Genomic DNA, 144,179 nt, shown 5'->3' with positions numbered 1-144,179 from the left:
GTGTGTGTGCGGTGTGTGTGTGTGTGTGTGTGTGTGTGTGTGTGTGTGTGTGTGTGTGTGTGTGTGTGTGTGTGTGTGTGTGTGTGTGTGTGTGTGTGTGTGTGTGTGTGTGTGTGTGTGTGTGTGTGTGTGTGTGTGTGTGTGTGTGTGTGTGTGTGTGTGTGTGTGTGTGTGTGTGTGTGTGTGTGTGTGTGTGTGTGTGTGTGTGTGTGTGTGTGTGTGTGTGTGTGTGTGTGTGTGTGTGTGTGTGTGTGTGTGTGTGTGTGTGTGTGTGTGTGTGTGTGTGTGTGTGTGTGTGTGTGTGTGTGTGTGTGTGTGTGTGTGTGTGTGTGTGTGTGTGTGTGTGTGTGTGTGTGTGTGTGTGTGTGTGTGTGTGTGTGTGTGTGTGTCTTTATCCCGCACTGCACAAGGCGACTGAAAACTGACTATTTTAATGACTGATGCTTGCATATGCTTTGACTCCTCAATTCAGTTAGAGAAACGATGCGACGATAACAATTGCAAAAATATTTCACTCTAATATGTGCGGTACATTGAATTTAACCACACTCCGCGTACATTAACCCATGAGAACATCGAAAAGTGAAGCTTCTCGACGAGTGAGCTCAGATTACTTGTTGCTTCTTGCAAACTGGCCTTCCTTGTGAACGTCGTATGTTTTGAAAGCCGCGTAGACTATTGTTATCGGCGCATTTACAACAACGCAGTTCCGCCTACTTCCACACCAACGGGGCTTGCAGTCATAACGAAGGTCTTTAAGCGTTAATTATTCCTGCCAGGCACAGAAGAGTTGTAAGAGAACGATTATTGATTAGTGGTGTACCTAAGCGCCACCGTAATTCTACAGAGGAAAGTTATACAGCTTCGATGAGAGCTTCCTAATTAGAAAATCTGTCGTTTGTTGTGCTCGGCTTGTATTTGGGACCACAGTCTTCACGGAGAATTAACTTTTTGGAAAGGTAGGACAATAGTGAATTGATCAACAACTCGAAGTTCGGAACAGTGCTGGTCCTGAGTTAAGGAGAAATTCCTAGGATAGAGTAGGTTTGTAATAAGAGAGTAATTGCTCCTTAACATACACTTACACTCATTTGCATCCCCTCATGGGTGAAAGTAGCAAAGAATTAATTACTTCCTACGAGTCTACTATACTAAAGAGGGACTTCCCTGATCATTGGAGAAGATGTAAAGGGGGACAATTGATAAAACTGGAAAAAGGCTTAAAAGCAATTTAGAAGGCATGGAATCTGGCAGCTTATTGAAAAACGAATACGATCAAATAATTCAACGCTAGTTGTACTCAGTTTAATAGCAGGTTTATATCAACAGACGTTTGGCTTCATTACTGAGTTCCAACTCTTAGATATGTACCTTGGATAAAAAATTTAAAACATGAAATTAGATTCATGCCGTGCACCTTTTTATTTTTATTTTTTTTTTCGGAGGCCGTGGTCAGGTGAAGTGGGCAGACAAGTAAAGTGGATGATGGTAGTGGATGTCAGCTGAAGGAGCCAACCAGAAGGGAGCTGAAAAAAAAGTCATAGACGATCAATGAGATTCATGTGACCTACTTGCTTGAGCATTACTTTGCTGCAGCATGCGTCATGATTACGTTATCTTGGATGTAAAGAAATGAGCGCATAGCCTTATAGTGAGAGAAGTGGACAACGTCTAATATATTTGGTTTATCTCGGTTGTGCAAAAATCCGACGTCGGAGTTTTCGCCTTTGTTGGCGAGAAATCACGGACACCGCTCTGGCAGGTGGCAGGTGGCAGGCGACATTGCCGGCTACGTCTCGGGGCGTGTCACGCAAGGAGCTGCCAACTCGAGCTCCCGCTAAGGGTACGGGGGTAAGATAGGAATCGGAGCTGTGATCACCCTCGAAGCTGGTGTAAAACAGCCTACTTGTAGGCCAAGCAGGACATTCGTACGGTTTGGTCGAAATAGGGCTTCGTATGTATGTTGGGTGATCCTTCACATAATCAGGTACTTCAGGCAGTATGTTCATTAGTATGTGTAAGGTAATAGAGATACAGATGAGACAATCGGTGATGAGGCGAGTGTCAACGAGTAGATAGACGAATGAGGATTCGCAATAATAGCCGCAGACAGGAGTCATTAGCTCTATCACGTCATAAATTTGAAAACAGAGCTTAGTTAAGCTTCGCCCCAGCTTTTTTTTTTTTTAATTTTTACTTTAGGCAAGCACTGCATACTTATACTGTTAATAAATTGCGTCAGTTAAGCTTGGTTTATGGCGGTTAACGTCCCAAAGCGAAATTGTCATAAGGAACTCCGCAGTGGTGGACTCCGGATAATTTCGACCACCTGCGGTTCGTGAACATGCGCTCACATCGCACAGCATACGGGCGCCTTGCGTTTCGCCTCCATTGACCCATGTCGCTTCGCGCCTTCTTTTCCTTGATGGCTAACGTTACAAAGGGGCTTTTAACACTGACAATTATTCCTGATGACGTCACTTGCACATATTCTCGCTCTAACAAAGCAGCTGTCAAACTGCACAATGCATCAAACTTCCTGTTAATACAAAACCAGTTTGGTCTAACGTAGCGGCACTAGCATAGAAAGCACCGAATAAGCGCAGATTCCCACCGTAACGTTGTTTAGTAGGTTTGACGTATAAATTATATTCATGCACCCAAAGCTCCAGACAGCACATATTATACCCGGTTAGATAAAACGCCTTGACATTCTCACTGTATACAAAGAACACGTGATTGCCTAAGAAGAGAGAAACGTTATTTGCTTGAATAAAACTCCCCTCACCAAATACTACAGCATTTTTTGTGCAAGCCGTGTTGTATGCTACGTTTTAGTTGGAGTTATGTACGTCAAACTTGTTTCGTGTGCGCTCTGGGGTGTATGTGCTTATAGGCCTCTTCATTTTAAATGCAGATTTAAGCATATGTCATTCCTCGTAAGTAACAATGTGTAGCTACGTAATATCTTACATACATAATAGCCGCTTACATCATCTTATGGAAGTTGGAACAATGATGATACTTCTTGTCGGGTGGTCACGACGACTAAATACCCTTGACCTAATTCCTCTCTTCCCAAGAGGTTCTGAGACGTAACGTTGAGTTTTTCTTTGCAAATGTTATTTAGTGCTCTGATAATTCTCTCTGGCCGCGGGACGATGTCAGAACTGACTGTATTAAGCTTTCGAGTATGAATATGTGCCCTTGCAACACTTTATTCCGAGATTTTAATAATAATAATAATAATAATAATAATAATAATAATAATAATAATAATAATAATAATAATAATAATAATAATAATAATAATAATAATAATAATAATAATAATAATAATAATAATAATAATAATAATAATAATAATAATTGGTTCACATGAAGGGAAAGACGCAGTATCTTTCACAATTCTTTCTATAGACACCTGAACCGCGCCGTAAGGAAAGGGAGGAAGGTTGGAGTGAAAGTGGATAGAGAGAAAGAGGAGCCTTAGTGGAGGGCTACGGAATAATTTCGACCACCTGGGGATCTTTAACGTGCACTGACATCGCACAGCACGCGGACGCCTCTTCGCTTCGCCTCCATCGAAACGTAGCCGCCGAGGCCGGGTTAGAACCCGAGTACTCCGGCACAGTAGTCTTGCGTCTTACCACTGCACCACCCCGGCGGGGCACTGCAATCAGAAATCTACGAGTATTTGCTGCCCAAACTGCCAGAAACAAGGGGAACTTATTGCATTTTCAACTTTCTATTCTCTTCTTTTTTTCATTTTTGAAAACAAAAGCGCCTGATCTGAGGGGGGAAAAAAAAAGGCATTTTTCTTTGCAATAAAGAATCGCATAAATGAGAAAAATCGGAGAACATTGACGAAAAAAAAAAAACAGTTCACAAGATTCTTAAAATGTTTGGGCAATTGATAAATTCACTGTTAGAAGCCCTTCAGGACGACTGCCTTTTCAAATGAGATTACCCAAAGGAAAGCGTGATTAGTCTGCCTGGCATAAACCGAGACGCTTTCTTAACTCAAATTCGATGGGACGAAATTGTGCTCTCAGATAGCATCAACGTCAGAGCAGAGCTAGGTGATAAGGGTTTGGAGAGGAAAAAAGCGACATTAAAAACCGGTAACTAAGACTACTATAGCGCATGGCCATATAATGAAGCCTTTGCTGACAACTAGGCACTGTATCCAGTTCGTTCTTTGAAATATGATTTCAGTCCAAGTGCACTGCCCTTCAAGTTAGCGACTCCACGTGCCCTCCACCACTGCGGCAGTCAGTGCACGAGCAAGCGTGATGGCCCTTGACTGTCACCGCCAGTAGCGGCATTGCAATCTTCACTGAAGACATTCCCTACTCCAAGGGCGCCGCGGGTTTCGAACTTTCTTCAAGGTCCTACCCAAAGAAAAAGAAAAGGAAAAATGGGAGAAGCCGTAGAGGAAGAAGCTGACACGTGGCTGCCTTGCCATGCGCTTTAGAAGGCGCTGACCCGCGCAGCTCTAGCCTTGATCCGCTGCCAGAATGAGTGAGTTATTCTTCTTGCAAAACAACGTTTCACCGTTGGATTGCTTTCACATCTCTTTCTTCGCGGTTTGTTGGCGTATTGTACTCTCCTGTGACAGAAAGACCACTGGGCACTCAATGCACTATTCGTCAAATGGATTAGAATTCTGTGCTGTTGTGTTTCTTATTTTCTCGCGCCCAGTGACGTTAAGCATGCGGTGGTCGCCCCGGAAGCTATGCCGACATCTTAGAGTTTAGAATCGCTCTGTGTTAGGCGCTTATGCTTTCTTGTCGCAGTTGCCGTTAATACGTTTTTCTGTTCCATGTATAAGAATGGGTTTCGCTTTCGCATAAGCGAGGGTTGATGTCGTGCCATTCGAGTGAGCTCGCATAATTGCCCCCGCTTAATATCGTAGCTAAAACGCAAGCTAGAACTCTGAAGCCTACTGATCAAGCTTTGCCATGCCTCTGAGTTAATTAGTATCCGGATGGCTACTTGAAAGTAGCTGCCTTTCAGTGCGGAACTGTTTTCACCATTCTTATTATGCCAATTTCTACCACGCCGATAACTAGCCAGACAAGGCGTAGAAGAACTGCTGGAACTCTGAACAATAGCTGTTAAAATCGAACTATTTCTTTCTGTCTTTATTTGACGCTCATGTCTTTCCAAACGGCGCGTTTAGAACGCTAAAAGAGTTGACGGCATTTTAGAACCCTTTGTCAGGGGTCTGTATTGCTTTTACATTCCTCTTTACATTCACTTTTATTGTTTGTCACATTGCACAAAAGAGCGGTTCCTCGGATGACAGCAAGAAGTCTGAAAATTTTGCCGGTACTACTGCTGTCTTGCAGTCACACATTGCTTAAAATCGCAAAGAAGGCACGCTGAAAACTGAGCGTACTATTTTCCAAGTGGTTTCGGGCCTGTAACGAGCTTTATTTACTGCTTCCACAATCGTTACATGCTGCTACAAAAAGACCGTGTTTTTATTTCATAACTCTATTCCACAAAATCACCCTATGTTGAGCAGTGAATGGTAGGTGGTTCAAAATCCCCACTCCTGTGCATTCTGGGAGGCGCAGTTTCTACAGTTTCGCTTATTACTGCTAGAAAGCAAAGAAGTGAACTTTACTGGGGTTACAGGGCTATTACTGCGGCTACTATTGTGTAGGAATAAGTTGGAGGTGGGATCTTGCCTTTCAGGGAAGGAAGGAATTTTGCAGCAGTGGTTTCCGCGGCCAACCGCTTCTTTTGGTCATTTACGTAACGGCGCGACAGTTCGGTCAAGTCCTTTCGTCCGAGAGGGGGCTGAGGAAAAGTTAGTTCCCATTGCAAAGCCGGTGAATACTCGGCAGCACTGGAAGTTTAACCAAGCATTTCTGTATTGAAACAAAATAGAAAAAAAAAGGAAATACGGTGATCACAGCAGTGGAACAACACTTAATTGCCTGTTGTTGTTTTGTTCAAAATTAAAAAAAGAAAGTGCTGAAGGATGGGAAAAGGCTTGCAGTGGCTAACACGTCTTTGATTGAAGAGGTGCGTATGCATTGGTTCCTATTTTCGGCGTTTCCGATCCGTCCGCTCGCAACAGCCGAAGCCGCCACCGGCTTTCGTCTTGATTCGAGCCCAATTTTACAACTGCTGTACAAACATATGCTTCATTTGGTATAAATGTGTATTTATCTAATAAAAAAAATCATCAAATCTCGTATCGAACATATGTTCATGAATCGTCGGAGGTGTCAGTTGAAAAAGTATCTAGAACCCAGAGGCTCTAAATGTAGCCATCGCCCAGCATATATCCAAGTGGCTTCTCAAGTGAAGAAAATGCATTTATTCCCCTCCGCACAAATTAAGGGTCATGCTCATTGCAGGGCAAATACTGTGAATTACGCTTAGGATTACTCCTGTCACTAGATTTAGTTGCGATGCAGCGGCATGCACCAGATTCTAACTTGAGTTAATATGATCCAAAAGATTCATTACCATGTCTGGTCGCGGTATTTCGCCTCGCTCACTGTATGACGAGTGGGTTTGCTTCCGCTGGATTGTGCGCAAATAACGCTGACAACCGTGCGAAGAGTACGAGATGTGAAATGATGGCTTACGTTGTATCAGTTGCAGTTTCAGTTTAGGTTTACGTAGTAGTTTGTCTACATGTCTACATATTCGACTACATATGCACACTTGTGTGCTGCCTCTTTCCGGTCCACGTGAGCCGAGCCTGAAAGTATACCGTGTATTCCTTAAAAGCGCTATCTCCGTTCCCTTACTTCTCCTGTGTTATTCGGCTTCCTGCGTTTCACCGCCCCGTCCAAAGCAACACCTTACAAGGCTAACATCAAGGAAGATCTCACGAGGGATACGTAAAACGACCCTTGCGTCAGCAGCGTAAAGGCGCAATGGCTGGGTCTTACTGCTAATGGTAGAAGTTACGGTGCCGGCACCAACTGCTCTTGTTTTTTACTTGGACTATTTTGTTCTTCGGTTTTCTCATAATTTTTCCAGCTGTACCTACAGCAGATTCTTACTTCCTCTGCAGCCACACTGCGCGTAATGAGGGCATCGTTGCGACAGCAAAAAGCACACCTTGTCTCGCCGGCTGGCGGTGCGCACCGGCGGCTTTCCTCACATAAAGGATTGTGCATCGGCTCACCGTGCCAACTTTTTCACCGCTAGAAATCCTCACTGAAAGTTTGCGCGGTGGATTTTGGCTTCTTGAGAAGTTCTCACAAATCCGACAAGGGAAGCGGATTGCAGTTTTTGACGTCCGCTGGCTCGGAAGGTCTCACAGCGAAGGCACTTGCTCCTGGGCCCATTTTCTCCGCTCACGGTGTGGTGGGAAGCTGTACTTTTTCAGTTATATCTTGTCTAGTTTGAGCACCACCGATTCGCCGCCAGCACCACGCGAATTGTTCAGCCTTTCGCAACTGCTGTAATATAACCATAACACAGCTCCAAGCTCATTTCCTGCGGAGTGCTGTTTGGCTGTAAGTCTTACCGTTCGAGCCAGCTCTCAAGCTCTAAATCTTTGTGAGGTAAAGAGAACCGGTGTCCTCACTTTTCAAGACTTTTCGGTTTTTACGGGAGCGTAACGCCTGCACACATCAAGTTTAAAAGCGAATCCTGTAGCCCTGTTGAGTTTGGCAAAAACGGTACGTCACTAGACGTCACGAAAAAGCGAGAACAGCAGGGAGTGAGGCACTCTTGTTTCGTTGGCGAAGTTGCGAGGCCTATAAAGCAGGTGCTGACAAATCTCGCTGTATGAAGCGGTAGCTTGTACAGCTCGTTTTGTAAAAAAAGTCGTTGGCGTAGTAGTAGTCATTGTATTTAGTCGGCACGGCGTGTCGCAGGTAAGCGTGGCCTGCGTGAAAAAAAAAAAAATTGTATCATGGTAATTTGAGGTTGTAATGATTGGTGATTGATTAGTGTCTGACTGGCAATGACGGTTTAATGAAATCATCATAATTAATCAAATAATTAAAGAAATAAAAATGAACAAATTGGCAGAGGGTTCAAGGGGGCCAAAATGCTCAGACTGAAAAACTAATGCTTGGTTATGCTAAGCCGATTTTCTGGAAAACGCGGCTTTTAACGCAATTTAATTGATTACGAACCAGACGCTCTAACCCAGCCACACTTGCAGTTTAAATTTTTCCCCATCCAAGTATTCTGCCAGTCATTCATAGGCTGCCTTGGCTGCTTTTTTCACTGACTTTTCAGCTGGGATTCAGTGGTGACGGCAGTTGTGCGTATACTATAGCGCCGTCATTAACCATCTTGTGAGCCAGTTAGAAACCATCACTAGTGTTAGCCTCATTGTAAGCGGCTGCAACTTTTTTTTTTCTTTGGCGAGAGAATCCGCTCCTCTCGCCGGATCTTTGTAGTAGTGTGAATAGGTCGTTAATGCGTCCCGCTAAATTTCTCTTTTACTCCACTGCTCTCAGTCATGTATTTTAGGCTGTAAGAAGCTCGTTCTGCTGAAAACCCGACGTTGCCGTCGGCTTTGGCTATGAAACATTGATTAGTTACGGCACTATAACGACGAAGCGAAATGGAGATTCTCACAAGCATTGAGGATGTGAAGATTTTATTCAAGATAAGTATAACTGAGTGTAGGCCCCAGTGTTACTCATTTCCAGCCAGCAGTCACAAAGTTCATAACTCTGTCGATGTCATCATAAACGACACGGGTTTCAATGTGATGCAAGAAGTAGGGATTCTTTTTTGAGCGCCCTTTTCCCGGCAAAATATATATGTCTTTTTGCTGCGGAATGAACGTCAAAAGGACCATAAATAGCCAGACAGTTGAAGTTTACTATGGAGGAAACTCGATACATTTTTGTAGAGTGTCCCCTTAATGCTCTATTGTGCGTCGGCCAATCAGTCTGAACTCATTGTCCCTGACCTTGCTAAAGTTACTGTCCTTTCTTCGACACGATTTCCACTGGCCGAAGGCTCCAAGCGTATCCTTCCTCTTTTTCCCCACACAGACTCATCTGTAAAAGCACAGCCGTTGCCTGCTGCGCCGACGACAGGGACACGTAAGTAGAATTCTTGCCTGGCGAAACATGTTGCTTTCTTCACTAACTGAATGCCGTACCGCCAACTTTTATACGTTTTCCCGAATTGCAAAAATAGCACTAGGGAATTTTCTCAGCCGGCAAGCAAACGAGGCACTGGAAACATGTCGAGCCAGCTAATATGAGCAATGGATAGAGGTACTGGCAAGATATAGAACAACAGGAAATTTTCTCAACAGAATGGGCCTCTCGGCAAGCATTACAGATACTGGGAACGTATCATAGAATAATCCAGCTAATATGGGCAAGCGATAGGTGGTAGAATAATGCAGGTGTAGCTATGCCGGGGTAGTGAAAATATTATGTATATGGCATCAACTTGTCCAGAAAGCTATAAGACATAGAAAAAGAGCGAAGAACAGGAATTTTGCGAGGCTACTGATAAACCCTGAGGTTCAGCTAGGTTTAATCCTACTGGCCGCTCCATGGACTCCAGGCCACCGTCTATGCGGATAGGCTGACGCTCATCTTGCATTTATTCAATAGTAAACTTTTACCACCACCGCCGAAGTACAAGCCCTTGAACATTCGAATTGTCTGAACAGTGCTCAAAACAAGGCATGTGGTTTTGTTTTTGTTTTTTTTTCTTTAACGACAGTCCGTATGCATACTGCGAGCCCAAGCAACCGTTGAATCTCGTCTGTTATTTCGTTAGTCGGTTCATTTTAATGTACACCGCCGGGGTGGCGCAGTGGTTAAGGCGCTCGACCACTGTGCCCAAGAATGCGGGATCGAATCCCAGCCTCGGCGGCAGCTTTTCTATGGAGGCGAAAAACAGGGGCCCGTGGACTGTGCGATGTCAGTGCACATTAAAGAACCCCAGGAGGTCGAAATTTCCGGAGTCCTCCACTACGGCGTCTCTCATTGCCTGAGTCGCTTTGAGACGTTAAACCCCACTAGCCAAACCAAACCATTGTAATGTCAACTCAATGGGATGACTGTTCCAGCGTAGGCGCTTCTCGAAAAATTTGAAATTTTTTTTCAAGTTTGCATACCTATGCAATGTTCATTTGCGCCAAGTTGCCGGCATAGCAAGACTATTGCACGCTTTGAGTACGCCGACTGCAACATATGAATGCGCACGGTAAACATCTTATTTAGAGTTACAATGGTGACCGTGCGGCCGTTACCTTGCTGCGTAACTATTGGTTATTTTTTTTTTACCGATCTTTTTATGCTACCGCAATGACTGTGGTCCCATTTTAATACGGGGAATGCCAGTTCTTGGTCCTTCTTTAAATTTATCACACTCGTTGGAGTCCAGTTGTTACTTTTGTGTTTACTCCTTCTACACCTTTTAAATGTGAAAATAAAGCAAAATAAACATAATAGCTCATGTTCACTTGAGCGCCGCCATGATGCTACTGAAGGGCGCGGGGATTTTTCTCACAAAAAGCGGAAACATCTCTCGTTTAGAACCCTGGTAGTGTTCAGATTAATTTATGTTTAGATTCGATTTAATTATGCTCCACCCCGTACAATGCGAATTCCTCTAAACACATTTTTTATGGTGTTCACTCCTGTTTCTTTCTTGCTCTTTCATTATTATTTTTTATTTATTTATTTTTTAGGCCTACCTTCGCCTCCGCAACCTTATGTCATCCCAGTATTGAGCGAGACCCGTAAGTTATTTATTTTTTTAGCTTCCTACATCGGAAATATTCCATTTCTTAAAATAATAAGCGTTCACTCAAATAAGAGAGGATGTTTGAAAGAAACTTATATCAGTGCATTGTGTGCCGCGTAAAGCTACGCACTCTAAGGCGATCTTTCATCCCATCACTCCTAAGAGAAATTCGTAATATTTTTCTATTTTGTAAATAATTACGCAAAAATTATCAAATACTTTTGGCGGAAATACACAGGACAAGGGGGAAGATGCGAACTTTGAAGCGAGGACCTGGAGCCCGGAACTAACTTGACAGAAGAGCGGGCTCTAAAGGTAGCGGCAATATAACGACTACTGTTTTCTTTTCTTTTTGTTTTGTTCTCCTTCTCTTGGAGGGGGGTGGAGGGGGGTAAGGTAAAGATGGCTGTTGCCTATCTTGCGCAGAGGAATTTGGTCTGATTTATGGAGGAACAGTGATTATAAAACGGAGCATTTTTTTTTATCTCTTTTGAGAGGTATTAAATACGCAGTAAATTATGCAAATAACAAACACTATATAGCTTTCCAAATAAAGGACTTCCAAAAAAATTGTTTTCTGAGTTTTGAAGATGGTATATGTACTATGAAACCGATGATGACTACATCCCACAATGTCCGCCACATTCACTTCATTCTTAGTCTAAAGAATTCGGTCAGAAAAGTGCCCATTGTTCAGCGTTGTGAGGTACAATCACTCCTCATTCGTGCGAAATTACATCTTTTCGGAAGAGCATTTTCTGCTCTTCCAGTGATATTCCTGATTTGTGTCTCCTCCGTTTCACAAGTATTTGCTTGACTCTCTTTTTATCCCTGCTGTGTTGTTTTAATCTTTGCTACTTTTTATCCGTATATATATTTTTTCCTCTCAGACGGTAGTAATTCGTGTGATGAAGCGGCGTGATGTCTTCCATTTATGTGAAACAAAAAAGGCCTTACTTAAAAGTGATTTTAAGCGCATAGCAACTGAACACAAGGAAGAGAGTAGACAGACGGAGTAGCCTGTTCTTTGTGTTCCATTACTTTAAGAAATGCACCAGCTAGCCTGCAATAACATCTTTTGCAAAAAGGCCACCGTTAGTTTTACCTCACAAGCGTATTTCATTCCCCTGCTGATAGATGTTCCATGAAGGAAGAGTTCCCCTGCTCTAGGACCACTTTCTCTCTGTCCCAGTGTCATTGGGACACGGGCATCAGCCAAGTTGATGATGTTTCCCTTTCTTGCTCAGATAACCTCTGATGCATCCCTTCCTTCCGATCAAGCAAAATTCAAGGTTATCGAGTTCAAACCTTATTATCAGTCGACTTGGGCCGCACTTGGATTGGAAAAGAAAAACGGCTGGCATTGTGTAAAAAGTTGAAAACAGGCAAAAGGTTTCAGAACTCAGTAATGTTACAAATTATACCATGCGTCTCTACCGTATTTGCTGCTGAATTCGAAGGCAATTTAAAATAGTAATAAACTAACTTGATAGCAAAACAAACACTTCGAGAAGGTAACCCCGCATTAAAGAACATTGCGAATCACCGTCAATACTTTTTGGGTGGTTGGGCGTTGTAAGTTTCGAGGTGTATGAATGATGAATTGCGGGGTCTATGCTATTTCGTCGGTTTCCTTCGACATGGTCGTTGCCAAGGTCAGTCGACGAAGCGAAGGAGAAGATTACGTTATGCTCTCAATGGCACGAAGTTCGGTGAGATCTCTATCATTTTATTCCGCAAGAGAATGATTGTCTGTACAAGAAGGCTGGGAACATTGGAAGCAAGAAAAAGTGCGGCGGGAAGGAAATGAGGCAGACTAAGCGTCCCTCATTATAGCCCTGCGCAATAAGACGGAGAATCACCCACTAGTGCGACATCTACGGAGCCAGACTAAAAGAGCTTAACGAGAACTCGTTTTCCGGTCTGGAAATCACTTTACAAGGTCGCTAACAAGCACCTAGGTAAGGATAGAACTACGGTGTGGTAAGTAGGCAGACAATTGGTCTCTGCTCCTACGATGGACGGCGGCGCACGCTTGCACAGGAAGCGGCCTTAGGTCCCGGCCCCGGTGTTCTTAGAAAAGCGACTGCAATACAAAATTATACCTGTTTGTTTACCAATTGGCGTCATTACGGCTAACTCAGTTATCAGTAAACGTCTGCCGCTTTCAAAAATGCTGAACGACGCTAAGCAAACGCTTGAGCATTGTGAACATTAATAAGCGCCTGCGGATCCCTTGGCAGCAAATACAGATGGAAAAATAGGGCACTGAAGCTTCTTCTTCGATCAGGCTACAAAGAGGATTTCATCCATCGCCTCTGTGGACGTGGATTACAGTTCTAGTAGAAGTAAACATGCCTCGCAAACTCCTAAATTTGAAGGGAACGAATGCCGTTGAAAATGTCTGCCTGGTCGTGTCACGTGCGAGCAGTTATTCGGCGCCTGCCTGCGAATGATTGTGGTCGACATAAATACGGGTCAAACAAAGGGGCGCCATGCGACCGGTCTCGTGCTGCCAAGAATTATATACTGCCGCGATCCGTCGTCCTCCGTTTTGCTCGGCTTCCTTGTACCAGGCGTCTCGGAGATGCGCCTGTCACTTAGTGTCACTGGCAACCCGGTACTCTTGCTAAGTGAATCTTCTCAAGATACGAATTTCGCCATTTGTATTGGTTATCCGCGCAGCTAAATTATCGCCATCTCTTGGTGAAATGATCATATTCATCGCTCAACATCTTATTTTATGTTTTCATTTTTTAGGTTCTTACCGTTACATATATCAATTTCGATGCTAATTGCTTGATCACATGCAGTACAAGCAAGAAGATCAAAGCTTAGTTGTCTTTTCTTTTTTCATTCATCCGTGACGAATATATTTTTAAGTGCGTAATTACGCATAGAAAACTGAAACAATTTTCTGTAATCGAAAGTAATTTGTACTGCAGTGGTGAAGCATTACAGGGCGCTTACGTGTTCTCTAAGGTGATGCGATAGCAGTACCGTATGAACATCCTGGTTGCTGCAAGCAATGGCGTTTATTAATACTGATAATAGTAGTGCGAATCATTAGCATTAAATAGTAGCGCTATTTAGAAGTGCAACTTGTTAGTGCAAAGTAACAAAGTAATAACGCTCCTTGTTAGTCCAAAGTAACTGAAATTAGCTGTAGTGCTATTAATTAGTACGAAATGGTAGAGCTAAGTGCTACTTGTTCGTGCGAAGAAGTAGAGGTGCAACTTGTTAGTGCGAAGTAATAAAAGCAGTGATACTCAGTAGTGCAAATTAGTGGTCGTAATTCCAACTAATTGTTTCTGTAATGCAAATTGCAGCTGCTGGCCACTCAGCCTGAAGTATGAGTTGGCGGCAGAAGGCATCTAAGCTCTCGCGCAAAACGAGCGCTGCCCTCTCTCGACTTGCACCCGAAAGTTGAGCAGGGCCCGTACTCTGAGTTCGCTTTGTGTTTTCGCCCTCATCTCGAGTTATCTGATTGGTGTAAACACTGGAACCAAATACCCCACTACTCCCGGTTCCGGCATTTTTTCTTATCGAATGATGGCGAAGACAGCAAACAAAAAGCACTTCTGAAAACAAGCGCAAAGTCGGAATGTACGGGCCCAAGTTACCAGGTTAGTCCACACTCGACCTCGTTTACTTTCAAGCAAATTTTTTCCTTCCAAGGCGGCACTTCGCAAGGATAGTTGGCTGTCGTCATCACCTGCGATCTCAACACTGCATTGACAAATCGTGGAATTCATTGTTTCCCCGGGGGGTGAAAGTGCGCCCTTCCTCTACCCCGTAAAAATATGGCTCGACGCGACTGCGAGAGGAAGTAACCGAAGTGGTCACATCGGACAAAATGTTTTAAGGTTGGGACCACACGCTTTTATGCCCACTCATATTTTACAATGTCCGCGCAATCTCTCTGGCCCTCCCACTTGTGAAAAAGAGGCAATTATTAGTGCAATAAAAAAATTATTTTAATGGCACATTGCTGCTAATAGCAATTACTTGTGGTAATAGTGGAGTGATAAGAAAGCGAAGTGCGTTAAGTCATACTTCTCTTCGACTTCCCTCTTCGTGTCTATAGTTTGTTTTTGTTTTTTAACTGTTGCAGCAAGAAGAGGGATTCTTCTGTAGCACTTAAATTAAATATTAATTCCGGTAAATGACGAGAAGTGTTTGGCTCCATCAGTAGTTATATAGATGCGCCGCTCTCAACGAAACCAAAACTGACACAAATGACTCATAATAAAGGATCGATCGATTCCGGTCAAATTCATAAAACGCAAGAACATTTGGCACAATTTATTTGAGCTTCGAATAGTGTAGCTAGCTTATTCTGTTTTCTTTTTTTTTTTTTTTTTTTTCTTAAAGCTTCCCGTCATCTAGAAAACGTGTCCCGCCAAAGACTAAACACTCTGTACGCAGGCTTTACAGACCAGACTTCGTAGCGAAAGGGTATACTCGGTCACGATCAAGATCATGCAAAACTTCTTGGGACTCCCTGCGTTTCGAAAGTTGAATTTTAAGACATCTCCATTCATTACGCAGAGTAGAGCGAGTAACTACTAAGTACTCATTAGCATTCACCCAACCGCAGCCATGCTGCTACTCGTGGGTGGACTCTTAATGAGTAGTGTTACGTTTCGCCACTGTCGGGCGGGATCGTCGACGCGGCTACAGCGGACGCTAGAGCATATCAGTCCGAGCAACGGGTAATTTGGGCCCTTTCAGCGCTGTGCCCACCGCAGCCTAACGCCTCTCCAGCCCGCTTTTCCAGATGCGCCCACCTTGGCACGTGTCGTGTGTGTGTGTGTGTGTGTGTGTGTGTGTGTGTGTGTGTGTGTGTGTGTGTGTGTGTGTGTGTGTGTGTGTGTGTGTGTGTGTGTGTGTGTGTGTGTGTGTGTGTGTGTGTGTGTGTGTGTGTGTGTGTGTGTGTGTGTGTGTGTGTGTGTGTGTGTGTGTGTGTGTGTGTGTGTGTGTGTGTGTGTGTGTGTGTGTGTGTGTGTGTGTGTGTGTGTGTGTGTGTGTGTGTGTGTGTGTGTGTGTGTGTGTGTGTGTGTGTGTGTGTGTGTGTGTGTGTGTGTGTGTGTGTGTGTGTGTGTGTGTGTGTGTGTGTGTGTGTGTGTGTGTGTGTGTGTGTGTGTGTGTGTGTGTGTGTGTGTGTGTGTGTGTGTGTGTGTGTGTGTGTGTGTGTGTGTGTGTGTGTGTGTGTGTGTGTGTGTGTGTGTGTGTGTGTGTGTGTGTGTGTGTGTGTGTGTGTGTGTGTGTGTGTGCGTGCGTGCGTGCGTGCGTGCGTGCGTGCGTGCGTGCGCGCGCGCGCGCGCGCAAACGCTTGTGAAAGGTGCCGACTCTCCCTCCGAAGGGCGTCACCCCAGGTTACTGTATCTAAGGTGGTCTGTCTTGACAGGATCGGCAGTGCCTGCATGAACATGATCTTTGGTCGACCATAGCGCTCTTTCGAAACTCTCTCCCCTCTCCCTCCGAGCTGCCGAGCTGCCGACTGTCTAAAAGCGGCGGTCGCTCACGCCGAGGTGTAACCGTCGGGACACCAGCTGTGTGAACGTATACCGTTTCTTTTCCCTGCTTCTCTGGCCGTTTTCCAACTAAACATACTTGTAACTCTAAGCCTCGTCTTTGCCGGGAGCTACTGATGCTTTCCGCGGTAATCTGAGCCGCCAGGCCAACGCTATTCTTCAGCCTTGTGAGCCTCCCACCACAGTAATTATTCCCTTATTACAAATAGACACCTCCCTGCGAAATTTTCCCTGAATATTTAGCCCTCAGTTGTCCGGTGCTCGCTCGTGGCGGCCAACCATGACGCCAGTTTCCGGTTTCTAGGAAAGCTGGACGTGTCGCTGAGCTATCATGGCCCGGAGATAAATCTGCCTCACCAGCATCGCCATCAGCGGTATTTTCCACTAGTATGACTAGCTTCTAACATAAAGCAACAATTTGTGCGCGGGAGAAAATACTTCGCATTAGAGCGTGACGACTTCCGGTTATCTTTGCACGTAAGAGGAATATTCAGCAGTCTCATCAAGCTCGGACCGCGCGTGTGCCGATGCTCGAGGCATCGCTGTCATTAAGCGTGTGTACTAGCCACACCGCAAAGGTGTTCCTGGTGCTTCCTGCGTCTCTCTCACGTCCCTGTCTTTTTTTTTTTTTTTGCGTGTCAGGCTACGCCAAAAGAACAAACAACACCAACTATCCTAAGAAACAGCCTTGTTCCTGGTGACTTGCAGTGACTAGCTCGTAGTTATTTAAGACAGAGCAAAACAGCGCAAACTTCACAATGGATAGAGAAGGGCAGACGAGACACAGGCGCTGACTAACCACTGAAGGTTTATTCTTCTGACACCTCAGAATATATACAGCAAGCATCAAAAACAAGAACAACAACAAAGCCTGATAGACACTCATCTCAGCCAGACATCAAGTAGGAGCACCATGATCATCCAACACCCGATAGGAAAAGCAACCCCTTATCTAGAAGAGCTATGGAGGGAGTGCTTGCACAGCTGTCTTTTAGGTTTGCAATTTTTGCGGCCTCGATTATTTCTCGCGTGGTTTTGTCACCGCACCTGCGCAGCACGCTCGTGTTACGCGAATCAGGTGTGCATTTACAATCTCGGCAGTGTACACCCAGATGGCCCGAGATCTGCTCTGTCACATTGTAGTTGTGCTCCAATAATCTTTTATTAAGACATCTGCCGGTTTGGCCTATGTACGCATGGCCACAAGACAAAGGAATCGAATAAACGACGCCTTCCGTGCACGAGACAAATCGGTCGCGATGGTTTGTGGTGCAGCCGATGTGTTTTCGACCCATCCCATTCACTCGCTTGCAAAGACTTGACAAGCGGTCCGGAGCCGAAAAAACATCTACTCCAACCCTTCTTCCTATCTTTCTCAAGTTGTGTGAAATCCCGTGCGCGTAGGGAATGACTGCGATCTTCTTATCCCTGTCTCTACTGACTGTTTCTGTAGTTTTTAACATAGCCTCCGCTACTGAGGATAATAGCGCGGGTGGATAACCAGCCTGAACTAGTCGGCGCGTCTGGTTTAAAAAGCTATCTTCCAGCTTGTGGTTGCACGATTTCATGACTGAATTGTAGAAGCAAGAATTGATGATGCTGCACTTAACCAACTTCGAGTGCGCTGAAGTAAATGGCAGAAGGGGTTTGTTGGCGCGAGGCTCAAAGGCCCAGCACACATGATTGGGGTTGAAATATAGTCCTAGTTCTAAAAACCGTATGAATTCATTAGTTGGCAGTTCGTGCGTGACAATTAAAGGGCTCAGAATGCTTGAAAAGCTAGGAACAACATTGGCAGCTTCGGACGGGAGGGCGTCCTGTTCGCACTCTAGGAACACAAGATAATCGTCGACAAATCGAAATATCTGCTTCACAGTGCTGCAATCAAAGAACCTGCGTAACGCCCGGTCTTGCATGGCTAAGTATAGATCACTGAGGACCGGTGGAATGGACGAGCCTATACAGATACCATTTTTTTGAATGAAAACCGAACCGTTCCATTCCGCGTAGGTCGATCTCAAATAAGTGGACAGTAGCTCGAGAAAGCCGTCAGTAGAAATGCTAGTCGCGTTCTGGAATTTTACAGCTCCATGCTGGTCAATGCAGTCCTTGATGCAATTGATCAAGTCGTCATGAGGTATGGCATAGTATAGGTCTTTTATGTCAATGGAAAAACCTAATAGCGCTCTTTCGGAGTTTCCTTTTAAAAAACGTGACCACAGGTTCTGCATTCTTTACCAAAAAAGGGTCGTCAATAGTTAGTAGCTTAAGTTGCCTTTGTAAGAATGATGCAACAGATTTCTGCCAAGTCCCAGCTTCAGAAACAATGACGCGGAATGGATGATCGACCTTATGGGATTTAACCGAGAAAAACATTTCTAAGCACAAATACTTGTTGCTGTTCACTGCACTACATACCTTCTCGAGATTCAGGCGTTTACACAGTTTCATGGCCCAGCGTTTTACCTTTTTCAAGGACATGTTGCTGCATACATCAAAGGACGAACCTATGGCTTCAAGGGCTTTAGCCATGTAGTCGCCTTTCGGTAAAACTGCGAAACCGCCCTCCTTGTTCACAGGGAGAAGGCAAAGTTCATGTTCCTTGAGGTATGTCACCGTTTTCCCTAGAGGCAGTCTCTTGCTAGTCGAGTTGCAGCGAGTCAACACGTCCACGCCTTCGGAGACGCAACGATCTACCTCAGCCGCAGGAGCGAGTCTGGAGGCCTGCCGGACCAAGCTTAGAAGTTCAGGAGCCGATCTCTTACGCTCAACTGCAAACTTGGGACTTGCAGTTCAGGCTGGTTATCCACCGGCGCTGTTATCCTCAGTAGCGGAGGCTATGTTAAAAACTAAAGAAACAGTCAGTAGAGACAGGGATAAGAAGATCGCAGTCATTCCCTACGCGCACGGGATATCACACAACTTGAGAAAGATAGGAAGAAGGGTTGGAGTAGATGTTTTTTCGGCTCCGGACCGCTTGTCAAGTCTTTGCAAGCGAGTGAATGGGATGGGTCGAAAACACATCGGCTGCACCACAAACCATCGCGACCGATTCGTCTCGTGTGCGGAAGGCGTCGTTTATTCGATCCCTTTGTCTTGTGGCCATGCGTACATAGGCCAAACCGGTAGATGTCTTAATAAAAGATTATTGGAGCACAACTACAATGTGACAGAGCGGATCTCGGGCCATCTAGGTGTACACTGCCGAGATTGTAAATGCACACCTGATTGGCGTAACACGAGCGTGCTGCGCAGGTGCGGTGACAAAACCACGCGAGAAATAATCGAGGCCGAAAAATTTGCAAACCTAAAAGACAGCTGTGTAAGCACTCCCTCCATAGCCCTTCTAGATAAGGAGTTGCTTTTGCTATCGGGTGTTGGATGATCATGGTGCTCCTGCTTGATGTCTGGCTGAGATGAGTGTCTATCAGGCTTTGTTGTTGTTCTTGTTTTTGATGCTTGCTGTATATATTCCGAGGTGTCAGAACAATAAACCTTCAGTTGTTAGTCAGCGCCTGTGTCTCGTCTGCCCTTCTCTGTTCATTGTGAAGTTTGCGCTGTTTTGCTCTGTGATGAACCAACTAGCTCGAGATGTTTTCTTCTAGTTATTTAAGGTGATCAAGTTATAAAGTGAAGCTCTTGGGCGCCAGCCGTGGACGCAGCAGGGCCCGTATTCCGAGATTGCGTCGTTATCGAAAGTGTCGCTATCTCCCCGACCTCGATTCATCTGATTCGTGGAAACGCCGGAACATAATGTGCCACCTTTTCCGGTTCCGTAGTGGCTACACCCGGCTCCGGCGTTTCGACCAATCATATGGCTCGAGGTCACGTGAGATAGCGACACACGATAACGACGCAAACTCGGAATACGGGCCCAGGTGTTGACCTCGACGGGAGGCCTAACCGGCAGGGAAAACGAGGAGCGCAGCGGAGGATGAAAGTGTTGCGATAGAGAAGAGAGCGACATATGGAAAACGAGGAAGGATAATGCTGCGGCAGCATGAGTAAAGAGAAGGCGGAAGGTATGGCGAAAGCGTCAGGTGGAAAGAGGAAGAGAGAGAATGGCATGACTAGGGGTAGGCGAGAGCGTAGTCAGGGAACAAAGAAAGAAAGTATAGGACGAGAATTTCGGAATCGTCACGCTCCCTCCGAGGCGGTGACTACTGCGAAACGCTGCGGCCTAGCAGAGGCGCGCCACCGTTCGGCACTGGCTGTTCCGTATTAGATCTGTGGTTCAAATACATCGACAGTAGCGATCAAGCTCTGCATTGCCGAGTATCATAATCCTCGGTCATTCTGTTTTGTTTTTTTTTGTTGTTTTTTTTTGTTTTTTTTTTTTTTTTTTTTTTTTTTTTTTCAGAATTCGCTGCCGAACAGGCTGCGAGCAAAAACAGTAGGTATACGTATGAAATGAACCATTTTCCTAGGGATGTTGGCGCAGGGTGTTTTTAAGAACAAGGGATATGCTACGGTTCACTGTGACATGAACAACTAGCGAAACAAACAGTTTCTCGGCTTTTTTTTTTATTTTTATCGCGCTTGCAGTGTGATGATTCAAGATCTAATTATACTTACCCACTCACGCTGCCTGCAAAGCTTTACGCTGAAGTGGAACTTTTCTTTTTCATTTTTTTTTTTTATTTCGCAAGCTTTCCATGAGGCATACTATAAGAAGTCGTGTAAACCGTGTTCTTGCAAAAACCGGAGAAGGCTCCTGCTCTACTTCCTCCACTCTTACTCTTACTTCGGTGTTTTTACTCTTATGTGTTCCCATCGAAAATTACTCCTTTTAAGCTACGCTTACCTTAAGAAATTATACGCAATGTCGCGAAATTATTGGCAGAATAACACATAGCGGTGATACGACGAGCCGACACGACAAGGAGCGTGCCGGGGGCGTGGACCATGTAAGGACTTGAGCTGAGCTACCATCTTATTTTCTCAGCACTGCACAATTGCTTTGTAACATTATTTTGCTTTTCTATTTCCAGATGCATCGTAAGTAATCTCTGTTGCGTCTCTTACAAGCGCATACTTGTCCTTACTTATAAAGATAGGCTTCCTCAAATTTATCTCGCCCCGTAGGCCTCACTGATAAACTTCTCTTTCCCACTGGTCAACATTCGGAAGCGCAGAAAGCACTCAGGAGTGTGTGGATACTGAAATCTTCAAATACGATTCGAATATAAATTATGAAGAAAGGAATTCGGCGATTATCGAATCGATTACCGAATCTGTTCAGGCTTTGAAAAAACGTTTTCAGCAAATAATAGAATGCCAAACGTGGCATTCATTTTTTCTAATGAACCAAAGTTAAACAAAACTAGAAAAGAAATATGACGTTTACAGCAAGGCATATTATTAATTTGATTGCGTAAGCAACCTGCGTTGTGGTCTCGCGAAATGAATAACAAAATGAAATTTATGAATTGGCTCATGAATGCATGGCTACTGGAATCAATTGTATTAGTAAAGTTATTCGGACTTCAAGCCATTGTAAGAAATTTTCAAATTACGCGAAGGAAGAGTTTTAGATGGCCATAGTCTACCGACGAAAAAGAAAATAAACTGCGGAAAATAATAGAATTCAGTGCAGCCTCCTGAGGAGGCTATATCGCCCAAACAGCGATCAGTCTATGTAGAGACGTTAGAAGAAGGGCGCGGACATAAACGAGGCAGACGAACACTGGCATCAGAACGTAAAGTGTATTTCTGGCAAGAAATAATGACCAGCGTTTGTAGGTGTTCGCTAATGGCGCTCAGCTGGGTTCGGATGGCTGGTGAATGCTCGACCATAAGCCGCCGTCAACATTAGCTGGTGGCGAAGCTCAGAACTAAAACCTACACGCCCTTGGATTATTTTTATTTTTTTTTTAACGGAACTACGTCATCGTCGTTCTTGCCGTTACGCGTGATTTCTGCGCTATAGTTTGCCTTCTCGATGATACCTCAATTCAGCTCCATTTGTGAATTCCCGTGCCGAATTCCGCAATCGGGTTTCCTAACCGATCATAGTTGACTGAAACAAGACGGAGAAGCTCATGCTAGAAAAGGGGCGAAAGCAACTGTGCTGCGAGGCATGGGTATAGGCGTTAATTATATGTAACACATTATGGAAGGCTCACGCGAAAACCCCCCGCACTTTCATCATTTTTACATTTTCATCGCGTTATATGCGATAAATTTAACTTGCGAAATCGCGCATCAGGTTCATGCTTAGCAGCATCGGCACTTTACCGTATACTTCTTTTACGCTTCAAAAGCAAGTCTTCGCAAGATATGTACCCTGGTGTTGTGGTTTTCGTACGGCCATATTTATGACAGTCGGAGATATTCTACTCTACCAAATGTGCGAAAAGTTTCGAATATTCGCCAATTCTCGCGTGTTCATTCCTTAAAAGGAATGTGCAGCGAATGAAAAACACATTCTATAGTATTCAAACTTTCTAAGTTTTGTACACCTTTAAAAGAAAATCAAAACTAAGCACGTGTTGGCAGTAGTAAATTAAAGAAAGAAAACCAAATAATTCTAGTGCAGCGAAGGGATTCACTTGTAATCAGTTATGCCCCTTGTTTTTCTCAGTGGTTTCACTTTTCCAATTGGTAAAGTTTTCACGTGTGGTCGACAAACTATACTTGTAGAACACGTGTTCAGCCAGCGCAATTTCAGAAAACCTTACAGCACTGCCCCTGACATGTTTTTGCCCGGAAAGCAACGCACTTCCTTCAGTAATCAGTTTGTCAACTTCCATAAAGAGCGTCACCCGCACCTCTTTTAATTTCGAAACTGAGATTCCAATCAGCGCGGCTTGACATTTCCGGAGTGAATCCTCCTTTAATGAGAAACGCTAATTCGGAGGTCTGCTCATCAATTTCGAGCTTGTTGCCCCACCAAAAACTGGTTGCGCCCCAGTGATTAAATCCGCAGCCTGAATTTCGTGACGACAACGCTTCAGCCACTGCCTTTTCGATCCGTAGCAATGGCGTTTCGCAGAGTTTCGGCTGCTCGTTGGCCCGTTTACCTGGTGACGCTTCACGGAGCATGCAACTTGTGCAGTGCAACAATTTAAGCCAGTCAACGGGGCTCTTCCGGCGTAGATAACTCAGAAACTCACAGAACCGGAATCTCAGGCACGCATCTGGCAGGTATTACTTGGCAGGTGGCGCCACCGTGAACTGATTGGTCGACGGGCTGTGTGATGTCACGAGGCTGCATGACATTACCGAGTTGGCAGGAGGTTCTAATTTAGGTCTAGCAACTCGCTTGTAGCTAGCGACTGTACATTCCGATAACTACGTGTCGGATAATAGAGGCACTAACCAAGGATCAAGGGAGTGATTAAGAGAGTAGCAAAACGTTCGTATGCGAGCGAGGGCCCGCAAGGGGGCGCCGCTAACTGTAGCCGTTAACGCTTTCTCATCATACACTTACAGGCGGAGCTTGATTGTCCCATAGTATTTTTTCTTAGAATTAATGTCAAGTGAGCATGACCGCTTTGAACCTTCCGTTTTTCGGCAATGGCAGCAAGGGTGCTACACTGCCCAGTGAATGCGGAGCAAAAACGCGTACCTGTGAGGTAAGCTGATTCTTCTTGCTGATTTACCCTTTGTGTTCTTTTGCTGTGAGATTTGCCTTTGTAACATCTCATAACCTGAAATCATCGTCCGGCCGTAATGGATAGGTCTAACACTTAGAAATGAATGCCCATGAAGAAGCAAACAGTCTCAACGGTCACTGAAACAACGAAAGCGTAAGGAAAGGTTGCTATATTTATTTTATTTTTGATACTGAGTGGGAAGTTCATAGTACAATCATTTTATGGTCAAATAATAGTTGTGAGACACTTAAGCTCTGACTTTAAGGGTACGGGTTGCTATATTTATTTTATTTTTTGGTACTCAGAGGGAAGTTCATAGTACAATCATTTTATGGTCAAATAATAGTTGTGAGACACTTAAGCTCTGACTTTAAGGGTATGGCGCGGAGCCCTACTGGCTCTCTTATGGGGCTCCTCTTGTCTATCCTTGTTCGTGTTTATTCGGGCTGCTACTCCCATAATCAAAAATATTTTAATCTGCGTCGTTATTATCTCCCACAGATGCATTAGCACGCAGTCCAAACCTACTACTTGATCTGAAGGACCACCGGGCATTGACATCAGGCCCTCCTCTAACCAAGCCGTACGAATGTGTCTTAGTAGCCTTGGAGAATAGAGGGACCTGACTCCGACCAAGGGGGCCGGCCGGAGGCTCTAATTCCTACTTCCCCCACCATCTCAAGGCAATGCTCGAGCTGGCTCTTCCTGCCAAATCGGCTACGTCATGGAATCTCGTGACGTCACACAAGGCACTGAGCAATCAGAGCCCAGCCACCTCACATGCCATACGCAAGCCCGGGATCTTTTGTTCAAAATGCCAACGACGACTCCTGGTTTTCTGGACAACGAATCATTTCATACTATCGCGCTGATAATCAGAAAGCACAAGTAAAAACAGTCACGTACCTCCGACAGGATCTGAACACGCGACAGTTCGAACGTTTGCGTGCACTCTACCAACGATTGTGGAGGTCCAATCAAAACGCCCAAAGCTTTTCGACGCTCACTTTCGTTTATAGGTCCCATTTCGTCAACGTGAGTTTTATACACTACGTATCAACAACCAAAGAAGTCGTCACACCTGGTCTACAGCATTGATCTCATTTAACCTGAGGAGGGAGGCGTAACAATTTTTCTTCTTGATTATTTCCGCAAAAAAACGAATTCTGGGGCGGGAATTTTAACCGAGCGCATTATGCTGAAAATGCAGAAAAAAACATGGTTCACTAAATACGTATATGGGCAGGCAGCATGATTGTAAGCATTTAGTCGCGCCCTTTTCCAACCAAGAAAAACATACCTGCTTGGGTAAGGCAAAAACCTCTTACCTCAGATACGCATGTCATTACTATCGCTTTATGGCCTCAGATGCCGATTAGCCGTTAACCATAACTGCTACTGCTGCCCTTTAAATGATTTGTATATTGATGTTTTAAGAAAAAGATCAATTATCGACCCTGTGTTCTGTATTCGCGGGAAACTGCATCTGCACCGTTCTTCCTACTCTTTCGTGCTTCGATCTCTACGCTGCTCCGAATATTATATAGATAGTATGCTAATTAATGTTTCGTGGAAAAATAATGTTTTACAAGTATGACTTTGCTATTTAATTAATGTTGTAAATTAGACGCCTAAAATACATTCCTTACTTACATTCACTCATTTCTGGCGTTAGCATAATGATTTAGTACGTTCTCCTTATTTGTGAAATTGAAAATATAGGTAGTGTGATACCTGATAACCTACCTGCCGGTTAACTTTCAGCAGCGTCAATGGATCCGACGTCCTCCTCCTCCTCGTGGCCTTCGCTGCGGTCATCGGTGGATACATGCTTATTAGAGGTAATAATGACTGCGCTTGTAGTCGCAAGGCAATCTGTGAGTAGTTTTATTGTATATATTGGACTGCTACGGAAGATTTTTGTTTGTGAGTAAAACCGTCACCACCGATGACCCTGACAAGGCTATAGTGTACCCCTGCAGCCTACTTCACGACTGCACATGAGCGATAAAGAGCCAGCAGATTCATTCGCCAAACGTTAATCGCCCTTCCGCACTCGCGACGTTTTTCTGCTTGGGAAAGGAGATGTACAGGTCTCGTTAGATTGTAGGTGGAAACAGTAAAACTCCACACAGCAGTTTTTAACCAGAACGCAAAAAAAAAACTGTACTGGCTGCGACGAACTGGTCCCTCATGTACTTCACGAAATTAGTAAATTTGTTGTTGTTGTTGTTGTTGTCGTTGTCGTTGTCGTTGTTGTTGTTGTTGTTGTTGTTGTTGTTGTTGTTGTTGTTGTTGTTGTTGTTGTTGTTGTCGTTGTGGTTGTCGTTGTTGTTATTGTTGTTGTCGTTGTGGTTGTCGTTGTTGTTATTGTTGTTGTTGTTGTTGTTGTTGTTGTTGTTGTTGTTGTTGTTGTTGTTGTTGTTGTTGTTGTTGTTGTTGTCGTTGTTGTTGTTGTTGTTGTTGTTGTTGTTGTTGTTGTTGTTGTTGTTGTTGTTGTTGTTGTTGTTGTTGTTGTTGTTGTTGTTGTTGTTGTTGTTGTTGTTGTTGTTGTTGTTGTTGTTGTTGTTGTTGTTGTTGTTGCCATCGTTTTGTCGTTATGGGAAGGAACAGCGCTCGAAGAAGGTGCGAATGAAAGTTTTCACTCTTACCTGGGGCTATATGTCGTGCACTTTCTTCGTCCCGTTCTTCTCAAAAGGTTTTAATTACGTAGTTGTAACTTGTGTGCGCGTTGCTTGCTTCTGAACTGCAATCGGTACAGTTCAGGAGGTGAGTTCAGTTCAGTTCAGTCGTTCAGTCGTGTCCGACTCTTCGTGACCCTATGGACCATTTCACGCCACGCTTTCCGGTCTCTCACTATCTTCCTAACATCACATAACTTCATCTGCAGTGCCTCGAGGATGCCATCTAACCATCGCGTTCGCTGCCTACCCCTTCTCCGGCGACCGTCAACCTTTCCCAACATCAAATCTTTCTCCAGCGACTCCTCTCTTCTCATCAGATGACCAAAGTAGCTGAGTTTTAACTTTAGAATTTGACCCTCCAATGAGCAGTCAGGGTTTATGGTCGACAATATCGACTGATTTGATCTTCTCGCAGTCCAAGGAACTCTCAAGAGTCTTCGCCAGCACCACAATTCAAACGCGTCAATTCTTCGGCGGTCAGCCTTTTTCACAGTCCAACTCTCGCATCCATACATCACAACTGGAAAGACCATAGCACGAGTTATACGGATCATGGTTGGCAGACTAATGTCTCTGCTCTTTACTAGGCGGTCAAGGCTAACCATTGCTCTCTTTCCCAGAAGCAGGCGTCTCCTAATTTCATGGCTGCAGTCTCCTTCCAAGGTAATCTTGGAGCCCAAGAAGAGAAAATCTGTCACAGCTTCCACTTCTTGTCCATTGATGCTCCAGGACTTGATAGGGCAAGACGCCATGATCTTTGTCTTTTTGATGTTCAGTTTAAGCCCAAACTTCTCACTCTCTTCTTGTACGCGCATCAGAAGTCTCCTGAGTTCCACTTCACTTTCTGCCATTAAAGTGGTATCATCCGCATATCTAAGGTTGTTGATACGTTTTCCAGCAATCTTCATTCCATATGAAGACTCGTCCAGACCGGCCCTCCTCATGATGCACTCTGCATATAGGTTAAATAGGCAGGGCGACAGTATGCAGCCTTGCCTCACTCCTTTCTCAATCGGAAACCAATCGGTAAGACCATGCCCAGTTCTGACTGTGGCCTCTTGTCCTTCATACAGGTTCCTGAGGAGACAGATGAGGTGAATTGGAACTCCCATCTCTTGGAGAGCTTGCCACAATCTGCTGTGATCTACGCAGTCAAACGCTTTCGCATAATCAATAAAGCAGAAGTAGATGGGTTTCTGGAACTCTCTTGCTTTTTCCATGATCCAGCGGAGGTCGGCAATTTGGTCTCTAGTTCCTCTGCCCTTGCGAAACCCAGCTTGCACGTCCGGAAGCTTCCGATCCACATACTGCTGCAGCCTACCTTGGAGGATTTTCAACATCACCTTGCTAGCATGCGAAATAAGTGCGATCGTGCGGTAGTTGGAACAATCTTTGGCACTGCCTTTCTTTGGAATGGGGATGTAAACTGACCTCCTCCAATTTTGTGGCCACTGCAGAGTTGTCCAAATCTTCTGACATAATGTATGCAGAATGCTAACAGCGTCATGGTTGAGGTTTTGAAGCAACTCAGCTGGAATGCCATCACTTCCGCTGGCTTTCTTCTTAGCAAGACTGGCTAAGGCCCATTCAACTTCACTCTTCAGGATGCCCGGCTCGAGATCAGTAATCACAACCGTCTTATGTTGGGTTTGCACATTCGGGTCCTTCTTGTACAGTTCTTCTGTGTATTCCTGCCACCTCTTCTTTATCTCTGAGGCTTCAGTGAGGTCCTTGCCTCGTTTGTCCTTTATCACGCCCAGCTTAGCACAGAAGCTTCCTTTGATATCTTTGATTGTCTTGTACAGAGCTCTTGTGTTCCTTAATTGGCTGTTGTCCTCAACTGCTTGGCACTGTATGTTCAGGAAGGCATTCTTATCTCTCCTTGCTATTTTCTGAAAATCCGCATTGAGAACCTTGTATCTTTCTCTTTCCCCCATAACTTTTGCCATCCTCCTTTCCTCGGCTATTTGCAAAGCCTCTTCAGATAACCAGTTTGCTTTCTTGCATTTCTTTTGCTTTGGAACTACCTTAGTAGCAACTTCTTGTATTATATCACGAACATCAGTCCACATCTCTTCGGGCTCTCTGTCTTCTAGATCTAATTCTTGAAATCGATTGCTCACTTCCACAGCATATTCTAATGGAATTTGATCCAGATCATACCTGAAAGGCCTTCTAGTTTTCTGAGTTTTCCTCAATCGAAGCTTAATCTTGGCAACAAGAAGCTGATGATCGGTGCCACAATCGGCCCCAGGCCTTGTTTTTACTGCTTGTATAGCGCTTCTCCATCTCTGCCGGCAAAGAATATAATCGATCTGATTCCTGTACAGACCGTCCGGTGAAGTCCATGTGAACTAACCCACATTTCGGAAAACATGTCTGCTTTAAAAGTCAGAACGATTGTAGGAGCCACTGGCACTGTGGCTTCTGTAGAGCAGTCGGGTAGCGTTCTGAAAAGCAGAACGCGTACGAGAGCAGTTCGAGTCACAATTTCGCTTGCACTGTGCCAGCGCATTCTTCTTTTTTGTAATTTATACCACACATTTCAATGGTCACTTACGAATTAGAGTGGTTTGCCTTTTAGGTTGCTTTTTCCCTCTTTGAAGTAAAATTGCTATTTAATATCACAAAACTATTTAGGCTCCTGCTTTTAAACAGCTATTAATGCCTAGAAAATAATTAGCGGTTTCACTAGTGGTATTCTGTTTTTACCCTTTAGGCAACATTATGGAATGTTTTAGCACCGAGATCATCGTTTCAGACGCTTTCAGATTGTCAGACATTGGTATGCTGTACCGTTTATTTAAATGTGCCTTGCCAAGAATTTAAAATGTGCTTTGGGTGTTTTTATCTTTTACGTGCCGCTTCTTGAGGTGCTTTGGAGCCAGAATCTCCGTATAAATGCTTTCGAATGATGCAGGACGCTGGTGCGCTGTACAGTTTACAGTTAAAAAAAAAAGCGTTGCTGTCGGTCGTCTGAATCCATTCGAATATCCTCTCCGTAATGACGGCTCTCGGCTCCTGAACGCAAACATCTAAACCCGATCATGACGTCGAGAAAAATAAGAAACTCACTTTTTCTTGCTTCTCCTATAGGCAGCAAGAGTATCGAGTAAGGGATCTAAATTCAATGTTTTGCATAACTAAGGCGGTATATTATTTGGAGCCGTTCACTTGAGCGCAGCTTATCCCTCAATATTGCTCTTTCGATGTTCATTATTATTTAAAGCGGTTTCTAATGTTCGTTTATACACAAACCTCCACTCGAGCAAGCGCATTCAATATGTAAACTTATTTCTTGTGCATGACCATACTGTGATCTGCCTGGGCCTCGTGAAGCAGTCGTTCTTAGAGTGAACAAGTCGCGGCGCAGTAAGGACAGATATATGTTTAGTGACCGTTTCGTACGCGAGTGGTATCATCCTTAGCTCTCCCCGTAGTTCCACTTGGCGAAACTTCTTCTGCGCAGTTCTCGTTCAAACTGTCGCTGCTTCTAATATGCGCCTTTCAAGTATACTCAGAGATGTAGCTACGGCACAAGTTCTGACGGTTTCAGAACTAATTTTTGTCTTTGCTTTGTTTTGTTTTGTTTTTTTAGCTGACACTAAAAGAGACAGAGCGATTCTCAGTACTAGTACTGGGAATTTCCAGCCTAGTTTTATTGCTCCTGCTTATGTTCGAGATCGTTGAAGGATTGTATAGTTTAGGGCGCTCAAACTGGGAAGCAATTGCAGAATTCCACAGCATTTGTGGCGACTGCATGAGCGTAGACCGGCTGCCTGCGTTCTCCATATACGCATATATCAAGTAATTTTTTTATTTACGCGCAATAACCTCGCATGAACAAAGCAGTTGCCGATTCTGGCCACACTGTCTAAATATGCAAGAGGTTAAAAGAAAACGAACTATTTGAAGCTTGAACGTGAACGCCCATTTGCATCTGTATTGCATTTTCTCTCTTTTTTTTCTTTTTTCTTTCGAGGCAGGAGAGCTCATTAACAATTTTTCGTGTCTTTCATATAAAGAGCGTTGCAAATTGTTCAATACATTTTTTTTTTTTCTCATAGCTGTCAAAGGTGATGTGGTTTGTACAGGTTGACTATATGGAATGACAGGCTTCATTTAGGAGATGCACTGCAATAAAAAAGTGATCAAATGGTTAAAGTGATCCTAGCAGCTGTCTAATTTGTGCATATATACCCTCACATTACACTGCGAAATTGTAGGCCGTCAAGACTGCCCGGTTCTTTAAATACTGAAGTGTGCATTGTACTCCGACCGATATAACGTAAAAAAGATAGGTTTGAATCGGTTACCTTTTTTCTGACGCAACACATTCATCAACTGGCCTTTTGCGTCTGCTGTTGTACCGAAAGCAACGTCAAAATGTTACATGTCGCGAAGCACCCGGAGGGGAGTGCACGGGTTTTTTTTTCGTCACTATTTGATCGCCGATGCTGTGGTTTTAAAAAGTGCGGCTGCCTTCACTTTAGCCGGATTTTAATTCTGCTATATAATATTTTCCTTAAAAGTAATGACTAAAATGATGATTATTTAATTGCAGATAATTACCGTTCTTCTTTTCTATTTCGTCACTTAAATTTCGTCAGCCTTGCTGTTCATTCCTGATCAGCTCATACTGTCTTTTGCTTCTCAGAGGTCTTAAAGGCAGAATCTGTTCTTAATAAGTTGAACAATATGCGTAACAACTGCATAGAAAACTCACAGAATTATTATTAGTGCGTAACGCGGGACCCAGTGACAGCTGCTGAGGAATTTTTGTGGCCTGATATATTGGTGCGCGCGACGAGACCCTGTCCGCATTGGCCATGGGTGGTTCTACAATTGTGTATGAATTTGAGGTCGACTCGCCTGTGGGTACAATTATAGACCACCCTTTTTGCTTTTCGAACATACCTGCTATTCAAGTAGCACTCCTCTCTCAGTCCTTCCTAACCATGAGGAAAACCTTGTGGTCAAAGAATTTACTGATGTTGTGTTCGAGATATTGGACCAATCTGAATCGAAAAGACGAGGCAGTACAATTTCGAGAGATGAACTACGCTGCTGCTAATGACGTCACTGGGCGTTGCCATGGCATACTGCAAAGCTACTTACCTCATTCGTCTCCCCCTTGTATGTTATGACTCTCTAGTTACGCCGACCTTTATTACTACCATTGCAACTGCCTTTGTCCGAAAAAAAGAGGCTTTCAAAAGCTTTTCCTCTATAAATCTGGACAGACGACGGGTAAAAAGCGCCAATTGACAGAACGTAAAAAAAAAGGAGGCTGAAGCCTGCCCTACCTTCTCGCGTACGTGCCACACTTTTATTGTAGTGTAGCGCACAATTTTTGTCGGCGTAGTAGCTAACGTATATCTGTCTTGTTTAACTTGAATATCAGCATATTACAAGCACAGTGGAGTCCATTCATGAGGTAGCTCTCTGTTTATGCTAGGCTTAGATGGGGTTAAACAATTCTGCTTTGTCATCATTCGCATTATGCTCATCATCATGATAGTAATGAATATAGTTTAGTAACCCTTCAAGAGCACCTAAATGGATTACATAAAAAGGCAGAATTAACGCATTATTGACAATAAAAGACAATAGTGATTTTGCGCAAAGTAGTGTTTTAGATTAGTAAACAAAGTAAAAAATGAGAAGGGACAGAGATGTAATGCTACGTATGAATGATATGATCTGTAAGAAATTCTTGTATTTTTTATTGAATCACGTTCGTTTGCTGCAATCGCAGGCACAGTATGTTACCTGCACGTGCGCGGATTGCCATGTCATAAGCTCCAACAGACCACTTAGGAAATGCAATGAGTGCTTGTAGCTGTTTAGACAGGCCCATGCACTGCTTGAAAAGACCAGGCACGAACAAGTCCCAACTATGACCAACGGTGCGTTCTGTGTAGCTCTGTTTAAAACATGACCGCACGTACGCTTTACAGAGAACGACAGGAGGAACAATATCGCTCACGAGAGAAAGGTTGCTGCCTCACGCGACAAACCCGTCCGAGGCACGTTTCCGCCTTTGGACATGGACCTCTACACCGATCCGACGATCGCTAATACGACCGCCGATCAGAACACGACGGCGGTAAGCAAGGAGGAACCGACGTCCAGTACGAGCAAGGCGAAAGAAGACCGCCACGGCCGCCTGAGACGACTGGCGGCGGCAGCTACGACAACAGGCGAGTGTGTAGCATCGTAAAGATTGTGCTACAGACCGTGACACTCAAGGCGCCAGCAACAAGTACAAGGGGTGTACTTTGTTTTGCCTTACATGACTATTGGTAATACCAAGACGGCAATCATTACTGCTCTGGTGAGAAGGCACATTCATTGCTTTTATTAAAATTACCAGGATAGCTTGATTGAAACAGGCGTTGAGTCGTGTTGCACATGGCGTCTCTTTTAGCTTCCTGCTGCAGAAAATCCTGCGTTGTTGGCGTTTTCGACGTTCCAAAAGAAAAATCAGGGGCGTGAATCTGCCAGGTGCGTGGTAGTTGGTAGGTGACATGGCCGTTCACTGATTCGTTGATGGGTTGTGTGACGTAAGAGACCACGTGATATCACAAACTTGGGAGGCATTTCGAGCTCTCATTTAGGGTGGGAAGGTAGAATTTCCAAGTCTCCTGGATGCCCAGTCAGGCATGCAACTTCAACGCCACATATTTGGGTCTATATCTATGACGGACGGTTGCTTACAACCGATGGCTGGATAACGTGGTAACTTAGAATATTAGAGGCGCAACTAAGGGATTAATGATTAAGCGAGTGGAGACTACATTTGCGTAAACAAGGTAGTGCAAGGAGAGCCCCAGATAGGATCATTAACGTTATATTGCCGTGTAGAGATGAGTCGCTCAGGGGCGAGCCAGATATTTTGAGTGCTCTTTCAAAAGAGCGGGTGAGTGGCGGCTCCCTAAAAAAAAGGGGGGGGGGGGGGGGGGGGGGGGGTGGGGGGGGGGGGGGGGGGGGGCTCTTTTGGTGAGCCGGCTCTTTCATTCTGTGATCAGATTCGTGCCGAACGGTTCCTTGCCTTGGGAGCTGGATCTTCTCCTCGATGCGGCTTCGGCGCCATCTATTAGCGATGCGAGAAATCAACTGCCCTCCCCGGGAGCATGACCTCCGAGATCACTCCTGCGCGCGCGTGAGAGAAACGCGCGTGCGGAGGTGATCTCGGAGGCCCTCCTGCCCTTCCTTGCAAACATCCCCTCGCATCCCCTAGTCTTCGGCTGTCTTTTGAGCCGCTCTTTCAAAAGAGCGAGAATGGTGAGAATGAGCGGCCGCTCTAGAGCCGTCGCTCAGTGAGCTGTCAGGAACCGTGAGCGCGGTTCTTTTGTAGAGCCGCTCGTTCAGTGAGCCGCTAGGAACCGCGAGCAGCGATTCTTATGAAGAACCTTCGTTCAGTGAGCCATCAGAAACCGCTCTGCCAGAGTCGGGTCTTCTGCTTAATTAGGCACCCTATGCTTGATGTGACTTCAGCACCATCTATGAGCAGTACGGGAAAGCAACTCCAAGGGGGAGCATGGGTGGATCAAATTCTGTCGTATGCACGATCCTCCGGAAGCCGTCGGTCGGAGCGCGGTCAGCTGCTTCGCCGCCATGTCAAGGCTCCGCGCCGGCGACATGGCAGCCGCAATGCTGCGTGTATGCTTCGGGTGGTCGTCGCCGGTTTTTTTGCGTCTTTTGTTTTGCTTTCCATGCTTGCTATGCATAGTTTTCTCAAGCTGCTTTACAACAAGGCTAATGTCGAATACATAGCTACTTTCGCAGCCACCCAGCAGAAAAAAAAATATCCGGTTCGGTCACGAACAAACAGCACCGACTGCAGCACGTCGTGTGTTCTAAACGGGAAACATATGTCTTGGAAAATTAAAGCCACACGTCACAGCCTGAATGGCGAGCGATGCGGCTTTAGACACAAAATGAATGAATTAAATACGATCGGCGTGTGTATGTTGCGGGGAAAACAAGAAGGTTGAACAAGTTTGAGTTAGGGGACCGGGGAAGGAACCTGTTGCCAGGTAGAAAGGAAGCAACGGGAGAAGCCGGGGAACTGAAAGCCGTGGGCCTTGATAAAATCTGCCACAAAGTTGTACAGGGTTATAAAAATATACGAAAAATGAATCAGCTAGAGAAAGCAAAAAAAAAAGAGGTGCCAAGAAGCGCAATTTAGAAAAGAGAAAAAGGACTAACGCGGACTCGAGCTACAAAGCGCACACTGTATTAAATAAAACGATACATTTACATTATACTTCAGGCTCGTTCTGAATTCATTGTCTCCGGGAATATAAGAGGGACCTCGAATCAGACAGTTTGCTTTCGCTATATTCATAATTCACTATTATCTATATCTGTCTATATCGTAACTATCTATATTAACAGTCAGTCCACGTGAGATTTTGAGTTTTTTGTTTTTAGAAATTGATGGCCCCAAGTATTTATTAGGGATAATTGTCAATGTGGTGCATGATGGTGAATGATATTCAGATAATTTTGAAATGATAGGATAAGAAATGAACGAAATCCTCTGTTGGGGAGTGGGTGCACCTCCAGTATATATAGTAGACTTAAAGAGAAAGAATCGCATCTAAAAAAAAAAAAGGGATGTTGCAGTTTACCGGGACTTTGTAGTCACCATTAAGGGGAGATAGAATGGAGACACAAATATTTCCACAGTTTCGTTGAGTTCCGGAAGGTCGAATGGGCGCAGATCAGTGAACGAGAGAGAAAGAGAGACAGAGTCGTGTTTCTCTCTCCCCAATAGACCACTGCTCGCTCCTGAGCAAAGCAGATATAAGTGAGCCGGTGAGCCGTTCAAATGAGCCCGCTCACTTAAGTGAACTGAGCCGCTTTACCCACCTCTAGTAACGTGCCCTTCAATGGCGTACCTTAAACGTACAGCATAATTGTTATGTTTTCTAGGCGCACCCGGGTCGTCAAACACCGACACCACGATATGGCTCGGAGCCTACTGCGGTAAGACAAGCGATGAGAGATATTCTGAAATGTGCATATCAATTCTTTTTGCTTGGCACGAGAGAGCCTAACGTGTTCTGTATCGAATTTCCACAGTTCTCGATACCAAACAGCAGACTCGTTTAGCATTGCTCTCTCTCTCTCTCTCTCTCTCTCTCTCTCTCTCTCTCTCTCCGTCCCTTAATTTTTATTTTGTTTTTGTGTCTGTCTTATAAAAGTATTCGGTCACCTGAAATTCGTAACCTTCGACATATTGGCAACGATACTTTGTGTCTACAAAAAGCCGGCTCACTTGAATGAACTGAGCCGTTCTGAGCCACTCACTAAAGTGAGCCGTTTTGCCCACCTCTAGTACTGTGCCCTTCAATGACGTACCTTAAGCGTACACTATAAATATGTTTTCTAAGCACACCCGGGTCGTCAAACACCGACACCACGATGTGCATATCGATTCTTATCACTTAGAACGAGAGAGCCTAACGCGTTGTGTACCGAATTTCCACAGTTCTTGAGACAAAACAGCAGACACGTTTATTTAGCATTGCTCTCTCTCTCTCTCTCTCTCTCTCTCTCTCTCTCTCTCTCTCTCTCTCTCTCTCTCTCTCTCCTTCCCTTAACTTTTATTTTGCTTTTTGTGTCTGTCTTATAAAAGTATTCGGTCACCTGAAATTCGTAATCTTTGACATACTGGCACTGATACTTCGTGTCTACAAAAAGAAAAGGTCCAACAATGCTGGCAGAAACACACCATTCTCTCCACCCTCCCGGCATTATAGGCGTGCTAGAAAGCGTAGAGGCAGGTCCTTGTGCAACAAGACAAAATCGCACATTTCTCTATTTATAATGAGCCGCTGTGTTGCCCTTTTCCTGCCCATTTATTTCTGTTGCTCAAACCCTTTTTTGTGTGTGTACATTAAAGAAACAGCGTCAGTTTGCCTTCAATGAAGCATGGACGCCATCAAGACCTTCTTCTATCACTTCAGGATACCTCAAACGCACCCCTAAAGTAATGACACCACAGGGCGGCTTTTTCGCCCTTCTCATGTGAAACTCGGCAACCAGGTAGTTTCACGAGTTTTAGAAGGGCCTTGCTTTTCGTACCACAGTTTCTGAGAGAAAGGAAAGCGCATCACATGGTGTTGTTACTGCGCATCATTGCGAGAGTTCTTCGTGCCGGAAGCTAGGAGGTATTTTAATTTTGTTTCATTTTAATTGCCTTGAAGGCACAATGAGGGGCATAACATAATGCCATCACCTAAACTGTGAATAAACACTGCTAGTTTCGACTCAAGGCAAGTAAGCCACGAAGCCAGTGCTGAAAATCTGAACACACAAGCGTAAGGACATGGGGGGCTCATTATGACATAGAGGTCAAGGAAGTCAACAGTCGCAGAAAGTAAATGATGCTCATCCCCCCCCCCCCCTCTTCTTTTTTCTAATTTATGGTATCAATCATAGGTGGGAAACCAATTTCTTTTTCTAATTTTACCTGATTAATTCGAACCCTCCACCTCTTCCTTTAATGTACGGAGTTCTGACAAGTAGAGCTTACTCGGTAGACCACTATACGGCGAAGTTATCGCCGTTCACTTTGGTGGGATTAACACAGGGCTGACAAACCCGACCATGGACACAGTGACCGCAGCAACTGAGGCGTGAGTCAGTTTCACTTCTTTCATTTCAAGTTGAGCGATATGCTCCTCGCATCACGCTCTGAAAGCGTTTTCGACTGCTGAGGCATCATCCGATTCAATTGTAGCAAATTCATCAGAAGGCCTTTCGCGGTAATAGAAAGAAAATATGCAGACTCGAATTTGTATAACGTATTGTGTTCTCCCCCCATGAAAAAAAATACTTATTTTTTTCCTGCATAGGCTTTTTTGGCCATATGTCTTGCTTTACTGAACTACATTATTGACATTTGTGCAGTGTACAACTAATTTTATTTTTTCACTCTGAGTGCCTGTTTCTCAAGCAAAATGAGATCAAACGTGCATACGTGAAAATGCCGATATTTCGTCTAAGGCCGCTCACGCCCCTCGAAAGTCAGCCTTTAGCTACTTAAATTCGGTTGCGTTTTATTTTACTGCTCATTGCTCAAAATTGCAACAATGTTTACGGTTGCGGCAGCGCAGCAAGTCTTCTAATGTAGCATCGGATTGTGTGTATATGCGTTTGTGTGTGTGTGTGTGTGTGTGTGTGTGTGTGTGTGTGTGTGTGTGTGTGTGTGTGTGTGTGTGTGTGTGTGTGTGTGTGTGTGTGTGTGTGTGTGTGTGTGTGTGTGTGTGTGTGTGTGTGTGTGTGTGTGTGTGTGTGTGTGTGTGTGTGTGTGTGTGTGTGTGTGTGTGTGTGTGTGTGTGTGTGTGTGTGTGTGTGTGTGTGTGTGTGTGTGTGTGTGTGTGTGTGTGTGTGTGTGTGTGTGTGTGTGTGTGTGTGTGTGTGTGTGTGTGTGTGTGTGTGTGTGTGTGTGTGTGTGTGTGTGTGTGTGTGTGTGTGTGTGTGTGTGTGTGTGTGTGTGTGTGTGTGTGGCGGGCGGGCGGGCGTGTGAGATATGAAGGACACCATGGATGTCTAAGTATGCCGATCTACCACTGCGAAGTAGCTGTTTGCTTTCCGCCCTATCGACTTTAATGCGGCGGTGATACTTGGTTTCCTACAACACTGCGCCTTTTAATTCTGTAAATAGGAGTGAACCGACCTTGGAAATAATCTAGAACAGACGATGTGGCGCCATTAAGTTTACTTGTTTAAGATTTTTGAAGAAAAAAAAGTTTAAAAAGTTATGTTTGTCTGGCAAGGCTTCTTTCCCAATCTCATACGCCGTTATAACAAACCTTCCAGTACCTTTTCCTAATACGACGGCTCTTCCTCTTAATGCACTTTGCCCGCAAATTGCGCAAAGATGAACTTTCTGAGTCAGTCAGAGAGCCCTCAACGCTTCACATCGCTAATGGAAAGTCGGAGCTAGATATTTTGGCGTTATGAGATTGCGAACTCTCTTCCCGAAAGACCAGAATGTCCAAATGTATATGGATATAGTCCATTACGCGATCTTTCGCCCTGTGTAATTGGAGAGCGCTTCAAGAGCTGTAGAAAGCGCCTGTTTACCCTATATACCGGGAAGTTCAGGATATGGTCACTACTTACGTACGCCGTCCATCGAATTACTGGGGCCTACCTGCCGCAACGTTGCACGTTTGAATAAGTATCTTTGTAACCGCAAGCTCCAGCCAATAAAGGGTTTCTCATTTCTACATGAAGTAGCGGCGCGAGACTGCGTTCGCTCCAACCCGCTCGAGCGATTTAATGTACCTTTCTGGCGCCTTACAATGCCTCAATAAACCCACATCTTCTAAACGATAACGTGAGCCTAGCTGAACGTACAAAGTCTGTGTACCATTTATGAAAAAAAGAAAAGCCGGCTTACTCAAGCACTACAGTACAAAACCCGTTCTCCAGCGAGCATTCGAATTCATTTAACTTAAAGCAGTAAGTAATAATATTACAGCTCCAAATCTTTCTAATCAGGTCCAAGTCGGTTTGGTTTAGTTTGGTTTAGGAATAACGACCCAAAGCGACACAGGCTATGAGGGACGCCGCTGTAGAGGGCTTCAGAAATTTCGGCCACCTGAGGTTCTTTAACGCGCACTGACATCGCACAGTAGACAGGAGACTCACTTTTCTACAGCCGCCGCGGCCGGGATTTGATCCCGCGCCCCTAGGCTCCGCAGTCGACAGCCGTAACCACAAGTTGAGCCAACGCGGCGGATGCAGATCTCCTCTAAATTATAATAAGCGCTTCTTTTAAACTGGAATGCCGAGTCTCTTGTGAAGCTCAGGACAGTCCCGACCCTAGAGAAAACGTTTCGAAGCAGTGCAGTTATTAATGCCTCTCTTTTTTGACGATGAATCCCTTTTTCTCCCCTCGGACCACACAGTAAAAGAAGCCTGTTTTCATCAGAGGTGCGGCCCTGAATTTGCTTTCAAAGAAATGTGCAATATGTGCAATATGTGCAATGTGTGTGTGTGTGTGTGTGTGTGTGTGTGTGTGTGTGTGTGTGTGTGTGTGTGTGTGTGTGTGTGTGTGTGTGTGTGTGTGTGTGTGTGTGTGTGTGTGTGTGTGTGTGTGTGTGTGTGTGTGTGTGTGTGTGTGTGTGTGTGTGTGTGTGTGTGTGTGTGTGTGTGTGTGTGTGTGTGTGTGTGTGTGTGTGCGTGCGTGCGTGCGTGCGTGTGTGCGTGTGCGTGTGTGCGTGTGCGTGTGCGTGTGCGTGTGCGTGTGCGTGTGCGTGTGTGTGTGTGTGTGTGTGTGACGTTACAACAACGTTAACAAAAGTTTTGCCGAAACTTTATTTTCCTCTTTTATTTGGTTTCTGCGCATTATAAACCTACGCAAATGCATAATTAACATGCAGCCCCCTCAAAAGTACGTGTTCAAATATATATTTTTTCTAATCTGCATAGCAGGGCCCCTAGCGCATATGGTTGCCTAAAGCTTGAGAATATTTGAAACACGAGGTCCTTCCGCTTTCTAGACGGCTAAGGTCGCTAAGCATGCGAAATTAGGCACGCTGCATAACCAAGAAGAAAACCTCTTGGGCTGTAAACCTTTGACTGATGCTGCACATATATACCCACAAGTTCTGAAAAAAAAATAATGAATTTTTTAACGGTAAATTGTTATGAACGCACGTTTTTCCGCATATTGTACATCATCACAATAAACATACCTGCAGTACCTCTCTCAGGACACTCGTAGTTTTCTGCCGTTGATTTCCCTAAACGCAACTCGTTGGTTTTCTTGGCGGTCTTAGGTAATGCAGGCGAGCGCAAGACAAACTTTACACGATTACGCCATTCCCAAATAATATGCGCATACCAATTCCTTAGAATATTTCATAGTCGCCTAACTATTACTGTCGAAAGCGCGCCCCACTGCTTTCCTGTGGTATACTTAACTATTCGGGGCGAGCACACGACGAACATTAGAAGCAAATTTTCCACGCGTCACTAGATTATACCAACTTATTAATATATTCATAACGATATTTTACTATATTCAGCAGCTACCGCACTGTTAGGAAGCATTCGTGAAAGAATTTGAAGTATGCCGCCTCATTTTTCACAATCTTCACCAAATGTGAAAAAACATTCTCAAACCAAATGTGGGAGCGAGCCGTCTCATATATACCTAAAAGGACTTCGAGCCTGCGACCTTTGTGGATTAATTTCGATCAACCGCGGTGACTCAACGCACAGCGTTCTCAATGTAGAGACATGCCTGAAGCGCTGGCTCCGCAAATGCCAAAGCAGTGCTTTTCCACTGATGACCCAGGGAAGCCCATTTATTCTATCTTGGCTTCATTCTTGGCTTCATTCTTCCAGTATTTCTTCTACCATTCATTAATATTCTCATGATCACCTCTACGAGGTAAACAACAACCTGTCCACCTATCCACTCAGTTGAGTACGCGATGCGCCTTTAAAAGTGTGGGCAGTCTATGCTGTTGTGTTGAATACGGAATTAACCAACAAACCTACCTCTTATTTTGCTAAGCGCGCTTTTGAGCCAAACTTGCCTCTACTAGACTCAACTCTAAGGCGGCCACTTTCCCCGTCGTCTGTGCCGCAGGTCATCATCCCATGGGGCATCATCCCCTGCTGTGCACCGTGGGCGTTTCCGATCTGCACAACGGAGACATGATTCCCACGGACGGCCTCTGCGAGTACCTGTTCTTCACTCATTATTATCGCTCGTCCAGAGACACATTTACCAATGACAGCGCAAAGAAGACGCGGGCCTTTTTGACCCATGCCTCTCGGTCATCGAACACCTCATTTGGCATATCGGTGGCCTACCGGTTAGTATAGACGGTTCACATATTGAATGTCAAATGCCGTCGCATTCACAGCACTTTGCGTGATCCCTAAAGGAGCCATTGCTTAGTATGCGCAGGTCAAAACTCTAAACTCCAGAGCAATATCAGCGGACTATTGACCTCGCTGCGTCCTTATTGCAGTGCAAAGCATGCGCAGCGCATCTGTAGGGAGTGGCCGAACTTTCTAAACGTGATTGGAAGGAAAAGTGGACGCGTTGAAGCTTTTTCGCGCGCACTATAAGAAAACGACGAGACGCGAGACACCTTGGGGTGTGCCTGGGATCGTACTTTTCTTGGGCGTCACGTTGCGCGCCTTGGTATTGCGGTCGCTCAGATCAGAGAGAAACGGGACAGAGTCGCTACTCAGGAAACATGGGAAGGCCTTTATTGCTGCCTTCAGAGTCGCAGTCCAATGACTTGAAAGCGAGCTTTACATCTCGAATCGCCGCGCGTTGCTGCAATAGTTGAGCAGTCACCCACCAATTTAGCTCATACAGAATAGTGGGGCAACTTTCAAACAGTCGATAACCTTTATTGAGCATTCGCGTCAACGTATTGCGATATTGGGAGGCGCTTTAACTTAGACTGTGGTAGCTGCTGTATCTTTGTTTTCCGTCGCTTTTGCGCAATGGCTGAAGGGCCCCGTATCGCAGAAAAGCCGACATTGGCGCTGTGCTTGCAAAAGTGAAGATACGTGCGTAATTTCATGTCAAGCTTGTGGCGCTACCGTTCTTTAGGCAGCGTTCCGCGTGGTGTCGCACCATTTCGCTTCTCATTTATCATCCATCTCCTAGTCGAATTGGAGACTAGCTAGCGATAGGAATTCGAATTAACGACAAGTACATACACTTTCGATTTTATGCCTTAATTGTATGTGCAAGCGCCCACTGCTCGTCTCCAGGAACACATGAACGATAACCTCCTCCCCCCCCCCCCCCCCCACAATGGTAGGATTCCGACCCCACCTCTCCGCTCAAGATATAATGCTCCAGCTCTCTGAAGACATCCTCCATCCCCGCAACACGAAGCGGATGCGGGCGGTGCTCGCCCTCGACCTGGAAAAGGCATTCGACAATCCACACCATTCAGCCATTTTGGACGCTTTGTCATCCCTACAAGTCGACCGCCGTATCCATCAGTACATCTCAGCCTTTCTTCGCCAGCGCATAGCTGAAATCACCTTTGACTCCCTTTGCTCCCCTGCTTCCCCCTTGGGAACCGATGTACCCCTCAGGAATCTGTGCTCTCTCCGCTTCTGTTTAATATTACTCTCATCCCCATGACAAAGGCTCTGTCAGCCATTCTCGCTCATTATAAGCTGACGACATCACCCTATGGAACTCCACAGGTAATGTGGGAACCGTTGAAGATACACTGTAAGCTGGCGTAGACATGGTGGCCTCTCATGCTCATAGGGTCGATCTTGCATGCTCACCCACCAGATCTGAACTTTTGGTCCTTCACCCGCATCGAGCAAGTATAGACAAAGCTCCCCCGCTTAGCATCGAGGTCATCATTGGTGCCGTCCGTATCGCGCAGGTGGAGAGAGTTCGCATCCTGGGGATGATTCTCCATAGCAATGGCAAAGACACTGCCACGATCACCAAGCTCACTGTTACCGTTCAGCAAACAGTCCGCCTAATCAGACGAACCGCTAGTAAACACCATGACATGCGGGAACACGACCTCCATTCCCTGATCCAGGCTTTCGTTCTTAGTCGAGTAGTCTATTCATTACCCTATCTCTTAATTCCTCTCTTGAGTAGAGAAGAACAAGGTCAACTGCCTAATCCGTAGGCGTACAAGACGGCTCTCAATCTTCCCCGCCACACGTCGAATGAGCGCCTTCTTAAGATGGGTGTACACAATACCCTCGCCGAACTCACTGAGGCTCATCGATCTGCCCAACTTGATCGGCTCTCCTCCACCCTAACTGACCGCCACATTCTTGATTCTATTGGCATACATCCACCTGAATGTTACTCCCACACCTTCTCTCTCCCACGTCGCACACGAGACCTTCTCACCATTCACCCCGTCCCCAAGGACATGCCCCCCGAACATCACGCAGCTCGTCGTGCTGCTAGGGCTGATGTGAACGGGATCAGGGGCCTAGACTTTACCACAGTGGGACCATGGGGAGCCAAAGCGAAGGAGAGGGAGCAGGAGCAGCCGGGGAGTAGAGGCGAAGAAGAACGTTTTATACATTTCTCACATGATGGGATATGTACAGCAAGAATGAAGAACGGAGCTCTCGGTGGAGACAATTTTCACCGCTTAAATACGGTCAATTATCTCTACTTCCCCAGCTGGGGAAACAGAGTTCAGTAGGTGCAGTCCAATCACTGAAGCACAAGAAATCACTCGATGTGCCGCCCACTGCCGAGGGTGGTGCTCGAACCTCCTCTCACATATTTCGGTGGCGAGGGCAAACCTTTCCGATGTCGATGACGATCTTGGGCTGGTGGTGGAGATTCTGCACCAAGGCGAAACATCTCGTGAAGTCGCCCTCTGGCGGCGGTCATTCCCCCCCCCCCCCCCCCTGTAATTTCAAGAAGGTCACCCGCCTTCTTCGAGAATTAGGCGAGCGGGATCAAGGCTGCTCGGTGACGCGCCTCTGGTTCTTTCAACCCAAGAACAAGTTCCCTGCTGTCTCTACCGTGGACGCCAAAGGGGATTAAGGCCCGAAAGCCAGCTCATTTCCGTCTCGAAGGGGGGAAAGCAGGGAGGGTTGGCCGCCGCAGCAGTAGACAAAGGGTCCCTCTCGCGCCGGCGCCGCCGCTTCGAGGCTTTTGGCAGTGGTCGCTCGCCGACATCCGCTATACCCGTTTCTGTCTTAAGCTGCTGGATAATCTGCATGGGCCTCGGCCGGAACCACGGTCACATCAGGGCACAAACACTATGGCACACATCCGGAGACCGTCTACTTTGCTGCTGCCTCTTACACCTCTTCTTCTACCTTTGCCTTAGCGGTATTGTCAAACTCCTCCACCCCTCATACGGCAGGTAGCGGAGGAGGTGACAGTAACCTTAGCAATCGCTACTACCATCAGCGACCCTCATTTTCATTGATTCTCCGAACACGCGTTACGGCTTCTTAGCCGGTCTCCCGACCCTATCCGACCTATTCAGCTTCTCTGGATTCTGGCCCAAGCTGGCCGCTCAGGTAACGAGGTGGCTCATTCTTTAGCTCGAGGTTTCGTCAGCCGAGCAGAAGCCACCGACACCTGGGGAGACGCTCGAGATCGTATGGTCGCTTACCACGAGATCACTATGCACTACCGTGAACAACATCTTGCCAATCTCCCTCCACACAAGTCTCTCACTAAACTGCAGCAGGTGGCGTGGCGCCAGCTACAATCCCGCATCTTCCTCTCCCTTGCCTACTTAGCCTTTGTTCACCCGGGACTGTTCAAGCCAGAATGCACCCTCTGTAGTGCTCCCAAAGCTGATTTTGCTCACATTCTTTATTCTTGCTTCGAGCATCTTCCACCAGCCGAATGACAACTCACAGACCTCGAGCGATGGGAGACTGCGGTGTCCACTTCTGACCCGCGGCTGCACAACGGCAGCTGGTGAACTGGGTTTTGGAAGTCGCCGGGAAGCATCCCCTTCCGGCCACGACACGCATCCAAGAGCAATCCCATCACTAGAATGTTACTGCTAAAGGTCACCTTAATAAAGTTTGTCACCACCACCGAGAAGTGAAACAGATACTGCACCTTCGTTTCCCCAAAATAGTAAATAACAATCTTCACTTGCCCCGCCGCGGTGGTGCAGCGGTTAAGATGCCCGACTAATGTGCCGGAGTACCCGGGTTCGATTCCGGCCGCCGGTGCTGCGTTTCAATAGAGGCGAAGTGAACAGACGTTCGTGTGCTGTACGATGTCAACGCACGTTAAAAATTCCCAGGTGGTCGAAATTACTCCGCAGCCCTCCACTACGGCACCTTTTTCTCTCAATCCACTTTCACTCCCATCTTACTCTCTTCCCTTACGGCGTGGTTCAGGTGTCCGCAGGTACAAATGAGACTGATACTATATACGTTCAAAATATGGTTTAGTTTGTGTGGTTTGTAGGGCTTAACATCTCAAAGCGACTCAAAGCGCAAATGGCACTTCCTCAGCGTCAATGCAACCATTAGATAGGCGTTTGTTTTTTACTTCTTTCTGCGTCCCTTTAATAAAATATGTATATATCTATAACAAGGAAATACATATAGACTGTGAGTAACATAACTGGTTAATGATTTAAAAAATTCTTGAGACATAGTAATTACTCACTATGTACACTTACCGAAGCCCTCCATTAGGGCACCATAGGTGGTTCATAGGACACTATTACAAGTGTGCTTGTGCTTATTGAATTAGCATCTTTTTGCCAGCTGAAAGAGGCAAACCGGGGGATGTGAGCATGCAAGGCGTTTTCGTGCGCTGTCAATATGTTTCGAGCTTCAGATAACCAACTCGTTCCCACTAAATACTGTTTTTGATTATTGCCGTAACATTACGTACAGCTGAAAAGAAACGACATAGGAGAAACACAGACGAGAACGATGCTGTTTCTTTTTTTATGCATCGGTGTTCCTTCTTGATCGTTCCATGACGCAAAAGACTAATGGAACGAGAGACACGGCGAAATGACGACGCAAACGCTCACTGCCACGAAGTTTTTTGTTGCTGTTGTTGCTTTGTTTTGTTTTTTTGGAAAAGCACGTCTCTCGTATAATGGCCGAATATGTTGAAAGTGTCGAGAGATGGAAATTATTCTGCCCGCGTTTACTCCAAGGCTGCTGTGCTCTCGTCATTCAAGAACGAAAAACGAAGAAGTAACAAAAAAATAATCAAGACTCTTCGCACACTTTTAGTGGCTGCTCCAACTCCAATGATGCTGAAGGAGCATCCTCAAGCACTTAATCTAGGTCATATATGAAGGGATTTTTAACGGGCTAAGACGATGCGGAGGACAATAATGACTATTACTTCTTGAATATAGCGATGCTTCTCCGCAACTCCGGTCGGACATAACCATTCGAAATCGTACGATTGTATAATGATTCACTCATAAGAAGTGCATGAACTCTTTCCCCTCAGGGATTTCCTGGGTATATAGATTGTGAGCCACCGGCGTGATATGCTGGCACCTCGTAATACTCATTTTCCCTCGACGAAAAATTACCCTGCTGTCGTATTCATAAAAAAGAAAAGTGAGAGCTGCTTTCGAGTGAAGCGCAACCACTGGACGGAGCTGTCGTGTCGCTTAGAGACACGCGCTTTGATGCCACCTGGTGGCAGGCGCAGTGTGACCAGAAAGTGGCGTTAATAATCTTCTGGAGCACGCCTGGACCCGGACTAGCTTTCTTGGAAACACGGTGTTAGAACAAAAGTCAAACGAGACACCCAACCAATTCTACTAGTGCGTACGTGGGAGACGTGGAGAGGTAGACGCCGATAAAGCGTTATTAAAATAAAAAAGGAAAATAAGTCTCGGCTGCCGTACCCTGGTGTATTGCTCACAAATACATTGAATTACACGCCCTTCATTATTACATCGCCTTTCATGGGAACTTCAAGTACCCCGCATTCAGATGAAACTAGCAATTTGGGGGTAGGGTTCAAATAAAGCTAAAAATGGCAAGGAAGTTTATCTAATAGGAGTATTTCAAAAAACAAAGGTAATTCAACAAAGCAAATTTATCATTATTTCCGGTTAGCTCTTATGCGAGCGCGCTAATCATAGGCCACGAACGGCCGTTGGTACTATGCGCGTAGAGCGACACCTATAAAAAAAAGTGTGTACTGATGTTACAATAATAAATTTTTAGAAAGTATCTTAGCGCGTGCTTTGTCGCTGCTTGCGAATAGAGTTGGCGCTTTTCTGGAGTGGAGGCAGCTGTACAAGTTAAATAATTGGCGAATACCGAGCTGATTATCTGCCAGAAACATTTCTTCTTTCTCCCTTGGCAGTCATTGAATGACCTTGTTGTGGACCTTGCAGTGCTACAAGTCTTTAATAATGTTTCAATAAGTATTTGGTAACACAAAAGCTACCAACATTTTAGGGGTAGATGGATGGAAACAACTTATTAGCGGTACGACCGATGTGGGTGGTCCTCTAGCCATCATAAGTCTTACCACGAATGCACAGACGTGTTCCGTATTTAACCGGTTACGCTTTCCGTTTGCCGCTGTCGTCAGTTTACAGCTAACGATAATGGCAACATAATTTCTGTTATTGATGTTTACCGCAAACTTGGTCTGCCTTGTGCGCTTTTCTTTTTTCTTTTTTTTTTTTTTTAGAAATGTGGTTGCCGCAAGACGTGACATTCTGAAGCGCCATGGCGAAAGCAAGCTGCAGATATATTGGAAGCGGAACCATGTCTACCACTATGGCGTCCTGGACGTCGAGTACCTGAGCTCCCGTGGTGCCAACGCTCGCCAGCTGCAGTTTGTTTTCGACCTCCTGAAGGTATTAAGTCCTGCCTCAAGTATAATGGAAGAGAGATTCCGGAAAAGCTCAATGACTTTCTCATTTGCGATGGAATTTCGCTGTGGAGGAGCACTGATTGGTATTTTTTTTTTCGTCTACTCTAACGCCGTCACTTGGTTTGTTCGTCCGAAATGAAATACTCGGTATTGTCTCCAGTTTACCTTAAATCATAAAAGCGAAAGGTTCATCGCCTGATAACCGCGATCACACTGGTCGGCAGGGGAACAAAAAGCGGAAGAAGGCACAAAGAAAATATTTGTTTTGTTTTATTTTGTTTTGTTTTTCTTTTTAATGTGCCCTCAGGGCGGGAGCGCCAGAGAAATTAGAGATGGACGTAGTTAGTGATAGAAAAGAAAGAGAACAAAATAACAAAAATACTGAAAGTGGCTGCTATCAAACAGTTATGCGCCTACTCAAGGTCAGGGAAGGCTTTCATGATGAGCTGGTAGTCTCGGATGGTAGCTGCCAAAGCGTGGAGGTGATCTGCTGCTTTATGGGACAAAAACGCCAGAAGCCAGCATTAGTTCGACGTTATGAGGTACCGAGTTTGAAGACATGGTCTCATTGTGGTGCCAAGTAAGGCGAGATGAAATTAATTCTCCTGGCAGATATGCATGGTATATGTTCTATGGACTAGACAGGTACGAAAAGTTTTGCAAAGGGAAGCTAAGGATGTCTTGATTTCATCGAATATGTTCTGGTGGTTCTGTTATAAGCGGGAAAAGCATGAACGGCTATATCCTGTTGTGCAATTTCTAATGAATTAAGTTCTCTTGATGAGGTTTAAAGATAGATACAGCCTGTTGCATAGTTTTTGCACCACTAGTGTTTTATATGGTGAATGATGAAGGCGGTTTAACGAAGCCAGGCAGCTGTAGTCTAGAGTATTTTATTTTATAGCATAAGACACCTGGAAAGTCGTGTATACATCAAGGCACTTGTACTTAAGTACAGGTCGTAAAAGAGCGCCAGTTAAGAAATAGGCATTGATGATGGTATTACAAATTTAGATCTGTGACTGCACTAACAGTTGTCGATTTCAAGTACTATTAGTCATGTTTTACACAACAAAATTATAGCTTTGATAGGACACGTGCTAATTTGAATAGTTAACGTATATTAGAAAAAGGAGTAGCAAAGATGGACCGTTGGGGAACGCCGCAAAACATAGGATAGGATTGATAAGCGCTGTCAATGGTCAATAAGAAGACATTCGATTGATCTAAAAAGTTTGCACACTTATTTTCATGGGAGGTAGGTGAGGAAAAACAAAGCAACAGTTTAGAAGCTCTTGTTTTCAATCCTGTGGAACAATCGTGGAAAATACTACCTAGCAATGAACAATTATTAAGAATGGCGTTGAGCTCGTACGTGAAGGAATCAAGCTGTATTTCGCCGGAAAACGTTTTTAGAAAGTCTTACTATGACTTTGAGAAAAATGAATTCGACTTGAGGATATTTACAAAATATGACATAGTGTATGCTTCAATATTACCACAGAATGCTTGTTAATCAGATATTTCGGTAATTAAGGGAAGAGCAGTTTTGAGTTTATAGAGCGGCATCCCTCTACCGACCTTACAATCAAGGGGTTCATGGTTAAACGAGCTGGAAACAAGGCGAAGATGGCACGGAAGGAGACGACGACACGACACTAGCCCTCAAGAGGGCTTCTATCGTATCGTCGTCTCCTTTACGCTCGTTTAACCATTAATACTTACCAGCTAACCCAACTGCACACGTTAACGCAAGGGGCAGGTACCTTGTGTCAAGTGACCGTTGAAAAACCTGTGTTGGATCCAAAACATAATTAAACGCTATGTAAGATGTGCGTAATAAGTATGTCGAAATATAGTGAAGAAAAAGTCTAAATTACTTGGTCGCAGTTTCAACACAATGTGGCTCAGTTTTAATTGGGAGCCGTAACGTGCGATAAGCATAGCTACATTACAGGCTACAAAAAAAGTTTCATATTTTTTTTTTTTGCGAAGAAATTCAGTCGTAACATAACAATGCAACCTGATTACATGGTTAGTCCGATGAGATTAAAAGAAACATTCAAGGTGGCGTAAATTCGCAGCAAATACTAGTTTCCTAGCAGCTTTATGGCGTTGGAGAGTGCTAACGAGCAACTGCTCCCTTATATTATTGATTAGAATGTGTAACATTTTAAAACATGTTTAACATTTCTATTTTTATTTTCGCACAGCACATTTAATTTAAAAAGCATACATTCTGCCCTGCTTGCGCTAATTAACAAATGTGTAATGAGGTTATAACAACTAGGGACCATCTTTTCTGTTGCATAGGCATAGGAGGACAGTAATATTGGTTTTGTAGGATTAAATAGAATCTTGGTTCTGGCAGATGCTAAATGCATCATCTCTCACATACTACACCCTGTGACTTTTGAGGTCGCACACAGGCAAAGTAGATGTTCAGTGATGCTCGGTAACCGCAATTACAGAGAGAGTGCCCATGCGACTCGTGCGACTCTACCGCAGCTGTCACCATTTACGACATGTACAATAAATACAGTGTGTCCGATGTGCCATATCGATAGGATAAATGCGTCATGAGTCAGAAAAGTCCCGGTTTGGAATTGTTGTTCCGATCTCGCTACTAAACTATTGCTACTTTTGTTTTCCTGTTTTTATACGTGTCGGTTAATCTAGGCGAAGTACCGTCACCCAACGAAATGCTGAACAAAGTCGTATCATCAGCAGCCACCTTTACTAGAATCGTAAACAGTAATCCGACACGAATTCATATGTTTCAGTTTCTGCAGCAAGCCCTCCCCCCCCCCCCATTGCCTTAATGTGTGAAGGCATTACGTCAAAGGTGTGGGTACAAGGTTTTGAAGCCAAAAATAATGCAACAAATTTGCTAACATGCTACAAGAACACAATTAGATGTGCTAACAAATTAACAGGGCAGACATTAGCAGGTGGGGAAGCCGTGAGGTTGAAAACGTTTTAGGGTTAGGCTGGAGAAGTAGTATTTATGCCCGCCAGCGCCATCGACACCGCCGTTCTCCGCATAGCTTTACAAATAGCAGAGCAGCAATGACAGAGACTATGGAATCGACTCCACCCATCATCCACATGAAATGTTTTGCTCATCGAAGGGGAACCAGTACCAAGTATAGGCCATAAGTGTGTCTGCAAAAGCACAATATAAATATGGTTATGTCCCTCTGATACCCCTGTCACACGGGCAGTTTCAATGTCCATCGGGTCGATGGAGATCGAACTCAAAGGGGATCGGCCACTGCCACACGGCAGTTTTCAATGACTATTGAACTCAATCGGCATTGACTCAATGAGGTTCGCGAATGATCATTGCAATGCCAAAGAGCATTGAGAGCAGCCCCACATTAACACTAAGGTTAAACACAAAATATGCAATTAAAAGAAGCAAGCCACCTCCTAGGTTAAATTATTTACAATACATTAATCAGCTCATCATGGGAGTCAAAATGATCACTCTGGAGGATGTGCGGTGTTCAAATGTAAACAAACTGATGCGGTTCTAGGTGTTCTGTGGCAGTGCGGCATGCTGCGGCGCTTCGCTCATGTTCGCCTTTTACAACGCTTTGTGACAAATGAGACCAAGAAGTGCGCCATATGTACTAACGATAGCAACCTGTGCCAGCATCGCTGGCGCAAAATGAACACGACAATGGCACATCGTTGTCGTTAGGCTGTTGCTGCCTGTGGTGCCTGTGGTGCCTGTGGGTTATGCTGAGCTGTGAGTTATTGAATACCCTTCTCTGAGCGAAATTTCATTTAAATACAGCACTTATTGCGATATCCGCCTCGTATTATTCTGTTTCACTTCATAATTTTACTGGATGTTGTTAACCGTGGCGCCATCTGTTGGATCACACGCTCACTAGTCGATGGTCTTTGAAATTTGCTGTGTGGCGTTGGTGCATCTCGATTACCCTCGAAAATTTCAATGGCCACTCACTCAATGCGTATTCAGATTGCCCGTGTGACAGAGGTATAATACGTCAAATTAATGTCGGTGGACAATTAAAATAAATACAGCTTTTGTTTTTGTTTGTATTTTAGTACAATGAAACATGTTATAAAGGAACAAAAATAAAGTGTCCTGGCTTTTGCCACTAAAGTATAGCATGGTAAACCACATCAATTAAAATAAGAGAAAAAGAATAGCACCAAAAGGAATTCGCATAAAAATAAAAACAAAATAAAGAAAGGAATGTTATATACAGTGGATTAGTTTGAAATATACTTTGTCGCCTTAACCTATGTCTCAAAGCAGCGCCGAAAATTAAGTCCATGCAATGTTTTCCTTTCGTCTTAAACGTTAACTAGGTGTTCCATGTATATATTTGACAAATGTCTATACTCTCCTGGTGTTTAGAATTTCAAGAGAGTGCAGAGGAAGTTACAGCTACGCACTGACCCGGAACTTGGCAGACGACGTGGACTTGTCGTTCTCGGCGTCACACCCTGGGTCCGAGCAGAGAGCGATGTCTTCAAGGAGCTTTCAATGCATTTAAAGTGAGACTTCGCTCGATCCTCCGAATCGCCAGTGATGTGTCGCTTTTCTGAAATCGAGAGTCCGGACGGCAGGGTCCGAACACTGATTTGAGAAACAACGAACGTAGACCTAAAGTCAGTGTTCAGAAAGCTACACTCAGAAAACTCGTCTCGGTACTCAGATTGTTTGTTTGTTTGTTTTTATTATTATTCATTAATACTCAAAAAATCAATTTCTCACTTCTTCAGTGCGAATGAGCAGGAGTAAACAATCTCGTGTGAGCAGGGACTTGCTTTGAATTTAGAATTGCATTCGTAGTCATAGCAAATTTTGTCCGAGGAATCAAAATAATACTGCAGCGTCAACGCTGGACCGAGTCTACCGCCGGGAAGTGATACGCGTAACGAGATACTATTCCACTTTGCTGTGAAATAATATTTGAAATAACGCATCATATTCTAGACATACAGGGTGATTTTCTTCAAAATTTACATATTCGCATTTAAAAAAGTGAGAAATACCTCCGTGCACATAGGTTACACAGCAAGGCGGACTCCATGTGAATGACAAAGCCCAATGAGTACATGGTTCACGATTCAAAAGAAAATAAAGTAATCATTTTATCTTTGTTTGTTTGTTTGTTTGTTTGTTTGTTTGTTTGTTTGTTTGTTTGTTTGTTTGTTTGTTTGTTTGTTTTTATTAAGAGGTTGCCATCGTCAAAGACATTAAGGTTGTCATCGTCGAAGGTGAACTCTATAATTAAATTTTTGTAGTCAACAGTGTGGTTCGAAATACCGCACGTCAAAAATACGCATCTGAAAGCTTTCCAGCACTGCACCTTTATAAAACGGCATCACTCGTAATTAGTTTGCTTGAAATTCAAATGCGCAGTTTTCGCGTTCGATACTTGGAAATAAATTTGAGATTAAAAAACTGAAAACTAGGCTCACCTTTCGTTCACGCCCTTCAATTTTGCAGCGTAATAATTCCTCTTAAAATCAAAAGAAATAGTTATTCGTTCATTTTAGTTGTTTAATTGACAAATTGTAATGATCTATGACGAATGTAATGTTTACCTTGGTGGACTACCCACCTGCAGAGATAGCACAGACATACCTCTTGTAGTTTTTGAAGTAAGAGTCTCTAAAGGGTAAAAAAAAACATCACCTGCTTTAGAGTAAGCCTGCCTGTCAAGGCGGGTGACTCATTTAGTATACGCCGCTTCCCGTGGGCTTCGCGAACACTCTCAAGCACTTCACTTTGATCAATGGGTCTCCAGGTTGTTTTCTTTTTCTTTTACACAGAATCTTCCAAGTACAATGTTCGTTTTCCTGTTGAAATTTAAATACACCAATCATGGAAGTTTATCGGATTGATGCGGTCTATGTCGAAATATACAGCCATTTCGAGTGTGAAACCGTTGCATAGTCTCGCATAAAGTCGCTACTTCTACTACTTCTTATACGTATACATTATCGTCAAAGAAAGGCGAATGAAGATATGTCGGCTGCAAAAGCTTTCTTTGTCTTTTCAACACTCTGACAGCATAATGTAACTTAATTAAAAACGGATATTTCCGCGTATTTGCACTGGAACAGGAAAACGGGCAGTAAAGTCCGCTGGAGTAAATATTCTGCTCCGTTCCACGCAGGTTTAGCGCTCTTCTCGCTTCTTTTCTTTCTTTCTTTCTTTCTTTTTTGAGATTTATGTTTTGCCAAAAATATTTACGTTTTCATGGTTCACCGCTCAGAAGATCTTACAAAAATGCATGTAGGGTTTCTATAGAAATTCGAAAGCGTTGTGTCAATACACGCTGTTGAAAGTCTGTCGATAATCAACAACATCTTGGATGATGCAGTGTTGACCTCTTGTTGAGCGCTTATGAAATAGTGGCCCATGTGTTTCTTAAGAGCGCTTTTGGAATTCGCGCAACTGAAATTCTGTTGATTTCAGGCTCAAATGCTTCAGAAACTCTGCAAGTGACGCTTTTTGATTTTCTGCTACCTTTCCACTCCTGAACAACAGAAAATAGTACACGACCATCGGTTTGCCAGGAGCAGACACGGGGTGATTTTCATTAATGCAAAAGTAGTACAGTACATCTCCTAGCTGCGATAAGTCACCACATTCTATGTTCTGCCCGACCAATCAACAATCCTGTCTGATCAGTGCTGGTTAATGATAAGCATAGTGAGGCATAAAAGAACAAAACAGATCTTGATCTTTTAAGCCCCATTATACTTACTCACTCATTAACCTACACTAAACTGACTAAATTGTTGATTGGTCGAGCAGAACATAGAATGTGTTGACTGACCGCAGCAAGCATATGTGCTGTGCTACTTTTGCATTAATGTAAACCACCTCGTGCCTGCTCCTGGCTAACCGTTGATCACGCAGAATTTTCTGTTAATCCGCAGCGGAAAGGGAACACAGAATAAAAAATGCGCGTTAATGAGAAAGAAAAAATATGCATCTTTGGTGAACCCATAACATGAGCTGGGTTGTTTATTTGCTTTATTTCAATTCATGTGCAAGGTATGACGCCAGGCTGTTCTTTGCGTAAAACGCTGATACGTCCGGGAACTCCTCGCATGTGATGCTGAAATAAACAATATAAATCATAATTAAGTTGCGGTATATACTAACCTAAAAATAGAGCAAAGGCATTTGTGCGCTGCTCCACGTCATAGCTCAAGAAATTTCTTGTCTAAAATGAGTTGTCACTGTCTTTCACTGCTTAGACGGCATCGACCGCCGCCTCCACAGCTCGGCAGCACTACCACATCGTTCATTTCTCCCTGATAAACAATATATGCTGCCGTCAAAGATCCCATTGTGAATATAAATAGCAAAGCGCGGGACACAAGCATTACTACCCAGAAAACTTGAAGCAAAATTACCAACTATAGGCACTAAAATGAGTGGAAACAAAAACAAACACTGCAAAAATGGCGGAGCTGCACAGATTCAATAATCCACAATGTGTGACAGAGGCATATTATGATCTCGATAATGTGTCCATCTCAGCGCGAGTAGCGTATCGAAAGAGTACAGCACTGTGCCGAACAATCCGTCAAAAACGGTCACCGGTTAAAAAAAAAAGAAAGAAAATGTCGCCATTCCAGCTGGCGTTCCATCGGCCCCAGCGTCCGCGTAGAGACAAGCCTCGTTCTCTCTCTCTCTCTCCCCCTCCTTCTTTTTTCCGACGAGGCTGGTTTGTCTGCTAGAAATATTTACATGCGGGCTTCACCTTGTAGCACACACTGCACAAGACTGGCACAAACACGAATAGGAAAAAGTAAAACACTCACCAAAGTGCAGACGCTCCCTCCGCCCGCGCCGGCTTTTCGCCTAGAATCCAAAACGCCTGCGACTGTTGAACTTCTTAAACACGTCCTCCTTGCGCAGAAGCTGCCGCCCAAGAGCGGAGTCCTCCGAAGATTTAAATTCGTACGTTCGCGCTCCAATTTGAACAAAACGATCTTCGTGATAATCACCAGCGAAAAACCTACATACGGTGCTTCGTTCACAGTGCAAGATGCGACCACGGTGGCGGGAAAACGCCAACTGAACTGGCACATCGCCGCACTCAGCGTACCCGCGTCTGCGTGCAAAGAAAACGGGGCGCAAAAGAACAGCTTCGGTGAAAAGCCGCCACCCCCGCTGCGCGACTGCTGAAGCCAAGGTCATCTCCGTGAAAACAAACCACGGTGAAGGCAGAGAGCGGAGACCAAGCGGGAGCAACCCCTCCTCCCTCCCCCTTTTTTCCCCCCAGCCGACAGGAAGCGACCCTCGACCTCTCCGGACATGCTGGCGCCGTTCGCGGGGCACGGGGGAAGTGGGACGCGGACAGAAGCAAGGCGGCGGCCGAATGCTTCTTTGAAAAGAAGAGTCGCCGTTAGAAGACGCATGCAATCTTGTTTTTTTCTTCTTTTTTTTTTCATACGCGAATGTTTTTGCTATGCGTGTTAACTCTATAGTATGCGTGGGATCAATCCGTGATTATTAGAACCCCTCAATGTTTAAAGTGACTTCATTTTAGCATGGTGTCCACTAAGAAAGGAAGGAAAAGAAAAAAATAACAGTAAAATTCTCCAAAGACATACAGCGGTGGAGGATTCCAATACAGACTGCACCTCATTTTGCGGCAAAAAGCTACGGGCAAAAATACCTATGCTTGGGCAGAATGTCAGACCCTGAAGCATATATATAGTGAACTTTGGAACTGGTTTAAAAAAGCTCTGTCCTGCCCTACATGGTAGGTTCAATCTAGTATCACTGTTTGTTAGTATGATGACTCACTGAACTTGTTTTATGATAAATATAAAATATGTCCTACCACTAAAGTTACCTTCTGCGACATACAGAAGCTGATCCATTACGGATTCTGATTGACATTCAACGATGTATTTGCATTATTAGTGGAGGCTTTGCCATCATGAAGTTTTTAGGGCATATTTTCACTGTGTTGCGAAGCTTGAACTAAGTGTGCACCGTTAATATGTGCTTTTATATAACATGAACGAGCACGCAACTGCATGCTGCTCTTATATTTCCCTTTACAGAATGTGGCCAATAGTTGATTACAAGTGAGACCAAAAATTCATAACGAAATTGTCACATCATGCTCTTATCATTTGTGCCTAAAACTACTTAAAAACATGGGTCAGCATGAACAGTACACACTAATTGTTCGTGAACGTTGAAAACTGACAACAAAAAGCACATAGAAAAAATTGCACAAAACGTCTATTGGGTAGAACACAATGAAAATTCTGTTGGCCCTGTAAAGATTGCATTCAGCTGGGGTTGAATGTCTATCGAAATTCAGTAAATTCAAAAGGCGGTCAATAGTCCAACAATAGAGTTTCAAAACTCATTTTTGTAAGGCTCCTGAATCAGCAGATTTCCCAGTCCAGTGAATAGTGCAATATTCTACTAATACGGTCGAACAGTCGCAAGAGAAACATAGCGCAGTTTCCCCAAGTGGTTGTGACAGTCGCAGATTTCAGGCCTAAGCTAATAGGCACGCCGCGGAAAATTACCCTTTCGGAAACTTCTCTTCACGACATTTTACCTTCTTGTTATAGTGCCACAATGATCCGTAGATTCCTCGTATTAGGGGCACACGAAACGGAAACGGGAAAAGGAAAAGGAAATCGGACCCGACAGCTGCAAGGTCCCCGTCCGCAGGAATCGGGATAATCCGTGAAGGTCCGAAAGCCTGCGGCCGAATGTGAAAAAAAAAAAAAAAAAAAAAAAAAAAAAAACATCCGAATTAAAGCCCTCAAGTTTTTCCTTCAAAACGCTATATAGCATAAAATATATTTAGGCCAAGTGAGATTCGGACCAGCGCCGGTGTGCCAGCACAGAAGCTTCGTTTTCCGAATGCTTTACAAAACGGTGTTATTCGCAATAGATTTGGAAATGAAAGAAGTGACACAACTTCTCAAGAAAAAAAGAAAAGAATGTGAATAACATTCTTTAGATTATGCATCCACGGTAGAAAAAGGGAGGGGAGATGTAATTCTTGTGTAAAACAAAGGCAAAACGAACAAGAATTGAGGGGAAGCCCCAGCGCAACGATTCGATAAAAGGACTAGCTTTCCGTCTTCATTTCGTTTTCTGCTTTCTTTATCTTATATATGATAACCACAATAAAAACCCACAGCTGGTCCTATAAGTTGAGGTTCGTTCAGTGGTAGTGAGCTTTGTTGTCTTAGTTATTCAGTTGATTAGTTTGTGCGCCCGCAGGCTGCCACATCACGCAGGTGATGTCAGGCTGCTCGCGTTGTTTGTACGACAGTTTATCGTGAGGTGCGGGAATAAAGTCCCGCTTTATATGCAATCGTGCACATTATGTTTTCATTCGTAGCCGTCCAACTAAGGCATATAGAATAAGCCAATTCTTTGTTTGTTTGTTTGTTTGTTTGTTTTTGTTTGTTTGTTTGTTTGTTTGTTTGTTTGTTTGTTTGTTTGTTTGTTTGTTTGTTTGTTTGTTTGTTTGTTTGTTTGTTTGTTTGTTTGTTTGTTTGTTTGTTTGTTTGTTTGTTTGTTTGTTTGTTTGTTTTCGATAGCAGCCACTCACAGGAAGTGCGCTGCTTCTTATATAACTGTCCGACTATGTACGCGTGTATGCCTTCGAAACAGCGGGGTATTAATTACGGTATCATTCCTGTGCTTTCCCCTTATGAGTTAACATTGTCATGGAATGCTGATAAATCCGTGCTCGCACAACAACAAATGAGCGTGGCTTTGCGTACGTCACTATCAGTCTTATACTATGACGGGCTGACGATGACGCTCCGTGCTTTGGGGCGTGAACCATAATGAAAAAAAAAAAAAATGAGGGGGGTCGCTAACACACTCAAATTTGGGAGCCCTTGCGACAACGACACAGTGCGCGGTCCTAAGCCTTCTCTCTAAGCCGCATTGGCGATGCGTCAACCGGCGACTGAAGGTTTGAGCAAACTCGTGTGCAGCTTCTTGCACGCTGCAGAAGTTGCCATGCCTCTGTATCGCTGTTAAGACCTGCGAATAGCGTATTGAGTGGTTTAAATCATTTCTTGTTCAGGCTTCGTCTAGCGGAGTAGACGCCGATCTGGCTTTCTGAAAGCCATGAAATACGATCTCTCAGATCGAGAGTTTCGTAACGTGTCAGCTTCGATAGCTGAATAAAGTAAGTGCTCAGTCAACTTTTGCAACTGAGTGCGAAACATTCGTTAATTTGCATGCGCGTTTATGTATCGTTGATAAAGTTTTATGATGAACCCTATAGTTCCTCTGTTTCTCCTTGTGTCATCCGTTCACCATTACCAAGTCTGCTACCCACCTTAAACCTAACTGACGAGCATCTCACAGAAGCGAAGTGAAGAGCTCGTACTTTACTCCAAATTTTACTGCAACCGGTCAAGAGGTCTCTTCCACTCGTCTCCGATTAAATCCTGTCCTGACCAGTTCCGGCACACCTCTGTTGAGTGACAGCTGTAATCACCGCCGCACCCAATGAATTAGCAGCAATCGTTAATTGAGCGAAGGGAGCAATTGTTTTAAGATTGCAAAACAGAGAAAACGCGAGACACAAAGAAGATACAGGGCTGCTGAACCTTCCACGGACGTTTATCACAAAGAAGTGCGACTTATGTGAAAATTTGGAACGAATTAGCAGCAAATCGTTAATTGAGCGAAGGGAGCAATTGTTTTAAGATTGCAAAACAGTGAGAATGCGAGACACAAAGACAAAGAAGATACAGGACTGCTGAACTTTCCACGGACGTTTATCACAAAGAAATGCGACTTATGTGAAAATTTGAAACGAAGAATACAAAGACAGCAAAAAGAGAAATATTTTATGAAGTACCTCGCCAAAAAGTGCGGTTCTTTTTTCGCCAAGAAAACCAAAGGCGCGGCAATACAATAATTATACTGCCTATGCATCTCAGCAGCATCTCTATACAGCCTTCCCCACAATAGTGCCCGGTGAACAGGGAATCGCAGGCAAAATCCGATTCGCACTGTCTTTTGATGCTGGAACCTTGCTCTTCTTTGCATACCCGACGATGTTGCGCCAGATTTCATGTGCTCATTTTATAAGCCCTGTATTCGCGTTCATTCAGGAACTCATTCAAGCATCCTCGCGTCTGACCAAGGTAAAATTTTGCTTCATGAAAGAACAATCAATGCACCATGCCATCCACGCACTCAACGAAGGACTTTTAATGTGCTGTGTTACATCCCTACACTCTTCGTCTCCTCTGTTCAAGCGCGCACAACCTATGCGTAGCTTCATCTGGGCCCCTATTCCGAGTTTGCGTCGTTATCGAAAGTGTCGCTATCTCCCCGACCTCGAGTCATCTGATTGGTGGAAACGTCGGAACATAATGTTGCTACCTTTTCCGGTTCCGTAGTGACGTCACCCGGTTCCGGCGTTTCGAACAAGCAGATGATTCGAGGTCACGTGAGATAGCGGCACTTCAATAACGACGCAAACTCAGAATACGGGCCCTGGTCAAGTATTATCAAACCATATCCCGTAGGAGCACTGGAGCAGATGACGCTCTGGCGCGTGATTCCTCTGAGAAGTGCCACCAGGCGACAAATAGTGGATATATTGTCTAAACGAATAAGAACGCATTCAAAGGCCACCGTTCCCGTCGTTTTGGTGGTGCAATGGATTAACACCACCCATCTCTTCACTGATGACATACATGCGCTCGACTCCTGTGTTCTTCACCGTAATTATATCCTGCCTTCAGTGAGTGTATGTTACCTTTAGGTAGCGTTCACAGACACCTTTAAGTATCAATCGGTATGACAACAGTTACACTAAGCAATTACCTTCCCCATAATCATTTTCTGCCTCAGTGAGTGTATGTTGCCTCTAGGTTGCGTTCAGAGATATCTTTCAGCAACAATCGCTGTTTACAGTAAATGTATGTTACCTTTAGGTTGCGTTCAGAGAGATCTTTCAGCAACAATCGCCGCTTAACTCTCTGAAAGCGTCGTCTGCTCCAGTGCGCCTACGGTATATGATTTGGCAATACGCGCCCTGGTCTGAGAAGACGGCGTTCACGTTGCTTCGGCGTCAAACGCTCTTGGGTTGTTGGGACACGATGTGTATGTAGAAGGCAACAACTTGACAGCAGCACAGATGAAAAACAACAATTAACATCGGCAAAAAAGAACAGTTGCAGTCGTTCGCTATACATACACAAGGTGGGACTTGGGCTGAAGAGGAATGGAAGCCAAAGCGACATGAATGTCGTCTTCTCGGCCCCCGTGAATCTACAGGTTGTGCGCACGCGTGAGCAGAAGGGACAAAGAACGTAGGCGCTGCAATAGGCTCATCAAAAGCTCTTCCTTGAGTGTGTGGCCGTTGTCTTTGTGTACGTCCCTCTGACCTTCAAATAAATAAAATAAACACGGCCGCGACTGCACTTCAGCTGGGCTTCGATCCCACGGCGGCTAGAGCTCACCGGCGGCGCTGGTCAATGCACGAGAAGCCCACATTAACGCGCACAGCCGATAACTCAATAAGGCTTATTTCAATAGCGGGACCTCGAGCTACACTCTTAGATCTTTCTTATATAAACTTCGAATTATTGCCCTTTGTGGCGGAGTTTTGCTTAAGTCAGATAAAACGACCCGGAAACTGCCTTCCATGAGAAAGCAAGAGTATAGTCGCCCAAAGCACGGAGTTGCTTCAAGCAAACTATTGGAGTCTTGCCGCTCTGCCGTCGACGGAGCAATGCGCTGAGCGATATTATGAACAAATAGCGGCCTTGCATCGGACTTGTTATTTAGGTGACACGCTCCCTTACCCATCAACATGCAGCGGTTCTATCAAAGTATTGTATCAAAAAACACTAGTAAAGACTAGTTTGGGTGTACTCACAGGACTTTCATTGACCACCGCAGAGTGATGAAATTGAGAGCCACGGAAACAAAGAGTACCGGAGTATTTTTATTGCGGTGGGCTTAATTTAGGACTACGCTGCCTGCTAATAAAGTGGTTTATTAAGGGAAACCAACAAAAAAAAGAAAAAAAAACAGGAGTTCCGAGAGCACTGCAGCATCTGTAGGATTCAGCGGCTCGCTGCAAGGTTTATATATAATAAATACCGCCGTAACCATTCTTCAACAGACCTCTGCCAACAAGCCCAACTACCAATGTTAGAAAGCAGAACCAGGTATGAAAGACTAAAAACTCTTTACCTCATTATCAATAATTATCTAAAAATTAATAAATCAGACTACTTTGAGATCAAAACTAATGAGACATCAAGGCATCGTCATAGTAGGTTCATTCCATTGCCGGCTATAAAAAATAATTGCTTCAAGTTTAGTTATTTCCCACGGACTTGTAAGGACTGGAACTCTCTTCCAGATTCTGCTGTTCGATCATCATCATTATCTGAATTTGTACGCCATTTAGAAAATTTCATCTATGGCACCAGCACAGGGTGACGAGGTTCTATTGCTGTTGTGTAGGATGGCTGTTGTTCCGATTTCTGTGTAATTCATTTTTGTTTTGTTTGTGTGTGCATTCAGAGACAATTTTTGATTGACTATTGATTTTAATCGTGTTCTATATTGCTCATTTTTCGTTTTGTATTTTCCACTCCTGTTACAGCCCCTTATGGTGGCTGACAGTATTAATAAATGAAATGAAATGAATGAGATGCGAAAGCCAGAGCGTTGCTGCTGCACACGGTACATCGCGCTCCCCTTGTCCAACACAACAAGCGTACCGTTGAACGCATGGAAGTTTACCGGCGTTCTATAATTGGTTTACAGGAAAGGAAAGGAGCAATATAACCGTCACTCGCAGAATCTCGCTAACTCGCCTTACGGACAGATCTCGCCGAAGCGAGATTTTTCGCCATGAGCCGAGAAAGGTTTTCGCTTTAAAATAGAAGCGAAAACCAAATTTTGTACAACGCCCTTTGCCCCGCCGGGGTGGTGCAGTGGTAAGACGCCCGACTACTGTGCCGGAGTTCCCGGGTTCGAACCCGACCGCGGCGGCTGCGTTTCGATGGAGGCGAAACGAAGTGGCGTCCGTGTGCTGTGCGATGTCAGCGCACGTTAAAGATCCCCAGGTGGTCGAAATTTCTCCGTAGCCCTCCACTACGGCTCCTCTTTCTCTCTTTCCACTTTCATTCCCACCTTCCTCCCTTCCCTTACGGCGCGGTTCGGGTGTCCACAGAGCAAGTGTGACAGTTACTGCGCCTTTCCCTTCCTGTGAACCAATTTATTTTACAACGCCCTTTAATGCACCTTTAGCTTAACAGCGCATGGCCTGATAGGGTTGGGAAAGGTAGGTCACCGCCGCTTGCTGCAGGGGCTAGCCTGCCATCGAATTTTTATCTGTTGTAGGCCGTCATCGCACCCGCCACCGCTTCGGTGGTGGACGACGGTTGTTGTTGCGGCGCGCGTCTTTCTCTCCTGCCCCGCCGGGGTGGTGCAGTGGTAAGACGCCCGACTACTGTGCCGGAGTACCCGGGTTCGAACCCGACCTCGGCGGCTGCGTTTCGATGGAGGCGAAACGAAGAGGCATCCGTGTGCTGTTGTTGTGGCTGTAGGAAGAAGGAAAAGAAATGCACGGGCCTGCTACTGGCTCTGTAGCTCCTGCCCCGCCGGGGTGGTGCAGTGGTAAGACGCCCGACTACTGTGCCGGAGTACCCGGGTTCGAACCCAACCTCGGCGGCTGCGTTTCGATGGAGGCAAAACGAAGAGGCGTCCGTGTGCTGTTGTTGTGGCTGTAGGAAGAAGGAAAAGAAATGCACGGGCCTGCTACTGGCTCTGTAGCTGAGCCACCTCCGCTGCCTCGTCCAGACAGAAAAGAACTTATTTATTTATTTATTTGTTTATTTATTTATAGGAAGGGAAAGGCGCGGTAACGGTCCCACTTGTTTTCTGTGGACACCACAACCGCACCGTGAGGGAAGCGATGAAGATGGGAAGTGAAAGTGGAAAGAGAGAAAGAGGAGCCGTAGTGGAGGGCTACGGAGGAATTTCGACCACCTGGGGATCTTTAACGTGCGCTGACATCGCACAGCACACGGACGCCTCTTCGTTTCGCCTCCATCGAAACGCAGCCGCCGAGGTCGGGTTCGAACCCGGGTACTCCGGCACAGTGGTCGGGCGTCTTACCACTGCACCACCCCGGCGGGGCAGACTGAAGAGAAAATAGAGAAGGAAGAAAAGGAAGAGGGAGAGAAAGATGCGTGCCGCAACAACGGCCGTCGTCCACCACCTAAGCGGTGGCGGGTGCAATGACAGCCTACAACAGATAACAATTCGGTGGCAGGCTAGCCCCCGCCGCATGCGGCGGTGGCCGACCTGTCCCAGCCCCATCAGGGGAGTTTTATGCCGCAAATGCAAACTTGTGCGATGTCAGCGCACGTTAAAGATCCCCAGGTGGTCGAAATTACTCCGTTGTCCTCCACTACGGCACCTCTTTCTCTCTTTCCACTTTCACTCCCACCTTCCTCCGTTCCCTTACGGCGCGGTTGAGGTGTCCACAGAAAACAAGTGAGACCGTTACTGCGCCTTTCCCTTCCTATAAATCAATCAATCAATCGTCTTTCTCTCCCTTTTCCTTTTCTTTCTTCTCTATTTTCTCTTCTGTCTGCATGAAGCAGCGGAGGTGGCCCCGCCGGGTTGGTGCAGGGGTAAGACGCCCGACTACTGTGCCGAAGTACCCGGGTACGAACCCGATCTCGGCGGCTGCGTTTCGATGGAGGCGAAACGAAGAGGCGTCCGTGTACTGTGTGATGTCAGCGCACGTTAAAGATCCCCAGGAGGTCGAAATTACCCCTTAGCACTCCACTACGGCTCCTCGCGCGGTTGAGATGTCCACAGAAAACAAGTGAGACAGTTACCGCTCCTTTCCCCTCCTATAAATCAATCGGACAGCGGAGGTGGTTCAGCTACAGAGCCAGTAGCAGGCCCGTGCATTTTTTTTTTCCTTCTTCCTACAGCCATAACAACAACTGCTACTATTTGTTGTTGTTGTTCTAATAAAAAAGGGGCGCATACCCACAAGGGAGATTTGCCACGGCCAGGCGGTGATTACAGTTTTTCAGATTCCATCTGCAAAACTAAGATTAGAAATTTAAGCAGATCAGACTGCGCATGGCATGCCGCCGTCTTCATCAACTTAATCTACGATCATGAATAACAACAAATCGATCTTGCATTGCCCTCTTTAGCTGCGTCCCCAAAATTTTCAATTGCACTGCCATTAAGCTCCTCAGTCACCGATTTTTCCCATCCTTGCCATGAAACCCGACTTCGAAGAACATCGCTTCGAAACGAAAGCGAAATGAAACACAAAGTGCTCACACACTTCGTATTTGGCCAACTTAGCTGATAAGATATAATAATGAATCGCTTGCATTTTTGTCTCAAAATCAACACTCCGACAGCCAAAGCGAGACCTTTGGGTGGCCGCCGTGAAGAGGCGTAGCCACGGCCTCCTCATAAAAAAAACTCAGCCTGCCATGACATTTGAATTCACGGGCACGAGCTGCCAACTTAGGTCGCTCCTTTCGTATGGGTGGGTGATATCAGAATCAGCCTGCCAGAATCGTTTGCATACTCGTTCAGGCACGTCCATACGGCTTGGTTGAAGTGTGACTTTATTTTTGGGCCGGGTCGCGTCATACCCTTAACGGATGAGCTTAAGTGTCCCCAATAATGTAGCATCTTACACTGATAGGGCGTGATAGAGGAACAATGCAGCAGGTAAAAAAAAAGCTTCCGCCGTTGCTATCGCAATTCAACTAGGGCTACCCAGAGCTAAACCACAACTAATTTTTTTTTTTTTCATATTTGTTGAAAAGCTGCACGCGTCCTGTATTTATAAATCTAGCATCATTCGCTTTACGCCAACGTCGAATGTTAATGCGCATACTGACGCGACGTCCTTTTCCAGGTCATTTAGTATCGACGGACTCATAATAAGGACGCATCTGTTCGACAGCGAAGTAATGAGCAGGTTTCGAGCATGCCTGGTTACACCACCGACGTCATATTACAAACCCGAAGGCGATTACCTCATGGGAATGGTGAGTAGCATAAAATTAAATCCATTTCGTCTACTAAGTTAGCGAGTTAACTTCGTTCCAAAAATGGGATTATTGTGGTGGTCACGCTGATATTAGCATTTAGCATTTTTAGATGTTCGTACGTGTACGTATCCGAGCCATCCCCTACTCCCCGGCCGTGTAGCGCGCAAGCCGGCAGCGCTAGAAGGATTAGGAATATTACTTTTTTTTTTTTTTTCGTTTCTGGAAGTCTTCAGGGTTAATCTTATTGTATTTCCGTGTTCCTTGGGCAACAAAAACCGCGGTTCAATGAACTCATCACAGCCAAAACCCAAAAGTTCCATTCTTGCGCGCTGTTTCGCAACGAACATTTGTTGACGTAAAGACAACCTGTACTTTTTTTTGGGCAGCTAATACAACGACGGAATCTTCGAAAGACAATTGGCTAATTAGTCTTAAGCCCCAATTAATATGCCTGTAGCATATTAGGTGTTATTCGTCCTTTCCTCACTCCCTCCGCAAACGCCGGACCAGGATCGATATCTGGCAAAAGGCCGCTGATCTAAACAAAACGCTTGTGTGGTCACGAAAATCACCCTAATGGCTCGCAACTGTGCTTAATAGCTTAATATACGTGCTGCCAATAAAAAAAAAATTGCCTGCAGATGACTGGATTAATATGGGTGTTTGCTGCCTTTCGTTGACCTCAAATGACAAACGCAATTGCTACGCGCATATTTCAAGAAAATATGTCGCGCTAGAAAGCGAAGGTGAAGCTGGCCAAAACAAAGAAAATAATAATATCTGCTCCTTTAATTTCGATAAACACGACTTCTAGTCTGTACAGCATTTAAAAATCCGCATAGTGAAGCATTCACATCACTTCACTTGCATGAAATACATGTATACTATATGTTGTAGCTATCTTCATGTAGCTTTCAAAGCATGCCCAATTGATAAATTGAAATTCGCTTTTGTGATTTTTATAGGAATTATGCTCACGAGATTGTTTAACGGCGACTGGTAAATTTACTAATTCAATTGTACCCCTCTCAATGCATGATAGCAGTATCCTAAAATAAAAATTCATAGTGTGAAAAACTCTCTTAATTCCATCAATGATATAAAGTCGAGGTCATATTTTCAGTAAGCTATTTTTAAATGAAGAAACAATGTTCCGTTTAGTGTGCCAGTCTAATAAAAGCTCATGAACTATCCGCCTTTCAATGCGAAAGCAGTGCGAAAGGACGACAACAAATATATATTTAATTTTTTTTTTTTTAAATCGCACATTCATATTCTTCCCGGCCGTCTATCAAGTTAGCTATTTCTGTTTTCCCAGGTGGACGCGCTGCGTCTGTACAGGAAACGCAGAACGCCATCCTGGCACCACTCCCTGATGGTGTCGTTCACCATGGCGCTCCGGTGGTACGAGACGGCGAACGGCAGCCATGGCATGGGGGCTCCTTGCGATAAGAAACACACCGCCGCCGTACTGGTAACGGACGCAACATACGTGAGCAGTAACTTGGTACATATTATGTGACGTTCCGAACTGTACAGCCTCGACCGACAGCTAAAGAGCAATGAGCAGAATTACTTGGTTCATCTGCCTGGTGCGCCTACTTAGGCAGCACTATAGTGCCTAGAAGTATATTCTAGGCACTATAGCAGCACCACGCTGACATGGTTTCCATCCTCGCGTTTCTTCATTAATTCTTTCAATACATAAATTCGCGATTGACCTTTTTCTCGTTTAATATATAGCCAATATAAAAACAAAAGTAAACATAAAAAATGACCTAGAAGAAGGAGAGTTGCGAATTGCTAACCTACCAGATAGAAGCCGATGGAGGTTGATTATTATTATTATTATTATTATTATTATTATTATTATTATTATTATTATTATTATTATTATTATTATTATTATTGTTGTTGTTGTTGTTGTTGTTGTTGTTGTTGTTGTTAGGTTCTACTAACCGTGGTTAATAATCAGTGGTGTATGCATTAAATCAATCTTCGTGTCTGCCTAGTAATGCCAAGCAGGCTTCACTAAAGTTGACTTCACCCTAACATGTATGCCAGTGCGCACCAGAGTAGCCCCCCCCCCCCCCCCCCCCTCCCTACCGGCAGCCGCTGGAGGTGTCTGTGGGCCGCTCACCGCGGCATCCCGCTGTCACTGTTGGCACGGCCATGGCACGCGTGTGCGATCTTCTGACCCTGTGTTTTCTATATGCGCAAAAGAATCCCGCTGCATGTATTGTTACGATTCGCCACCGTCATGTGCGACAGCCGACGCGGCCACAGCGTAAGGCAGCGAACGCAAGTGCAAGAAGCAGAGAGCATTTCGGCGATTTCAGCGCCGTGCAATCGGCCGCCCAACGCTTCCTCCCGCGAACATGCTCCGACGTATTGGAAATACACATGCCGTCATGTGTGTGCGTGCGTGCAAACGCTAGCCAAGCCCAGCGCTCGAGGAAGAGAGCATCGCCCTCGCCCGTTAACAGGAGGTGGAAGAGTTTCTGTGGCGCCACCGTGACTGAGTCAGCAAAGCTTGCTCTGACATAAATTCTTATCCCTTTCCATCTGAACTGCTGAGCGTATAAAAAGCAGCGGCTGTTTCCGCTGCGAGAGAGACTTCAGAGCACGTGCTTCAGAGGCCACGCAAAGATGGCGCCAGACGCCTGCTTTGCGAGCGTGTCGGTCTTCTCTCCGGGCTTGCTTCTCTGCCCGTTCCTACGTTATGCTCTATTAAACATTGTTTTTGTTAGTCGACGCCTCGCCTTTTCCGGGAGCGCTGATGTCTTCCGCCGTGCCACTGAGCCGCAAGCCACATCTAAAAACGGGTGAAAACGGGTGTCAGCGGTGAGATGACCAAGCCGTGACCGTAGTCGCTGAGATGAGCCAGGCCTGACCGTGGTGCAACAGTATGTGTATTAATCGCGCCATCGGCTTGCCGCAGACGAGCGTCAGCAGTGCTATATGGAGAAGAGTAATTATTTTGTTTATTCCATCTCCGTTATTAGTATACATGCTGATATCGACAACAGTTTAAACCATTAATATTCTTTCTCATTTCGTTATTACGCAATCTATTTTATTTTGCTTGTTGAAATAGTGAGCTCAGACAATGGCATATCAGATTTGCGATATGTCTTGCGAAAAGCTAGCAATAAAGTGGAAAAGAAGCGCACTATATATATTCACGAGCAATACCATTACCGATATGTGTGGATGATAACTGCACTTTTTTTTTTTTTTTTTGATGAACTGCACTGAAATTACCATCGCTTGAATAAGCGTAGACAGATATCAATAATTGTCTCAGCGCATCTGAGGCTTGGCGTGTCGTGAGCAACTTGCTGACTACAATAAAATGATCCTCTAAATGACCAGCTTATCTACAACAGCCGCTTGTGCAAGAAGGCACGGTAAACCGTGATGAAGAAATTATCTTTCCTTTGAACACGTGATCCCTTCATGCCTGCTGCGCGCGTTTTGCAAGATTCGCTCTTTAAATGGTTGGAGAGGTTGGACGCTTTCCTCAGGGATATAATTTGAGATCATAAGAGACAGGTCCGCCTCTGAAAACGTGACTCCAATTTCGAGCCCGTTTTTGTATGTTTGCATTTAGAGTCGATCAGCATTTGTTTTGCATGCAGCTAAAAGAGAAAATGGGCCGATTGTATAGACGAAGAGATTTTGATCCGATCTGGTCCCTCCAAAAGTTTGGGCTTTTCAGCCAAAGGCATATACTACAGAAAACATGGTTTTGCGTCATCCAACTCGGCATTCTGAGCTGACCTTTTTTTTTTTTCTCTAAAAGCGCGCTTCCATCGAAAGGCTATGGCGACCTGCTGCTGCCCCTTAACCTTTATTTGTTTTCTTTCACACACCGCCATCGAGTCGATCAAGTTTAAGCATAAAAACTAACACTGAATATGGGCAGTGACCAAAAAAAAAAAGGCCGTAAGCACTCTGGCACTAAAATCAATCACGACAAAAGCCTCTCCCGTCGAACACACACTCTCACCTGGCATCTCTGTTTCTTGAAAAGTTTCGACCAGCCCAACTATGCCCAGATTTTATGCGAAGCATATTGCTAGAGAAACCACAGCCCTTCGCGCCGGTTACACGCCGTGCAAAGAATGGGGAATGCTACGTCACACCACGTGATACGCTGACTTCACGACAGAGGAGAGACGGGGTCCAGCTCGCGCCGTCGGCTGCGGTTGCACGCCGTGCGGACCACGTGATATGGTGACGTCACACCACGTGATACGCTGACGTCACGACAGAGGAGATACGGGGGACCGGCTCGCGCCGTCGGCTGCGGTTGCACGCCGTGCGGACCACGTGGTATGGTGACGTCACACCACGTGATACGCTGACGTCACGACAGAGGAGAGACGGGCGACCGGCTCGCGCCGTCGGCTGCGGTTGCACGCCGTGCGGACCAACCACGTGGTATGGTGACGTCACACCACGTGATACGCTTACGTCACGACAGAGGAGAGACGGGGACCGGCTCGCGCCGTCGGCCGGCACGTCAAGCCGGCTGGACACGGGTAGTTTACGGGGAGGCTTTCCCATACGACCGTGTTGTTGCCGAAGAAATCAAAATCGTTTATTCCTTTAGCACGTCGGTGTTAGAGCTTTTGCTTTGCGTACATATTCGCGTAGTGGCAATCGAGTATCGTTGGCCTGGGGGACGACATGTTCGTTGTGCGTGTCGGTAACACAGATTATAGATGAACGAGACATGCTATTACCTAGTTTTATGCGATGGGAAAACATTGTGCATTCCAAGTTTAAACCGTGTAAAAGCACGTGTAACCAAGGAAAGAAAAGTTTAACCAAGTGTAACCATGGAAAGCCGAGTTTAGTAATCAATATGCTTCGCATCTGACCAGGCTTAACCAAGCTAAGCCTCAGCCATTCTTATTCCTCTATGTCACTAAAACCACACATGAAAGTAGATAGGCGGCTGATCAAAATTTATGTGGCCCCTTAACCTTCGACTTTCAGGTTATGATGCAACAACGTTAAGGGCTCGCATTTGCCGTCTCCCCTTGAGTATCTTCGTTCGAGTACATTCGCTTTGTCACTCGCTTAATCACTAATCACTTATTTTGTGCCTTTTTTATCCCACAGTGTCCTATAAGCCATAAGATAGCACATTATTTGAAAGACCTCACTAGCGACCGAGAAGAATGCGGGGAAGGAAGGGGTCACCCTAGTCGGTTGCTTGCTGTCGCTATAGAAGCGATTTTCTAAAATATTTGTAACTTATAGGATCCATCCGAAGTTTTCAAGTTGGACTCAAATACCCATAAAGACCGCCTCTAAGCGTTTGTTACACTATAATGTGACCATAAATATATTTTCAGGGCCAAAGGCCGCTTTCGTTTCAGTAGAAAAACAGGCCACTTAAACATTGATGCAATCGTCTCTTCTTAGTTGCAATGCCATACAAAAATTTGACCTCAAGTCCGTTTAAGGTGTTTGGGGGCCTTCCTCTAGCGACTTTTAACCAAAACCCCGCTGGATGCGTACGATTTGGTCGCGTGATATAGGTTGCTCTTTGACGACGAACAGGACAAACACTACTACGCGATTACCTGATACCTCCACTTTGTAAACTATGGAGCTGCAAAAAAAAAAAAAAAAGCGAGCGCACAGATAAAAAAAAAAAGGGAGCACACAGAAAATGAGAAGGAAGTTTACTATGCTCTGATGATGGAAATTAATTTGCAGTGGTTCTTTATAAAACATGCCTCTTTGGACATACGGCAACCACTCGCGTAGAATGCAATTAAATCAGCATAGCGACAGTGCCAGTATCTACTACCAGACGCAATTATTTCGCCCTGCAACGACCAGGGCTCAAAAAATGGCTGCAAAGTTCAGCATACGCTAATTGTAGATGCAGCCTTCAAAGAGCTGCTATACCTAAAGAGCTGAGTGGAATTATAGGTACTGTGAACCTCCCAAGGATCTTCTTCTTTCACTTGTACATATCATCATCTTCATCATCCCGCGGCGCCACCGGTGGCACGCGCCTCGGTTGCCCATCGGAGTAAACGCCAGACACGGCATCCATTGCCTTGCCGTCTCGACGTGGCCTTCTTCCACAGAACAAATGTTGTGAACGTTTCCACTGTGTCAGTAATGCTAGCATATTCCTCCTGGATGTGATTATAAAAGGGAGTAAACCGCATTTGTATACCCAATTTCTTGTCGCAGGCTTGCGAACAAACTCCCAACCTTTTCCATAGCACCGAAGTGGACAACCATACCCGCGCCATGATAGCGATCGGTGCCGCCGGAAAGACGGGGACATACGACGATGGAAGCACCATGATCCGTAAGGTAATTGGACGCTGAATTTCAGGAAAGGAAGTCATAATGAAAGCGGGCTTTCATCCCGCGGCGCGAACCTAACTGGGAACTGAATTGCATCAGTTATCGCTACTCAAACAGCACATGCTTCAAACAGGCTTCGGAGATGTTGGCGCACGAAACTACTTGAACGGAGAGTATTAGCGCAGCTTATAACTTCATTGTTCTGCGATGACTGAAAAAAAAAAAAAAAGGAAGAAAAAAAGGACAGCAGGGAAAGGGCTCGACGACGTTTGCGGTCGGGTCTTCACGTGTTCACGTCGTGTAATGGTGGAGATCGGTAGATCGATTTTCCTCTCATTGAAACATTGCCGCCTAGATCGCGCACCTATTTTCCCACAGCCTAAATTAATACATTCAGCTAGCACCACTTTACCAACCTTTTGTGAGACACAAAATTATGTCCCTCACATGCACACAATTACAAAAATGGCCCTCAAAATGACTTTATAAATTGAATTACATCGTTTCTAAGTTACTTCTGTTTTTGTGTAAAATGTGGTGCACATCTGTACCGCTTAGTTCGTAACGAAACATCGAATGTAGCACGTATTCGTACAGGTCTCCATTCGACGTGTAAAAAAAATTATTAGAACTGAAAATTGTTTTAACATCTATTAGAACCAGTTCACTGCTGTCATTTTTTTTTTTTTTGCACCAAATTACGCCGCGTAGAACTGCCCACATATGCACTTCTTAACAGACGCCTATTAAAGATCGATTCAAACAGGCTTAACTGCCTGTTGGCTGGTTCGGTTAGTGGAAGCAATCAGCTGCGTGGCACATATACACTCTTAAAAATAAGCTCGTGCGAGTTACTAAGGAATCGAGAAACTACAGTCATTGCTACCTTTTCGCGACTGTTGATAGCATGCTACTAATTATTTACTACCCCAAACACAGTGCAGGTAGTAACTGGAGTCATTACTAACCAACGTAGTTGATGCAGCAGCGATTGCTAGTTACTAGAACTGAACTAGCAGCGGTTACTAGGACTAGAAAGATGAACAGAAATTTGTAAAATAATGTGGACAAGGTTCGCACCAAGACGGCAGAGCAGACATTTAAAATAACAAATATTAGCAACATGATCATACACGCTTGTATTTTTCATTTTTTGCCATTTCAAGCGCAAAAAGGATTGAAATATCTTCTCTGAACTTGCGAGTGTTACTGGCTCTAAAACAGGGTGTCATCATGCAGGGTATATAAGCTCGCTGAAAGTTGCTGTTCTGTGTGCGCGCGCAGAGCGGTGGTGCGCTTCGTAGTTCTTATCCGACTGATATACACCTGATCCGCGGTGTGCGTGTGCTAATTACGTGCTCTGTCAAAACATCTGCGACGTTAAAGACCGATATATGAAGACATTCAGGCGACGTTTCGGTAACATTTTTTACAGGTGAAAAGCTTGTTCTTATTACTAGGCTCGCCTGGGCTCGCCCTTTGAACTAGTAACGGTTACTACCACTCCATTTACTAACTGCAGTTACTAAGAATCTAGCAACATATGTGACAAGCACTAAGTTTGCCTTATTAAGTAGCACGGCCTTTTTTTTTAATTGTGTACAGAGGCGCTGTTCATTTCCAAATAACACGCCGAAGAAACGGCACACAAGTCTGCCACTCTCCTGCTATATGCCTCTGTACGGCGGGGATTTGGTGACGACAAAATGGCGTCTCTGTGTCCATTTTTTTCTGTCTCTCGCCCAGATATGCGCCCTCTCTGTCGACTTCCCGGATGTGAAAACAGGTGCTGCAATATTTGACGCCGACTTCCAGGACTGGAGCAAGTCGTGCAGCCGGAGGGGCCAGAATGGAGTGAAGGGCTCCCGAAGACTACGGCGTTTTCGGGATCGCTACCACGAAATATTCTCCTCTTCACGGAGCTTGAGTGGCAGTTGCTAACGCACTTTAGTGTGGGTTAACTTACCAGAGTTCTTAGGCGATCATTCAGAATAACACATAGAACGATAAAAGAAAGTGATTATGCCCTCTTCCTGATATAAACCGCTGAAAGGCTGTCTGCCCACTTTCAATACATAATAGTATAACGTGATACATGCATAACTCTTCAGCACTTAGTCACTGAGCTTTATTTTTTCTTTATTTCACTTAGTCATTGAGCTGCTTCAGAAAATAGAGCAAAAGTAGCATTATGGAGCTGCGAATTAAAATGCATTGAAGTACACACATGCAATGTATTTCAACTGTACTTCATACATTGTACTTCAATCCTTGCACTTCGTTTGTCATGTCGTTATTTACTGTACATTACAAAGTGATACAAGGACTTGGCGTATTCGAATAGCACGCCAATCGTAAATATAGATACGTGGTCTCCTGTGAAAGCGATTACCACATCTTTGGTATAGGCGTTTTCTGGGAATGAATCTTCGACTCTGTTGATAATTTGATTGGACAGAAATAAACTCGCTTCAATCGCAGTTTTCAGAGCAGGCTCGTCGGAACGTTCTCTGAAAGAATTATTTGCTCTTTAGTTGCTGGGCGGGAGTGCATGCTTGTGCGCGTGCGTGAGTCTGACATTTTCAAGCGCGCATGTCAAGAGCGCGTAAGGAAAGCGCCGCTTACTATAAACGCACTGGGCCAATATGGGGTGTCACTCACATAAAATGCACTATGGTTGGAGTGCGTTCACGGAACTGATTTTGCTCGCCGATTGTAGGTTCGTCGGCATGGGTAGGTCTCTAGGGTAAATAGTGTTATGTATTCTTTTTACTTAAGTTTACTTTATGATCAGTTTTTATTTTTTTTTATTTATTATTTTTTTTTAATTGATCAGTGGCCTTTAGAGGGCCCTGTACAAGGGAAATAAGCACTGTCTGCCGCTCTGGCACGCGGCAAATGGCAGATGACACGGCTGAGCGATGATTGGTCGACGGATTGTGTGACGTCACAAGGCTGCGTGACATCACTGAGTTGGCAGGATCTACAGCAAGAGGCAGGTTGCATGGCCAAGCGCCGATGTAGTCGCAGAGGTTGTGTGCGAACCCTCCTTCTAGATAGAGCATACAGGTCGCGACATGCTGCACGGAGTCGGAGCTGGCCATGACATAGTTACAGTCGTTGAATAAAACTGCGCCATGGGTTATTTGAACTCCTTGCTAATTATTCGAAGACTTGAGAATATATTCATATCGTTTCAAAGTATTTTGAATACGAATGTGGAAAGTATCGGTGAAGAGGATATTCGATTCGCCAGTTTGGAAATTTCTAATGTCATATAGTCCATATTCCTAGACATGGCCGGTGGCGTCCTGCATCCGTCAAAAGTCCCTGATTGATCTAGATGCGCCACGTGATCTCGTGATGTCATATGCACCGGCGACCACCAGCTCTGGATCGCATCACGTTTGTGGCGTCATTCACCTCTCAAGCAATTGAGATGGTTTCATAGCCGATGTAACATGCTCTAGCAGCAGTTGTGCTGGCTGATGACGTCATCCACAGGGTTGCCACCACAGCCGCTATGCCTGAAGATTGTGGCAAGGGAGTCGTGCACGACGTCCCCCTACGCTATTCCAACGAAGAGCTATTGGAGCGAATACGCAGGAGAAAGGAGAACCCTTCAGTGCTCGGTGTTCGCAGACTGGGAGCAACCTCCAAAACAATACTAATCCTCTTCGAAGATCAGAAGGTTCCGCGCTGGGTGTACCTATCTCCTTTCGCGCAAAGATGCGTCTTGTACAAGAAGAAATATGAAGTTTGCCACGCGTGCGGGCGCATGGGACACCGAGACGACGTCTGTCCGGATCCGACGAATAAAAAGTGCCGCGGATGCGGCATGGAAAACCCGAAAGAAGGTCATCTGTGCGAACCCAGGTGCCAGCTATGCGGAAAGAATCACCTCCTCGGCGATAAGCGATGCCGGGAGATATATAGAACCCCATACATCACCAAAAAAAGACGTTGGGAGAAAAAACTGGATCAGCAGGAACAACTGGCTGATGCAACGCAAAACTGCGAGCGAGCGGGACGCTCAAGAACCAGAAATGGTGAAGAGGACCCCCGGCTACTAAGAAGGAGATCGAGATCAAACAGCAAGGACTGCCACCACTTCACAGCCAAAGAGGGGGACTTCCCAAGGCTGGAGGAAGAAGCCACCGCCAACTCTACGCGACGCCGCTCGAGCTCCGGTACCAGGGACCGTTCCAGCTCTGGACGAAGCCGCTCCAGTTCGAGGACCTTGGCCGACTCATCCACTGCCAGCAGCTCCGGGTGCTTTACACGGGACCCCAAGACGTCGTGGGGACCACCTGCACGCAGACGCAGTCCGAGCGAAGATCGAAAAACGGTAAGCTTCACGGTTAGCAGTTCCCAGGTAAATAGGGAGGCAGACGAGAGAACTAAAAAACTAGAAAAAGAGAATCGAGAGCTCAAGAGCATGCTCAGCATGCTCACTACAGAGATTCAAAATTTAAGAATGGAAAAGAGTACCCCCCCTCCTCCACCGAGGAACCAACTGGTACCCCAAAAACAGGTACAGAAACAGATGCCCTCTTCCCCGCCTACAAAGGTCGTAGTCGCGCGCCCTGAGCAGAAGGATAATGAAGAGGAGAAAATGATTACTGAAACAATCAGGCCACCCCCGCAAAAACGTAAAGGGAACGAGACGGACCCGCTGGTGGCATTAGAAAGGAGACTGGACGCTAAATACGAAGCAAGATTTGAAAGAATCGAGACCCTCCTCACCCAATTAATGGGTGCGGTAAATCAAATGCAGACGCAATTCACCGCGATGCAGAACGCCTTCACCGAGAGGCTAACTACATTAGAAAAGACTGTGACCCCAATTCAACAAAATGGACAGGCGCAGTAAAAATGAAGACTCTCTGGTGTGGCAGTGGAACTGCCGCGGCTTCCAACGAAAGCGAGCGCTCTTGCAACAGCACTTAGAGCAGAGCGCAGAAAAACCTTTAGCTATAGCCCTTCAGGAAACAGGAAAAGGTCTACCAAAATTATCGGGATATCAGGCGTTCCACGGTAATCGGGGAGAAAAATCCCGCGTCTCCACGCTAGTTAAAAGACACATAGCGGTAGTCGAGCATGAGGTCAACTCACGAGACATCGAAGCTGTATTAATAGAAATTATCACTGGTCGCAAGGAAGAGGCTAGTCTCTTCATCTTAAATCTGTACAGCACCCCCCAGCAGAGAAAGGTACGTTTCCGCGCCCTCTTCCGCAAAGCGATCAAAACAGCAGGAAGCAATACTCTTATAATTCTAGGAGACTTCAATGCCGCCCACCAAGAATGGGGCTACAATAGACACGACCCCAAGGGTAGGCAACTGTGGGAGGACATACATGAGCTCGGCCTCACCCTGCTGACGGACCCTAGCTGTCCGTCCAGGATGGGAAACAGCGTCTGTGCAGACACCACCCCGGACCTTACCTTAGGAAAAAACACGGGAGACGCAGTCTGGAAAAACACAGCTCAAAATTTTGGCAGCGACCACTTTGTTCTGGCTCTCACCCTCAGCAAGGGCGTCAAAACGCGTCGCCTCAAAAAACCCAAAATCACCGATTGGGACAGGTTTAGGCAAATCAGAGAAAACTGCGAATCGGGAGATGAAATCCAAAACATAGAGCAATGGGCAGAGACGCTTAAGAAACAAGTAGAGAAAGCAACCACGACCCTACGGGAGGACGATGCGCCGGTGACGGTTGACAGCAAACTCCTTCATATGTGGGAAGCAAAATGCGGCATGGAGAGGCGTCTCCGGTCGCAAAGATGGAACAGGAACCTTAGGCGAAGGATAGCAAGATATAACAAAGAGATTGAAGATTACGCAGTAAAACTTTGCGAACAAAACTGGTGTAGTAGGTGTGACGAGATGGAAGGGAACATGAGCCTTGCTAATACGTGGAGCCTACTCAGACACCTACTTGATCCTGACAATTCGAAAACTCAATCGGGCATAAGACTGACGAAAGCCAGACACGCGTTCGAGGGCACGGACGGGGAACTCATGGCGAAACTAATTAACATGTACGTAGGCGACACGCAAACCTTACCCCTGCCGGATTACGAAGGACCCTTAAACGAGGCCCTAGACGCGCCGATCACGGAGGCGGAGGTTCGCGCCGAAATATTAGGCCTAAAAACAAAATCGGCTCCCGGCCCAGACGGAATCACAAACAAGGTTCTCCGAAATTTGGACGATAATTCCATCCGCGCGCTCACCAAGTACATGAGAATCGTATGGGACAGAGGCCGCCTCCCACAACAGTGGAAGACGGCAAACGTAATTTTGATACCGAAGCCAGGCAAACCCCCTAAACTAGAGAACTTACGACCAATCTCTCTAACATCCTGTATAGGGAAATTGATGGAGCGGGTAGTCCAAACGCGACTAACGCGTTTCATGGAGCTTAACGACCTGTGGCCACACGAAATGGTTGGGTTCCGGCCCGGCCTGTGCACACAGGACGTAATGCTCCGCTTGAGACACGATATCATAGAAAGCGAAACCAGGGACGCGAGGGTACTACTAGGTCTAGACCTGACAAAGGCGTTCGATAACGTAAAACACGCGGCAATTCTTTCTGGTCTCCAAGAATTGGGGGTCGGAAAGAAAACGTACGACTACGTAAAAGACTTCCTGTCGGGTAGAACGATAAAGATAAAGTTTCAGGACATTGAATCCTCCACCGTCAAACTAGGAAGCAGGGGTACGCCACAGGGTTCGGTGCTGTCCCCGTTCCTCTTTAATGTTGCCATGCGAAACCTCCCGGCAGAACTGAGGAAAGTGGAAAACTTGAAATTCAGTATGTACGCGGACGACGTCAACCTGTGGGCTACCCAGGGGAGTGACGCGAGCATCGAGGAGCGCTTGCAAGCGGCGGCGGACACCGTCGTGTCCTACGCGGCCGAAAGGGGCCTCTCGTGCTCTCCACAAAAATCGGAACTGTTTATATACAACCCGAAGGCGCTCAGGTGTAAACGCCAGATAAACATCAGCGTAACAGTAGACGGCCAAATAGTGCCAAAAGTCGAACAAATTAGGATCTTGGGGCTGTTTCTACAAGCAGATGGGTACAACGATACAACGGTAAAGAAACTGAACGCGTACGCCACGCAAGTCACGGGTCTGTTCAGGAGAATCGCACTAAAGGGTCGGGGCCTTAAGGAACGAAGCCTCCTGAAACTAATGCAGGCTTACATCACTAGCCGCATATGTTACGCCACACCATTCCTAAACATTAGATCAGACGAAAGGCAGAGAATAGACGCACTCATCAGACGATGCGCGAAGAGGGCTCTGGGACTACCCATCTCGACCTCGACTGAACGCCTCCTCGAAATGGGGGTGCACAACAACTGGACGGAACTAGCGGAGGCTGTGCGCATGGCGCAACTAGAAAGATTAAGCAGAACCACCACGGGCAGAACCATCCTCGGCTGGGTGGGACTGCAGTCAGATAGAGGAACAAGCCACAAAGTAGACATTCCACGAGAGTGTCGCGAATATATAACAGTGCCCCCCCTACCTAAAAACATGCACCCTACGTACAACAAGGAGAGGAGACAAAAGAGGGCCGAGACGCTCGCAAAGAAAGCGGGGAAAATGAAGCCGGGGGAGGTCGCCTACGTGGACGCGGCTAGCGGGAAGTCGGGGGCGGCGGTGGCTGTGGTCGTCAACGGCCGCGGCGTGCCCGCCGCCGCCGCGTCCGTTAGAAGCCGAAATGTAGACACGGCTGAAGAAGTTGCAATAGCGCTCGCTTGCGTTGGAACGGAAGCCAGCATAGTTATTAGTGACAGCAAAACAGCTGTCTGGAACTTTGGAAAAGGGAGGGTCTCGACGGAGGCAGCCAAAATTTTAGAGAAAAGAAAACTTGAAAGAAAGATTCGAATTATTTGGACCCCCGCGCACGAGTCCGTCCCCGGCAACGAGGCGGCGCACGAGCTAGCCCGAGCTCTCTACTTCCGGGCAGCCGTAGAGCCGCCTGATTGCGATGGGATGGACGAGAGGCTGCAAACTTATAAGGAAATTTTAGAACACTACAGACTTAGCAGAAGGTCCCTGCCACCACCGGACCGAACGCTAACTAACAAGGAGGCCGTCGCTTGGCGGCGCCTGCAAGCTGGGAATTTCCCAAGTCCCGTCTGGCTTTTCCACACGCAAGTGGAGGAAAAGGCGGACGATAGATGCGAAACCTGCGGAGAAAGGGGTACTCTTGATCACATAATCTGGCAATGCCTTGATTCCCCTGGCGCCAAGGAAAACATAAACAGTAGAGAAGCCTGGGAACTGCTACTGCGGAGCGAGTCCCCCGCCAACCAGCAGCAAGCTGTCCGCCTGGCGGCTGAAGCCGCGAAGAAACACTGTCACTTCGCCTGTCTTTAGTCGCGGAGGCCCCGGCCTCCGTCCCATAGGCCTGCGTGCCGGGGGCGGGGAGTAGGGGGCCTCCTACATCGGTGGAAAAATAAAGTTCGTAACAACAACAACATGCCACCACAGCCGAACAGCATTACACGGTGCATGCGACGAGAAAAACAAGCTCAAAATGGAACGGGGGACCTTAATTTAATGACGACGCCTAATAAAGATTTACTTTTAATATACATGACATGACCGACAGTGTTAATGGCCCCCGTCTGCCTGCTATTCTTGCTGATCCACGTTCACGTACATTCACTTTCCACTTGCTTAATCGCTAATCCCCCTAATTTTTCATATTTCGTGACTTCTGATATCTTAGCTCCAAGCTTGCCAAAAGCAGTACACTTTGTGTAGCAGTTCTCAAATTTCTTCTGCATCAAAACATTACAGTTGCATATCGTGAACAGGCCTCTTCGCCATTTTCACGCCCTCTACGCAACGATAATAATTTGGCTAGGCTAACAAAACGACCGTGAGTCCCTTGCGAGTCAGCGTACATATTGGGTCGCTGTGTCAGGTGGCCCGATAGAGAGGAAACTTTCCATCGGCTGCTGAAAGTATAATGGCAAGGCACAGTTTATAGAGGCTCTCTCTCTCTATGTGCTTATTCCACATATCACTATAACGTCACGAAGTAAATGGCCATCTTTTCGTAACTGTGCTGAGACTTTCAACATCCCGCCATCGTTCACCGTTCCTTGGCCGAACATCGAGTTTTTTTAATTATGTAGACGGCACTTACAGGACACTTGCGACGGGTCATTGTCTAGCTTAGCTTAATTGCCGGATTTATCCAGCCTGGCCGGCATATGTAATGACGCAAATTGTATCGGAGGAGCCCTCTTTACCAGAGGCTGCTCTCGGGGAACGACTTCGTTTTCCAAAGATGTCGTCGATGCTGTCCGAAGCTCGCGGCGCAAAATGCACTGTGTTGCAAGGATGTCCCGCGGATGACTCGAGCCGATTTTGATGAGCCTTGTACTCTCTGTTTTTATTTCATTCGCAGCGTACTATGTCGACACCGATGCGTGCGCTATGTAATTTCACAAGCTTTATTTTTTTGTCTTTACTTTCTTCATGAACGCGACGGTCAGGTTCAACGTTCCTAGCATCAGGAGCTATAGACTTGATTGGCTTAGCATTTGTAGTAACCTCTCATGGCCTTCTTACTTTGTTATTTTGCGTAGAGCTCCGTAGCACTCAATGGAACTTAGTGTTCGGATAGACGTCGCATCAGGTTCGAGTAATTACCGAAGACAAGTTCAAAGTACGACGAAGCACAAGTTCAAAGTACGACGAAGCACAAGTTTGGGGTGTCTCGGCAAACCTTCAAAGAGCCCTAGGCCTTTACGAAAAGCTTAAGTGCAGTGTTCATTTGTGCCTCTACGCCTTTCACACAAAAAGACGGGGTCTCTTGTCTTTTTTTTTCTTTTCTTTTTGGCTCATTGCTCTCCATTACTAAGTTTTAACTTTTATTGCTCGCACCACTTCGTGCTTTTAAACCCTGTCTTAGCGTTTAACGTCATCAGTTCACTAGTATCTGACACCGTTTTGTTACCTTCCCGTTCCTTCGACTTCGAAAACCAGTTATTTGGCCTCTTGCATCATAAGCTGTTGAAAAGCATAAAACAGTGGCAGCTACAGCTGTCGCTTGAATATTCACGGAACAGTACTTTTCTTTTTAGAAAATCGTTCTTATTATGACGCCATATAGTGCGCGCAGTGACCGAACGCTTTGCGTGTGCTATCTCGGACGATAACAGCCGATCGCCCCACATCGGCTGTCAGTGTCCAAGTCAATGCCATCGGGGGGGCAGCATTCACCGCGGCCAATCTTCCTATGATCCCTGGAAAGACTAGTTTTGCTGCCGCGCTCTCCCCCTCTCCTGTCGTCTTCTGCTCTCCGAGGTGTATCTTTCGGTTGCTCCGGAGCCCTCCCCTACGGCACCCCTTTCTCTTTTTTTCACTTTCACTCCCACCTTCCTCCCTTCCCTTGCGGTGCGGTTTAGGTGCCCACAGAACAACTGTGACTGCGCCTTCCGTTTCCCATGAACCAATTATTATTAGAGCAGGAATCAGCAGCGTTTCAAATTGGTTTACAGGAATATAGGGGGCTCATAGAGTCAAAGTTATAAGAAAAAGGAAGGGTAGACTCTACTCAGATTGCGCACTGCGATGCGGCCAGTGGCCTAGAAGGGGCGACGGTAATGGCAGTAATCGATGGGGACTACGAGATGGTGGTCACCGGACTCCCTCAACACTAGAAACTCGCTCATAGCGGAAAAGGCTGCTCTGGCGTTAGCCTGCAGGAGCACCAAAGCCAGTCATACTTTGCGACAGCAAGATAGCAGTAAGAAACTTTAATAAGGGGATTGTTTCGAAAGAAGCAGTTAGGATATCTGGGACAATCGGTATTGGATAGAGAAATCTCCATCATGTGGGTCCCGGCTCACGAGGGGATTCCAGGCAATGAGGCTGCTAACAGTCTTGCCCCAGTCTTGCCCCGGGCGGCCGTAGAATGACCCTTACCCGGGTCGAAGGATCTGCTCATCACGTACACGGAAATCACGGCTGCACACAGGAATGAAAGATTAGACCTTCCACTTCCAGATCGGTCTCTCACACCTAACGAGTGCAGAGACTTGAGAAAATTACAAACTAACCGATTCTTTCCATCTTATTTATACGGGGAGGGATAGAAGCCTCCAAAGTTCTGCACCAAATGCGGGATAATAGCCAATCAGGATCATCTCATTAGGGAATTGCCCCAACTCTCCCGAGCATATTGATGGAATCAGGTTGCGCTTCATATATTGTACAAGGCTGCCCTTAACTTCCCTATATACATACATACATGCATGCATACATACATACATACATACATACATACATACATACATACATACATACATACATACATACATACATACATACATACATACATACATACATACATACATACATGCATGCATACATACATACATACATACATACATACATACATACATACATACATACATACATACATACATACATACATACATACATACATACATACATACATACATACATACATACATACATACATACATACATACATACATACATACATACATACATACATACATACATACATACATACATACATACATACATACATACATACATACATACATACATACATACATACATACATACATACATACATACATACATACATACATACATACATACATACATACATACATACATACATACATAGAGCGCCTCTACTCTACGGGGCTATTCTTGCCCCTGAGAGACCTCATACAACATCGAGACTGGCAAATAGCACGTCTTCCTAGCACCAAACAGACATTGGATACTTCAGCAAGCTGCACTCAAACCTATCGATCCCCCTATAATTACCCCTCCTTCCCCGCTCCCAGATAACCTCAGAGTAACCCCCATTCCGAAAAACGTTGCAAGCGATACTAACCCAGGCAGACTTTCCGCTCGCGTTTCCAATCATGTTCACCCTATTGATTCTACGATCGTCTACACAGATTTATCACGAACTTACGTCGGAGCGGCTGCTTACTCAATTGAAAGCTGTAGCGAGGTAATGACGCATACCCTCGGTCCTACATAGATCCTCCCCCTGCAGCGACTCTCGAGACCCTGCCAATAGTAGCCAGTATTCGAGACCTCGCACAAGCACCCCCTAACAATTTAGAATATATCATATACACTTATTCAATACAGGCTGAAGAACTGCAGCCTGTATAGAACTGCAGGATGATCTACACAGAGCTCACACCAAACTACGCCCCAACACTGTCACAATGAGTCGGATTCCTGGTCGGGCTGGAATCCGAGGCAATGAGGTAGTGTATCGCCTCGCCCGCGAGCTTCAACATCGGGTGCCTGGGATTCCCTGGCCTTGTCCACCCTCGTGGGACATTACTCTTCACTACAAAAAGAAATCAATATTCACTATGACAACATTAGAGGAACTCTTCGTACACTTCCTCTTTCAGGATAAATCCCTCACTACAACGCAAATACGCATTCTTAGACGCATACAATACACTTCTGCCCGATCGTTTCTATGCCGAATCAGACATTCCCCCGCATGCTCAAATTGTCCTGAACACTATGCAAGCTTAGAACATTGCATGTTTTCATAACTTCACCTCATTCAATCACCTCACTTTCCACACCCTCTTCTCCCAACGTGGCAGGCTTGGTTAGCTTTTGGCCAGCTGAAATGTTGTTTCTTCATCCTCCTCCTTCCCTTCCTGTGAACCAATTATTATTATGGACGTTTCTCACATTCCCGGCGTGTCTAACTCAGGATGATTGAAAGCTATAGTGGGACCGAACTAACGGCCACAATATGAGTCATTAAAGGCTTTCGCCTTAAATATTTTTGTGCCAATTACGCACAGTCGACAGTATGGATGCTGTAAATGGACTTGTGGAATATTTGATACAGATACAAATTGCTTCTAAAACAGTGGCTTGAGAAATAATCTTTGAGGCACCCCAAGACTTAGTATCTAAGTCACATTACTTTCGAGAGCGCCGCGTGTGTGTTGTGAGTGAGTGAGTGAGTGAGTGAGTGAGTGAGTGAGTGAGTGAGTGAGTGAGTGAGTGAGTGAGTGAGTGAGTGAGTGAGTGAGTGAGTGAGTGAGTGAGTGAGTGAGTGAGTGAGTGAGTGAGTGAGTGAGTGAGTGAGTGAGTGAGTGAGTGAGTGAGTGAGTGATAGGGACAGAGCATATGTAGCATATTGGCAAATATGTGGGGTGGGGTTTAAGGACCAAAACACCGTCGCACGTGCCTTCTGCGCGAATATGTGATTGCGGAAGATTTTTATATACTATTTTTGCATCACAGTTCGCCATAACAGAAACGGAGCTTTTTTGGCACAAATACTGGTATATAGTATATAGTACGTTATGTTTAGGTCACGTGAGTGTTGCGAAAACTGCGATATTCACCTAAGTTGATAAATCACAACAGCGCTAAAATCAGCCTGCTTCGAGAGCGAGAATCACGGGTGAAGAAGCAGAGATTATATTACACTATAGTACAACTGGATACTCTATTATATCGTAGCTGCAGTCGCAGTTCGTAGTCATTGCGCAATCGCTCGACAGTTGAAAATGGAACAGAAACTTGAAAATAAAATTCAATTCAATATAAAATTTCAGCGTAGTGATTATGTACAGTAATGTATTACGCGTCGTTAATAAGCATAAAATGCAAGCCAAAATTGTTAGCATAAACAAAAGCTAAAAACCTGGCGATGCGTTGTAGCCACAATTATCTCATTTTTTCGTCTTAGAAGCCTATAAATAAATTTTGATAATAGTCGGCACTGCTGCTCGAACTATCAATCTATCAGCTATCAGCCTCATTAGTTTTTTTCAGGGACCATAACTCGACAACATCATCACGGGATAACATGGGCAATACCTTGGACATTCCGCTCGCCAGCAACATCAATCGTCAACATAGCCATGTGCGTTGTGTGAGTTGGTTGCCGATGCTGTTTGGCTGTGCCAGCTTTCTTTCAGCGGGGGCCACGTCAGATTTAATTTATATTTTAATTTCATGACATTAGCAGTGAAAGGGCTCCGAAACTATAGATTTTGGACATTGCCAAGGGCATTGTTTCATTTGCAGCCTCGCAACATGTCGGACAAAGTGCAACCGGCTATCGAAGAGCACATCAGCAAAAGCAACGCTCACAGAAAGTTCTATGATTTCTCTGAAGCTTATGCTGTCAGATCTTTTAATCAGACTAGCAAAACAAAGAAGCTTGTCGGCGATGAGAAGTTTATGGATTACATTGACTCAAATGTCATCGGCAGGGACGCAACTTTCATCGGTCCTTACGGTCGGCGAAAAGGTAAGTCGTTCACTGCAACCGACTCCGCTCATGGTGACCTTTTAGCCTGCTTGTATTCCTTTTCTTTCCTCCTTTTTTCAGTCGTTTACTGTGATCACACAGCGTCTGGTAGGTCACTGACGTTTATTGAAGACTTCATCCGCAACGAAGTTTTGCCTATGTATGGTAACACGCACACCACCACGTCGGTTACTGCCCTGCAATCCACTATGTTCAGGCACGAAGCAAGGTACGACTCTGTAGTTTCACCAAGCAATAATTCTTTGCCTGTTTTCGTCTCCTGTTGATGCCTTAATGAACCCGTCTCAACAGCTCGTAGCTGAGCGTTAGCGTCGCGAGCCTTTTCTCCGCTCGCATTTCTGTCTTGCCACCGTGCTACTGACTTCGATGTTGTTTTCTGTTTTGCTGCTCGTTTTCCTCTGTCCGCCCATATTATCATACCAAACTTTTTTTCCCTCATACCACTTATATAATGTATGCATTCGTTATTCATTAAATCAGGAGATCATTTACTGTTTGCAGTACCAGATCTTGAACTTCCACTTAATACTTCTCCGTGGTATGTGGAGTCCGGCTCGATACCAGGGTCCAGTTAATGTTCAGAAAGCGCCGAATTGTTAGCTCAGCGTTACATCCCTGTTGGCGTTTTTCATGATCGTCTGAAGCAGTGAAACTAGGTTGCTTGTTATTATCTACAGTTCTGTACAGACGGAGCAACAATTGCTGCAGTAGTTCCGTCGAATCATGACAAAAACTGCTGTCTCTTATGTCCTGGCAGAACATTAACAGTCCCCTGATGATAGCAAATTTAGCCTGCATAGTTTGACGAAGCCACAACAAAAATAATATCATGCGGCTGCATGCCTTTATGCATCTTGTTATGCTATTTACTGGTACATCTAGCCGAAACTCCCCACTGGAAAAGGGTTACGCACTCTAGAAGTTGTATTGAGAGGAAACAGTAACTGCCAGTTGATTTCCTTGGCATTGTAGATAACCAAACTTAACTGCTTCAAATGTGATTGCAATGAAAACAAAAAAAAAAGATTGAACATTAAAACTTCATACATTTTGTGACTGTATCTAGTGCGAGTTTCGCCAAAACATGAAGGGGCAGATAGCACCGTTGAATTGTTAGTAATGGGAAGTGTGCAGTTTCATCGTCCATACCAAGAGTAATGGGAAGTGTGGTATGGACGATGGAACTGCAGTGACATTGAATGCTTTGGTTAAATGCAACTTTAGCAACAGTATAGTTTCATCTGGACAAAAAGATAGTCTGCTTTGCTCCTGTATTTAGGATGATTATGTGATCATTTTGTTGATTTGGAACATTCTCCTCTGTGTGCATTTTGTTTTTCATGGTCTTCTTGCAACAGAGACATCGTAAGGGCCTGCGTGAATGCAAGCGAGGGTGACTCTGTGATATTTGTGGGCACAGGCACCACTGGTGCAGTGCACAAACTCATCTCTGCGCTGGCACTTGAAAGGCCACCTGTAAGCATTCCTCCCTACTCAAAAACCATTGGAATACTCGGGCAGTTTGGCTGTGTATATGGTTGGCTTATATTACTCAGTCTTCATCTTTAACTTGCTAATTGCTGAATCCAGAAATGTGGAAGGGCCTCATAATAAAGTGCAAGTAATGTGACTGAAAGAAAATTGACCGCAAGCAGTACTATGAGATAACCAGCAATGGCAATTATTGAGAATTGGCTATTAATGGTACTTTTTACTACAGAAACATTACTGCCCACATCCTTGGATTGCGCCTGGTGGCTGTGAAGCCTTCTTCGAGGAAGCGCTTGAAATAAAGATTACCTCCAATGAGTTTCAAATCCAAGCCAAGGCAGAGAGATAAGCTTTGCTGACCGCTGCACTAGCTGCGCCTTCTCGGTAGCCATTTCTTCACGTGCTAAGCTGCCAGACTTTTCATGCTACTCTTTGGATGTAGTCGTCTTCACGTCTTCTGAAAAAGTTGCCTTAAAGACGTCCTACATGCCAATACAATCCTGAAGAACCCATTAACTACTTTGCTAAAATATAATAAAACGTGGCAAAGCAAAGCTAAACAAAGAAAAATTTAGTTAACAGGTGCTGAATAATGCTTTTGCATGTATATCCATGCATAGCCAAGCTAAACAGCCACTTAAGCTACCTAAATTTTTTTGTACTTTGGTAAAATAGAAAGCTTGGTCATTTTATTTAGGTATAGATACCAGGTTCCCATCTGGGGATCTGGGTTTTTATGTGTGTGCGTGCATGCGCACGTGCATGTGTCACTAGGACTTCAGTAAGCTGCCGGCTGAAAAGCATTTCATTTTTGTTTTCTGCCTACATGGTAAAAAGCACTAGCATCATCTTAACCAGTATCTCAGCCCGCCTCTCAAGGGCACACTGGGGGTTGTGTACATTGCAAGTTTGTTTCTCTTTATCAGTGATGCAAATGGCAGTTTTATATTATTGTGAGTGCTCTTCTTTATTGGTTTCTAGAGGTACAATTTACTCCTCCAGCCCTCGCTTTCCATTTAGAAACTTGTTTTTGCACCCATTTCAGGTAGTCTTTGTGGACACATTTGCTCATCATTCTGTTCTGCTTCCTTGGAGAGAAATCAGTGCTGAGGTAATTATGAATTTTGGCTCAGTTTGATTCTCCACTTAATTTGCTAACTGCCAATCAAAACTTTCCCCCTTTTCAGCAAGATTACTCTGCCATTGATTGTTACTTCGTGATAGAACGATAATGAAATGAAAACTGTCACATCCTTTGTTTTGATATTTACTGGTTGCACTGTAGTTTCATTTGTGCAGTGATGTTAATATCGGCAGTTGTATTTGCTTACTTGGAGCCACGTAATAGTTGCAGAGATTAAATAAAGATATCGTGCTCTATTTGTGCTGCTTTCTTTTTTATGGTAATATATTTATGATTACTTATGCTCAGTCCCTGAGCATGCCTCATTCATGATCATGTCTAGTGACATCTTCATTTTTGACAGTACACATCTAATATTTATTCAAAGGGTACTGCAGTATGATTCTTTGTCCTTGGCGCTCGTTCATGCAAATCACAGTTGAGTGCGACCGCGGTCGTACTGGCAGTCTATGCTTGATGGAAATATTCTTTTTGTTTCTGCTGAGATTGTGAGAGTTCCTGAAACGTACGAAGGATCGCTGGACGTCTCATTTCTCGAAGAAAAACTGAAGGTAAGAAGTACTGCTGCAAATCTTGTGAATATTCAGCACAATCAGAATTGTTTCCTTCTCACTTCAGGAATATGCTGGGAATGAAACCAGACAGCTGATTGGGTGCTTCACAGCAGCATCTAATATCACTGGCATTCTATTGGATGACGTAAAAATCACAGCCCTGCTTCATCGCTATGGTGCACTTGCATTCTGGGATTATGCATCTGCGGCACCTTACGTGAGTGTCGACATGAATCCAGTCATTCCAGGGTGAGACCCCATGCAATTTCTACGAATGGCTTTACAGCTAACTTATTCACTGATAAACTGGCTTTGCTGTGGCAACATCCACCATTTCTTTAGCATTGAGCAAGGGTTGGCATACAAGGATGCAATCTTCATATCTCCGCACAAGTTTCTAGGGGGACCTGAAACTCCTGGTGAGACAGACATCTCCTGATTTATGTTGTCGAACACCAAGGTTGCCGTTCTTGTGTTTTCTAACACACATGTTTGTTTTATGTAATACTTTGTTTCAGGAGTGCTGGTAGCAAAGAAGAAACTTTTCGTCAGTCGGGTGCCATCTGGTTGTGGTGGAGGCTCAGTGTTTTTTGTGAGTTCTTGTCATCAAATGCTTGTTTGATCTTTGCAAAAGATTCAGGTTTTCATGTAACAGACAACACGTTTTTTTCATGCCTAGTCACAGACTGTGTACAATCAGCAAGACGGGTCAAGCTTAGCGAGAACTAATAGGAGCAAACTTTGCAGCCTGGTTAGTTTTTAACTTCTGTTCTGCTTGTTTCAGGTTTCGAGGAAAGACCATCGCTACCTGCAGGAAATTGAGATGAGAGAAGAAGGCGGGACGCCTTCTATCGTAGGTGCTGTTCGATGCGGCCTTGTTTTTCAGCTGAAAGCTGCAATCGATCAGGAGTTTCTTGTCTCGAAAGAGGACCAGCTGTGCAGGTATGGAGCAGTGACGTATATTCAACTTCTCCCAACTTCTCTTGCATACCTGCGTTTGCAAAAGCAAAATTGCTGGTATTAGCCGCGACGCCGACCTAGACGTGGCACCATCATCACTTTGATAGTGTGGATCGGCAGCTGGCAGCGCTCATAGAAACGTACACAGCATCGGTTTGTTTACAAGTTTACGATGGATTTTCTGACGAAAAGAAGAAAAAAAGAAAGCGAAGAAAGCTTGCAGTGTTGCAATTTTGGAGAAAAATTCATAGAACTGGCCAGTGCTGCGGAAAAGAACTGTAGCCTATATAAAAACACAGCATGCAGCTGCATCCCTTTTGGATTTGGTGACGTCGTTTTGAACATATTTTGCATTGTACTGCACTTACGGACCGGACCTTTTCATTTCGTCACACTTGCCATATGACAGTTTTGGTTCTTTTTTGTTGGCTTTCGATCAGTGTGAGCAAGCCTGATATGGATTTCAGACAGACAAATTCAGTCTCACTTCCAGCAAGTACATTTTGGCTCATAAAGTAACTCCGCTCACACGGTGCTACACCGGGATGAAAACTTGCCATTTGGAATGTACATTTTGCGAGAAACGTACTACAGTCTTGCTCAAGAGGAAAGTATACAATAGTTGCATCTTATCTTCACTCACTTATGGGGCTGAAACATGGAGGCTAACGAAGAGGGTTCTACTTAAGTTGAGGGCAACGCAAAGGGCTAGGAACAAAAAATGGTAGGGGTAACGTTAAGAGATAGGAAGCATGCAGAGTGGGTCCGAGAAATAACTCAAGTTACGGAGAAATCAAGAAGAAGAAATGGGCGTGGGGGGGACATGTAGTGCGAAGGGAGAGTAACCGATGGTCGCTTAGAGTAACAAACTGGATTCCAAGGGAAGGAAAGCGAAGCTGGAGGCGGCAGGAAGTTAGGTGGGTGGATGAGGTCAAGAAATTTGCAGGGGTCAAGTGGATGCAGCTAGCACAGGACTGGGTTAATTGGAGGAATGTGGGAGAGGCCTTCGCCCTGCAGTAGGTATAGTCAGGCTGATGCTGATGATGATGATGTACTACGCAAACACTTCCCCTCGTCCTTTACTATTTTTGTGAAGTGAAGCCACTGTGCCTTTCATGAAGACACACTTCAGGGAACAGCAAAGTGTGGGACAGTGTGCTAGTTGCGGTGCTAGCCAAATCCATGCAGATGCAATCTTTGTGCTCTCTGACAGAGGAGACATGGCCTGGTTCGCTATATCGTCATTAACTCGAGGATTCAGCTTATTAAATATCGCACAGACACCATAATGCCCACAGGGTTTGCCAGAGACTGTGACATCAACTCTGGCTAGAAAACACGGGCACTGCTGTCAGCCATCCTCCCAAAATGAGATCACGCTGATACTCTGCAGGAATTTTCGCCTCGAGTTGGGCGAGTTCGCTGAACCCTGCTGTGCTTTTTGCAGCTAATGTGATTGAATATGATAGTATGATGCTGCATCAACTAATCGAAAAGCGAGTATAAGGAAGGCCAACATTTTCTGAAATTGAAGGAAGCATTAGGAATTTTTTTTTATGAATGTGGCGTTATTAATGGTAAATCAGTAGTGTAGCAATTTTTGAAAATGCAAAAAAAATTGGCGATGTGAAAGGAATAGTACACATCTTGCAAAAATTTAGGGTCTTCTACAGTTACTTTTTCATTGTGTTGAAGTGCAAGCTAGGAATATTAATTGCTGTGAAGACGCTACAAATAACTGCACATAAGCACGATTATCCTTGGGGAAAGAGTTTTGAGGGAAGGATTTCTATAGTACTACAAATCTCGAGCAGTGATTCATTTCTATGCAAAGCAAGCTTCAAGGATTATTATGAGAGCAAGGGTCATGTATGAAGCTTTTCCAAAGGAAATGAATGTTATTTGCATTGTTGCGACTATCAAATCTCCAAAGTACTAAATACGGTCAAGCATCGGAAAGCAAGCAAGATAGTTAAGCTCGTATGAAATTTAGCACTATTTTTTTCCCACTGCAATGCGTTCTGCTCGGCAGCAGTTTTGAGGTGGACTCATGCATCGGTACCAGTCTTATTTCAAACAGAAACAATAACATACAATTTCCGAGTGGTTGCATTTAAGTTGCAGAGAAAGAAGTGACCTGTTCTCTTTGCTGGCACGTGGCACACATGGCACATCCAGCTTGTCACACGTAGCAGAATGTCAAACTTCATGAGAAGCTTGACCTGTTTAAAGAAACTCTCAGCTCGCTGAGTGCGTAGATGTGGAAAATGTGTCCGGCAACACAGCGGACACTCCTGGTGATGTTTTACCTCAGCTTGGAAATTGTGTTGGATACTTTTATGTGCTATTCTTAGATATTCGCCACTGTTAATGAAGGCCAACTTCATACGAGCCATGTCAAAATATAAAATTATTTCGGAAAGTTCTATTTGCGCAAGTTTCAGTCAGCTGCTTTTTTGCAGAAGCTTCTTGCAAGGAGAGCACTTGTAACGCTGGTTCATGTGTTGCCCAATATAGTTGCTACATTCAGGTTATTCGCTTGATGGCTTTATTTTCCGCAGGAAAATGTGGAGTGCGTGGCGGAACACAGCTAATCTGGTTGTCTTGGGAAGCCAGAACATGCGTCGTCTGCCGATCGTTTCCTTCCTTGTTCGCCATCCCAGCACAGGCCTCTTTCTTCACCACAATTTTGTGTGTGCCGTCCTCAACGATCTGTATGGGATCCAGGCACGTGGCGGCTGCGCCTGTGCCGGACCCTATGCTCAGGACCTGTTGGGTATTGACGAAATGTTGGCTGCTCGCTACGAAGAGCTGCTTGCCGAAGACAGGTGAGATGACACTTTACTGTCCGCTAGATCAAGCACCAAAACGATCCCTCCCGTTCACTTACACTCTGCGACAACCTCTTAAAAAATCTTGAATATGATTGAGATTTACATCGAGTAATATTGTATACAGTAGTAGTCAGTGCACCAAGTTGGTCTAGTTTGCTTCCCGTGACTACAATTATAAGCGCTAGAAATGGCACGTGCACAAGAGAAGAGGTAACACAAACATTAAAAACTGAAGCTTTAATTAATCATGGGGGGGGTGTAGGCAATGAATATGAGGCATCCCAAGTATAAAGATGCGCAAGTGAAGGTACCAAACAGCAGCATAGAAATTTCATGGTTAAGCTGGCCATCTGTACTCGAGACAGCTTTCGGTGCCTATGCAGCCAAGGCTACGAGGGTAGGGCTTTCCTCACAATTTCTAGTTGTGCAAGCATACCGGCCCCAGTTACAGTTTCGGTTTCAGTCCTGCCTTTGCATTTAATTAATAGTTATGGAGCCACCAACAACGCAGCAATGTGTTCTTTGCACTATTGAATGCCTATGTGAACGTAAATTCGCGCAGCATCCGTGAATCATGTATGCTTTATGGGATTCCAACAGACGGCTCAGCCATCTTCATACACACGGCATAAAGTACTAGCATTAAAATACTTCATACGAACATTAATGTTAAAGTGCTTCATACTAACATTGTGCTCATTAATATTGTAGAATACTCCTAATGGAGAAGGAGAAGCGAAAACTTTTAATGGGGCGCAGTATTAAGCATCGAATTGAATGTTCTGAATCAGGGTCACCAAGGCCAACTGGTCCATCACTAGTCCTAGCTTGCTGCAATGTGGAAAAAGGGTGTGGAAAATGAGGGGTCTAAATTGCAACAAGGCAGAAGAAAATGCAGTGTTCTGAATCAGCTTAGGGTTCAGGATGATTCAGGCTTGTGGGAGAGTGTCTGATATGGTGGAGAACAGATTGGGCAGGAATAAGGAGTGCATTCCCATTTGTTGCTCCATTGCTCGCTTATTGTAACTGATTGTGTATCAGAGCAGGTTCCGTTATGGGATTTAGCCTGACAAAATGTCGCAGGGGCAGTCGGGCCACTTATTTTTTCTTGCTTCTCTGGCTTTGACTAGCGGTCCTAAAAAGCTAGGCCATATACAGTCTGCATATGCAGGTAGTGTGCACTGTGCGAAATTTCAACCTTTAAACATGTGTAGTCCACAGACTATAGTCCAAAAAGTATAGTATGTCATCACTCCGTCGACCAGTGTGCTTTTTTGTGTTATGGCCAATGCCACTCTTTATGAGAATGAGACCTCTAATATCATTGCAATAATACAAGGTATATGAGCAAAGATTGCCTATTGTGCAGAAAATTACTTGGAGTGCTGCTTAACAATTGAAGAATCACTGCAGGTTCGTATACGGCTGTTGACTTACCTATAAAATTTTTTTCAAGCTACTCCTTATTTGCAGAGTGCGAGGGAGTCTTTTAGACTGCTCTTGGCAACCTAATTAATTTCTATGTTGATTCTAGTCCTCGCCACAAGCATACAGAAACTAATTTTGCTCATGATATCGCTATGGTGTGCTGTTACTCTTATAAATGATCAACAGATGCATCCCTTTACTTACTATTCTTTTTTTGTCACATAAATTAGTGTGAAACTTCAGCCGTTGTTAGTATGTTCAGTGCATATTCATGGCCTAAGCTGATACTTTTGACACCTCTCTGCTCAAGAATGTCAAAACCAAAATAATTAGAAGGGGTCTACCAAACGGACCTTCAACCACTTGCTAATCATTGTTATAAAGGTTTGAATAAATTTAACAGTTATCTGTTTTACACGTTTGGCTGGTTGCGCCAGTACGTTTAGACATAGATGAAGTGATTTGAATCAAGGCTGCAAACACTATGTGTCTATCAGTCAGTTGCTTGTTCTAGTGTTCACTGTCAGGGTTAACGCGACACATTTTGCCTTTGCAAGACCTCACTGGCCTACACTGTTCCTAGCATTGATTGAAATCTTAGCCTTATGAAGCCAACTTGAAAATGCATTCAAATTTAAAGCTGTGGGTTCTGCACGCAAAGCAGTTACAGCACTCTGACAGCTTGCTTTTTGCTACTGAGGTGCAGTTGCTGCTTTGATCTAAAGGTCATTAATTATTTATTTAATTAATAGGTTATTATCAGCGCTTCGTGCATAGGACATCTGCAGCAACTGCTTTGCAGCACGTATACATTGGAAACCGTATACAGGCCTTATTCATTTCAATGCAACATTTGTGACCGTACCAGCACATTCCAATGCGCTGTCATGGTTATCCTCTCACATGCATTGTATCTTTGAACTTATTATTCCGGAAGTAATTCGTGCTTATAAAAGGTAGGCCATTATGTGGTGAGGCAGGTTTTCATTTTAAATGCCAGTGCGATATTTTGACTTCATATATTTCACTCACTCACTGTTTGCTGTTCTTTTAATGAGCAAAAAATCCAGTTGCGTAAGCTGTTGTTACTTCATTTTGGTGTTTAGCAAAGAGGCACATGATGGTAGCCACACTGTGAAATTGTAAAATGTATTTAATATTTTTTTTTTAGAAATAGCAATTGGGGGGGGGGGGGGGGGTACGGCCCAATGGATGGCCACTAAGCATCTAAACATTGACTGAAAATGGGCTCAAACATTTGTTAAGTTTTCCCTATATTTCTCGTGCAACATCTGCAGTGTTCAGCATTTGCTTCCTGCTGTGTGTCTTATGAAATACAGTGCTCAGGCTTCTCTGTGCATGTTTTGTGTCCTAGTAAACTGGACAGGACTCACCTGCGACGCTACCTGGAGCACTCGGAGCGTGAGGTGCTGCGACCCGGTTTTGTGCGGCTGAACCTGGCCTTCTACTCGTCAGACGCCCAGGTGGACTTTGTGCTCGAGGCGGTTCGTCAGGTGGCACGCCACGGCTGGAAGCTGCTCCCACAGTACAACTTCAACCCCGAGACTGGCGAGTGGAAGCACACGAGACACCAGGTAGCTAATCTTAGTGTAATCAGAAACGGCTGTGCGTAGTTGCGCGAATGACGTGATGCTGTTGTGTGAAGCTGTCAAAACAGCCAGGCTTTGAGTCAGTGAACAAACTTCCTACGTTAACGTTTCAGCATTAGCAGCACATAAAAATGTCAAGGGTTTATAAAAACTTTGTTACTGACTAGTGCTGAAGCTGACAGCAAAAGTTTTCGCGCTAGCATTGTTTAATTGTCATCAAGGACTTTCTACACTTTCTTTCTCACGCGTCCCTGTGCTGTGGGATGTCAGTGCACAGTGCAGTTAATTATCCCCAGGTGGTCGAAATTACTCCATAGACCTCCACTAGAGAACCTCTTTCTCTCTTTGCACTTTCACTCCCACCTTCCCTTACGGCATGGCTCAGGTGTCCACAGAGCAAGTGTTACAGATGCTGCGCCTTTCTTTTCCTGTGAACCAATTATTATTATTACGAGCTCAAAGATATTCATGTAGTGCTTCCCAGGTTTCATGTTTTACACCATTGAGGTTAAATACTCACATGCTATTCTGTTGCATGAAATAGAATCTGCGGTGTACCATTTTACAGAATATAAATTTTTTTTTGTGCAACACCTCTTTTCAAGCCAAGCACTTGTCTGTATGCATTGCCCACTTGTTTCTGTCACAGCCTTTTAAGGCATTGCTAGTAAGGCTACGAAAAAAATTGTTTGTTAATGTAAATTACTTCTTGTTTTCTTTTTAAATGCAAGCGTAGGTCAGACCTTTACAGTAAGCTTTGAAATACCAAGATTTATGGAAAGAAAGGTAAGAAATGAGAAATTGAGCTTTCACACTTCTTTCTGAAATGATAATCCAAAGCAGCTCTTTCGATAAGTTAAGACAAAGTCGACTGTGGTGTAGCTTTGGTTAACCCTAGTTGAATTGTGAAAGCAACAACTTGGCTACGCTTGTGGCAAAATGAAGAGTCAGGTGCATAATTTCACTCACCGGTGTTAGATCATTTTTATGCCGCAGTCAGTCACACACAGAACACACACTTCCAAAGGGGTTGTTCGTGAAGTGGCGGTGAAACCCTCACGTGGCCAACTCGTGCTTGCCCACTCTTTGTGCGAATTCTGCGCGCCGACCACCTTCGACATCTCCAGGCTCAATGAATAAGCCGGCGAAAGCCCTCTTCCTTTTTTTCTCGAGACATGCAGCGCGCTCTTCATCCGTTTCTTCTGCACGCCGTCTCCTGAGGGTTTCGTTGCGTCTGCCATTTGTGGCTACGGCATACAAGTGTATAGCGAAATCTTAGGCTGCGGGCAACGGAGCATTGAATCGAACACAACCAGCGTTTCATTGAACGCATCAAATTTCACCAGCCCACATATAAAGCCCCGCTTTAAACAAACCACATGAACGTGCCTTAGTGGCCTATAGGGGTAACGTGAACACCAGGGTTCTGGCAGACTGATTCTGACATAACCGTCCCATGTGAGACGAGAGACCTAAGTTGGCAGCTTCTGTCATTTGCGGCTATGGCATACGAGCATACGCAACGAGTCGAGCTGGCTTGCGTAGTGTTGCTTTCGCAACAAAACTGATAGTCTAGGGACTGTACCAATGCTGTCAATTCAGGACTCAGGATCAGAATCTAAATCACTCATTGAAACGCACCTTTCGGTTTCACTGAGGAGGAAAGCTTGCTTCAGGTTGATGAAACGTGCCTTTAGCTATGGCTATTTTAAGCTTTTCTTATTGTTTCGCTCTTGATTGTTTGTTGAAGAGGCAGTACTGGCACTGTCTGCTACAATGTTTTTCCTCAACTGCAAGAAGCTGTAAATATGTGCTTTGAAAAATGGGCCCAATTAATTACTGCAAAAGGGTAGACCGTCACCGTTTTTAGTGATACCCAATTTCAACTCTTAGCTGATGAGCAGAATTAATATTTATTCTGTTTTCTTGATGGTGTCACGTAAGCTGCTGGAAGTAAATATTAGATAGCAAAAGCTTTAGGTAATGGCACTGAATATTGCAGATGTCCTAATCTTAAGAAACAGCGTGGTGCACAAAAAATTGAGTGTTTATAAGATTTCTTCCTAGAAGTACTAACATAGTAAAATGTTGTTAATGTTAATTGTGGGAGTTTTTGAAAATACCTTTTGTTATCGATCGGAACACGAATCGAAATATAATGAAAATGTGAATTCAGTAGCGCCGGATTTGTGTTCACAAGTTTGCATAAATCTATTTCTGACTAACAGCATTTATTTGCGGTCATATGTTGCCACTCACTGTTTGCGGTGTGTACTGCGGGCTGGTGACCATGTCGGCGATATGTGGGCTTGCACCGTGTATGCCGTGACTGGCAATTCCATGTTGATGCCATCCACTGTTATATGAAAATGTATTTGGAACATTTGAAATTCTGCACATTGTAGCAACGTGCTTCAGCTAGGCAACTTCGTGAATCCTTATGATTTTACCACCATGATTGTAACCATCAAAATTCGGCTGTAACTCATTAGTCGACCTGTCATATGCTTCCAGCTGCTGCTGCTGCTGCTGCTGCTGCTGTGTTGTCATTTGCTTGCTCTTTGCAGGTGTTCAAAGACCGAAAGTGGCTTGGTTCGATATCATACAAAGAAGGAAAATTTTCATACAGAGAGTCCGAAGAAGAGATTGAGACGTGTGACGTTGGCAGTTGTTGGCAGGTGAGGCAACTCTTCCCTGATTAGCAAACATAAATTTAGAATTCCTGCTTCCAAGTTTACGTGTGCCCTTATGTCCAGTGTTTGTATGCAGCGTGACCTATCTTATTCAGCTCATGCCAATTAGAAAATTATTTGGGATACACTAAGTACTTAATCAGTTTTTATTGGCTGATATGCTTAACTAGGCACCCCTCTAACCAGATAATCCAACCGTTAAAGTGTTGCTGCACAAACTATATTGCTGTAAACGTGGCCGAGAAGGGCTGATAAATTTTTTTCTTCAACAGCACCTCATTCTTCTAAAAAGTGGCTGTCAAAAATGCAGGAGTGAAGGAGCCAACTAAGCATATTGATTGTGTTCTGCCCTTTGCGAATACAAACTGCAGTCAAGCACTTTATACCACTAGGTTTGCCCTAATGTTATCATCTATATATCGATTTACATAAGGCAGCAGGGTAGTGAAAGCTGTGCAATGGTGATTTATTAACGGTAGAGCAGTCCCCAATGGAGGCCGTGTAGTTCAGAGCTATTTCATTGTTACGCTCCATTAACCTCCACTGCAACAAAGTTTTGTAGATATGTTTCAACCTCTTAAAGTCTATGCATTATTTTGAATTCCCATCCAGTTTCTGAAATATGAGCACTAAATAAATAGACAAGAGTTATCATTTTCATTTCTGAGCAGATCTTTATAGCATTGAATTTATGTGCTGGGATTTATGTGCAGTGGCTGGGACCAGCAAAAGTCTTTACTACTAGTCTTTACTATATCAGTTGTTGGTGATACATGGTCCTGAAAATGCTGTCTGGTAGTTAAATGGCCACTTACTGAAAACGTCTTGTTGCTTAATGAAAAAGCGCTCTGATATAGCTTCCATCTCTCTCTTATCATCTCTTCGTGCAATTTATTTCAGTTATAAAATTTTTTACATCTAGTGGAAGTACCTTTTGAGCATTAGGACAACGTGGCTACGAATACAACCGAGTTTGATGTCATGTGAAAATCAAAACCTTGCATGAACAAGTATCACTTCTAATTTTCTGTTTTTGTTTTTTGTTTTTAAAGGCAATGAATGATAAATGCACATAGCGGTCAAGTGTTGCAAGACCGCACACGCTGCACCTCCACTTCTTGCCTCCGCTGCCTCATGCTTTGTGCTGCACAGTGCTGTGAATGTTCTCCCGTTTCTTCCCCTTTCCTATTTCTTGCTACACTCCCTTACTTTCTGAACGGACTACGCCGCCTCTTTTCCATGTTTGTAGACAGCTTTACCTTTTTTTTTTTTCCCCCTACGCGCTGCATGCTTTCCCTCACGGCTCTAAGGCCTCCGTAAAGTAGGCTTCTCCTGAACGCTGCCAAGCCTGGTGGTAAAGCCACTTCACAGGGCACTCGGTGTTATTTTTCTGTTTTCAAATACAAAACTATCTTTTCCTCGCGATTCTAGGCAGTGCACGGGCGGCGATGTCATATCGTGGGTGTCGTCGCCGCGGCCAGACGCACTTTACTATAACCGATTTTTACCGAAAATGTCTACTATAAAGGGGGGAAAATATACAATGATGTATGGAAGATGAACTAGAACTTCAGTTTCACTTTACTATATCCGAGTTTACTATAGCGGGGTTCTACTACCAACGGCGTGATTGAATCCCAGCCTCGGCAGCCGCATTTGGATTGTGGAAAAACAAACAGCGCCTTTTTACTGTGCAATGTGACTACATATTTAAAAAAAAAAAAAAACAGATGGTCGAATTAGCTGAAGCATCCTAGTACTGCATTCCTCATAGCCGTAGTCTTGCTTTGGGACACTAAACGATCGAAACATTAAAACTTTCTTATGTAATTATGAGTTCCTCCCAGAACGAAGTACAAACACCCATCTTTACAATGGTAGGCTAAAGGACGCACTCGGATTTTAACAATTCCAGGCTGAATGCGGCTCACTCAAGTGACCAGTACATCAGAACCAATGTAAAGAATTATGACCATACACAACTATGACCTGAGGTGTTGCTTATTTTTCTTTCAGGATGTCCTGAATGAAGTAGACATCATTTTTGAAAATGCTGAAAAGGTAAGGTACCTTTTTTTTTCTTTTACTGATTAGCAGATCCACTGTTAACCTTTTGAAGGCATTTTATGTGGAGAGGACGTCCATACACTAGCGTCTTTTTATTTTTTTGTTTGTTTCTTACTTAGTAGAATAGCTGGCTAATGTACGTCATACTTATGGTGTGCTTGTCATGGGTAGTTTGGTTGACTGTCATACTGATGGCATGGAATGGTTGACAGAGAGTCGAGGAGGAAAATCGGATTCAAAAACTTGGTAAGATAGGATGGCCTCACCTGATGGGAAGGCCTCTTTCCTGCAGTGGGTGTAATTAGGTTGGTGATGATGGTGATATCATGGAAGGATGGTCTTCACTTGATTTTGAACCTCATTTGATGGGCTTCACATCTTGGAAAAAATGCATGCATGTCTCCTGCTATCAAAGTGCTCCGTTGCTATGTAATGCAGTGTGTTTACAGAGAGTTTTACATTGGTTCGCACTTTATACTGTCCAAGCACCTTATGAAGGAACGATCAGCAGTGGCCATTCGTACGTCTCTCATGTCGATGCCTCTCCCATATGAACTGCGAAAAAGTAGCGTAAACAGGAGCATACGAAAAAAAAAAGAACATTAGTGTACAACAATGTGGATGCCTGGGTTTCCTTCCTTTGCCTCTGTCTGTCTGTGCCAACACCTCTTTGTACCCAGGCACCAGCTAGCCTGTGACAGTTTGTTTTCTGCATTATTTACTACCTTCAAAGATGTGAAAGATAGCATTTCTGACTACCTCAGTTCACGATGGAAGTAGGACTAGGCAGAAAAACATTCACACATTCATAAAAAAGCTATTCAGCATCATAATCACACCAATTTTGATCTACTGCAGAACAAAACCATCTCCCATATCCCTCCAGTAAACTTTGTCCCGTGTCAACTGCGGCCACCTTATTTCCAGGAAATACCGTATTTACCCATGTAATGAGTGCACTTGTTTCCAAGAGAAATCTCGGAAAATAACTGGAGGTGCATCTTTCACACGGGTGTATTATTGAGGAAAAAATGATGGCACAAAGGTCAGTTTGATAGAGCGAATACTTCACCCAGTACAGATTACCTTCTAAATAATATGAAAGTGCCTTCTAGCACGGTTTTCATGCTCAAAAGCAGAATGGACAAATTTTGTCTTAACCCTGCATGTCAGCTTATAATTCTGTCCACAGAGAGCGCAATTAAAGTTCAGCCTGAAGGCCAAACACAGCAAGTTGCTACAGTCTTTTATAAGGCATGTCCAGCGGAGAAACCTTTGCAGTATTAGGGTCGACATTCAACCATTGGGTCCTAACATTATTGCCTAGTTGTTTTGACATTCAAGACTGGTCACCTGCTCATTCAGCATACTGTGTGCCAAGAAGAATGGGTGCATTGGTTACGTGGAGGGAACAAAAGAAGCACCTTACAAAGTAGGGGTGCATCCATTATGAGAGTAAATACAGTGTTTTAGGTAGTATTGATTTGGATCACACCTTGCTCAGAGTTGATTTATCACAGTATGATTGCCTTTAATGGACTGATCTGATGCAGTACCAGTCAGAGTATAATTCATGGTCTAACAGTGGCTTTTTTTTTTCTTTCTTTCTTTCTTTTTTATGAGCAGGCTGCTCTCAGAGCTCAGCTGGCTGACCAGACACTGATGTTCAGCACAGAGGCGGCTGAGCTCCGCTGGTTCCTCCTTCCAAGTGAAGCCAAGCAGCTGCTGGAAGGGGTGCACCTACCGTTCAGAGATCCCCCATTTGTCCCAAACAGGACAGGACGGCAGAGGAGGCAGTCTGAAACCAAAACAGAACAGAAGAGCTTGCCACTGTGTGTTGTGGCTTCGAGGAAAGCTTACCCACAAATCAAGGCACCCAGCCCACAGCACTTTCAATGGCACGCTCCTCCGAAAAACATATTCAAGCCCTTTTTAAAGGCAAGGTCAAATTGCTGAAAATGCGTATATAATTGAAATTTTTTCTAAGGCTGTGTCTCGCTGCTCATGTTTTCTCCGTACTTGCCAGCGTGGCCCGCAAAGAAGTCGCCTTACTTTTGATTTTGGTTACTGAAGTAAGTTTGGCGTCGGACGAAAATTCGGACTGTTATTTATCAAAAATGGTAGTAGCGATTTGAGGTTTGCTTATATGTGTTCATAGATATACGCTGGTATGCTTATTGCAGATAAATTTTTGAAAAAGGCACTGTTTGTGCTTTGAACAGAAAGTGTTTTCTTTGTTGTGGCAAAGAAGAAAGCATCTAAAAAAAGATTTGCTTAAAGATTAAAGATTTTCTTTTGGCACTTGTTTTCCTTATTCAACTCTGTCCAGTAGGTTTGTGTTCAAAAATGCAATTTGAATATGTTTAGTGACGCCATTTGAGGTGCACTAGTGGTATTTTAAGTGATCTTGAGGGGACATTCCGTTCTTACAGAATGCAGCCGTCAGTTTTGCATTACACAAGTTTTGAAGTTCTGCTGTTGCATTGGCGATCTTTGCATAGAAACTAAGTGGCATGGAAACAATTGTGAGAAGTTTCTTTTCATTTCATTTAGTTTTGAGCTTTAATTTGATTACTTCAGTCGTCCTGTGTGCAACGACTGAGTAGCGAGTGTCGAGACTTCTGTCGAAACCCTTCCCATTCTGCAGACTCTTTGAGGTTAAGGGTATCAGTGAACTGAAGCCGGGCATTCTAAGCGCGCCTGAATTACCCCTCAGATGTGGTGAAGTACAACCCCGCTATAGTAAACAAGGATATGGTAAAGTCCCATTCTGCCTTCCATAGTTGACTGTATGTATATATATATATATATATATATATATATATATATATATTGTTTATACTAAAGGCTTCATTATAAAAAGAAATAAATGTATGTAGTAGAATACACTTGATCATGGCATTGTATCTCCAGCGAAATCATGGCATGCTCCCAGTTGAGATCGCAAGACCAACATACGGAGGCGAATGGATGACAAATAGGGTAAAACGGCATGCGTGCAGAAAAAAGCCAACCTCGCGAAGTCCAATGCATGTGATGCACACAAGAAAAAGAAATTTTAAACCAAAGGCTGAGTGGTAGCTCTTCGTGGTTATGCTATCGGTTTTTCGTTGGCAAATTCAGATGCTTGGGTACTCGTAATTGGCACTCAACACAGATATAAAGCCATAACAGCGTGCCTGTGCGGCTTAGAAGTAGTGTGCATTGCTCGGCATTCGAGTGGTCAGGAAGGTGATTCCTATCCAGTCCTCCCACCTCAAATCAGCAACCCAAGTTTTGCAGCTCCTCCCAACCTTGTGACAGCACGTGGTATCATCACGTGTCTCGCTTCACAGAACCCATCCATGAACGAGTGCCTGGCCATGTCACCTGCCTACGGCCAAATGCCGCAATCCCTCACAATCCGATTTGCTCAGTTCCCGATCCATGACTGACGAGGGAGCGGCTCCGCAGCCTCTTTATACAAAGTGATCACGCAATTTTGTGATGTCACGAATCATGTGAGCTTTTGATGTAGTGTTTGTCTGGATGACATCACTTGTGGTCAGAGGTCGAGAGCATGGGTCAACACTGATGGTACTGTGGTATGACTTTGAAGGTTTGACCATTGGGTTGGCTGAAGGTCAGATGCCCGGCACGACGTCCCTCTTGGCTTTTGCATTGAGTAGAGCTGCCGTTCTAAAAAGTGAAGCTGCCCATAAACCTAAAAACAAGGAGGAGCAAGCTGCTGAGGAACTGAAGACGGTAAAAATGCAGGGCAGAAAAGGACAGCCGTTCGCAACTCTGGATGGCATGCGGCACCTCCTCATAGGCAGTTCCGCTGCTTTCAGTTTTATCACGGTATTCTTAACTATTTCCTCTTAAATAGAGAGTTATAGCATAGTGCAATTGACTATAACAAGCTGATGGGCTGCCACGACTAGCATGTGATCCTATCCGGAGCCCCAATGAGTCCTGTGCGTGCACAGTGACGCCGATGGAAGTGTATCACGGATCGTGCTACGCTATAGCTCTCTAATGACTTTGATACTATGGAGGTCAATACCACGTTTAAGGGTTTATACATGCAATCAAACTCATGCTGGATTTTCTGCTGCATTTCATACATGTAAAAATGGCATTTCCACAAGACTTAAATGAGGTTGGCAATATGATGACATAAAATGCGATAACAGGAAATAAGTAATTGTCACGTAAAGAGAAGATAAAAGGGAGATGAAACATATTTCCGAGCACGTTTTTGTAAATGAGTTCTGTGCGCTTAGCAACTAGCCATTTAATTACCGGGCAACAACTAGTAAACATTTTTACTGAACTTTACTGTGCAAGAGTTCCACTGACTGATTGTGTTGCAGCAAAGTTGCCTTGACCTGCGGAGGATATTAATACTGCACATTTATTACTCCCACTGCTGCTGTACATTTAAAAAAAAAAAATTTTTTTTTTTAAAAGTTATATTTTCAGGACCACTTTGCTTGTAACTGCACCCTGAAACTTGAATGTGCGCACAAGGGAAAGCAGAACGAAGCTAAAATTCAAGCAGTATTTTAAGTCTACTCTAAACTATCTGTTTTGGATCCTTGCTGATTGAGTAATTTGTACATTTGCTCATATTTTCATGTATAGTATAGATATTTTCTGTATATTTCCACTGCTCCTGTAAGCGTATGTATTCTGCAGAGATATTATCTCTGTGTAACAGGTAAATGTTATAACAGCATTCCTTGCCAATAAACGCTTTCTAAATGCTTTCTTTTGTTTTTTTCTCTCAAAGGCTGTTAATGAGTTCAACATGATCGCTGATGGAGACAGAATCCTAGTCTGTCTATCTGGAGGAAAGGACTCCCTTTCTTTGCTCCACACTCTACGGCAGTTTCAGTTCTGCTTCAGAAAACGAGTAAGTGCCCATGCCCCGATTAAAATGTTGTTATTGCCAGCAGTATAGTTTGCATATTACGCACAAAAATAGTACGGGTTTTTCTTTTTCCACTTTTTTTTTATTTTTATTTTAAGCGGCTTTAAAAATTGCGGCCATTTTTTCCTTTAGATTTGGCCTTAAATCTTTCTGATGTCAAATTTGGCATTGAAACAATGGGCAAAGCCTTGTGACTGGCTCGTATGTATTCAAGTCAGCGTGGCAATATTTTATGCTTTTGGCTTGCTTTTAATGACAGTGAAAATAGAGACAGCTTTGTGTCTTTTTTTTTTTTCTCTGTTACTTAACTGCTACTTCTTTATGTTGCTTTTTTCTTCTTTATCTTGTTGTTATACATAAAATCATTTTGAGTTTGTCTGCTGTATATGCTGGCACATTACAATGCTGGTGCATTTATTTTTATTTTCCTTTTCTTCTTTTAGGGAAAGAACTTTGACTTGGGTGCTGTGACAGTTGATCCTGGTAGCTCATTGTATGATCCAAGCCCCTTGAAGAACTATTTGGAAGTGTTGGGTGTTCCGTACTTCTATGAAGAACAGTGTAAGAACAAGATCTTCTTTCCCCCTTCTCACATACTTGTGCAATATCAGCGGAATTACTATAATATTGGTCAGCCTTCTGTCATTCGTTTGTTTTGTACTAGCACCATCCATTTATGCCTGCCTTTCAGAACCTTTTCTTTCTTTGGGACTCTGCGGATAAACCGATACTGACCTCTATTTATTTATTACTGTGTTTCATTGAGGTGAAAAATAGTAGTTTCACTTAAGAAAGGGCTTTTGTAAGAAAAAAATTGACTGGAACTGTTCTTGTTGTCCTCTTAAATGCAGAGCTTCTCCGATGTGCAGTTGTGTTATGATGGACGTGGTTTCTTTGCAAGTGGGAGTCTCTCAAATCTGAGGAAAGGCTCAGCTCAGTTTCATTTCACAAATTTCAATTGCCTTCAGTTATATTCCATGTTTTTTGTGTTACATAAAAAATTAGCAATACCAAAGTCTTATATGTAACATGAACAATGTTTTCTTGGCAGGCATTGTTGAGCAAGCATCTACCCTTCCTGAATGCACCTCCATCTGCAGCTTCTGCAGCCGCATGAAGCGAGGCCGCATCTACGCCTGTGCACGGAGAGAAGGTTACAACGTGCTTGCACTGGGGCAGCATTTAGATGACTTGGCTGAAAGGTCAGATGCATCACAACTTTGGTGTGAATTTTTTTTACTGGTTTCTTCGGTGCTCCCGTTGTTTAAAAGGAAAATATAGTTAAACCTCATGTAGTCGAGGGTTCGATGGCATACTGTCTGATCAGGAATCATGGTTAGTTGATCGACTCACTGGTCACTGACCATAGTCACTATGGTCAGTGACCAGTGAAATGATCAACTAAATAGTTAAGCCTCACTCTGAAGTTGAAGGTGTGTCAAAATCCTTCCATTACACCCTTTATCTAATCATATATATATAGACAACGGTTAACATGGTTGTCATATACCTCAGGAGTAACAAGTCAGCAGAAGCACACAACAGCATAGTCTCCAAAGCTATCTGTCTGCTGTGTGGTTCAGCCCAAGTAGTGTTGGCTGACAAATTTTGGGACAACAGCGGGTCGCTCTGTTCCTGCTCAAGTGCTTGCGTAATAGCACGCACAGTTCTCCGTATCACCATTTCACAGCAGGGAATATAATACTATACAGTTAATCTTGGCATATCTGCCAATTTTAGCCAGCCTGCTTTTTCATAATGAAGTACATACTAACCTATTGATTGCACTCGGTGAGGAGAGCACTCCTTGTGGATGTACGCATATCCCGTGCTGTTGGCTTTGCATCATGTTTTAGGGTTCAAGGCGCAAATGGAGCACACTCAGTGTAGAGAACATAGAACAGCCACCTTTTTTCTTTTCTTTTTTTTTTCTTTTTGGCTACCAAGTGCCTTTTTATGTCGATAATAACCAGTGCCGGCAACTATGCCATAAGCATGCACACATATACACACGTGTACATACACCTGTATGTATGCAGCCAGGACAGTCCAATGTTCACGGTGTATTGTCTTTTCCATAAGTAACGAGGCAATGGGCAACACTGTGAGACTGGGAAAGGCTCACAGTGTTGTTATGAAATTAAATAAAAAAATGTGTCAAAGCTCGAGGACAATGGTTCTTACCTTGTGCAGGTTTAAAGCTGCAGAGGCAAGTGCTCCACTACATGGCTGAGAAATAAATTTCGTTGCCTGGTTACTTTTGGTAAAAGGTGGTACCTCAGGTGCATTGGTGTTGAAAGAACCGAGACAGGTAGATCAGGTTCCTCTTCCCAAGCACGTTTGATTGATCAGCTTCAAGTGAAGTGCAAGCACATATAAGCCCAGTGGAAAATGAACACAAAGGCAGTTCATTAGCACTGTTTCAGAGCGACCATTTCACACTAGAAGTGTTAATGAACAACAGATAGACAAAACTTCATTTTTCGGTTTGCATCTCACTTCTGTTGTCATTTCATCTCACACTGGTACTATTACCAACTAGCCTAGCTGCAAGTTATTTTGGTTATCTTGTTTATTTAACAGCCTTAAGAACTTTACCGTTTTATTTACTCACAGGAATTTTTCTCTGTTATTTCTCTGCAATAGCTTTCTCATGTCCATATTTCATAACGGCCGTCTCAGGACAATGAAGGCAAATTATACAGTTAGGTAAGTCAGAGTGGGAGAGGGGCATGCATTGAACATTGTGGCATGCGATTAATATTGTGTATCCTTGCTTTATGTTCATAAAGGGAAGGTGACCTCCGAGTCACACGGCCTTTTGTCTATGTGAGAGAAAAGAACCTCCGAAAATTTGCCGAAGAAGTGAGTATATTTTCTAAATTACTTTACTTACTTTTTTAATCTCTGATTACAATTAACTTAAATTGTGTAGCATGGTCTGATGTCTTTACTTTGCTTGATGTTTGCTTCTTCAGAAAAAGCTGCCAATCATTGCAGAAAATTGCCCTGCCTGCTTTGAAGCCCCAAAGGTTTGTACACTGCAGTTCTATTTTATTTTTTAATTGTTTCTCTGACACATTGCTAGCTTCTAAGCACTTTTTTTCTTTCCACGCATGAATGAAAAATTTAGTTTTAAGCAGTGACATGGCAAAATGAAGCTGGTGTCTTTCAAGGCCCTGCAAATAGCAGCGCTAGGTTTAGAAATATGTGAAGCCTTTAATTTTCACATATTGTCACGGGACGGCAATATTTCACTCCTGAGATGCCACATATAAACTCTACTAGCATTAGTTTTACCTTCTTGTCTTCACCCAGACTGAAGACAAGCCTCCTCTAAACTTGTTTATTTTTGTGCTGTACTACCATTCGAGCATTAAGGAGTGCTGTACTGCTTGCAGAATCAATCAGTCATCATTTTTCATTGCATCAGGTTTAATGTGGCTTAATTAGAGGGAAAATAAGAGTCAGTGGTACTCTAGTTAAGTTCCAGAAGTTTAAGTCATATGGCTGAGGTATATAATACTGAAAACAGGCAGCCAATATTCCCTTTGGTATAACACAGTGGATTTCAAGAGAAAGTAAACATCGCAAGAGACAGCAGGGTCAGCTGTACAGATGCAGGCAGAGTCGAGATCCTCAAGAGAGGCTCTTTGTCCTGCAGTAGACGTAACTGAGCTGATGACGAATAAATCCTTTAGTTCCTCGTGATTCCACGAAAAATCAAAGATTTAAGCATATGTTTCATGTAATTGTGTGTTAGAAGTCACAGTCTCATTTTTCATGTTATTTTGGGTGTTATTTTGATGTTATTTTGATGATATGTTGATGTTATTTTGGGCCATCAGCAAGGATGACAGTAGGATGAAAAATTAGTTTTAGCTTATTTGAACGAATGTAACGCAAAGCTTTAAAACTCGGGAGAATTCCAAAAGAAATATTACTGTGGTGTAACGAAATCTCAAAGTGCTTAGGCCAAAAATAGCTGACCTCATCCCAACCTCGCTCCAAAATGCACTTGCCACACTCAAATACAAAAGCAGCTTGTGTAGCGATGTTATTAGGCAACACCTCAGATGTGTACGCCATGATAGAGAAAATCAGCCAAGCCTTCTATAGTGTAATGCAAGCATATATGCACACAGCAGCAGCTGCTGTCACCGTACCGTGCTGCTGCTACTCAGTGATTTCAAACTGTGTAGCCCTGCACCTGTTTGCCCTTCTTTGCTTTCCCAACTTCACTCAACTCTTTCAGTACATTGCCTTTCTCAGCAGCTTGTTTTCGCTCATTTTCATATCATAGCCACCTTCTTCTTCTTTGCACTTACGCATTGTGTGCATTGCCCCAAAAACCATTAAAAAACTGAGTTCTCCTAGAGGCTCTCAAGTGAAGGTCACTTTAGCTACCTTGAAATCTCTGGGAAAAAAGAAATTCCAAATTATATTTACATCTTCATTCGAGGTGGAAGTACTGCTCCACTTACTCCATCCAGCTCCAAGATGCAATATTGCTCCAAAATTACTCCATACTGGCTATCTCAATGTTCTGCCACCAAATACACGGCTATTCGCCACAGAGTGGTCGATTAATGGCATTGCGTGCAAAAAACGTGATCCAGTGCAATTCGATTAGGCAGCCATGAGAAACACAGCAGTGTAGTAGCCTGCTGTGAGGTGCGTGTACACACCGGTGGCAGAGTATAATGCATCTTGCACTAGGCCTAATGCATAAAATTTCCATGAGCTAGAGGAACGTAGAGCATTATAAATGTTTGTTTCCAAGCAAATTTAGAGCAAGCTGCAAGCAGTTGGAAAGAATTAGTTGCACAAAAATTTTTTGCGCGTTTGACGTAGCACATTTCTCCTAGCTTCTTGAACCACCGGTGGAGAAGTGAGAGCAGTGAGCAGAGCAGATATTGCAAACTGCCACAAGCCGTTAGGAGACTGTACAAGTTGTTGTAAAGCTTCTGCTCTTGCCTTTTTGTTAATTAACAAGCGTGTCAAGCCTACATCAGACAAAATCATATTTTAAACATTATGGAGGTGATGCGCTGAAAGTGCCACTCGCTAGAAAAATGCTCGAGAGTGCTGAAAAGCTATTTTTGAGGCCTATCGCCAGCATGCTGAAATTGAGAGAGCTCCAGCATCAGTCAGGCTAAAACATTAGAAGGCAGATGAGAGTGAAGCTAAAAAGTTAAAGGAAAAATGCTGTCTATCCTTCATGAAGGCACTACTTACTGTCCAGTGCCCAGGAATCCTTCTGCACATGCCGATGGTCATTTTAAAAGGATATGTACTAGATAGGGAACGGATGTGTTCTGCTCACTGGTGCAAACTCTAAACTAGTGGCGATGCTTGAGTGCATCAAAATAGTAGACTCCACATTTAAATCTATCAAGTAAAAAAACAAAAAAGTATACGCAAGCTTGATGTTTAATTGAGAAGTACAGAATCAAGCATTCTGTTTGCTGCTAGTTCTGAATTGTTGGTCAGATCACGTGTGTTGTTTTAAACAGTTGTACACGTTCTGGATTTTTTTTCTTGTCTTGTCAGAGATCCGTGCACGTCAGCAAACCATTGGATGCTGAATATAAGGTTTGGTTTAGTTCATGGGCTTTAACATCCCAAAGAGACTCAGGCTACGAAAGATGCCGTAGTGGAGGGCTCCGGAAATTTCAACCACTGAGGGTTCTTTAACGTGCACTGACATCGCACAGCACACGGGCGCTTTGCTTTTCGGCTCCATCGAAAAGCGGCCGCTGCGGCCGTTCAGCATAAAGGAATCAAATTATAGTTATTTTTCTTTTGTATATCAGGAATGGAAAATTGCAATTAATGAAAACGTTTGAGCCTGTTAAAACATAAATTGAATCTTCTGAAACTCTTTTTATTGCTCCAAAGCTGCTCCAAAGTGGCTTTTTATTACTGTTCCCCGAGCTGATCTAAAAATGCTCGATCCTTCTTCCACCCCCCATGGCTCCAAATATAATAAAGTGTTGCTTGATGTCACCAGCAAAATTTCATGAGTTCTCAATTTATCGAGTTTAAAATTTCGCGCTGTAGAATGTTTTGGACGATGATTATCGATTGATTGTGACCTTGTTTACAAAGCACACTGCAATTTTTTGACATATGGGATTGCCATCTTTTATTGTTGTTTGCACAGGAGCGGCACCGTGTGAAGCAGCTGTTGGCAGCCCAAGAAATTTTATTTTCAAAGCTCTACCCAAGCCTAAGATCTGCAATGCACCCGCTTATGGCCATAAATCGGACTGGAATCGAGAGTGCTCTTCACCAGAATGGGTTCAACCCACATGACTCAGATTCAGAGTGAGCAAGCATCACACTGCTGTCTTTTAAATATGCTGTATTAAATGAAGACAAAATATCGGTTGTTCTGCATTTCTAGACCTGTGCAGATATATGCTCCATTATACAATGAATAAAAACATCACAGTGGTATAAAGTGGCCCAATTTCCATCAGCTGATTTATCTACCACTTGTGGCACCCCCCTGCAAGCACAGTTGGCATGATGTACAAGTAATCCACCATAGAATAAGAATGACACAAGGACAACCAAATGAGGTGTTACTTTTTCTCATTTGAGCTTGTATACTTTCATCTAGCATCTATGTGCTGGCATTAAATAGTGCTCTTTAAACCATCTACGCTGGACTTTTATTTCTTTTAACTATCAATGTTCAGTATGTTTTATGTTTAAAAGGTATACTCAATATAATGCTTTCGTCTCACGGCTATCCAGTAAATTTTCTGCTCGTCTAATTTAGCAAGAGCAGAGTGTATTTTCTGTACTGAAACTGGTTCTAAAGATTCAAGGAGCTCTCTGGCTGTGAACCTACAGTAATCCTTAAGTGTATTTCTACTCATGTCTAGACTTACTGTTGTCAACACCATTGTATTCTGGAATATTTGAACATATACTATTGCCAATTATTCAACTGCCAAATCATCAGTGGCTAGCTTACTTTGAACCCATTTCAATAGGGATCGTGGCATGGGGTTTGTTGCATGTACCAAGCGACATGTGGTTACCCTTGCATTCGCTTTTGAGCAGACGATACTTCTTTCTAAAAGCTCTCGGGAAAAAAAATAACTGCCTATACAAGTAACTGTACCACACTACAACCTAGTATGGAGAAGAACTAGGTACCATGCTGACTAATTTCAGCTGCTTCCTTTGTCTAGCAAGCATGCTTACCTTGAAGACTTGTCAACAGCACTACACATTGTAAAACTGAATTCTCGTAAATTTATTTGCTCTTAAACCACTTTTGTTTCTGCTGTACTGAAGTTTGCTTTGAGAGGACCTTTTTGCGTTTGTCAAGCATTGTGCTGAATCTGTCCTTCTCAGGCTGCGGTTTTTTCTTGAATGTTTTCTGTTTCTGTTTCACTTTTCGTTTGCTCTTCTTCTCCTTGGGTTGTGGCCTTTGCTTGCCTGCACGCCCTTTCTTAGTCCGCACTTTTGGCCCAGAATGTGTGGGTAAGCTCTTCATCTTTCGATTTGCAGCAGCACCCATGAAGGAAGACTTCCTTTCTGCAGGAACCTCAGTGGCTAAAGGAATGTGCTCCTCGGCTTGTTTCTCATGAATCTCCTGCAGTTTTTGTCTGCTTCTCTGCAGCCTTCGTTCTTTTGCCACCAGCGCTGCTTTGTTTTCCAGACAGAACTCAACAATTGGCCTCCTCTTTGGTCCAAAGGTGCTAGGATTGTTATTGAGCTCGCGCAATGCAGCCAATGCATCCTCGTGCCGAGTGAATGCGACAAAACCGTAGCCGTAAGACTCGGCCGTTGGTGACTTTAGGTTCCGCATAACACGTGCTTCCGTGATGCGAGCACCCTTGGGTGCATTTTCTAGAAACAGCGCCCGCAGCTTCCGGTCGTCCACAGAGGGGGGCAAGTTGTGCACACTCAGCCGAGTTGGCGACACAAAGTAGTGCAGATTGGCGAGCAACTTCCGTTTGCGTGCCTGCATCTTGGCTCGTTTAGCCATGTCTTGAGGAGAAACGCCATGTGCTGCCTCGGTACCAGGTCTGACCAGGCCTTCCCGAGCCAAGTACAGATTGCGGCGGTCTTTCTTCTCTTTCTTTTTTGCCTTCTGTTTTTCCTCCAGTTCTTCGCGGCTCAGGGCCCGGGCCACGTCCAGCCGCCGACCGTCAAGCATAATACCTGCAGCAGATGCAGCTGCTTCGAGGCACATGTCAACACTTGAGTCCTTGACGAAACGGACAAATGCAGTGCCTTTGGAGCGGTCGGTATCGGCGTCTGTGCACAGGAGGCAATAGCGATACGGTCCATATTGTTTCATTAAAGTCTCAAGACTCTCCTGCTGACTGTCGAACGAAAGATTACGAATAAACAAAGTATTCTTGTTGTCGCTCCTTAGGGGTCGATCAGATTCCTCCTCGGCACTGTTCTCGCTGTCGTCGTCATCATAGCTGCCTTCCTCGCTACCGGAATCGCTGTGGCCGGAGTCATCGCCATCTTCGGGAGCTCTTGACGGAGTGGCTTCATTGTCGTCTGACGACTCCTCTTCGTGGTCAGAGCCTTCACTGGCTTCGGATGCTTCTGTCGAAATGGTTTGAGCATCGTCATCCGACATCTTGTCACCTTCCTCGTGCTGCTCTGCATCGCCTGCACCTTCGCTGGGAGCGCTAAACGTAGATTTCTGGTACGTTGCCTTGGGAAGAGAAAAATCCACAGCGACTGGTCGGCCTAATATTTCAGTAGCGTTGAGGCTGTTTATAGCCTTGATCGCGCTCTTGGTGTTATCAAACTGCACAAAAGCGAAACCGCGCATCTTGCCATCTCCTTTTTTTGGAATGCTGACTTCGACCACGTTTCCGTACTTAGCGAAGCAATCGCGCAACGTTTGCTCACTCGCCTTGAACGAGAGGTTGCGCACAATCAGCCTTGGCTTGCGCTTCTTTCTTGCAGCTTCTACTTCCTTCGAGAAGGTCCTTTTCCTAGGGGCTGAACTTGAACCTTCAGTTTCTGGCTGGCGGTTTGCATGAGAATCGGTTACTGGCTGGCGGGGCGCACGTGAAGTAGCTACTTTAACAATAAGAGCTCTGTCACCAAACTTCAATCTACGTCGCTGGCCCTGCGCAACGACGGCATCTGCATCCGCGCTGCTGGCGAAGGTAACATAAGCAACACCCTTGCACAGTGACTTGTCCTTTTCACGAACGACGAAGCATCGCTTAACTGGTCCGCTATCAGAAAATAACTGAAACAACTTGCTTTCTGTTGTATCCGGCGGCAAATTTTTTATCATAAGCGTGCACGATTCACCACCTGACGCCGCCATCTTGTTTGAATACGCATTGACTTGTCTTGGCACGGTATTCGATGCAGGAAGTTGACAAGTCAAATTGTTTAGCGTTCATCGAGTCCGGCCCTCCGGCCGTGCCAAGACAAGTCAATACGAATTCAAACAAATGGCGGCGTCCGGCAGCGAATCGTGCTCGCTTGTGATAAAAAATCTGCCACCGGATACAACAAAAAGCAAGTTGTTTCACTTTTTCTCTAATAGCGGACGAGTTAAGCAATGCTTCGTTGTTTATGAAAAGAAAAATAAGTCATTGTGCAAGGGCGTTGCTTACGTTACCTTCTTCAGCAGCGTTGATGCTGATGCCGTCTTCGAGCAGGGTCAACGAGGGAATTTGAAGTTTGGCGACAGAACCCTTATGGTTAAGATCGCTACTCCGCGTGTGCCCCGGCAGCCAGTTACAGATTCTCATGTACACTGCCATCCAAAAACAAAGGGTTCAAGTTCAGCCCCTCAGAAAAGGACCTTTTGAAAGGAAGTAGAAACTGCAAGAAAGAAGCGCAAGTAAGGGCTGATTCTATGCAGCCTCTCGTTCAAGGCAAGTGAACAAACTTTGCGCGATGAATTTACTGAGTACGGAAACGTGGTCGAATACATGCCAAGGCAGGGACCAGAAATCGACGTTTAGCATTCCAGGCGAAGAGACAGGCTATGCGGAGCAGCATATGAAGAAGGTGACGAAGAGGTGTCACATGACGATGCTCAAACAACCTCGACGGAGACATCCGAAGCCTATGACGACTCCGACCACGAAGGGGTGTCTTCGGGCGACAGACACTTCTTACCACTCCTTACTGATGCCGCTTCAACAGGAGCTCCCGAAGCTGAAGATTACTACGACCACAACGATTCTGGCAGCGAGAACAGTGCTGAGGAGGAGCCTGATCGGCCCTCAAGGAGTGACAACTAGAACGCATAGTTTATTCGTAATCTTTCGTTCGACAGCCAGCAGGAGAGTCTTCACACTTTGGCGAAATAATACGGACCGTCTCACTATTGACTCTTGTGCACGGACGCTGAAACCGGCCGCCCCAATGGCACGGCATTCGTCCCACTTCGTCAAAAACTCCGGTGCTGTCGTGTGCCTCGAAGCGGTTGTTTCTGCGGTCGGCAGCTTCACGTGGTCCGGGCCCTGAGCTTTTCTGCCTTTGAGCCTTACTGCCTTTCTTCAGTAAAAGCTTTTAATTATAAATACTTAGGTGTCATGATCTCATTTGATCCCAAGTGGAACACGCATATCACATCAAAAGAACGCTATGAGGAGGCTTGGCTATTTGAAACGATGCCTTCGGCAATCAGTGGTAGAAATAAAAGTACTGGCTTACACAACATCCATTGGACCGAATCTTGAGCACGCCTCCGTCGTATGGGACCAATTTACTTTGGTGAGTATTAGCAAACTTGAAATTGTCGAGAGGAAATCGGTAAGATTCGTCTTTAATTCATATAGTTGACGCACTTCTCCAACCCAGCTCTCAGAAAAAGGAATTTAGATTCACTGCAGATGAGGCGTCATTGTGATAGATTGAAATATATGCGTTTATATATCGTGGCAATCATTTGCAGAGATATCTCGGCATCTCACATGAAGGAAATCATTCTAAATAAGTAAAGCGATTCGCCTGCAGAACTGACTGTTTTAGTAATTCATTTTTTTCCCTTAGCTATCCGTGAATGGAGCCGGCTCAGCGTACATTGTCGAAAAACCAACTGTCCAGTCATTCTTAAGTGTGTTTTAACCCGACTAGCTTTCGTTTTCGACTTGCAAGCAACGCCCATCTTTATCTTGCCTACGTTAGATGTTTGTAATCTGTTTCTCTTGTAGATTGCCTCGGTGCGTGATGCCTAGAATGATTTTGTATTCTGCTGGCCTTTGTACATATCACACATACCCACAATGGGGTATTGGGCAGGACTCAGTGCATGTGCAAAAATTGAATACATGATCCCGACTTAATCACTTATTGCTTAGAAATGAGTGGCGCTAAAATAATTTGTATAATTTGTAGAAATTTTGAGGTGGCAAAGTCCAATAACAGAAGAAAATTTTTAAAAGATGCAAATAGTGTTTGTTAGCATAATCCCAGACCGAGAAGCGCTAACAAACAAGTCTTCCAGTCTCAACATTATAGCTATCGAGCAACACACACTGGATTTAGGGCATACCTTTTGACAGTTGCACCAAAGGAGAGTTTCCAAATATTTTTTCTGGGGAGCATAGCCCCGGCAGGAGAGGATATAATGCTCTGCATGACACACAAAGATTGGACAACATGAATCCAAAGCAACAATAAAATTTTAGGAGACGCTTAAGACCCCATAAAAGCGATAAGGCGGAAGCCTTTGGGGTTAGTTCTACTGTAGGGTTTATTTTACAGAATAGCATGTCTGCTAGCTACCATGTACAGGAAGACACTGACTGAAGAGCTGCCAGCACACCACACTCCCTTTCATACCCTCAACTGGTGCGCAGTGGCGCCCCCTACGTTGCCATGGAAGTGGCAGGCTTGTCTTGACGTGTCTGTCACGTGACTAGACGGTGTGCTGTCATAGCTACTATTATCATTATCACTAACTGCAGCGTCACTGTCATCGCTATTATTATCCTCACGCTTGACAAGGAGAATTGCGATCTGCTTCTCATGAGCCCGGTGTGGAGTTGCGGTTTGCGCGCTCATCTGGGGATCGGAGGGATAGTGGTTCGATCCGCGGTCTAGACGACAGGGTTTTTTCCTAAGTGTCTGTGCGGAGGGCGTTTTCTGATCGCACTTTCTGTACACGGCGTACGTGAGCCAAGAAATGCTTTCGCCTTAATGAAGATTGAGGCAAGGAATTCTACAGCGCAAGAGCGTCGTGGAGATCTCACATTGTCTCGAGCTGCAATACCTGATCTTTCAATTAAAACTGAAATGTTCAAAGTCTGTAGTCGCAAGGAGTGGCTCATATGGCTTAAGGAATGCAGTTCTTGGAACCGTTCAGATGTTAAATACAACACTGGCAACAGGTCCATTGAGAGCTGAATTCACTAAGAAATAGGACATTATATTGGAAGTAATGACGCATCGCTCCGGAACACGCTGAAAGCGCACTTCTTGTGCACGCAAGGGAAAGAAAATCAAACAGGATTACCTAAAAAGGCGTGTCTTCGGGCTTTCCAGCACTGATAAGACTGACAGGCAGACAGAGAGTATGATTACGTGTGTAATATTACAGGAAGCTTTTTGAAGGACCAAACCAATTGCAGGAAATACAGCAGTAAATATTAGTGTGCAATCTGGGATCTGAGAGAACGAGGGGAGATCGTTCCACACAAGGCAGAGGCTCAAGTGCTCTTAAAAAGGTAAGCTCAAATCGAGATTTCAAGTCTCGTACATGGGCCTCTAAACAGACTACTGCATTTGGAATTGATTTTGATAAATTCAGACAAAGTAAAGCAAGCCACTCCAAAAGCAACAAAGGTCGTAGTTTGTATCTAAGACTGCCAGAGAAAAGACCTACACCGAACTCCAGAACTGGTCTCACATAAGCTCTATAGAGAAATTAAAAGGTATTTCTGTGCATACTGAATTTCTTATTGCTAATTCTAATCAAACGGCCAAGGGCTCGCTCACCTCTCAGGTACATTCTTTCTATATGATGTCACCAGTATAATTTGGAGCAGTATATTACACCTGGGTATTTTAAGGACTCAACCTGTGGGATCTGTGAACTGCAATATACAAGGGCGATATAAGGAAGGTATACCGGTGGGAAAATGAGTACTAAGGATTTGTTCACGTTAAGAATTAATTTGGCCTTACTCAGTCACACTTGAAGAGCATTTAGGTAGGCCTGCAATAACTGGTATTACGAATGAACATCTTTTGCAGATGCGAGAAAGGCAATATTATCCGCATGCGCATACCCTTTTATATCAGGATGAACAGGAATATCTCGCATTAATGCATAAAAAGTAATGGGGACAGCACTGACGTACCCCTGAGGCACAGTACACACCTCTTATTTGATGATAAGTGTCAGAAGTAGAATGGCCTTTAGTATAGAAAATTTTTATATTCCATAAGAATTCTTTTAACCATGCAAAAATGTAAAAAGGTGGCCTAACTTTGCCTATTATTGAAAAGTATAGAGCATTATACTCTTTCATACAAATTTGTATGTCAGTATATAGTTGTATTATCGTGTTTGTGCATAGGCAGTTATTCCTTAACTCATTGCACGTACCCACGAGGAGGCAGTTGTGATGGTGGTATCCTCAGTCGTAATCATGACAGCTGTGTGATGCGTCTTTTTTATAAGATTTTCTTTTTCCTGGATCCTCTGTCAGTATTTAAGTGCACACACTTTTCTGCGTAGGACTGGTTTCTGTGTGTCACCCGTTAATAACTAGAAGTTTATTAACGATGCGCAAAGGAGATGCCCTCGACTTGCGTGGCAAGCTCAGCCGGAATTCAACTACCTTGTAGTGACAGAGTGTAGTTGAGTCTAATTGGAGTAGACTCCCCGCACCACTAATGTATCGCGGGTAACCTTGTAGTGACAGAAGAGGGTGGCCGTTTGGTGCCCAGCTTTCGCCGGTTCAAGCCAGAACGGGGACTCCAAAGCACTTTCCAACACGCGCCGCGACGCCAACGGCGGCGTCACGGCAGGCGTCGAAAAACGGGAATGCACCTGGATGTTCGTGGTGCTGGCTCGCTCACCCTTTCGTGCGGACTCAGAAAATTTGAAAACCCTGTAGAAAAGCGCAATGGAGAGCTGAAATGCCCCCACTCTGGGAAGAAAAGAAGTAGGTGGAGCTAAGTGGAATCAGGACGAGAAGAAAGGAGTAGGGACAGCCGCGCGGTCCCTTCCTATTGTTGTGAACCCTTCGCTAGTTTCCGACAGGTGTAGCGCGCGCAAGCGCCAAATATCTGGCAGGGACAGATCTGAGCATCAGCGCTAGCGATGCACGTGTCAGGCGCCGTGCGCATGCGCAGACAGTCTTTGACTGACCAGGCTGACGCGTGCGACAACGTTGGCGCGGCAGCTCATGACGCGTGTGAGTTTGGGGCGGAGTCAGAAGTAACAAACAGAAACTTCATACACAGCAGGAGACGGTACAGAGGAGTACACACGAACACTGAAAATGCACAGACGAGAGGTTCACAGAAAACAACGCTAAGCATGCAACTAAAGGGGTATTCAATAACACAAAGGCTTCACAACACAGATCAATACACGAGAGAGTCAAATAAACAAACACCAAATTGTTTATCGGGCACTGTTGCAGACCGACGCCTCGAGAGTCACGATGTGGCCGCCATGTAAGACGAGCGCCGCTCCCTCGCAGGTATGTGGGCTAGCCAGCAGCGGGTGAGCCCCGGGAATCGAGCCGTAGCACTTGCGTACACGCCGCAATACTAGCTCACACACTGACTGACTCACAAAAGCGACGTGACCTCCATAAATAGGGCGCGCCGCGTCTGTCAAGACGCGCCAAGGGCCCACGAGAGGCGCATGGGGTGCACGAGCAAGGCGCCTACGCGCCCTGACAGCGCTAGTAAACGTTCGCAGTCGATGAAGCGCCTCAGGCGCGCGCGCTCCTGTGTTGTTCCCAGACTTCGTAAGCCGAAACCCGCCGAAACAGTTCGACTGCTACTAAGAGCTTGTCCCGGAGCGACATCCAGCGCCTTTGCACACGCTCGATGCTGTGTGCGCGATTCATTTGACTTATTCAATGCTTGCCTTAAACAATGCGCTTACCTGTCGCGCAGTGCTCCCGACAGCACCTCAGACGCCACTTCTCCCTACATAGCTTCTTTAACGGTTTGTGGCTGGCCGTGAGCGATAAATCCCGGCATGCACTTCATAAATAAAAAGCAACTTCCAAGATGGACTGGGTGGGAATCGAACCAGGGTCTCCGGAGTGTGGGACGGAGACGCTACCACTCAGCCACGAGTTTTTTTTTTCTTTATTTCCTGGCTTTGGTTCATACCATTTCACAAGAACACAACACGAATAACACAAAACAAAGTACATATTGGAAGGTCATCATCAGCCAATGTCAGGCTGGCTTCGTCTCAGTACATTAAAACTCCCGCAACGACAGCAAAGGCTCTACCCTTGAGAGCCATTCGGGAGGTTCAGCAGCCACTTTCTGTATGGCAATAAACCAATTCACACTTTCTCGAAAGTATATTCTAGCGGGTCGAGCATCCCTGTCGCAGTGATAGCCCGCCATTCTGGAGCGCCATATACAGGGTGTTTCATCTAAGATTTTACCTATTTTTTTAAAATAGGAAAGTTAAGTTTTATTGTCGATTCTTCTTTTAGCTGTTGTATTAAGAGTGCAGAAAAATCAGGAGCCTTAAAGGGTACTTATTAGCTTAATAATTAACTAAGATTACCTAATTAACTTTTTATTTATACCAGCTAGGAGCTGCTTTCAAATTGCAACAGTGAGCTACCGGTGTGAGAATGCCAACTAGTATTTTAATCGACAAGAAACGCGCATTTCTTAAGGACTGCAGCGCTGGCAATTCTGGCCGCTTTCGACGCACTAAAACGAAACCTAGCAGTCGAGGCGCGCACTTATGCACGCCCATGAGTGACGCAGCCGTGACGTCACCGAGAGAAACCAGCCGTCTGGAGGCGGCCGCTGCCGCCCGCGAGATACGCGCCTGGAGCTGCGTCATGGTCTGGTAGGATCTTGAGATATCACCAACGCATTGCGGACGAAGCTTGTCATGGTGCGGGCGTAACGCTGGTGGTATGGGCAAATCAGCCCTCCCTCTCGACTAAAAGCTTTGGCTCCCAGAGGGTGAAATAAAAAGAAAAGCACAGTGCATGCACAGATATCGCACCACTGGATGTGATAACGCAGCGCCAGACGAGTAGTTCACGAGCGGCAGCAGCCGCCTTCAGACAACCTGATTCGCCCGGCGACGTCACGACTGCGTCACTCGTGGGCGCGTACAATTTCGCCCTTCGTCTGCTAGGTTTCGTTTTCGTGCGTCTAAAGTGGCCAGAATTGCCAGTGCTGCAGTCCTTAAGAAATGCACGTTTCTTGTCGTTTAAAATACCATTTGGCATTCTCACACTGATAGCTCACTGTTGCAATTTGAAAGTAGCTTCTAGCTTGCATAAAGAAAAAGTTAATTAGTTAATCTTAGTTAATTATTAAGCTAATTAGTGCGCTTTAGTACTCCTGATTTTTCTCTACTCTTAATACAACAGCTAAAAGAAGAATCGACAATAAAACTTAATTTTCCTATTTTTAAAAAATAGGTAAAATCTTAGATGAAACACCCTGTAGAGTGGAGGCCCATGAGCATGATTAAATCATACGGAACGCCATCTTCATTATCAATGCTTAAATACCGGATGCCGTGGGAGTCTAGTGGAAATTCTTTCTTTATCGTACGTTGCAAAACATCCCAGAAATAAACCCCTTCCCAACAATGCAAAAAAACATGGTCTATTGTTTCCGGCTGCTTGCAGATTAAACAGTGCGCCCCCCACGGTAAAAAAAAATTCCTTTCCTCCAAAAACTTTTTTACTGATAATGTTCCGGTGTGTAATTTAAAGAAAAATGTCTTAGCTCCTGGCGACACCTGCATTTTCTTTACTCTCTTCAAGACATCTCTGCCCGGACCTCCACTGTATAAGGTTCTGTACAAGGGTTGTGGCAAAACAATGTCACATAAATCGCGATACAGCTTTTTTCGTTTTACAGTGGACAAATATTCATTAGAAAAACGCACTGAAAGAAATCTTACACTAGCGACGACCTCCCTGTAATAACCAAAAATCCCACCCGTAGCTTCTTCGGTGGAGACAACAAACTCCGGCAGTAGACGCCGTAGCCTAACTTGGCAGACGGTGCGTAAGAAAGGGTCCGAAGCATCCCGAAAAAACAAAAACCGGTTGACCACCTGCCGTAAAAACAGATGGCCGAGTCCCAAACCGCCGTCTTTTACCCGACGGAACAAATTCGTCCTGCTGCAGCGTTCCCATTTACCTGCCCAAACAAAAACGGCGAAAATCCTGTGTAACTTCTGTACGTTTACGCGCGAACAACTCAAAACTTGCATTGCGAACCAAAGTTTGCTGATAAAAAAAAGATTGCATACAGTAGCTCTGGCAAAAATCGACATGTTGGCGCCTTTCCACTTCTCGGCTCTCTCCCGTAGTTCGGTCATTTGCCCTTTCCAATAATGCTCGCTTTCGTGGTAGGCATCCAGCTCGACGCCCAAGTACTTGGTCGGTGTGTCTGTCCACGTAACATTGGCAAAGCGATCTGGTTTCGACGGCCACTGTCCATGCCAGAGCCCAAGGCACTTGGCCCAGTTCACCCCGCTACCGGTAACTTGAGAGAACTCACGGATACATTTGACAGCCTCGGTGATACTCTCCTGGTCAACCGTAAAAATAACGATGTCGTCTGCATACGCGAGCAGCTTCACTTCGGCTGCTTGTAACCTAAACGCACTAATGTTGACATTATTCATAAGTTTCATGCACAATGTTTCAATATAAATGCAAAACAAAAGAGGGCTGAGGGGACAGCCCTGTCGCACCGAACGCTGCAGTCGAATGGGGGCTCCCAGACTCTTATTAATAATCACTCTCGTCGTGCAGTTACGGTACGCCAGGGCCACACCCTTACATATAACTGAACCAACATTCACATGTTCTAAAAGGGAAAACAAAATTTCGTGATCGACGCAGTCGAATGCTTTTTCGAGATCGATCTGAAGCATGGCGACCCGACCATCCCAGTCATCACAACACTCAAGGACACTTCGCGCCTTTTGAATGTTGGTCACTATTGACCTCCCTTTTATCCCACACGTTTGGTGTGGTCCTACTATATCCTTAATAACCGTTTGCAACCTTCGGGCCAAAACCTTCATAAAAATTTTATATTCAACGTTTGTAAGTGCTATGGGTCTGTAAGATGTTACCAGGCGTAATTTGTCTATTTCATCAGTTTTAGGAATGAGTACGGTGTGGGATGACCCATATGACGGAGGCAGGGCATTTACTGTGTAGGCATCGTTATAAATTGCGTTCAAAATAGGTGTGATTTCGTACTTAAATTCTTTGTAAAAACCCGCGCTGAACCCATCCGGTCCCGGCGATTTACCGGCATTTAAACTGTCAATAGCGTGCTCCACTTCTGTTTCAGTTATCTTTAGTTCTAATCTCTCTTTCACTTCATCGTCCAGACGCGGTATCGTCGCCAGAAACTTATTCTTAAAAGTGATAGCGTCTACCGTGTGGGATGCGAAGAGGTTTTGGTAATGGGCGTTGAACGCTGCTTTGATGTGGTCGTTGTCCGCCGCCAAGATACCGCCCCAATCTATTTGGTCGATGTGGTTCCGTTGAGCGTTTGCTTTTTCGAACCCCAGCGCTCGTTTTGATGGCGCCTCCCCTGCAGCTGTGTCTTCTGCCCTTGCCCTCACTAACGCACCTCGATAACGATCTTCGTCTATCAATTCTAGTTTTTGCTTTGTTTTCCGTATATCTTCAATCCATTTCCCCGGCGCTCGAGCTTCCTGTTTAAGCAACGTACGGAGCAGTGTCCTTAACTCCGTCTCTTTCTGTTTTTCCTCAAACCGTATACAGGTTGCCCTCTCTATTGCTTTAATTTTTATAGTTTCTTTACACAGCTCCCACTGTTGCCAAAGGTGCATATTTTTACTTGGGTTTATTTTTTCAATTTCTTCTTTTACTATACGGGTAAAATGTTCATCCTGCAAGAGTTTATTATTGAATTTCCACATTTCCCACGAAAAAGAATTCCCTCTCTTTACCCATCCAAAAGAACATTTAACTAAACAATGGTCTGAAAACGATACCGGCTCTACTTCATAACTATTGCATTCAGGTAAGATGTCGAGGGATGCATAAATGCGGTCCAGCCTTGCATGGCTCGAACCCTGGAAGTGCGTGAGCTTTACGGTGCGGGCTCCCTCGAGACACTCTGCCACATCCTCGAGGTTACACTCCAACAATTCGCGATAGCACTTCAGTGCTTGCGTCTCGGTATGGCCGCCGGCTTGTCTTGTCTCGCGCACTAAGGACGCAATTAAAATCACCTAGGACGATCAGTTGTCTATCGGTGCAGAGCCGCTGCTGGATGCCTTGGAAAAACTGCGCCCTTTCATCTGCTACATTAGGCGCGTAGAGACAGACAATCCGCCAATCCGTGCTATTCAGCGAAAAATCTAGAAGTGCACACCGGCCCGACTCACAAGAAAAATGACCAAGCACTTCAAGCCCCGGCAACTTCTTCACAAAAAGAACACAGCCAGCCGATGTGCCTACAGCGTGGCTAACCACAGCAAAAAACCTAGGCGTGAAACGTTGCACCATGCTCTCGGTCTCTTCCTCACCGTCAACTTTCGTCTCCTGCACAGCTAATACATCAATATCATGCTCCGTTAAAAGTCGGTACACCTGGCCTCGTTTTCTCTTTCCTGCCAGACCTCTAACATTAAGCGTGGCGACCTTCAACGGCGATGCAGGAGCCATTTTTTAAATAAGAAGAAGAGACCGAAAGCACGGTGCTTACCCCTCGCGCCTAGCACAAGGTTAGACGCCTCCGTCGCTGCTGGCGCCGTCCTCCTCGAGCTTCTGGCCGTGCTCGAGAGGCGCCGTGTCGCCGGCCCGCCTCTCGCTCGCAAGGTTTTGGCGAGGCTTCAACGTGGGCCTCCTTGTTTGAGGCGCCTTTGCTGGTGGTTCCTCGGAAGTGGGCGTTGCCTCCTTGTCGTCGCCGGTGCTGGTGTCGGCATGTGGGCGTTTCCCGGGGGTAGCGGCCGTGGTCGTCCGACCACAGCAGTTGTGCCGATGAACCTCGCTCACTTCCTTTGCTTCTGCGTCCTTGGGAGCCGGCAGGCTCTCCGCGTCCGCTGAGGTCTCCTCGCTTGGCTGTGGCAAATTCACCGTAGCTGGCGCGAGCTCTGGCTTATCGGCAAGGGGGGCGTCGCCACTCGGAGTCACCGAGGTGCCCTGCGACACGGGAACCTTGTCCAGCACGTCGGCACCCTTTGCTGCTTCCTCAGCCTCGGCGACGTCCATCAGCTCCCTGTTGTCGTCCTTCGCACCGAGCCCGGTCGCTGACGCGTAGGTGCGGACGCAGTCCTCGTCCGCGTGTCCATAGCGCCTGCACTTGGAGCTCCTGGGCACCTTGCAGTCACGGCGAACGTGGCCTGCGCCGTGACACCGCAGGCACTGCATCGGCCGCCCGGGAACCACCACGAGAGCCAACTCGCCGGCGACCCGAAGCTGGTGGGGCAGGTCGTCCACCTTCATACCTGGCTTCAACTTGAGCAGCACTGTTCTCGTGGTGGATCCCTTTTCCTTCATTCCAACGACGCGCCAACGCTCCCGCGTCACCTCGGTCACGTTTCCGAACGCCGCGAAAGCAGTCCGGATGTCCTCGTCTTGGACACCGTGTAGCATCCAGTGCAGGCGTAGCTTCACCTGCTGGTCTTCAGGGTCGAATATGAGGCAGCGGCGTCCCTTGACTTCCAGCTCCTTTAAGGCGGCCAGCTTCTTCGCGGCTTCCGTGCTGTTCATGGTTACCGCCCACACATGGTTGATTTGGTACGCCCCCAACGCCACGACGTCGGGGAGCGCACCGACGTTAGCGAGGGCATCCCTGAAGTCCTCGACCCTGTAGGGCCTCATACGCACGTCGCCGTGCAAAAACATCGTGTTTAACACAACACGTCCGGTGGGCAGGGTAGGCAAAACGATCTCGTAGTCCTTATCTTCTTCGGCGCTAAACCTGTTTCCGCGGCCAGCAACGGCCGCTATCGCCGCTCCGACGGAGCTCATGATTCTGCGACCGTTCGCTATCGCGGCAGGACACTCAGCCACGAGTTCGATACTTAAAAGCGGTACAAAAGCGCTTCTAGTGAATGCGGTGTTGCCTTAGAAACGTGCTGTAGAAGGTTATACTGCGGTGTATATCGGTAATCATAAGCATGTTACTTACAGAAGTCGCAGTTACACGAGTAGCGAAGTACGTTTCCGCTACATTTCTTCTGCGCTATGCGCACATGCAGAGACATGTTGCGGCAAACACAGAAGAACCCCTCCTCACAAAGTGCGGCGCTGCCCCGACACGTGGCGCGCCACTCGCCCCTGACGTTTCGCCGTGCACCCTCACGGGTTGTAGAATCAAGCGTCTTTCCTTTCTTTAGATCACTATCTTCGCTCACCCGCTTCTCCCCTTCGGGCCGCGCGGGTACCGGTGCGAGGATGCCCCAATACCCTTGCGTTTAATAAGTTTTCTCGACGAGGTGCAATAACGCTATCGCGTTCCACTCTTGAAGGCGAAGCTTAAGCATCCTCCAAATTTTCAACACTTAATTCCATACACTTGTCACGAAATACACTCCCCGGTGGCTCACACATATTTAGAATTAATCCCGTCTACTCAGAAATCCTATCCCCTATTCATCCTTAACTGTTACCTCCTTCCGAGGCAGCCTGTCGCCGAATTAATTGCTCTCATTAAAGCTGCATCCACAGTGGCAAAAAAGGACCCCCTCATTATTATAGGCGACTTTAACTGCGCACATGTAGACTGGGGCTACATGCGCACCAACAAGAGAGGAGCGGAATTACACAACACCCTTCAGATACAGGGCCTCTCTATATATAATGATCTCAGCACACCTACAAGAATCGGCAATAGTGTCACCACCGATACTAGCCCAGACCTTACATTCGGCCGAAACCTCCCAACACTGGTATGGAGCAACTCGAATGAGACCCTGGGCAGTGACCATTATATAATAACTATAGAGCTTGACTTTGCCAAAAAAGCTAAAATCTACCGTGTCCGGCAAACTAGCTGGGATAATCTGCGTAAGCATAGAGAGGCCAGAACATTAAAGACCCCCTTTAACCTCCACACATGGATGACACAGCTCAAGGAGGATGTCCAGGCTTTCACGCAAACTTTAGACACCACCCCCGAGACTCCCATTGCAGATAGTAGGTTAATGCACCTTCTCGAAGCACAGAAGAGTATCCTTGCGCGCTGGAAAAAACATAAGCATAATCGAAAGCTTAAACTTAAACTGGCGCAAATTCAAAAGCAAGTAGAGGAGCACAGCGCCGCCCTCAGTAAACATAACTGGCACCAAATATGCGATGGGTTGCGAGGTAATCTCTCCTCCTCCAGGGCCTGGCATCTTCTTCGACACATGATAGACCCCACACAAACTAAAAAGGAAACTCGGCTTACCCCCAAAAGGCTTATCCATAAACATCGATGTAGTCAGCAATCGCTCTTAGCCCAACTGCAATCAACTTATACTACTGTGGGCCAAGCAATATCCTATCCAAACTACATAGGCCCTGATCAACCCTCCCTAGATGCCGCCATTATGGAGATCGAAGTTAGATCAGCCCTCCTTAAGCTACGCAACTCAACCCCTGGAGAGGACAAAATCACCAATGTCATGCTCAGAAACCTAGATGACCGTTCTCTTTCCCTGCTCACTGAATACTTTAACGAGTGCTGGGAAGCGGGGCAGCTACCGGATGAATGGAAGCACGGTAAAATAATATTCATTCCTAAACCAAACAAGCCCATAAATGCCCAAAATCTCCGCCCCATCTCCCTGACATCATGCCTGGGGAAACTCTTTGAGCATGTCATCCTCAACCGTCTTACGCAACACATGGAATCCCATGGACTGTATCCCCATAGCATGCTAGGTTTTCGAGCTCATTTATCGGCGCAGGACGCCCTACTACAGATTTCAAATGCTATCCTCAATGATATGCCACACCACACCAGAGCAATACTGGCAGTAGACCTCACCAAAGCATTTGATAAGGTCACGCACAGTGCTATCCTGCAAAGCATTCAAGAGCTGCAGCTAGGGCCTAAGGTCTATAACTATATCAGGGCCTTCCTGAACGGACGCACCGCCTCCCTGCATATAGATGATATACAGACCCCCTCTTTCACACTTGGTAACATTGGCACCCCGCAAGGCGCAGTGTTGTCGCCATTCCTTTTTAATATTACCATGATCCCGCTGGCAAAGGCTTTAAGCAGTATCCCACACTTGGGACACACCATTTACGCGGATGATATCACGGTTTGGACCACATACGGCTCGGATGGAGACATAGAATCTACACTTCAAGAAGCGGCCACAGCTATATCTACCCACACGGAAAAAATTGGCCTTGAATGCTCCCCGACAAAGTCAGCACTCTTTCTACTCCGGCCGCGGCGTGTTCCTACCGCCCCCATAACAATTTATTTGCACGATACTCCCATACCACAAACCCCCAACCTCCGCATTCTTGGTATGAACTTACAGGACACGGGGAAAAACGACCTTACCCTGAAGGCACTAAAACAGTCTACTTACTCCGTCATCCATCTTTTGAGAAGGGTTTCACACTCACGAGCCGGCCTAGATGAAGCTGACAATTTAAAGGTACTACATGCCTTTGTGCTCAGTCGTATTCTTTACACCTCTCCTTACCTGAACCTCTCCTGTGCAGACAAAGATAAAATCAACGCCTTAATCCGCATGGCTACCAAAGCAGCGCTCAACCTACCGAAGACCACTAGCACGGACAGGCTCTTAAAACTAGGAATGCACAACAATATACAAGAACTTATAGAGGCACATCGGTACAGACAGTACCTTCGGTTGGCTGGCACGCAAACAGGACGACATATACTGGACACTCTCGGCATTCGCATACCCGCACATGCTGAAGAGTTAAACCCTCTCCCTCAGGCCGTGCATTCAGCGCTTATCCTCAAACCTCTTCCTAAGAACGTCCACCCAGAACACCATCAATCCCGCCGCGTCGCGCGAGCCAAAGCTCTCCATAAACACTATGGGACTGCAGAGGATGTCCGCTGGGTGGACGCCGCATGTGGTTCAGACCGTTCGGTAGCCGTGGCCTACAATCCAGCAGCCCCCCCACTCACTCACTTCATAGACCCTCCCTGTAACTCGGAAGAAGCAGAGGAAGTGGCTATAGCCTTAGCAATCGCCCAAACAGATGCGGCTTACATACTTAGCGACTCCAAAACAGCCATACTTAACTTTGCCCGCGGACGCGTCCATCCTCCCGCGTGGCAAATATTGAGAATGTGCACCCTGAATTCTGACAGGCGTATTGAGCTTATATGGGTGCCGGCTCACTCTGGCAATCCCGGAAATGAGGCCGCCGATAACATAGCCCGAGGACTTATTAGCCGGGCAAATGGCGACCCATGCCGGGACTTCTCGAGGGAGCGGGCACATACATTTTCTGAGCTCACACAGCAAGCACGCCTTGCCCGTCGACTCTACTCCCCTCCCCACTCCCAGCTGTCGCACTCCCAACAAATCCTCTGGAGGCGTCTTCAAACCCGAACGCTTCTCACCCCTCAACGCCTATCCTACTACCGACCCGTTTCCCCTGAGTGCACTCTCTGTGGAGAGTTGCACGCCACCTTGGACCACATTCTTTTCGGCTGCCCTGCCGATCCTCCCCCGCAGGGACAGCCCGCCATCGGATCATGGGAGGAATGGGAGGCCCTCCTTACGTCGCAGGACCTGGACATACAACGTCGCTGTGTGGACCGGGGTGCCAGTGCCATGGCCCTACGTGACCTGGACACATGCACGTAATGTGAGGGCCGTGCGGTGGCCCTGGGCCCTTGAAGGGTCTGAACTCGCTCGTTTAATAAAGTTTTTTCCTCCTCCTCCTCCTCCAAATTTTTATTTTACGCAGTAGACACTTGTTAAGCGTTTTTTAAGCGAAACTACATCATTGTATCAGCCAAGTTCAACCCTGTCTGGCGACTTGACCTTCAAAAATGATGGTGTGACCTTGAACTGATGAAGTGTACCTGTCCACCATTCCGTGGTGTCTGTCCTAAAGTATGCTGCGCTTTCCTTTTCCCAGAACCTAATTTTAAGAAAAATATGAAAAAAATGTCGAATTGAAGCTGCAGTGTCAGGGGGCTATCAGAGCTACTTTCAGGCGAAGCTTGAGTGTTGCCTTAATGCAATCCGTCAAAACATGCTTACCCATGCTTAATACAGCTTTCGCTCATATTAAGACATTCTTAAACCCCCCACAAGTTTTGTCTCTTTTTTGTTCATTTCTTTCATTGTACCAGCCACTCCTGCCTAAGACCTTCCTTGAAGACCTTATAAATAAATCAGAATGGAATCGTTAAGATAAATCAAAAGGCAGATCAGGGTGCTTATAATGTGCAGCTACAAAAAAAAATGGCTGTGGTTTAGCTATGGTTAAGCCTGGTAGATTAGCGAGAGCTACAGGCCCCCGGATTCGCTTGTGACAAACGTTGTTATGCTGTTACTTATGTTTATGCTTAAAGACAGACACAAATGGTTAAGCACCAGCTTCAACTTTATTCAGTGAAGACGTTCGGCGGTCAGTAAAGTTGCGAGAATGTCCCCGCTGACATTGTGTTTTAGTTTATAGAAAAGGAAAGTATCTGTCACATTTTTTTTTCTGTGGACACCTTAACCACATAGCATTAGGAAAGGAAAGTATCTCTCACATTTTTCTGTGGACCTGAACCGCATAGCATCAGTCCCATGCTGACATTTTCTGGGAGGGGTGAAGGGTGGCTGCTCCTCGCCCTGCGGGGATGGGACTGGTAGGTCACCGCCTCTTGCGGCGGGGGCTAGCCTGCCACTCGATTTCGATCTGTTGTAGGCCGTTATTGCACCCGCCACCGTTTCCGTGGTGGACGACGGCTGTTGTGAAGCGCGTCTTTCTCTCCCTCTTCTTTTTCTTTCTTCTCTATTTTCTCTTCTGTCTGCACGAGGCAGCGGAGGCGGCTCAGCTACAGAGCCAGTAGCAGGCCGGTGCATTTTTAAGGCGAAAGCATTTAACCTCATCGTTGTTGTTGTTGTGGCTGTAAGAAGAAGGAAAAGAAAATGCACGGGCCTGCCATTGGCTCTGTAGCCGAGCCACCTCCGCCGCCTCGTGCGGACACTAAAAAAAAAAAATAACTTTTTTAAAATGGTTTACAGGCAGGGAAAGGCGCAGTATCTGTCACACTTGTGTCTGTGGACACCTGAACCGCGCCGTAGGGGAAGGGAGGAAGATGGGAGTTAAAGTGGAAAGAGAGAAAGAGGAGCCGTAGAGGAGGGCTACGGAGTAATTTCGACCACCTGGGGATCTTTAACGTGCGCCGACATCGTACAGCACACGGACGCCTCTTCTCTTAAAAAATAAAGAAAAATAAGAGGGAGAGAAAGACGCGCGCCGCAACAGCCATCATCCACCACCGAAGCGGTGGCGGGTGCAATTACGGCCTACAACAGATAAAAGTTGGTGGCCACGTATGTTCAACACTTAATTCCATACACTTGTCACGAAATACACTCCCCGGTGGCTCACACATATTTAGAATTAATCCCGTCTACTCAGAAATCCTATCCCCTATTCATCCTTAACTGTTACCTCCTTCCGAGGCAGCCTGTCGCCGAATTAATTGCTCTCATTAAAGCTGCATCCACAGTGGCAAAAAAGGACCCCCTCATTATTATAGGCGACTTTAACTGCGCACATGTAGACTGGGGCTACATGCGCACCAACAAGAGAGGAGCGGAATTACACAACACCCTTCAGATACAGGGCCTCTCTATATATAATGATCTCAGCACACCTACAAGAATCGGCAATAGTGTCACCACCGATACTAGCCCAGACCTTACATTCGGCCGAAACCTCCCAACACTGGTATGGAGCAACTCGAATGAGACCCTGGGCAGTGACCATTATATAATAACTATAGAGCTTGACTTTGCCAAAAAAGCTAAAATCTACCGTGTCCGGCAAACTAGCTGGGATAATCTGCGTAAGCATAGAGAGGCCAGAACATTAAAGACCCCCTTTAACCTCCACACATGGATGACACAGCTCAAGGAGGATGTCCAGGCTTTCACGCAAACTTTAGACACCACCCCCGAGACTCCCATTGCAGATAGTAGGTTAATGCACCTTCTCGAAGCACAGAAGAGTATCCTTGCGCGCTGGAAAAAACATAAGCATAATCGAAAGCTTAAACTTAAACTGGCGCAAATTCAAAAGCAAGTAGAGGAGCACAGCGCCGCCCTCAGTAAACATAACTGGCACCAAATATGCGATGGGTTGCGAGGTAATCTCTCCTCCTCCAGGGCCTGGCATCTTCTTCGACACATGATAGACCCCACACAAACTAAAAAGGAAACTCGGCTTACCCCCAAAAGGCTTATCCATAAACATCGATGTAGTCAGCAATCGCTCTTAGCCCAACTGCAATCAACTTATACTACTGTGGGCCAAGCAATATCCTATCCAAACTACATAGGCCCTGATCAACCCTCCCTAGATGCCGCCATTATGGAGATCGAAGTTAGATCAGCCCTCCTTAAGCTACGCAACTCAACCCCTGGAGAGGACAAAATCACCAATGTCATGCTCAGAAACCTAGATGACCGTTCTCTTTCCCTGCTCACTGAATACTTTAACGAGTGCTGGGAAGCGGGGCAGCTACCGGATGAATGGAAGCACGGTAAAATAATATTCATTCCTAAACCAAACAAGCCCATAAATGCCCAAAATCTCCGCCCCATCTCCCTGACATCATGCCTGGGGAAACTCTTTGAGCATGTCATCCTCAACCGTCTTACGCAACACATGGAATCCCATGGACTGTATCCCCATAGCATGCTAGGTTTTCGAGCTCATTTATCGGCGCAGGACGCCCTACTACAGATTTCAAATGCTATCCTCAATGATATGCCACACCACACCAGAGCAATACTGGCAGTAGACCTCACCAAAGCATTTGATAAGGTCACGCACAGTGCTATCCTGCAAAGCATTCAAGAGCTGCAGCTAGGGCCTAAGGTCTATAACTATATCAGGGCCTTCCTGAACGGACGCACCGCCTCCCTGCATATAGATGATATACAGACCCCCTCTTTCACACTTGGTAACATTGGCACCCCGCAAGGCGCAGTGTTGTCGCCATTCCTTTTTAATATTACCATGATCCCGCTGGCAAAGGCTTTAAGCAGTATCCCACACTTGGGACACACCATTTACGCGGATGATATCACGGTTTGGACCACATACGGCTCGGATGGAGACATAGAATCTACACTTCAAGAAGCGGCCACAGCTATATCTACCCACACGGAAAAAATTGGCCTTGAATGCTCCCCGACAAAGTCAGCACTCTTTCTACTCCGGCCGCGGCGTGTTCCTACCGCCCCCATAACAATTTATTTGCACGATACTCCCATACCACAAACCCCCAACCTCCGCATTCTTGGTATGAACTTACAGGACACGGGGAAAAACGACCTTACCCTGAAGGCACTAAAACAGTCTACTTACTCCGTCATCCATCTTTTGAGAAGGGTTTCACACTCACGAGCCGGCCTAGATGAAGCTGACAATTTAAAGGTACTACATGCCTTTGTGCTCAGTCGTATTCTTTACACCTCTCCTTACCTGAACCTCTCCTGTGCAGACAAAGATAAAATCAACGCCTTAATCCGCATGGCTACCAAAGCAGCGCTCAACCTACCGAAGACCACTAGCACGGACAGGCTCTTAAAACTAGGAATGCACAACAATATACAAGAACTTATAGAGGCACATCGGTACAGACAGTACCTTCGGTTGGCTGGCACGCAAACAGGACGACATATACTGGACACTCTCGGCATTCGCATACCCGCACATGCTGAAGAGTTAAACCCTCTCCCTCAGGCCGTGCATTCAGCGCTTATCCTCAAACCTCTTCCTAAGAACGTCCACCCAGAACACCATCAATCCCGCCGCGTCGCGCGAGCCAAAGCTCTCCATAAACACTATGGGACTGCAGAGGATGTCCGCTGGGTGGACGCCGCATGTGGTTCAGACCGTTCGGTAGCCGTGGCCTACAATCCAGCAGCCCCCCCACTCACTCACTTCATAGACCCTCCCTGTAACTCGGAAGAAGCAGAGGAAGTGGCTATAGCCTTAGCAATCGCCCAAACAGATGCGGCTTACATACTTAGCGACTCCAAAACAGCCATACTTAACTTTGCCCGCGGACGCGTCCATCCTCCCGCGTGGCAAATATTGAGAATGTGCACCCTGAATTCTGACAGGCGTATTGAGCTTATATGGGTGCCGGCTCACTCTGGCAATCCCGGAAATGAGGCCGCCGATAACATAGCCCGAGGACTTATTAGCCGGGCAAATGGCGACCCATGCCGGGACTTCTCGAGGGAGCGGGCACATACATTTTCTGAGCTCACACAGCAAGCACGCCTTGCCCGTCGACTCTACTCCCCTCCCCACTCCCAGCTGTCGCACTCCCAACAAATCCTCTGGAGGCGTCTTCAAACCCGAACGCTTCTCACCCCTCAACGCCTATCCTACTACCGACCCGTTTCCCCTGAGTGCACTCTCTGTGGAGAGTTGCACGCCACCTTGGACCACATTCTTTTCGGCTGCCCTGCCGATCCTCCCCCGCAGGGACAGCCCGCCATCGGATCATGGGAGGAATGGGAGGCCCTCCTTACGTCGCAGGACCTGGACATACAACGTCGCTGTGTGGACCGGGGTGCCAGTGCCATGGCCCTACGTGACCTGGACACATGCACGTAATGTGAGGGCCGTGCGGTGGCCCTGGGCCCTTGAAGGGTCTGAACTCGCTCGTTTAATAAAGTTTTTTCCTCCTCCTCCTCCTCCAAATTTTTATTTTACGCAGTAGACACTTGTTAAGCGTTTTTTAAGCGAAACTACATCATTGTATCAGCCAAGTTCAACCCTGTCTGGCGACTTGACCTTCAAAAATGATGGTGTGACCTTGAACTGATGAAGTGTACCTGTCCACCATTCCGTGGTGTCTGTCCTAAAGTATGCTGCGCTTTCCTTTTCCCAGAACCTAATTTTAAGAAAAATATGAAAAAAATGTCGAATTGAAGCTGCAGTGTCAGGGGGCTATCAGAGCTACTTTCAGGCGAAGCTTGAGTGTTGCCTTAATGCAATCCGTCAAAACATGCTTACCCATGCTTAATACAGCTTTCGCTCATATTAAGACATTCTTAAACCCCCCACAAGTTTTGTCTCTTTTTTGTTCATTTCTTTCATTGTACCAGCCACTCCTGCCTAAGACCTTCCTTGAAGACCTTATAAATAAATCAGAATGGAATCGTTAAGATAAATCAAAAGGCAGATCAGGGTGCTTATAATGTGCAGCTACAAAAAAAAATGGCTGTGGTTTAGCTATGGTTAAGCCTGGTAGATTAGCGAGAGCTACAGGCCCCCGGATTCGCTTGTGACAAACGTTGTTATGCTGTTACTTATGTTTATGCTTAAAGACAGACACAAATGGTTAAGCACCAGCTTCAACTTTATTCAGTGAAGACGTTCGGCGGTCAGTAAAGTTGCGAGAATGTCCCCGCTGACATTGTGTTTTAGTTTATAGAAAAGGAAAGTATCTGTCACATTTTTTTTTCTGTGGACACCTTAACCACATAGCATTAGGAAAGGAAAGTATCTCTCACATTTTTCTGTGGACCTGAACCGCATAGCATCAGTCCCATGCTGACATTTTCTGGGAGGGGTGAAGGGTGGCTGCTCCTCGCCCTGCGGGGATGGGACTGGTAGGTCACCGCCTCTTGCGGCGGGGGCTAGCCTGCCACTCGATTTCGATCTGTTGTAGGCCGTTATTGCACCCGCCACCGTTTCCGTGGTGGACGACGGCTGTTGTGAAGCGCGTCTTTCTCTCCCTCTTCTTTTTCTTTCTTCTCTATTTTCTCTTCTGTCTGCACGAGGCAGCGGAGGCGGCTCAGCTACAGAGCCAGTAGCAGGCCGGTGCATTTTTAAGGCGAAAGCATTTAACCTCATCGTTGTTGTTGTTGTGGCTGTAAGAAGAAGGAAAAGAAAATGCACGGGCCTGCCATTGGCTCTGTAGCCGAGCCACCTCCGCCGCCTCGTGCGGACACTAAAAAAAAAAAATAACTTTTTTAAAATGGTTTACAGGCAGGGAAAGGCGCAGTATCTGTCACACTTGTGTCTGTGGACACCTGAACCGCGCCGTAGGGGAAGGGAGGAAGATGGGAGTTAAAGTGGAAAGAGAGAAAGAGGAGCCGTAGAGGAGGGCTACGGAGTAATTTCGACCACCTGGGGATCTTTAACGTGCGCCGACATCGTACAGCACACGGACGCCTCTTCTCTTAAAAAATAAAGAAAAATAAGAGGGAGAGAAAGACGCGCGCCGCAACAGCCATCATCCACCACCGAAGCGGTGGCGGGTGCAATTACGGCCTACAACAGATAAAAGTTGGTGGCAGGCTAGCCCTCGACGCAAGCGGCGGTGACCTACCTATCCCAGCCCCATCAAGGCCAGGACCAGTCACCCTCCATCCCCCCACTGGCCACCTCATCGTTGTCGTCAGCAAAAGTGTCACGCCCTTGCGGCGGCTCCGATTGGTCGAAACGAGCTGACGTCATGGAGGTCTCAACCAATCACAGAGCACCACCACAGTATGCGCGAATGCGTGCCTTATTGGCCATATGCCATCAATCAATAATTAATTGATTACTAATTATAATTAACTAATTAATAAATGTTTACGAACTATTGGCATTTGTGTAATTATTGAATTACTAGCTACTAATGACTACTTGGTCCTTACTTATTACTAGCTGCTGTTTACTAAATAATGACTAATTAAGCAATAATCGTCGATTAGTAAAAGTTGTGAAATAATTAAAGAACCCCAGGTGGTCGAAATTTCCGGAGTCCTCCACTACGACGTCTCTCATAGCCTGAGTCGCTTTGGGACGTTAAACCTCACAAACCAAACCAATTAATTACTAATTAATGCCGCGCACTTGGTAAAATCAACCACACAACAGTAAACGTAGAACAACTGCGAAGATACAAGGAGCACGATCTCGTCGCTGCCAAGCAGAATTCACTGAATAAATGCACTCGCAGAATCTGAAAAAGTAGTCGCTCGCTTTACTCGTAGCGGCATTCTTCGCTACATGCGTAACAGTCGCGTAGCAGAATGCAGCACTCAGGCTTTCGCTTTTCACCACTTTAGTCGCCAGAGTCCTCTATTTTTTTTTTCTTTCTTCCTTCAGTCGCAACGTCAACAACCATGCGCTGTGCGATGTCAGTTGTTGCTGTGGATGTAGGAAGAAAGAAAAGAAAATTTGGAGGACGCTTAAGCTTCGCCTTCAAGAGTGGTACGCGATAGCGTTATTGCACCTCGTTCGCACCGCCCACTCATTCGCTCGGTATGCTCTTGAGTCACACAAAGAGATAGTTTTCATACTCAACACTTGTAAGTGCACTGTACAATTTTTTTCTAATTATTTGTTCAAACAAGTGCTTCTCACAATCTACATTATCGCACTGTGTTGTGCACACTACGTCTCTTGCTCCCGTGTTCCTTTAGCGTTCACACGCACTGAGTATGTCGGTCAGTCAGCACACACATACACACACACCAAACTGGCATTTTCACTCATCGTAATGTAAGTCATTTTGGACTCCTTCAAATCAAACGCAAGGGTATTGGGGCATCCTCGCACCGGTACCCGCGCGGCCCGAAGGGGAGAAGCGGGTGAGCGAGGATAGTGATCTAAAGAAAGGAAAGACGCTTGATTCTACAACCCGTGAGGGTGTACGGCGAAACTTCAGGGGCGAGTGGCGCGCCACGTGTCGGGGCAGCGCCGCACATTGCGAGGAGGGGTTCTTCTGTGTTTGCCGCAAGATGGCTCTGCATGTGCGCAGAGCGCAGAAGAAATGTAGCGGAAACGTACTTCGCTACTCGTGTAACTGCGACTTCTGTAAGTAACATGCTCATAATTACCGATATACACCGCAGTATAACGTTCTACGGCACGTTTCTAAGGCAACACCGCATTCACTAGAAGCGCTTTTGTACCGCTTTCAAGCATCGAACTCGTGGCTGAGTGGTAGCGTCTCTGTCTCACACTCCGGAGATCCTGGTTTCATTCCCACCCAGCCCATCTTGGAAGTTTCTTTTTATTTATGAAGTGCATGCCGGGATTTATCGCTCACGGCCAACGCCGCCGACGCCGACGACACCGGCTTTTCTGCGACACGAGCTCCTTAACGCTATCGCGTTAAAATGCACGGTCCTGCTACTGGCTCTGTATTGAGCCGCCTCCGCTGCCTCGTGCGGACAGAAGATAAAATAGACAAGAAAAAAGAAGAGGGAGAGAAGGACGCGCGCCGCAACAACAGCCGTCGTCCACCACCACCGAAGCGGTGGCGGGTGCAATGACGGCCAACAGATATAAATATCAGGGGCAGGCTAGCCCCCACCGCAAGCGGCGGTGACCTATCTGCCCCAGACCCATCCCGATGTCGGTGCACATTAACGATCTCAAGGTGGCCTAAAATTACTCCGCAGCCATCCACGTGGCACTTCTCTCTATCCGCTTTCACTCACATCTTCCTGGTGCGGTTCAGGTGTCCACGGAGAAGTGTGACAGATACTGCGCCTTTCCCTTCCTTTGAACAAATTATTATTATTATTATTATTATTATTATTATTATTATTATTATTATTATTATTATTATTATTATTATTATTATTATTATTATTATTATTATTATTATTATTATTAACAGACCCGTCAGTGTAAGACCCTACCGTGAACAAGAGAACGTCGGAAAGAATCACAAGAGGCGAAGAAGACGCGCCGGATGACCGCCACACCATTCGGCTGGTGGCCAGTTCATAGGCAAGAGAACGTTCGAATATGACTGTAATAATAATAATAATAATAATAATAATAATAATAATAATAATAATAATAATAATAATAATAATAATAATAATAAAAATAATAATAATAATAATCGATTCACAAGAAGGGAAAGGACTTAAATAACGAGTTTGGCTCTGTGTGTTCCGTGTGCAAAAGGCTGTGGCATCGGCGGGACGTGACAACGGCGAGTGCATCCATGTAACCAGCTTTGAAGCTAGCTTTCTCCGAATGGTCTGCCGAAGTTAAACAACGGGTTACCATTTGCAGCATCAGCCATGGATAACAGTGCCCGCCGATGCCGCCCTGTTTACTAGTGTTGGACGATGTCGCCGAGCGGTAACTGTTGTAACGTATATCCTGGCCTAGCTGAACTAAACCACCGCATTTTTTTTTACTATTACGTGCAATGACATCGTTGTACGAGATCCTTAATCAATTTAAGCGGAGTTACCCCAGCTACTTTTACCCTCGTATTTATTTATTGATGTCATAAAAAATTTCTTTATTACCTTAAGGTGAAAGTCGAGGCTGATGGAACGAAATCCCCGTGCGCGACATCTGTGCGTCGGATCTGCGCATAGGATCTGCGCATCGGATCTGTGCGCTGATGTGTCATTTAACGGATGTAGTACGAGGAGGGATATCAGGAATGAAAACGATTGATGGTGATTGGTAATGAATACAGAATATACGATAGACATCGATAGAGTTAATGATAATGAATAATAAAATGACTGGAAGTGTCTACATAATGACCAATATGTCAAACGACGACATCTAATTACCGCAACTGAGTGGAAATGAGTAAACATGCTAGCAATGAGTGGCATACTACATTGACTAGGCATGGCTCAGCATGACTACAGAACGACCAATATTTCAAACCACTTGCAATGTCTGCAACTGACTGGAAATGAGTAAATGCTTAGCTATGAGTAGTAATGACTATGCATGACTCAGCACAACTACGGGAGTAGGTCAAGCATTACAAGTAGGACTTGTAATGGCCGCAACTGACTGGAAATCAGTAACTTAGCAATGAGTGATAATGACTAGAATGACCAGACATGACTCATCATGACTACGAAAAGACAAATATGTCAAACGACGACTTGAAATTACCGAAACTAATTCGAAATGAGTAGAAATGCTTAGCTATCCACCGCCCCAGTTCAGGTGCTTTAGATAGCAGATACCAGAGCTGGCAAACATATTTTCCTTCCTTTTGTAAACATAATAAAATAACCACATACATACATCAGTGGTAATGACTACAATGACTAGGTATGACTCATCATCTCTACGAAACAGCCAATATGTCAAACAACGACGTGAATGACCGCAACTAACTGAAAACAAATAAAAATGCTTAGGGATGAGTGATAATATATCACAATGACTAGGCATGACTCTACGAAATGAACAATATGTAAAACGGCGACTTGAAATGACCGCAACGGAGCTGGGACTGGTAGGTCAACGCCGCTTGCGGCGGGAGCTAGCCTGCCACTGAATTTTTATCTGTTGTAGGCCGTCATTGCACCCGCCACCGCTTAGGCGGTGAACGACGGCTATTGCAGCACGCATCCACTCCCTCTTTTTCTTTCTTCTCTATTTTTTCCTCTGTCCGCACGAGGCAGCGGAGGTGGCTGAGCTACAAAGCCAGTAGCAGGCCCGCAAAGAAACGTTGGCAGGCCCGTGCATTTTCATTTTCATCTTCGTACGGTCGCAACAGCAACAGCCGGCGACCGGATGGGCGAAAGTTGAGTTGGCTGCTCCTGGCCCTACGGATCCCTTCCCGCAGGGAGGCGAGGGAACACCGCAGGGGTAGGTTTTATCGCCGTTACTCTTTAATATAGCCTTGATAAAGATACTGCCGAGGCTGGAAGGAGTATCTGGTTTAAAACACACATTTTACGCGGATAACTACCCTCTGTGGGCCACCAGGGGTAGCGACGGACAACTTGGACATGCTATAACAGGCAGCTGGAGAGGCAAGACTCTCGTGCTCTTAGTCCAAGTCCGAGCTTTTTGTAGTTAGCCATAAACCAAGAGGAACACGCGCAAGACACTATGAACCGCCATCGCCGCTAGAGATAAGCTGGGAGGTGTGCCGATCGCTGAGGTTCAAACGATCAGGATCCTGGGCATGTATTTGCAGGCTAACCGGAAGTATAGGGAGGCCTTAGGAAATAAGAATACGATAAACGCTACCGTGAGATTCATTAGGAGAGTCGCCAATCGTAAGGAAGGGGTGCGGGAAAAGGAGTTGTATCAGCTGGTGCAGGCGTTCGTGATCAGTAGATTAGTATGTGCGACACCTTACATGCGATTCGACGCGTTGGAGAAAAACAAGGTGGACGCCATGATTAGACAGGCGTATAGGGCAGCCCTTGGATTACCTAACAATGCGTCGACCGTAAAGCTGCTGGAATTGGGGGTGCCCAACACGCTGGAAGAACTACGGGAGGCGCACCTGCAACACCTATAACGAACACAGCGAAGCGGCCACATTCTTTCAGAAAGTCAGGCTAGCACAATCCAAGATAAGTAATTCACCTACTAACGAGACTTGGCCACCGAGACGCAACAAGAAAGATCGAAAATTCGACTGACATATCACAAAAGATTAGGGAAACGTTCGTGGTCAGCCCTATACCAAAAAACATGAGCCCCCTGCACAACCAGAGAGGAGAAAGACTAGGACAACAGCTCTAGGTCAAAGCCTGGCAAAGAAATCAAACATCCTCTACGTGGATGCTTCCACGTACAGAGGCAGAAAAGCGGCGGTCGTAGCCGTCGTTAACAACCAGGAAAATAAATATCAAGCATGTCAATTAGGACCCGGGATATAGACATGGGGGAGGAGGTGGCAATAGCTTTAGCAATCACGGAAGCAAACAGAAACAACAATAGTAACAGACTCACAGGCCACATGCAGAAGCTTCCTAAGGGTAAGGATAAGGACCATTCACCCAGCCATATATCACGGTCGCCACTCATCGTCCATCGCAATCGCACTGCGATAGAGCACCCATTAGAGGTGGACGACATAGCAGTCTCTTGCTGGAGATTATACCCAGGTCACTTAGTCTCTTCATCCTAAAGATTATACTGCCCTCGTAAGTCATGTCGTCAGGACACCTCTCCGCCGCCTTAGGCAGGGAAAAGGGAAAGATAAGAACACCACGGGAACCAGGTGACGGCCGCGCAAACGGAAACTGCGGGAAGCCCGAACCCCACACACTTAGCAAATACATCCGCGACATCCGTTGGATCAGCACAACCCACTACATTGGTAGTGACCATTACATCATTTCCAGAGCTCAATATCTGTTCCATTACCCCGCCAAGACGAGTTGGTGTTCAGATGGTGGATTGTGACAAGTTCCGGTAGATCCGGAGCCTAGAATCGGACATCATCGTGGACCTCTACATGATTGGACTGACACGTTCCCCCGCGGTGTTGCCCGCGCTATTTCCACCCTTCCCGACTTGAGGACACGCCGATTGCTTACAGTCGGCTCCTCCACATGTGGGAAGCATATGCCAGCCTGCAACGGCGCGCTGGCTCCGTCAAAAGCACAGTCGGCCCCTTAGACGCCGCATCGCTTTCCCATCTCGAGTCAGAAACACATATACACGA

The 144,179-nt window shown here is 45.3% G+C and overlaps 4 protein-coding genes across 5 annotated transcripts; 2 read left to right on the top strand and 2 right to left on the bottom strand.

The window, feature by feature from the left end:
• The first annotated feature begins 41,166 nt into the window (after positions 1 to 41,166).
• On the top strand, positions 41,167 to 74,487 carry LOC146191545 (uncharacterized). The gene is made up of 7 exons (XM_084599967.1): positions 41,167 to 41,387; positions 47,705 to 47,873; positions 52,287 to 52,426; positions 65,848 to 65,980; positions 67,302 to 67,475; positions 72,209 to 72,334; positions 74,075 to 74,487. Exons 1-7 carry the CDS (start codon positions 41,170 to 41,172, stop codon positions 74,267 to 74,269), a joined length of 1,155 nt encoding a protein of 384 aa, XP_084456093.1. The 5' UTR covers positions 41,167 to 41,169; the 3' UTR covers positions 74,270 to 74,487.
• Positions 74,488 to 86,252: 11,765 nt separating this feature from the next.
• Positions 86,253 to 112,968, top strand: LOC146191544 (uncharacterized). 2 transcript variants are annotated; one of them, XM_084602068.1, is made up of 21 exons: positions 86,253 to 86,662; positions 86,708 to 86,891; positions 88,042 to 88,159; positions 89,220 to 89,285; positions 89,804 to 89,869; positions 89,937 to 90,121; positions 90,215 to 90,291; positions 90,391 to 90,464; positions 90,657 to 90,814; positions 93,394 to 93,660; positions 96,470 to 96,689; positions 99,272 to 99,382; positions 101,414 to 101,458; positions 103,091 to 103,402; positions 106,239 to 106,361; positions 106,823 to 106,940; positions 107,431 to 107,581; positions 109,026 to 109,088; positions 109,172 to 109,244; positions 109,358 to 109,411; positions 112,546 to 112,968. In XM_084602068.1, exons 1-21 carry the CDS (start codon positions 86,365 to 86,367, stop codon positions 112,711 to 112,713), a joined length of 2,931 nt encoding a protein of 976 aa, XP_084458194.1. In that variant the 5' UTR covers positions 86,253 to 86,364; the 3' UTR covers positions 112,714 to 112,968. The 2 variants fall into 2 exon arrangements, with proteins under 2 accessions (XP_084458194.1, XP_084458195.1); XM_084602069.1 differs by having other exon boundaries at positions 86,744 to 86,891; positions 112,546 to 112,963.
• Positions 112,969 to 113,173: 205 nt separating this feature from the next.
• Positions 113,174 to 115,715, bottom strand: LOC146191543 (RNA-binding protein 28). Its single transcript, XM_084602070.1, has one exon. The coding sequence runs from the start codon at positions 115,705 to 115,707 to the stop codon at positions 113,653 to 113,655; it is 2,055 nt and encodes a 684-aa protein (XP_084458196.1). The 5' UTR covers positions 115,708 to 115,715; the 3' UTR covers positions 113,174 to 113,652.
• A 7,351-nt stretch (positions 115,716 to 123,066) lies between these two features.
• Positions 123,067 to 127,793, bottom strand: LOC146191542 (uncharacterized). The gene has a single exon (XM_084602066.1). It carries the CDS (start codon positions 127,553 to 127,555, stop codon positions 126,308 to 126,310), a length of 1,248 nt encoding a protein of 415 aa, XP_084458192.1. The 5' UTR covers positions 127,556 to 127,793; the 3' UTR covers positions 123,067 to 126,307.
• Between the last annotated feature and the right edge of the window lie 16,386 nt (positions 127,794 to 144,179).

Source organism: Amblyomma maculatum, chromosome 4, assembly GCF_055883805.1.
Source record: "Amblyomma maculatum isolate TAMU_Amacu chromosome 4, ASM5588380v1, whole genome shotgun sequence".
NCBI lineage: Eukaryota > Metazoa > Arthropoda > Arachnida > Ixodida > Ixodidae > Amblyomma > Amblyomma maculatum.
Note: the sequence above shows the minus strand (reverse complement) of the source record. Positions and strands in the feature narration are given on the sequence as shown.

What these genes read in the sequence shown, in the direction of transcription:
- LOC146191544 (XM_084602068.1), top strand. Translation starts at nt 86,365, where the DNA reads ATGACATTAGCAGTGAAAGGGCTCCGAAACTATAGATTTTGGACATTG. An exon ending in AGTTCTGCTTCAGAAAACGA is followed by an intron (nt 106,362 to 106,822) that starts GTAAGTGCCCAT and finishes TTCTTCTTTTAG; the next exon opens with GGAAAGAACTTTGACTTGGG. An exon ending in AAGGCAAATTATACAGTTAG is followed by an intron (nt 109,089 to 109,171) that starts GTAAGTCAGAGT and finishes ATGTTCATAAAG; the next exon opens with GGAAGGTGACCTCCGAGTCA.
- LOC146191545 (XM_084599967.1), top strand. Translation starts at nt 41,170, where the DNA reads ATGGGGCATCATCCCCTGCTGTGCACCGTGGGCGTTTCCGATCTGCAC. An exon ending in GGCATATCGGTGGCCTACCG is followed by an intron (nt 41,388 to 47,704) that starts GTTAGTATAGAC and finishes TTTTTTTTTTAG; the next exon opens with AAATGTGGTTGCCGCAAGAC. An exon ending in GAGCTTTCAATGCATTTAAA is followed by an intron (nt 52,427 to 65,847) that starts GTGAGACTTCGC and finishes GTCCTTTTCCAG; the next exon opens with GTCATTTAGTATCGACGGAC.
- LOC146191542 (XM_084602066.1), bottom strand. Translation starts at nt 127,555, where the DNA reads ATGAGCTCCGTCGGAGCGGCGATAGCGGCCGTTGCTGGCCGCGGAAAC.
- LOC146191543 (XM_084602070.1), bottom strand. Translation starts at nt 115,707, where the DNA reads ATGGCGGCGTCAGGTGGTGAATCGTGCACGCTTATGATAAAAAATTTG.